Below are 144,179 nucleotides of genomic sequence, written 5' to 3' on the forward strand. Positions count from 1 at the left end.
CTGCCTGCAGGAATGGGGATTCGCACAGGCGGCTTCCCCCCCCCCCCCCCCCCCCCCCCCCCCCCAGCAAGGGCCGCACCGCTGAGCTCGGGTTTGGCTTAGAAGGGGCCTCCCCGGGGTTCTTAGGAGGGGCATTTTGCTTCTTTCCCGGCGTGAGCGGCGAGGAAAACGTGAGCCCTTTGAGGGGCGAGGGAATGGAATGGGGCGAAGGGGGAGCCCGCGTTCTAAGTAAGACTCGCTCCTTCCTCGGGAGCCCCCCTTAAAGAAGAGGGGTGTTAGGATGAGATGGGTGTCCAAGCGATGTGAAAAGGGGGAACGTGGCCCTTTGAAACTTAGAATTTAGACAGATGCTCTGGGCGTAGGTTTAGGAAAAGGGCAGAAATAGAACTCGGTGTCTTTTAGGAATTCCAGAGAGGAAGAAGTGGAATGGTCCGTGCTCCCTAAATTCCACATGTGTCCTTCACACCTTCGTCCTGTCTGGTGAACGGTGGCGCGAGAGGTTGGGGCTCAGAGACACAGAGCAAATGTTCTGATTCTGCTGTAAATGAGTGAGGAACGTGTATGGGCTGACACGTAACATTTCTTGACTTTTTTTTGTGTGTGTGTGTTTGCTAATGAAATGAGCAGAATGGTGTATTATGAAGAGAAAGTAATTTGTATTCTTCTTAGAAGGAGCGGCACACCACACGTTCAGTGTCTGAAAGGTACTGGCATAGTTATTGACGCAGCCAAGACCTAGCCTTTCCTGTTTCGGCATCCTTCGCTCTAATGCTTTGCCCAAGAAGAGTGTTGCTACCTTCTTTCCTAGTTAGTGATCCACAGAGAACTTTAAAGTCTGTTTGGTACCCCAGGCACCGGATGCTGGTGTGTTTTGGGTTCTATCTATCACCTCTATCTACATCTACATCTACATGTATAGATTTCTAATTGATTTCAGAGAGGAAGGGGGGAGGGAGAGAGAGAGAAGAGGGAGAGAGGGAGACGGGAGGGAGAGAGAGAGAAAGAAACATCAGTGATGAGGGAGAATAATTGAATAATTGATCGGCTGCCTCCTTCACTGCCCTCTACTGGGGATTGAGCCCACAACCCGGGCATGTGTCCAGATCGGAATCCAACCTCGACTTCCTGGTTCATAGGTTGCCGCTCAACCCCTGAGCCGCACCAGGGGGCTGTTTTGGGCTTTTTATAGGTGTGCTGACAAACTGTGATAGATGTGTAGGCCTGGCGCTGTTATGTGGTATCTCACAGGTGAAACAGCCAGCTGAGCAGTTGTGCAGTGCAGCCTACAGTCGGGTACAACTTGCTGTAAAGAAGTTAACAGGCCTAATCCGACAACGCTTTTGAGAAGGATCGCATGTTTACTGGAGTGTAAGAAATGAACCTAACGGATTCCTAGAGCCTGTGGTTAGGGCGGTACAGTTCTACTTGAGAGGGGTCCGTGCTCAGTGGCAACAGTGAGTTAACTGATTGCAGTTATGTGCTGTAGCACATAAATTGAGCATGAATTCAGACTTACGTGATTTGAGGCACTTGTCAAAATCAGGGGAACCTCCTGTTCTCTGGCATGGCCTGTTTTTTTGTATCTTTTGTAATCAATGAGGTGCAAATTTTAGGCCATGAATACATTGTTGCCATGAAGGTTTTTTTTTCTTTTTCTCCTATATTATCTACTTAAAATGATACTTAACACCTGGATAGTATCCATACTCGTTTTAGGTCTTTGATTGTAAGACTTTTTATTCTAGTGTCATTGCAACTCTGGATACCCTCTTCTTTTTTAAAAAAAAATATATTTTTATTGACTTCAGAGAGGAAAGGAGAGGGAGAGAGTGATATGCTGAGAGGGAATCCTTGATTGGCTGCCTCCTACACGCCTCCTACTGGGAATAGAGATGGCAACCTGTGGATACCCTCTTCTTTTCTCCTTTTTTAGGTGTATGTGTGCTACGGGGTGGGGATGGAGAGAAAGGATTTTGCCCCAACTATCTTGGAAGGGCTGTAGAGAGATGTTGACAATGCTGACTCCTTTAGTTCTTAAATAAGTTGTGTTGAGATCTAAACAGCATTTTATTTGAGGCTGGTTCAATGAGCAGGTTCTGTTCTACAGTAGCAGCATTAAACCTTAAGTAAGCTAATTTTTGACCAAATACTCTTACAAGAACTTTGTAAGCATTGAGTGCTCCATTTGTTGCAAAATATGAAACATGTCCTTTTCCCAGAGAATGATGCCCACAGATCTTGGTATCATTTGTTTAATGTTTACAGTTGTCAATTTCTTCTTTTTGTTGAGAGAGAAAAACAGTTACTTGTTTGGTTAACCAAAAGGGAAATTTAGGCCTATAAAAGGCAAATGAATCAGTGGCCTTCTAGAAAAGCTTGTTGCTAGATATTTTAAAACTGGAAATGTGTCCAAATGCACAGTGGTTAGATATTGTTGTTCTAGGGCAGATTCCTTTAGCACAATAGCCTTTCAAATATTTAAAGCTGAACCGTTTGCCGAGTATTATGTGCGGGACCCAGTTTCAAAATGGGATTGCTCTGGCTGGAGAGGGCCACCAGCTGCTCCACCTGTCTACAGAACACATGAAGGTGAATCCCTGCCCCCTTCCCTCACTAGCGGGAATATCAGTGTTTTTCCCTTGAGGTACATCCTCCTCATTTCCCTCTGGGGGCTCTTTCAATATTTTGATGCCAGACAAAAACTTTTGTTGCCCTTAGCATTTTATTTGCAAATGTGTGAAATTGCTATAAAAGCTTCTAAACATTACACTCAATTTCTATGTTGGTCTCATTTTTGTAGACCAGTAATAGATAGTTTGTATGCTGACACACGCTCTAGAGCAGTGGTTCCCAACCCTTTTTTGGCTATGTCCCACCTAAGCATCTCTAAAATCCTGATGCTCCCCCTGTGACATATAATTCCTATAATTCAAAAAGCAAACTCCTGTTCACATGGAGGAAGCCTAAAGGGCCATTAACTTGGTCTAAACAAGCTTCTAAAGAACATGGCATCCATGAAAGAAAAAAAAAAAGAATGAAAGGACAGTTGAAGTACTGAGGAAGAAATCACTAAGAAATTATTTTAAAAAAACACACAAAGTGATATGAAAAAAATAGCAAATAAAGTTTCAGAACATATAATAGAGAACTGAAATGCATAAATATGTCACAATATATATTTATGTACTGTATATGAGGCCCTTAGGATCATAAGATGTGAAAAATTCACTGTTAATAACTCATTCAAATTGCCCCCGTGTGGGGCATGTGCCCCATGTTGGGAACCACTGCTCTAGGGCATTGGCTTTGCCCTGCAAGAGGTCCCTTTCATTGTTGTTATCCTTGACCACATCTGAAGTTGGCTGTGGAGATTATGAGCTCTTCCCAGGCCTGAGCAGTTTTTTCAGCTTACCGCCTGACCCCACAAAGGTGGGGACTAAAGGATTATTTTAAGGTTTGAATCGTTAGTCTCTTGGATGGTGGTTCTTCTTTGAGTACTTGTCTTCTAATATCTCATTAGGCACAACCAACAGCAACTCTCACACAGTTCTCATCTTCTAGTCTTCTAGCCTCTTCTCTTAGGGTATAAATACGTCCATTAGCCCCCTAGATACATGCTCATAAATTCATTAGGTATGTGCCACTTGTAAATTATTGTGGTGACAGTTTCATCAAATGTTTTGTTACTCCTTAATGTGGATCATTTGCTGAGCTCCTGTCTCTGATAAGTTTCCTTGGGGGGGCGGGGGGGGGTAAAAAAAAGCTTCCTTGTTGCTTGATCCCTGATCCAGTATTTTGGAGTTCTTGTTAAGGCAGCATCTCACTCCTAGTTTGTATATCAATGAAGATAAATTAGATTGTTCTGCAATAATAAGTCCTAAAATCTCAGTGGCTTAAGACAAGGTTTATTTCTTCCTATGTCACATGCTCATTAGATATCAGTTGTGGGTTCTCTTTGTTGTGTTCATTCTGAGACTGATGCTGATGACAGCCACCACTTGAGCATTTTTAGTGACTGTGACAAAAAAAATAAATAAATAAAGCCTGGTATATTGCACACTAGCTGTCAAAACTATTGCCTGAAAGGAACATACCACGTTTGCTCACATTTTATTGGCCAGAATAAGTCACATGGTGATCTCAAACTTTGCTAGAGGTGGGAAGTACAGGAAGGTAATCAGTGTAATCCTACATTATACCTGCCAGGAAAACTGGAACTGATACCCCATGCTAATGAGCTACCTCAACAAATTGATGAGGTCACATTTCTCTCAAGGTAGTAGTACTCATTCATCACTTTGTTCTGATTTTTTAGTTTTTGAAGCATTAAAGTACTGTTTTCTATTCCATTTTCTAATAACTGGAGGAAAAGTCACCAAGTACCTTCTGTATCTTTGTTTTTACTCTATTCTCACTGGGTGTTCTCTTTCCCCACCACTTACCACCCACACTTACCTTCTCTTTAGTTTAAATATCTTTTTATGAGGAGTTCATGTCTCTGGACAAAGGCATTTTATTCTTGTGCAATGAACACTCTTCTGTGGCCCCACGCGGTAGATTGGGTTAATATGAATAGAAGCTAAAGTGAAAAGACGCACTGTTTAAAGAAGGTTCTGTCCTAGCCGGTTTGGCTCAATGGATAGTGCATAGGCCTGCACGGACTGAAGGGTCCCGGGTTCAATTCTGGCCAAGGGCACATGCCTGGGTTGTGGGCTCAATCCCCAGTAGGGGGCGTGCAGGAGGCAGCTGATCAATGATTCTCTCTCATCATTGATGTTTCTCTCTCTCTCTCCCATCCTCTCTATAAAAATAAATCAATAAAAAATATTTTTAAAAAATCCCTTTGGTGTCTTTCTCCCTCCAATGTCTTATTCCTTAAAGGCAATTACTTTCAACTTGTTTTGGGCATTGATATTCCTGCTTCTAATAAAGTTGGCTTTTGGTCTTGTGAAAGATTAGTATTTGACTCTTTTATCCCTTTTCTCACCCTGTCTGCATGAAGCCTTACTTTCTATCTCCCATCTTCTCAACTGTGGTTGCCATAGATTTAGCTATATTATTATTCAGTATTTATTTTATTATGACCATGTAAACTCTATTTCAAGTTGACCTGTGCAGCAGTCTCTGCTTTAAGTAATTCCTTAAATAATCAACTTATCAAAGATGGGATAAACTGCAAGGATACCTATGAGTTCTTATCTCTAAGAATATGTAAGAATAATCAGCAACATCACTAATTGTCCAAATTCACAGTACTTTGACATATGTAATCTCATTTGTCCAATGATAGATGTGGGAGAGTATTCAAGTCTTGAATGTGCAGTTAGAACTTTTGGTGCTACAAAATACATTCTAGGGCAGTGATGGCGAACCTATGACACGCGTGTCAGCACTGACACGTGTAGCCATTTCTGATGACACGCGGCCGCTGAGGCAGCCGCATGCCGAGGATGAAACATTTGCGAAATAATGTTTTTTCCTCAAAGTGACACACTACCCGAGTTATGCTCAGTTTTTTGGCGAAGTTTGACACACCAAGCTCAAAAGGTTGCCCATCACTGTTCTAGGGGAAAAGAATCTTAATGTTAACCCTAATGTCCAATTTAGTGTTAAAATAATTGAATTGTAACCACAAAGACAGGAAAAATGATATTTTATACTGACTCTTTCAATTGTGCTTTCATTTAAATATTTTACCTTTACTTAGGTTGGAGTTATTTCATGAGTATATAATTATTCCCTTAGTCTTAGGATGCATGTATTTTCCCCACCTCCAGAATATAAAGAAAATCTTGGATGACCTATTTTAAACCATTCCCATTAATATAAAGTCACTTTAAAATATGCTGCCTTAAAATGGCTGTAATGTAGAATCAATTTTAATGTCAAGGATACCCCTTAATTAGATCATTAAAATTACTTTTTTTTAGATACTGCTCACAGTCCTCACTCCTCATTCTACTTGAGTTTTGAACTCTTGGCTCATTATTAAAAATTGATGGCAAATTCATTCACTGTTTGATATAAATTAGCTCTAATGAAAAGAATATTAGAAAGTAATCATGAGTAATTAGCTCCTTCTTTAGATATACCTACTTCTCAGGGAGAAGTATTATATGCTTATTGATAATATTGAAAGACCAGAGTAAATATTCAATTTAGTGTAATTTTTTCCTAAATTTTTCATTCTTTTATAATTTTATTTACGGAAAAATTCTACCCCTATCCTGATGGGCAATTTTTGCTTTTTCTCCGTGTGTCCTGTTTTAAGATAGTGATCTTTTGTTTGAAAAAAAAAAAATTAAAGCAAAATTCTCACCTATTCTTGTGGGTATATGTTTACCTTCTAGAAGTATATTTTTATATTATGCAAATTTTCCTATCTTCTTTAAACATAGATAATATAGATTATCAATGGAAGAGCTTCCTGAAAGAAGATATTGTTTAAGAGAAATGTGAAAGTAGCAAAACAGAAGAGAATTGAAAGCTGATACAGAGGACAGCGTGGAAGTAAGTACAGCATGAAACAAGATGAGAGGAGGATATCTAGAACAAATCTGAGTTCAGAAAAGAGAAGTGATTTGAAAAGATATTTGAATTTCTAAGCTGTATAAATAAGTCAAAGTCTTGAGCATTAAAAATGTGTATTAAGAAGGACTGTTAAGTAGTTTAATAGCTAGGGGGTTTAAAGTAAAAAGAATGTAAACATAGTAGACATATATTTTGATATCTCACTCGAATGTTAGTGGTATTAAATAGCTGTTGTGTGTGTTAATTGCAAATCCACTCTCGGTAGGGAAGGATAAAATGCCCAATTTAAAAATTAATTGGATGTTAGAGAATAAATTTTAGAACCCTTAAAAATGACAATTAGCTTCACATACTCGAGTAACTATCCATTAAACTTAAGATACTTAGTATATTACATTTTCTTGATATCTTTTGCAAGTATCAAAAATCAATAGCATTATCAAATCAGTGTCATTATATATCATCTCAGATATTTTCTAGAAAGGAGTAATAAAATATCAAATATATATAAATAATGTCTCATATTATTTTATTATTTTTTTTGCAGATTTTACTTCATTTATTTAACAAATTAATTCAGCAAAACTTTGTTGAACACCTACTCTTATCAGTTATTGTCTGAGGCAACAGAGCACAGCAGTGAACAAAGCAGACAGAATCTCCTGCTTATATATAACTACAGCTGATGATGTCTTTTAGTTTCAATGGATTTAGAGTTGGCATCTCTTTTGTCATGATGTGCATTGTTTATAAGTCAGCAGTCAACTCTCTACCAGAACTGAGTCCTCAGAAATATTTTAGTACCTTGCAAGCAGGAAAAGCCTCCTTAGCTTATTTTTGTCAAGCTGGTAAGTATTTTTTATATCCTGACTTTTGTGACCTTTCTATTGCTATTTAATCAGTATGCTCAGTGGGACCTTATTGTTAGACTTTGCTTTTAAGAATTTATCTTTCTTAAGGGGTAAATTATTAAACATTCATAAAACATTTCTTATTTTAGATTCTCCAAGTACCTCTGTATTTCTTGAAGAACTGAATAAGGCTGTTAAACCTCTCCAGGACTATGGAATCTCAGTTGCAAAGGTAGAAGGATATTTATGTTGATAAATTATTAGTGACAAACATTTTACATCTAAATGACTATCTAAAAATGCTTATGTTGCTTTCTGCCTTTTTTTCATAAGAATAAACAGAAGCACAGAAGTTCCAGATTATTGTATAAATTCATAAATATAGAGAAAAAAAGCTGTTTGAAACTCTTTAGCATGGCATTTAATTTAATTTTGTAAACTATTCTATTGGGACTGTCAGTTTTTCAGTCCTATAGTTAGACTTTTGTTTGCCTGACAAATATATCACAATTCAATAATTTATTAAATTTCTGTTAGCACAAATGGAGGTATTGTAAGTGGTAGGAAGGGCACTAGGTGTTAGACCTGTGGGGTCAGACTGCACCTGGGTTCAGCAACCTCAGAACTTGAGTTTTTGTTTTTGTTTTTTTTTAATAGATATATTTTTGTTGATTTCAGAGAGGAAGGGAGAGGGAGAGAGAGACAGAAACATCAATGATAAGAGAGAATCATTGATTGGCTGCCTCCTGCACGCCCCCTACTGGGGATGGTGCCTGCAACCCTGCATGTGCCCTTGATTGGAATTAAACCCTGGATCCATCAGCTCCCAGGCCAATGCTCTATCCACTGAGCCAAACCAGCTAGGGCTCAGTACTTGAGTTTTGGCAAGGAAAGAATTCAGAGCCAAGACTCAGACTATAAGAGAACATCTATAATAATAAAAGGGTAATATGCTAATTAGACAGGATGTCTTCCAGACGTCATTCCGGACGTCCTTCCTGACAAAGCTGGGGCCGGAGGGAAGCCAGCCCGGGTCCCAGGTGCCTGTGGGTGGCCCAGGGAAAGCCAGCCCAGGTGCCAGGTACCAGAAGGAAGCCAGTGACAGCAGCGGGGGGAAGGAAGGCCTACTCTTGCATGAATTTTCATGCATCAGGCCTCTAGTTTATTTATAAAATCACAGAGGAAGAAGTAATTTGTAGAAGAAATGGACTTAAGAAACAAGTTAGAGGTAAAGGAAGGGCCCTTGGAGCGTGGGAGTGAGGAAGGTAAAGGTAATACGCCTGGTGGGGAGGAAAGAGAGAAGGGAAAGGCAGGCCGGTGTTCCTGGAGGGAGAGCACACTGGGTCCTCAGTCCTAAGGGTTTTAAGGGTGTAGATTTTTAGGGGAGGTCCCAGGGGAAGATTTTAATAGAATATTCAGCAGGTGTCCAGGTATGTCATTTCAGGTCTAGGTCTCCACTGATGGATCGGTCGATTGGTCAGCACCAGAGCAGGAGGTGATTATCTAATGCAGCTGGTCCTGAGTTCAGCCATAGTGTTGCTTATCTAGTTTTTCTGCTTTTCTGGGCCTGGAGCTGAAATACAACTGAGGCCTAAATGTTATCTCTAGGGAGGAAAGGTCAGCAGTTCTAAACCGAATGACCAGTGATATGCTAGGGGAGGAAAGGCCACTTTGGGCGCAAGGTCCCACCCTACGGTTGTCCTTTGCTAGGCACCTAGGACTTTCTGCACTAGTGACCTTTTGTACCTGGCCCATTGTCCTTACTCTGCTCATATCTGTCTAACTGCCGACCACAGAGGTACCAAAGTTGAGGTACCTGAAGTATTTTATCTTTTCTGTTTTAAGTTTTTATAATTACCTATGTTGCAGTTTCATGTATACTTAGGGAAGTTAAAACAACCTAACTTGAAATTATATATTTAATTTTTTTCTCAAAAAAAATTTCAAACTTTCCTTGGAATATTATGGAAAATTTCCACAAGCATCATGGATTAGATAGTACATAAGCCTTTCATTTAGTTTAAGCTTAGAATTTGTACCTCAGAAAACTGGATGAGAAGTAACCCAGTGATTATTACATTCTTTCAGATTAGTGCCTACCTGACTTCCTCTTGTCGACGTAAGAAATGTCCAAACCTGTAGAGAACTGTTATGAGTTTATTTGAGCCAAACTGATGACATGCCCTGGGGAGCAAGATTTCAAAATCTCTGGCCCTAGCCAGTTTTGCTCAGTGGATAGAGCATCGATCAGCCTGCAGACTGAAGGGACCCAGGTTCAATTCTGGTCAAGGGCATGTACGTGGGTTGCAGGCTTCTCCCTGGTCTGGGCCCTGGTCAGGGTACGTGCAGGAGGCAACCAGTCAATATGTTTCTCTCACATTGATGTTTCTCTCTGTCTTTCCCTCTCTTCCACTCTCTAAAAATCAATGGAAAATACCCTTGGGTGAGGATTTAAAAAAAAAAAAATATATATATATATGTATATATATATTGGTTTCAGAGAGGAAGGGAGAGGGAGAAAGAGAGATAGAAACATCAATGATGAGAGAGAATCATTGATTGGCTGCCTCCTGCACACCTCCCACTGGGGATCGAGCCCGCAACCTGGACATGTGCCCTTGACCAGAATTGAACCTGGGACCCTTCAGTCGGCAGGCTGATGCTCTATCCACTGAGCAAAACTGGCTAGGGTAAAAAGAAAAAAAAAGATTTCAAAAGCTCTGGAGAATAAGTTTCTTTTATGCATTTGAAATTAAGGAGGGAATTGAAGGATGATTACATGGAGGTAGGAGAAAGTAAGGTTGGGATTGGATTACAGGATAGTTAATATTATGTGCTTTCAACACTTTAAAAGGAGGGTCTAAAAAGGTGGTGATATTAACACAAAGCTGTGCTAACCTTGATGCACAGAAATAAGGACAGAGCTTGCTTAAGGCAAAGATCAACCTTTTACTAAAGTTATATGCCTGGGGTGTGACTACCCATCATGACCTCCCCAGTTAGGAATTTATGTTCAGTTCACCTCGTGAGGTTACTTTCCATAGAATTCCTTTTTCTTCTATACTGTGTACATTTATTCTTATTAGTTCATTAGCCTTTCTCCTCCAAGAGATGGCTATTGTCCCTCTTGGTCTCCGCAGCTAGTTCCCAGGGCAAAAAGGTTAACTAAACTTGGCTATTAAAGAGATATTGTTCCCTATAGCCATAGAACACTTTTGACACCAAATGTGTATGTTTCCACACCAACAATCTGACATTAACTGCCTAGAGTTAGCACAGACCCTCGGGTTAAAGGTTCAGTCTTATAAGACCACCTGTCACTTCAGATGCCAATCATAAGTAGTGTGTCTCCAGGTTACCTACAACTTCTGTAGGACTTGGCTGCAAATTGGGTGTTCTCACCATCCCCTCCTGAGATTGGATAATTTGCTATAATGGCTCACAGAACTCAGGGAAACACTTTACTTGCTATTGCCGGTCTATTATAAAGGCTATCTCAGTATCAGCCAAGTGGAAGAGATGCATAGGGCAAGGACGGAAGTCTTGAGCACAGGAGTTTCAGTCCTAGTGTAGTTTGGGGTGTGTCATTCTCCTTGGCCTTGGATGGTGTTCTCCAATCACCAACCTGGAAGCTCTCTACATCCTGCTCCCTAGGGTTTTATGGAGGTCTCATGATGTAGGCATGGCAGAGTAAATCATTGGCCATTGGTGATTGACAATCTCCTGCATGGAGGATGGGAGGTGGGGCTGAAAGTTCCAACCCTCTTTTTTAAAGAAAATTAAATTTATTGGCGTGACATAGGTTAATAGAATTATATAGGTTTCAAGTGTGCATTTCTATGTTACTGATAGAGCTAAACTAGATTGATTCCATGAAGCCCTTTCTGTTACTTTTATAATGTTTCTTTACCCGCCATTCTACAACTCTTCCTGCTGCCCTTCCCTGTAAACCGCGAGAATGTAACAGTTGTATAAACCTGCCAATAGGAATGTAGAGAAGTGGACTCAGTCCAAATTAGGCAAACTGCACAGTGCCCCTGTGTAACCAGACCCCTGACCCTGCCCCCTGACCAATCAACGGGGCCACGAACGTTCCCCCCCCCCGCCCACTGCTTTGGACCCCCTATAAAGTCTTTATTCTCTCAAAGCTCTCTCTCTCCCCCGCCGCAGCAGCGGTGATTGTTGGAGACGGGAGCTCGTGCTAGCACGAATAAAAGTTCTCTTGCTTTTGCTTCGGGCTCGGCTCCTTCCTGGTAGGTTTTTGGGGATCCTGAACACTGGGCATAACATTACATGATCTGTATCTTGCATTACCCAAAGTCAAATAATCTTCCATTACCATATATTTGGCCCTCTGGTATCCACTACAGCCAAGCATGTTAAACTCGCGGCCGGAAGGCCGAATGCCTCTGTTAACCACATTGAAGTTCCAACCCTCTTAATGATGCCTCTGTCTTTGTGGCAACCAGTCCCTGTCCTGAAGTTACCCAGGGGTCCCCAGCCACCAGTTACCTCATTAGCTTAAAAAAGACACTCCATGGGATTTTAGAAGCTCTTACATCAGGAACTGGAGTTAAAGACCAAATATTATAACAAAAATGCTCCCAGCATGCCTATCACTCAAGAATTACAAGGGTTTTAGGAATTTTGTGTTAGGAACCAGGGGCAGAAACCAAATATATATATGTGTTATGTCATGGCTGTATACCTTAAAAAATATTCATTTCTTTTTGTATAGGGGTCTCAGCTAATGAACAGCTGATTACACTCTGGAATGATAATGGCACTCATCTCGGAGGAGCTATGAATAACATTTTAAACTGAAATTTAAAAATGAAATAATAGGCTAAGTATGACACTCAAAAAGGGTAATCATGCTGTTTATCTAGTAACTAGTAACTGTATGTCTGGTACCTGGAGTGGAATATTGAGGTTCATGCCCAGTGGTACCTTTATATGAACTAACATAATTTAAACTCAATTTTATAGTTGATGTCATCAAGCTACATGGAAGGGATACTGTAGTGAATAGGAGAGACCTATATTGAGCATCTGGCTCAGTCCCTGCACATAAGATGTACTCAGTAAATGTTTATGAAATTAAAATTAGCTCACTATATTTGGTCTATTGGATAAAAAGATGATTAAGACCCAGTCTATTTCTTTGGATACTTTATTCTAAATAGGGAGGATAAAACACATTCTCAAATCATTTTAATAAATAGCAGAACCCAATTATAATAAGAGAGATACAAATAATATGCCATAGTTGTTAAAAGGAAAGAGAGCTCATATCTGATTGTTGAAATGGAAGGTCATGTATGGCGTTGGGAAAGACTTCACAAAAAGTAGCATCTTGAGATTGTCTTCAAAAGTTAAGATTTCAGGAGGCAGAGGTAGATGAAGGAAACACTAATATCAATGGATTAAATGTTCCAATTAAGACCAAAATTATCAAGCTGGGTATAATAACCAAACCCAACTGATGCTATTTAGAAATGCATCTTAAAATAAAGGCTTCAGCCAAAACCGGTTTGGCTCAGTGGATAGAGTGTCGGCCTGTGGACTCAAGGGTCCCAGGTTCGATTCCGGTCAGGGGCATGTACCTTGGTTGCGGGCACATCCCCGGTGGGGAGTGTGCAAGAGGCAGCTGATCAATGTTTCTAACTCTCTATCCCTCTCTCTTCCTCTCTGTAAAAAATCAATAAAATATATTTAAAAAAATAAATAAATAAAGGCTTCAGAAATCTTCAAAGTAAATGAAGGAAAAAGATATATCGTGAAATGATAACCTAAAGAAAGCTGGTATGGCTATGTTACCATATCAATGTAGATTTAAAAACAGAAAACCTTTGAGTTATCCTTGACTTGTAGTTCCATTATAACCATCAATAAGTCCTTTAGTTTCTGCTATCAAAACTCTCCAAATCTGACTACTTCCTGTGCCTTCACTTTTATTCCTTCCTTGTCCAAAGCATCATCAGACTCATCTGGGAACCATAATAGCTTTCTAACAATTGGTCTTTCTCTTTTCACTTTTGTCTCACTCAACTCTTCACATGTAAGTGAAATGTGTCAGATTATCTTGCTCCCCTCCGAGAAAGGCTTCCCATTACAGTTATGATAAAACCTGTGGACACTCGCTTCCTGTCTTACCTGATTTTCTGTTCCCCCACCTTGTTCAGTTTGTTCCTGACACCTACTGGTCATCTTTCTGTCACTTGAACCTGTCACATGTGTTATTTCCACAAGGCCTTTGTAATTCCCACTCTGCTTAGAACTCATGTCTTCCACATATTTATATATTTGTATGTTTCATTCCATTGCTTCGGTTCTTTGTGCAGATGTCACCACCTCAGAGAAGCCTTCCTTGATTCCTAAAATGTCCTGGCACACACTTAATTTTTTTTTTTATAGCACTTAACATTACATGTTACTTAATTTTTAAAAATTGTCTGTCTCTACTTTTAGAATGTAAGTTCTAAAGATAAAGTTTTTTATTTGGAACTTAACTACCCCCAGTGACTAGAACAGTGACTGACATATGGTAGGTGTTCAAATATCTGTTGAATGGATGAATGGACAAATCTATTGTCATAATGCCAACCATCCCTATGCTCTGACTTTTAAGCATTCTTTTAAAATTATTTACACTAAAATTTACTCTTTTTTGTCTATGGCTATAATATGGCTTTTAATTCTGATTTTCTATCCCTGATATCTTTTCTGAGTATCAGTTCTCCTTTGGTAACATTTAAAAAGCAACAACACAAATGTAGCTTCCCTAATTGTTATTCTGATTCCTCAAACTCTCTTAAAATTAAATTGAACACCACCCACAAACAAAAACTCATCTTAAGAAAAATCCCCCAAATTAACAAAATCCAAAGCAAAGTCACTATTCCTTTAGAATTAGTCTTGGTAAGTTGTGTTGTTGGGTACCTCTTTGACCCATCTAGTAACCTTTTCTATTTCCTTCCTTCCCCAGCTCTAGCTCATGCTGCTTATCCATGCTCAGTTTTCTCCCTAGTTTTACTTAATATATTTGTGAAAATCTCTTGAATCTTTTCTGTTTTACTTCAGGGCCCTGTCATCCTTGACCTATACTGATGTGATTCTTTTAACCTACCTCCTTATCTCTGTGCTCTGATGCCTTTCATTTTATCTTCATGTTGCTGCCAGGATTGTCCTTGTATTTTTCATATCGAGTCCTGATGGTAAGCTATCAAGGGCTGTTGTGGCTGCTCAGGCATCATCAGGGATTTAGGTTCATTCATTCATTCTTTTTAAAAAAATATATATTTTATTGATTTTTTACAGAGAGGAAGGGAGAGGGATAGAGAGTTAGAAACATCAATGAGAGAGAAACATCCATCAGCTGCCTCCTGCACACTCCCTATTGGGTATGTGCCCGCAACCAAGGTACATGCCCTTGACCGGAATCGAACCTGGGACCCTTGAGTCCACAGGCTGACACTCTATCCACTGAGCCAAACCGGTTAGGGCGGTTCATTCTTTCTGATGCACCATCTTTAGCAAGGGGTTCTTCTCTAAAGATGCCTCATGGTCCGTGATTACTACTGGTGTTCTAGCTATCTTTCGGTGTTTTGTCAGGAAGAAGTGGGAAGAGCAAGAATATCAGTAAATCCTCTTTTCAGAGCCTTCTAAGAATCCCAACCCAGTGACTTCTCCTAACACTGTTTAGCCATCCTTCGCTGTTGGGCATCTGGAAGAGACTTTTATGAGGGATTTGCTTTTAGTGAAGTTCCTTTAGTAAAACCAAAAGGGAGGATGGATTTGGGGTAAGAAACCACCTGTATCTGCTATCCCTGTGTGCTGGCTGCTGAGATGCTTCCATGGACTCAATTTACCACTCACTGCTGTGCTTCCTGGCTTTCCCGCGGGACTTTTGTTCTGCTTTATTGTTTCCTTCCTTTTCTGCCTGGTTACCTTCTGATTGCTCCTCAAGATTGAATTAAATGTAAACTCTTAGGTATATTTAAATATAACTCTTAGGTGTAGAAACAGTTCCTTTTTCTGAGTTACCTCAAGCACTTGAATACGTGAGCAATTATGGGATACAAATCAGAAAGAAAAGTAAAATAAAGTAAAAATGTGGAGACAAACGGTAATGTTTCATTTTCTTGTTTCCCTAAGCAAGAAACTTTTACCTTTTGATACACTCTAAACTTTAAATGTTATCTTTTAAAGGTTAATTGTGTCAAGGAAGAAACATCAAGATACTGTGGAAAAGAAAAGGATTTGCTAAAAGTATATTTATTCAGGTAAACTATTATTTTGAGTGCAATGGACAAATATAAAACTATACTTTTAGAATATTCAAATACATAAAATATCACTAACCCAGAATAAAGTTGTATGCCATGGGCTGGGGAGGGGGGTGTCATATGAAGCTTAGCAAAAAAGTCCAGGTAATAGATTTGTTACCTGCTTCCTTATCTATAAAATGAGAATATCTTACAGGTTTTTTTTTTTTTTTTTTTTTAAATATTGCATGAGGATCTTATGTAAACTCCTATTACAAATGCCTGGCATGTAAGCACTTAGAAAATTTAGTGTTTCACCCTGGCCGGAGTGGCTCGGTTGTTTGGGCATTTTCCTGTGCACCAAGAGGTGGCCACTTTGATTCTGGTCAGGGCACATGCCTGGGTTGGGGGCTCCATCCCCAGTAGGGTGTGTGTAAGAGGCAGCCAACCTGTTTCTCTCCTCCCTTCCTCCTTCTCTCTAAAATAAATAAAAACATTAAAAAAAGAAAATTTAGGGTTTTAAAAAGATAGTTCAGGCCATATTCTGGTGTGAAATAAACGTACATACTTTATTTTCGAGGGATCTGCCAATGTCCAGAGTACAGAATCCTCTGCACATGGCTCTTGCTAAACTGCGGTTTCTCAGAACTCTGTCCTCAAACCCTTGGGATTTGGCCTGGGAAATGGGGAGAGAATCTGTCTCCTCAAGAGCCCACTGCTGAGGACACTTCTTTCTCCTACTTGCCTCCTTCCCAGCCCAATTTGGGGTATCTGTGTATACGTGACAGGGAGGTTGGTAGGAAGCCCTGTTTGGACTCATGTTTATTCCCCAGTCTTTTTGCTAAACCCAGGGCCTATGCTTTTCAAAGTTGACATAGTTATTAGTATATATTCAATAAATATTTGAGTGTATATTGTGGCTAGCACTTTGATAGGTGCATAGTAGATAAGACACACAGGCTCTAACATTAAAGAATTTATAGTCTAGTATATTAGAGAAACAAGTAAGTGGAATGCTAAGGAACTATTTCTGTAATGCTTTTTCAAACTTTTTACAGAGGCAACATATTACTAAGAGAATTCCCTACTGATACCTTGTTCGATGAGAATGCCATCATTGCTCATGTTCTCTTGTAAGTACAGGGGTTACCCATTCACTTCTTTACTTATTAGTTATCTAGTGATTTCATTTTAGATAACCATGATCCATTAAAATATTTTAGAGTATTAACATTATATTTATAGGCATCAATTTCATATAAATTGCTGGTCTATCTTCCCACATAGAGGATATCAAATTTCTTAAATGGCAAATAATACAGAAACATGTAGGTACTCTGTATAAAATAGGAGATGACACAACACAACTACATGGGTTGTACTATTGTTTTTGATTCTACCTGCGGGGTGAGGATTTTACCAGGTAAGAAGCTCATGTTTGCTATTCTCAGTAGTATTTTTAAAGTGTCTAGCATCCTTCCCACCCAGCCCGATTTTTTTTTCTGGAGTCTGTAGTTCTGTGCCTGCTTAGTAAATGCAGAAAGAGTTCAAATAATCGCAGCCCATACCTGAATGTTTGTTGAAAGAGAGAGAGAGAGAGAGAGAGAGAGAGAGAGAGAGAGAGAGAGAGAGAGAGAATTTAAGTTAACTTCGCTGGCATGGAGTCTTTAGGCCTGAGATTCAGACCTACCTATTTTACCTCTGAATGAAGTCTGATATTCTCTTTGATGACAAAGCTAGAAACTATGACTTGTTAAGGACATGAGTTTACATAAACATTCCCAATTTAACCTTGTTGTAGGCCTGTCACCAACTAAGATCTTTGCTGACATTGGCTATCTTTGTCTTCCACTTGGTTCCCCTCTTGTCTGACTGGATTCCCAGAAAAATTGGGTGAAAGTTAAATTACAGGAAACTTAAAACATATAGGTGAAAAGTCGTGTTTATCACTTTGCAAATGGATACTTTTCAATGTTCCAATACTCATAATATATTATTGAAAGGTCTTTAGAAAGGATCCTAACAACCAACAATCCTGAGGCCTCTAGGCTAAGAAGCCAATTATAAGGAATGAAAGATGGCCTTTTGAAGAAGGAATTCCAAATAGCTGGTGGACTGCCTTCGAAGGGGATAGAGAAGGGGTGTCCTGAGTGGGGAGGGCCATTAAAAGCTTAGCAAAATGGCCAAGTAATAGATGTGATATTTGTAATACAATGGATTCCTGATGACTGTCTTTGATCCAGAAATGAGGTTGAAGAAACAAAGAAGATTCTTTGAGGGATGGGGGAAGGGCAGATAATATTGTCTTTGGTAAGTTTGACAGCAAATCCTGGAGCTGCAGGTGCACCTTGGACAGCCTGATAACAAGGAGATTTTGACAACAATTGGGCCTTAGATGTGGAGTGGCTGTCAGTGCTGGGGACCCTGCTCTCTGAACTGGCTAGCCTGTGGAGCTTATGTCATGCAATCCTTCTGTGGGGGTGTCCTCTTCCTTGTGCTGTGCTAATGCTGATGTGTAGAACACTAATTCCTCAAAGATTATTCTCCATGCTTCTCCCCTGTGCCAAATACCTGTTAGACACTGGGGATTCAAAACAGAAGAGGGTGCGGCTTTTGTTCTCTAGGAGTTTAGCATTTTGTTGTAGAGAGATACATAAACAAAATATCATGTGGTACATGAAATAGAAGTATGTATGCATAGGGGCTTACGGACCCACAGCGTAGGGAATAGTTTTGTCTAGAATGAGGATAGATATTTACTAAGAAGCCTCCCTGAAGGAAGTGGCACTGGGGATGAGTCTAAAAGCATAAGGAGTTTGCTTGGTGAAGAAACGGAAGGTGGGAGAATAGTGGGAACTGTGTGAGCAAAGGCATGGAGGTAAGAATAGTTTGGAAAGCGTAGGTTTTACTGGAGTATCAAATGGGAAGCAGCAGATGAGGGCAGAGAAGTAGGCCCGGCGTGAGATGAAGGGATTTTTGTTTACCATGTGAAGAAGTTTAGGCTTCTGGAAGGCCACTGAAGGGTGAGGAGTCCAGCTCCACCTCAAAATCCTTGTGTCATCTTTCAGACCCAACCATAGGCAATTACAAGACTTTGCCTGGCAGGCCTCATAGGGGGAAGGTGCCTCGTCCACACCAGACTTGGTGCACAGCCAGTGCATTGCAGTTTTCTAGAGAAAATTGAGGTCAGGGACTCAGGCCCCTCCTCCCTCCCAGTCAGTCCCTTAGGCCAAACATGCTCTTGTGTACACCTACATTTCTAGCCCAGTTGTCTCCATTCCAGGCTTCATTATCAGGAACCTTAACTGAGGCACCTCCCAGGTACTTACGGTAAGAGCCTCTTAGGTCTGCTTTGACTCAGTCCCTTCCCACTCCTTGCCCTTCCCTCTTTCCTTCACCCCAGCCCACCATTCCATAAAGAGGCAGGAGCCTTCTGTTTGGTGTTCCTTGGAATGTGATGATAGCTTGCATCTGAGCTGTGAGCACCTGCCCCTCACTTGGGGCTGTTCCATGGCGGGGAAGGGAATGAAGCATTCTGGAGCTGGTGCCTCTCTCTGCCTCTTGCTCGCACTGTCGCAGTAAGTGAATAAACGCTGGATTGTTACTTTTAGCTTGGCTTGCTGTCCTAATTGAGCAACACTTGATTGTTCAACAGAGGGCTGCAGGAAGGCAGGTGATGTGATTAAATTAGTACCGGAGTGCTCTTTCTAGTGAATGTGACAGCTTCGTGGGGGTCCAAGGACACGGAGAAACCTTTGTGTGGCCTTTGTACAATCTAGGGAGGTGGAGTAGAGAGAGCAAAGAGGAGATTTTATTTTTAATGCTTAGGAGGTGAAGTTAACGGGACTTGGTGATAGTTAATTTGGTAATAATCAGCAAAACTACAAACTTTAGTCCCTGATCTCTTTTTTTCCACCTCACTCTACTGTAAATCTAATGTGACCACCATCTGAGTAGGCAGGAAGAGCAAATTTTCAGAAGATAATCTAATTTAACAAGGCAAATGCCCATCATAACTGAGTCTCAAGTATATAGCTGTAGAAACTTGAGTCCCTGGGAAGTACAGTCCTAAGTGTTGTTAACATATAGGTCATCCAGGGTTCTAGGACAACACCAACACTTAGGAGAAGAGGAAACTTAAGGTGGAGGTGGGATAAATATCAAGTAGAATTCCAAAGAGGCAATAGCCTCACTTTTATATTTTTTAGAACACTTGTATATGAACTGAAAGCTTACATTTAGAATATATTGCTTTACTTGCCTTGCCATTTAAATTTGTTCTTTATGTAGAATGCTTTGATTGAGACCAGTGATCCACAATTATACTTGAAATTTGCTTCTTTGTCAACTGGAAAGATCAAGGTTTAAGATAATTTCTTATTCTCAGAATATGCAAAAAATGCAATTGGAGAAAAATTAAGTTAGTAAACTCTGATAACAGAAAAATAAGTATAAACTTAAGGTAATTTTTACGGAATTATATATATTTTGGATCATTATGGGCAATTTTTTTATAGGTTATTTAAAATATTCCTAAAATATCATTGATTAAAATGTACTGACTAACTGGTCTATTAAAATTTTCTCACATTGATTTTTCAGAATACAGTAAGTGAATAAATCAAGTGTTTAGAGTATAGCATAGTACCATGTATGTAAGAAAGGGGTAAGTCCAACACTCTGAAGGGTCTCAGATGTTACCCAACCTGCAGAGATACTTGCAGAAACACCAGGTCTCTGAATCAGAAATCAGACTACACAGCCAGTGGCCAGGGTTACATGGTATACTAGATCCCCATTTCCAGTTCTACACAGAGCAAAAAGGGTGAGAGCCATATGCTTACACCTGTGCTTATAGTGAACTTGGGAGAAAAAGAACTCAGAACTTATGAATCGGCCGGAGCTGGCACATTTACTCTGGGGAGATAGACTATCTTTTTCTCTGGGATGTAATCAAATTCCATGGTGAGGCAGCAGAGGAAGGTCTGAACCCTTAAATATTATAGGCCTATGTCTCCAGGGAAGATAGAAAGGTTTTATTACACTTTGAATGACTCCAGAGAAAAAGAGACAAATAACTTTATTTATTTATTTACTTATTTTTGTTAGCTTTAAAAATTTTTTTTTGTCTTTATTGTTGAAAGTATTACAGATGTCCCCTTTTTCCCTCCCATTGACCCTTTCCACGCCACTCTCGCCCGCCCTCTCCACAGGCCTTCTATTGTCTGTGTCCTTGGATTATGCATATATGGATATAAATTCTTTGGTTAATCTCTCTTGTGCCCTTCCTTCTGAGTTTCGTCAGTCTGTTGCATGCTTCCATGCCTCTGGATCTATTTTGTTTGTCAGTTTATTTTGTTCATTAGATTCCACATATAAGTGAGATCATGTGATACTTTTATAATGTGAAAAGGAGTCATTGTCCATCTTTGTGAGATACCAGTTTTCATGTTCAGGAGGTTTAGATTGTATGGGAACACAGAAATCTAGGGAAGATTGTCTTCCAATAGAGAACACTGAGAAATCCAGGGAAGATTGTCTTCAGAGTTTTATAAGAAACATGATATTGATTTATAGGAATGGAATGGGGAAGTTGGGATGGGGGAAGGAGTTGTAGGTAGATTCTTAACTCATCAGCTTTTTAAAATAAATATTTTAAAATTGATTTTTAGAAAGAGAGGAAGGGAGAGAGAGAGAAACAGGGATGTGAGAGTAAAACATTGATTGACTTCCTCCTGCACGCTTCCCACTGGGGATTGAACCCACAACCTGAGCATGACCTTTTGGTACACAGGACAATGCCCAACCAACTGAGCCACACTGACCAGGGCTTAACTTATTAGCTTTTTTGGTATCTTTTGTGGTTTGAATTATATAAAGGTGTTACCAATTTGCAAAATAAATGGAACGTAAATTACAAAAATAAGAATTTGAATTTATAGTTTAAAAATTCTTAGCTCTGTTTTTTAAAATTTGCATAGTCAAAACTGGTGGAATTGAGTGGTTTGATAATTATGTGAGGAAAATTTTACTTACAGCTTAGATGAATTAAGAAGGTAATATTTAGAAAAAGAAATTTAAAGTAGTGAGTAATCTTTATTTGTTGAATACCATATGTCCAACCAGTCTGAGGCAAGTCAGAGGTATACGAGATTAAGTCACTATAATCTCAAATGTGGATTGGAAGCTTGTATGATACATGAAGTCAGGATTTACTGAGGATTTGAGGCACCTCATCCTTTATCTTCCTTCATGTGATCTGAGTACTTTACCTCTTCTGATTTGTAGTTTTCCTCATTTCTGAATGTTATAATTGCAGTCTATGTGATTATTGTGAAGATCAAATAAGGTGATGCATGTGAAAATACATTGTGGATTTTAGCCAGTGCTCTACAAATGTTAGTTGCTTTTTTCTGTATAAATGCAGAGTCTCATTTTCAATAATAATAAAAAAAAGGGCAACCCAAATTCAGATATCCACCTATGGTTCTGGTCACATACAGTGCTGGTTCCTGTCACACACAGTGCTGTCAGAAGTGAGCTCATGGGAGCTCATGCTGTGATAGTTGCTGGTGATAGTTGCCATGAGGCAGCAGTTGCAAAGAAAGGCCATTCTTCTAGTCATTGTTGACTCCTGAAAAGCATCCCTTGATACAAAAAGGAAAGATTATCTAGTACTGTAAGAAACAATGAAACCTCATTAACTCTTCATTAAGATGTGGTACTCGATATTCTTTGAACAATATTTTTTTTCAGAAAATGGAAGGTTTATTTCCCTTTAAATTAACATACTACTCATAATAATATGAACTTCAAATATTATAGGAGTTATTTTCAACTATCATATTTCTACTAATATTTTATTCTTTAACACATTACTGCCGAGTCTGGGTATTGTGTCTAAAGGTTACTGTACAACCTCTGGGGAAAGCTATTCTTAGAATTGTCTTCTTCTAACTCCTGAACTGTGCTCATACTGGTCCTTTAATAGTTTTTGTGCTATTGTTCATTACTTTATCTGTATCAGGCTTTTTCCTACACAGTATTGTCAGGTGGGTTCCTGTTTGATAGTGAGATACTTTTTACTGGGAAATTGTAATAAAAAATCATTTGTCTTGGATTTAAATTCCTCACAGCTCTATGTTAACTGGTAGTAATGGTTATATCTCCAAATTGTGCCCTTTTTTATAGATTCCTTCTACCAGTGCATAGCACCATGAATGACATACGTTAGATGCTCAAAAAATACTAGATTGGTTGGTAATGCATGATTTTGGAAGCTTCACTTTCCTATTGTTAGAAATGGTAGGAGCAGAGCCCTGGCTGGTGTGGCTCAGTTCATTCCCAGTCAGGGCACAGGCCCAAGTTGCAGGGTCAATCCCTAGAAGGGCGCAAGTAGAAGGTAGCTCATTGATGTTTCTCTCTCCCTTTTCCTTTTTCTCTAAAATCAGTAAAAGACATATTAAAAAAAAAAAAAAGAAAGAAATGGGAGGAGTGGAAATCTTCTTGTGTTATAAGCCCATAAGATTGCTTATAAGGAGTAGGAGAATATCTATAATAATAAAAGCGTAATATGCTAATTAGACCGAATGTCCTTCCAGATGACCTTCCAGACGAAGCTGGGACTGTGAGGGAAGCCCTGGTCCCGGGTGCCAGAGGGAAGCCGGTGCCGGCAGCCAGGGGAAGGAAGGCCTACTCTTGTGCGAATTTCGTGCATCAGGCCTTTAGTACAGTATAATATATGACAAAAAGACAAAGACTAGTGTTTGTGGAGTTTGTTATTACTTGTACTCTTTTAAAAAAAATATATTTTATTGATTTTTTACAGAGAGGAAGGGAAAGGGATAGAGAGCCAGAAACATATCGATGAGAGAGAAACATCGATCAGCTGCCTCCTGCATACTCCCTACAGGGTATGTGCCTGCAGCCAAGGTACATGCCCTTGACCGGAATTGAACCTGGGACCCTTGAGTCCACAGGCTGACGCTCCATCCACTGAGCCAAACCGGTTAGGGCATGTACTCTTAATTCATATTGCAGAGGTGACTCCTACCTGTTTGTTTTTTCAACTGTATTAATTTAGAAAATGCTTAATAAAATACTTTGGGATATTTTATTTTATACATGGATCTGGCCAGTTACAATATAGTTAATTTAGATAAAAGTAATTTGTTTCTCTCTCTCTGTGACTCCCCATCTCCTCCCTCCGCCCAACCCCCAGAGATTTTGCTAGGGCAAATAGAAAGGAACATTTCCTTTTTATTGGTTTCTTTTTTTAAGAATTTGAATAATGATAGAAATATAATATGAAAAAATTTTTTATTCTGTAAAAAGGCTGAGCAACCTGATACTCTGAAAGCAGGGACAGGTAGACTTTTTATTTCCTTTTTTTTTTTTTTCCTGACACACACTCAATTCTTATGCATCTAATGGTTGTGATAGGAGAGTCTCAGGAAAAGCATGCCAAGGAACAAGAAGGCCTTTCTGGGGCAGGAAGAGCTCCCAGGTCAAAGCAGCCCCAGGCTGTTTTACTGAGTCATTAGAGCAAGAAAATCCCAAGACGGGCTTTTCCTTTAACCCTGTGTTAGTTCTCCTCTTTGCAACTGGAATGAAGGAGCACAGGCTTGTGGAATGGGTCCTAGAGTTCCCTAGGTGTGCCCATGTTCTGGAAGTTAATATTAAAAAATAAAGTTAGGAAGCCATTGGGGAAAATCATAGAGATCATTAGATTATGAGTACCATTAGTTTTGGTTTTCATTACCTCATAGATAATGACCACTTAATGAGCTTTTGGACATGAGGCAAGGTGACCTCTCTAAGTCCCATGGCCTTATCTATAGAATGGAATTAATGATAGTACTGATCTCAGATGACTGCCATGAAAATGAAACAAAACACAGTGCATTGCTGAGTGCTCTTAGTGATAAACCCCAGAATCTAGGTCTGACTGGCTTAAGCAGAAAAGGATTTGGAGCGGATATAAGAAATCTCTGACTCGCTCGGAGAGCTGGAGACCTGGACTCAGTTTATACGGCTCTGAATTAAAGTCATGATCATGACCGGGAACTAGTGTGGAGGGGACTGTGGCATTACTGCTGAGTGTTCGGGGGCTGCCATCCGCACTGCTCTCACTGCTGCTTTGAAGCTGACCGTTGCACTCCTGCTCCTTCAAATACTTATGCAGTGTCCTGATTCTTTATATCACTAGCTCCTCCAAAATGTCAGGCAAGTGATTATGGGTCATGTAGCTATGCCCTGCAGTAGGGAACTTGGGAAAGAAGTTTACCGTAATACCATCATGGACCTTCGGTTTTCGAACTAATTCGTTCTGAAAGGCTGTTTAAGAAGCGATTTGTTCTAAAACGGAATCATTTTTCCCCATTAGAAATAATGTAAATTGAATTAATATGTTCCAGACCTCCAAAAGCTTCTCTATTTTAACATTTTTATATATGGTACATGTCTAATGTACTGTTTAATCTAGAAATAAACACTTCTTAAATTTATGGAACCACACCCTACTTTCCTTAAACTGAAGAATTTTTCCTATATAATAGCCTTGCAGATACTATCACTGATTAACTGCTTTTCTTTTATCCAATCCACAACAGTTTTTCTACCTGTTCATTTGCCAGTGATTGTTGTTTTTCGAGCACTTTCACATCCTTAGCAACATTAGCACTCTTAATGGCCTCTATATGTTTTTAAGTTGTGCTAATCCTTGATTTCTGCCAGCAGCAAAAGCATTATCTCCTTTGTTTATTACCTGAGAGATGATTTTTGTCACGCTGAGATATCAACATAAAAGGGTTGTCAGATTGAAAACTGAAGTTTTGCTTGATAATCCAGGTATTTTTCCTGCGAACAACTTGGTTGAGAACCAAATTGTTTGAGATTGGAGACATTCGAGAAATGAGGTTTGACTGTATTAGCCTTTGTGAGGGGGCTCAGCCCTTCTGTGAGGAGGCCTGTGTTCACCATGAAGACTTAGAAAGCTGGGAATTCTCAAGGTAAAAGACAGGAGTTCAGAGCTAGGGAGTCCCAAAACTGATTAACTACCACTACTTATAAAATGCTTAGTACTATTCCTGACATGTGGCAGTGCCACCCCAAATGCTGGCTTTTATTATTATTATTTTTTAAAATATATATTTTATTGATTTTTTACAGAGAGGAAGTGAGAGGGACAGAGAGTTAGAAACATCGATGAGAGAGAAACATCGATCAGCTGCCTCCTGCACACTCCCCACTGGGAATGTGCCCGCAACCAAGGTACATGCCCTTGACTGGAATCGAACCTGGGACCCTTGAATCCGCAGGCCGATGCTCTATCCACTGAGCCAAACCGGTCAGGGCCAAATGCTGGCTTTTAATAATTTATATTTGTCAGTCCTTATTTGAGAAAAAGATTAGGATCTGATTTTCGAAGCACCTAGATTACAGCTGCTAGAGCAATAGAGGTTAAAGGGAGAATATAAATTTTAAGGCTATAATTTACACAGAAATCCTATTACGTTTACTAGATGGCACCTCTAGTTGGTTGGAAGTAACTCAAGAGGAATCCTGGACTTGTTAGCCAAAATGTAAAAGCCACTAATAGCCCAGATTGCCACTAACACTCCATTGCCATTCATTAATTGCCTCTCTTTCCACGTGGTTTTCCATTTACACGAGTGGTCAGTAAAAAAGGAGTTTAAAAGTGATGGCTTTATTGACAAAAGGCCCGGATTCGAGTCTCAGCTCTACCAGTGACCAGCAGTATGATCTGGAGCAGATCATTTAATCCCTCAGACTGTTACTGGTATGTGTTGAAAAAGAATATTTCAAGAATATTGTTGAAGATTTAAATGAAAAGATGTGCAGATATCTAGCACATAGTGAGACTGTTCTGTAAATATTTCTTTAAAAAACAACAACAGCCCTGGAAACTGCAGAATATCAAGTTTTATGTTTCTTTTAAAAAGTTAAAGAAATCTGTAATAAAAAGTCAATATTTAAGCCAGAGTAATTTAGGGCAGTGGTTTCAGGGTGTCCTTGAAATCATAATACTTTTATAATAATACTAAGACATTATTATTTTTTTTAATTTTAAAAAAATAAATCTTTATTGTTCAGATTATTACAATTGTTCCTCTTTCCCTCCCCCCCATAGCCTGCATAATTTCTGTTGAGAAATCAGCTGATACTCATATGGGTGCTCCCTTGTAGGTAACTAACTGTTTTTCTCTTGCTGCTTTTAATATTCTCTCTTTGTCTTTTGCTCTTGGCATTTTAATTATGATGTGTCTTGGTGTGGTCCTCTTTGGATTCCTTTTGTTTGGGGTTCTGTGCGCTTCCTGGATTTGTAAGTCTATTTCTTTCACCAGGTGGGGGAAGTTTTCTGTCATTATTTCTTCAAATAGGTTTTCAGTATCTTGCTCTCTCTCTTCTTCTGGCACCCCCATAATTCGGATGTTGGTACGCTTGAGGTTGTCCCAGAGGCTCCTTACACTGTCTTCATATTTTTGGGTTCTTTTTTCTTTTTTCTTTTCCGGTTGGGTGTTTTTTGCTTCTTTGTATTTCAAATCTTAACTTGATTCTTGCAATCCTCTAGTCCAGTGGTTGGCAAACTGCAGCTTGCGAGCCACATGTGGCTCGCGAGCCATGGTTTGCCGCTCTGTTGACTAATGAGTTTGCTGACCACTGCTCTAGTCTGCTGTTGGATCTCTGTATATTATTTTTTATTTCAGTCAGTGTATGCTTAATTTCTAGTTGGTCCTTTTTCATATCCGCAAGGGTCTCACTAAATTTATTGGCCTTTTCTAGAAAATTCTTGAAAAACCTTATAACCGTGGTTTTGAACTCTATATCCAGTCGTTAGCTTTCCTCCATTTCTTTCATTTGTGACCTGTTTCTTGTCTCCACATTTTGGCTGCTTCCCTGTGTTGATAGAGTGGCTTTGTGTGCTAGGTGTCCTATAGGGCCCAGTGGCTCAGCCTCCCCAGTTACCTGAGGTGGACACGCTTGGTGCACCCCTTTGTGGGCTGTGTGCACAGTCTTGTTGTAGTTAAGCCTAGATTGTTGTTGGTATCACTGGGAGGAATTGACCTCCAGGCCAATTGGCTGTGAGGATCAGCTGTGTCTGCACTGAGAGAACTTCTGTGCTGGAGACACCCTTATGAGGCAAGACTTGCTTCAGTGGGGCTTTGGTGCTCACTGAGTCTGCCCCCTAGTGTGTCCCTTATGGATCTGAGGAGTTGTAATCTGGATGGTCCCACTCTGACCCCTGGGTACATTGGCTCTTGGATCTCCAAGGAGGTGCTAATTTAGCCTCTGCCTGAGGCCACCCAGCAGGATCTATGGAGAGATCTGCAGATTCCTCTTCTTTGTTTGGGTTTTGAAGGTGCCCAGATGAGGCCCAGCTGTGAAGCAATGCAAGCTGCTGCAGGGCCTTGGGCCTTCTTTTGGATGTTTTGGGTCTCACTGACTCAGCTGCAGTTTGTTAGGTAAGTTTAGAATTCAAAAACCTCTGCGCTCAGCTTGGATGGGCTGGAGTCTCAGTGTGGAGCAAACAGCAATGGCTTCGTGGGGCGGGATCTGAGGGTGGAGCAAATAGCAATGGCTTCCCGTCAGCCGTGCCCTAAGAGGCCCCTGGGTCTCAGTGTCCCACGGTAATCGCTGCAAGCACCTCTGAGAGAAAGCCGCCCTCAAGTTTCGCCCGCTGCCAGACAGTCCACTTTCTCTCCATATGAGTCTGGATCCCCAGAGTCTTGCCTGGAACTGGAGTTCAGAGCAGTTGGGAGCTTTTGTCTCCCTCCCGATTAAGAAAGCCAGCCATGTCCTCAGTTGCCAGCCCTCTCCACGCGCGTGTCTCCATACCTCTGCCTTCCGCAGCTCCTCTGAGTCTCAGTGTGCTTTCCTCTTTCCTTCTAGTTGTAGAATTTCCACTCAGCCAGCCTTCCTGTGGTTCTGGATGATGTCCGTTTTGTCTTTTAGTTGTAGTTTTGAAATTGTTGTGTAAGGCAGCCAGCCGTTCAGGTGTTTACCTATGCCGCCATCTTGGTTTCTCCCTCACTAAGACATTATTTATCTGTTTTCACTTTCATTCTTTTTTAAGTGCCCTTTCCAGAGGCTATGTGATATGTTGTGTGATGTCAGAACAGATTGAATGCAGAAGCAGTTATGAGAATCCAGCTATGTTTTATTAGTTCAATATTAAGGAGATTTGCAGAAATGTAAAACAATGCCATTCTTTTCACTAATTTTTTCTTTTTGTTTTGGAAAATTGTATTATATGAACATGCTATAGTGTTTATTATTTTCAAAATAATTAACAAATATTTTTAAATCCCTGTTTCAATTTCTATTTTGGCAACTATTGGTAGATGTAACCTATATAAACAAAAGCTCTTTGAGGAGCTCAATAATTTTTTTAAAAATTGTTTAAAGTATTACATTGTGGCAGAATGCACGGGAGAACTATCAGCCAGCACTCTGAGGGAGGAAAGTTTAACCTTTATTTAGCAGATCTGCTAGTCCAGGGGAATTCCGGAACTGAACTGAACTGAAGTTCATGGGGAGGCTCTGACCTATATATCTCCTCCTGTGGCAGGCCTCTGAGGGTCCCTGCAGCTCCACCCACGTCAGCTGTGGTGGGGCTCTGGGGTTAGGCTCTGCAGCTCCGCCCAGTCTGACTAGAGTCGGGAAGTAAGATTACAGTTTTAACCAGATACTGAACTAGGTTGCAAGCCACACCCCCCGCCCCCCATTTTACTTTTCAACATATGTCTCCTTTTTCCCTGATTGACCCCCCCACCCCCGGCCACTCCCACCCCTGACGGCAAGCCCCCACCGTCCTAGTGTCTGTGTCCATTGGTTATGCTAATATGCATGCATGTATGTCCCTTGGTTGATCTCTAACTACCCCCCCCCCCCCCGCCTTCTCTCTGAGGTTGGATGGTCTGTTCAGTGCTACCTTGTCTCTGGATCTGTTTTTATTCATCAGTTTATGTTGATCATTATATCCCACATATGAGTGAGATCATGTGATATTTATCTTTCTCCAACTGGCTTATTTCGCTTAGTATAATGCTCTCCACTTTCATGCATGCAGTTGCAAATGGTAAAAGTTCCTTCTTTTTTATAGCGGCGTAGTATTCCATTGTGTAGATGTACCACTGTTTTTTAATCCACTCACCTGCTGATGGGCACTTAAGCTGTTTCCAAATCTTAGCTATTGTAAATTGTGCTGCTATCAACATAGAGGTACATATATTCTTTTTGATGGGTGTTTCTGGTTTCTTGGGATATATTCCTAGAAGTGGGATTACTGGGTCAAATGGGAGTTCCATTTTTAACTTTTTGAGGAAACGAGGAGCTCAGTAATTTTTAAGTTTCATAATTTTTAAGATATCTTGAGGTCAAAGTGTTTAACAACTGTAGTATTAGCAGAAAGTGCCATGTTTTCCATAAGAGGAAAATCATGCTTGACTAATTTGTTGGAGATCATTGAGTAAATCTTTGTATATTTAAGTATGTGGACTTGAAACAACTTTTAAAAACCCTTAAAGTTTGCCGAACACACACACACACACACACACACACACACACACACACACACACAGAGAGAGAGAAGAGAGAGAGAGAGAGAGAGAGAGAGAGAGAGAGAGAGAGGAAATGAAATGAATTGTTAGAGAATTTATATGGAAGTAGAAAATAAAGATTTTTTTGGATGACTAAATATGATCAATTAGTCTGATTTACACATTGAAGAGATGATTTGGAAGAATTATGGTCAAGTGGAAAGATCACTGAATTAGGAGTGAGATCTGTTTTGTGTGCTGTTTCTGGCTCCTTGATTCAATAAAGGTTTTTGAGTAAGTAAGCTTTTCAGTGTTTTGAATTTTCATTTCTTCAAATGAAGAATTGGAATAAATAAATTCTACCCTACTTTTTCTTTTACTCATTCAACAAGTATTTATTAATTACTTATGGTGTACTAGGCTCTATTCTAGTTATTATGGAAATAGTGATAAAATATGCAATGCCCCTGCCTCATGAAGCTAACAGTTTAATGAGACAGGAAGGGGTAAACAAGTAAATAAATATATAAATACTAGAGGCCTGGTAATGAAATTCGTGTACGGGTACGGTCCCTAAGCCTGGCCAGTGATCAGGGCCTTTGGGGCCTTCCTTCCCCCGGCTGCTGGCCGGAGCCTTCCTTCGTTCTGCGCCACCCCCTGGTGGTCAGTGCATGTCATAGGGAGTGGTAGAACTACAGATTGGTTGAACTCCCGAGGGGACAATTTGCATATTAGACTTTTATTATATAGGATTTATAAATTGTGATAAGTGCTAGGAATAGTGTGAAATGAAAGAGGAAAATGCTACAGACCTACTTACATAGGACTAACGGGGAAGGCTTCTCAAAGACCAGATGTATGAGAAGGAGCAGAAGAAATAGCTTTTAGCCGAGAGAATTGTGTGTGCAAAGACCCTGAGGTGTGCCTAAAGTGTGATCGACATGAGAAATGCTAGGACAAAATGAGGTTGGAGAAGTCGACAAGGTCTTGGTCATGCAGGGCCTTATAGGCCATGGAAAGAAGCTTGCATTTTAGATGTGGTAAGGGTTCTAATGTATTCAACTGAGAGAACTAACCATAAGGGATTATTTGGCCAGACTAGCATGTTAGTGAATACAGCTTAAATTCATTGAGGTGGTTATAATGGTAAATGAGCACCATTTCTCACAACTATCCTTGGTCAGTGTTCTCAGGGACAGATGAATGATTTAGGGAGTGATTTTGTAAAATCCTTGGGTTCTTGCTAAATTTTTAATTATGTTTATTAATTTACTCAACAAATAAAGTATGAAATAACTACGTTCATACTAGATTTTCCTATTAATTACATCTCTTTATTTTAGTGCACTTCTTTTTAACGAAGTAAAATATATTACTACCCTGGAAGACCTTCAGAATATAGAAAATGCTCTGAAAGGAAAAGCAAACATTGCATTTTCATATGTAAGAGCCATTGGAACACCAGGTATTTATTAACTTTTACTTTAATCTTTGCTGTGCATCTGTATTTGTGTGAGTATATTGAAGAACTTAAAACAGAGTATTTTGACCACAATCTTAATATTTTAAAATAAATTTAAAGCATCTTTATTCTTATGTTTTCAGTTTTGAATTGGGCAGCATAGTATAGTGGTTGAATAAGAACTCTGGAGGCAGACTGCCTAGGTTAGACCCCCTGCTCCATCAATTACTTATAGTATGACCTTGGTCAATTTACTTAACCTGTTTTCTAATTGATAAGATGGTGAAAAAATTTGTGCTTACCTTTTAGTATTATTGTGAGGACCAAATAAGTTTGAATAATTAAAATAGTTTCTGGCATGTAATAGGTGTTCTGTGTTAGCTATTACCATTTTTATTTCCTTATAATCCTCATGGTACCTGGTATAGTAGTTTATAGTATTCAGTAAATGTTGACTGTCTTTCTTTTTAAATGTTTTGGTATTTGCTGTTTATGATATACTAGAGGCCCTGTGCACAGATTTGTGCACATTGAAGGAAATTAATTAGAAGGTGACTGGTGGGGTGGGACTGGGTGAGATGGGCCAGACACGCCCTGGAGCTCGATCCCTCCCTGGCCGGCTGCACCTGGGGCGGCACTGGGGCTCAAAGGGCATCTGCCAAGTGAGCGGGGTTCCTCTGGCAAGTGGGGTCCCTCGGCCTAGCCTGTGGGGGATCAGGCTGAAACCGGCAGTCTGACATCCCCCAAGGGATCCCAGAGTGCGAGAGGGCACTCTGCAAAGTTGCTGTTGCTCCTCAGCTCCTGCATTGAGTGTCTGCCCCCTGGTGGTCAGTGTGTGTCATACCTCCCGGCCAGTCAGTCAGCCGGTTGGCCAGTTGCTTAGCCTTTTAAAAATATAGATTTTTCTTGGTTTTTCAAAGATCTAACTTTGACAATCAAGTTGTAAGTACAGAATAGGCAGAATATTTGATTTAACCTGGATTGTGTTTTAGCCAGATGGGCAGGGGAGTGATTATAAAGACTGACAATGGAATTGAAGCAGGGTTATAAGGCAAGAGAGGACCTGAGGAGGGTGGGGGGTGGCTGACAGTGAAAAGTGGTAAGATTGTAGGTCCTGGAGGGTTAGAGTTATGTGCTAGACTCAGTGACCTTGTCAGACGGAGGTATGGGGGTGGGAGGTAAGTGGAGGGAGGATGATAGACATTGAGATTATGGAGGAATTTGCAGTAATTGCTAATTAAAGCCCTGCAGTGGGACCAGAACAGTGGGTGGTTAAGGTAGGGTTGAAGAAAGATCATTGGAGTCTTTGGAGAAGGCCAAGGATTTTGAATGGATCATCTAGGGCAGTGGTCAGCAAACTCATTAGTCAACAGAGCCAAATATCAACAGTACAATGATTGAAATTTCTTTTGAGAGCCAAATTTTTAAACTTAAACTTCTTCTAATGCCACTCCTTCAAAATAGACTCGCCCAGGCTGTGGTATTTTGTGAAAGAGCCACACTCAAGGGGCCAAAGAGCTGCATGTGGCTCGCGAGCTGCAGTTTGAAAAAGTATAAGTTTAAAAAATTTGGCTCTCAAAAGAAATTTCAATCGTTGTACTGTTGATATTTGGCTCTGTTGACTAATGAGTTTGCCGACCACTGATCTAGGGGGATAATAAAATCACAAAGGATTATGACAGGAGTAGTATTGGAGAAAATGACAGTGTGATGAGAGAGAGTGACACTGGCTGGGGTGGTACTAGTATATGACACTAACAAGACAGAGTGGTGAGTGGAATAATCTGATGAGATGCAAAATAAGTGGTAGAAAGTTAGGTGGTGGAGGGGAAGGTAACTGTCTGGAAATGACAGTGAGGAGAAAAGAAAAAATAAAATATGAAAAGAAGGAAATCTTCAAAGAAGCAGTTTAGGAAAATTTCCCAGAACTGAAAGATTCAGGCTTTCAAATAGAAAGAGCCCATTAAGTCCCAGCATAGTGGATGAATGTAGACCCACACCAAAGCATCTCATCTTAAAATTTCAGAATATTGGGAAAAAAATTATTCTCATATTTTCTGGAAAGAAAAAAGAAGTTTGCAGTGAAAGGGTCAAGAATCAGAATGGCATTGGACTTCTCAATTGTAGCCCTGTAAAATGAAGAAAATGGAGCAATGCTTTCAGAATTCTCAGAAGTAACTTGAACTTTGAATTTTATTAGCAGACAACTGTAGTTATGAAAGTAGAATAAAGACACTTTCAGAAATGCAAGCTCGCAAAAAATATGTATTCCATACTTTCACTCATGAGATGTGCTAGAGAATGGGAGCAAGGGAGCAAATCGGTCAAGAAGATATGGGTAACAGGCCAATTGACCTCATACAAGAGCGAGAATAAGAGATCTCCAGGATGATGATGAAGTGAGTTCTCAGGAGGAAATTTGTGCAGCAGGTCAAGTAGCAACAGTCCATATTGGACATTTCTGCAGAAAAGTCTCCAAGAAGAGGGAATAGTTAGTATACCTAATATATTTGAAGTATTAGAGGGTTAGACAATTATGCAAAAGTTTAGGAATAAATTAGTAAGAAATATATACAAAAATAGAAAAAGAATGGTATAACTATAGTGAAAAAAAGTTGTTTAAAAAAGGGAAAGTGCTAATTTTGTGCTGTATGGCTCATTTGTAAATAATTACTGACTCATAATGTAAATATGGACTATGGATTTAATAAAAATTATAACTATATTGGGAAAATTGAGGGGATAGAAATGTGTACATTTGTGGAGTGGGGTTTTGGAGAAGCAAGCTAATTTATCATCTTCCACAGTGGGAAGTTAGTAGATAATACAAACACAAAAAATTAGGAAATAAGAGTATAAGGATGTAATTTAGAGACTTGGTGGTAAATACCCAAAGAAACAGTGAAAGAGTTGAAACTAGTTGTCCCTTGGAAAGAAATTGGAAATGCGGTGGAAGGTAAACTTTTTTTCTTAATGTTTAGAATGATTTATCTCTTTAAACTATATTTAAGAACAAGTTTTATTAAAGAAAACTAAACAAGAAACAACAAACGGATATACATATCTATAATAATACAAGCATAATATGCTAATTAGACCAGGCAGCCGAATGACCTTCCGGACAAAGCCGGAGCTGCAATGGCCGAGACAGCCACTGCGGCTGTGAGGGCTAAGCCCCTTGCATGAATTTTGTGCATCAGGCCTCTAGTATAACATATAAAAGTTGTATGGTGGATTCATATTCTCTTCCCGGCTGCTAGGAAGAAGCTATCACAGATTTTTCATATGTTATATTCTCAAGTATAACTCATTTTATACTCCTCCTTAATTCTTCTCTTACTTTGAATGGAATGACTTTTCATAACTTCTTTAACCACTTGCATTTTCCCAACTGAAATCCCTACAAAGAATTTTTCTTTTTTTTAAAAAATATATTTTATTGATTTTTTACAGAGAGGAAGGGAGAGAGATAGAGAGCTAGAAACATCGATGAGAGAGAAACATCGACCGGCTGCCTCCTGCACACCCCCTACCGGGGATGTGCCCGCAACCAAGGTACATGCCCTTGACCGGAATCGAACCTGGGACCTTCCAGTCTGAAGGCCGACGCTCTATCCACTGAGCCAAACCGGTTTCGGCAAAGGATTTTTCTTTAAATATAATAGAGCACAAAAGGGTGTAGGGCAGTCTAAAGAATAGAAGTTTATGTAGAGACACACAAATTAACTCTTCCTCTCTCTTATCTCTTCTTCAGAGCACAGGGCAGTCATGGAAGCTGCTTTTGTGTATGGGAACACATACCAGTTTGTCTTAACTACAGAAATCGCCCTTTTGGAAAGTATTGGGTATGTATGAGAGGAGTATGTCAACAATTTTAAGTTTACTTACTTCACATTAGTTATTTATCATTCCTGTATGCTCTCACAGCGTGTACTTGTCTAAGAGGAATTGTAAGCAGATGTGAATATATAAATTAAACCTGAAGTCTCCTTCATTACAATCATTTGCTGTATTACCGTCTGAATTAATTTAAATATGCAGAAGTGATGTTAGACTAAGGTGAATGAAAACAATATGGTTAAGCTACAAGATGTGATCCTATGAGTGACCAAGTATATTGTAGGAATAGATATCCCACAGTGATGAGATAGGTGATAACAGCTTTCATAATTAAGCTCCAGAAATTATTTCTGAGAGTTCTGTAAGTTACTTTGTCATAACTTTTTTGAATGGATTGTTTTAAATTTTTTATTTATTTTTTTTTTATTTTTTGGTCTACTTCCTAGCATACAATTTTAGGTAGAGGCCTTCTTTTGACTGTTGTCTGGGCAAATGTAGGGTTACATTTTTCTTTAGTATTTAGGGACTCAAGGAATAACCAGTGCATTTTAAAGACTTTAAATTTGGCTTTAAAATGCTCTTCAGGAAAATTAAACCAAAGCAAGGCCAAATGGTGACTGTGTGACCTTTTTATACCATGCAAGTTTTTGACTCCTTTTGCTGACCTTTCAAAAAATAGTGATTATTTGATAATAATCACACAAAATTAATTAAATTCCATTTTACAACTCCGTAAATTTAGAGGTTAGTGCATAGGAAACTGATAAAGTTAAATGATTTGGGGCAAGGGGAATGGGTTGGCAGAAAATAAAGTTTCTACAAAGTGGAAGTTATATTTTTTGTGCTTTTTTGTTGTTGTTGTTAATCCTTGCCTGAGGACATTCTTTCTATTGCTTTTTCAGAGAAAGAGTGGAAGGGAGGGAGGGGAGAGAGAGAGAGAGACAGAGAGAAATGTGGATATGAGAGAGACACATTGACTGGTTGCCTCCCACCAGGGCTGGGGATGGAAGCTGCAATCCAGGTACGTGCTCTTGACCGGGAATGGAACCCGTGACCCTTCAGTGCTTGGGCCAGCGCTCTAACCATTGAGCCACCGACCAGGACAGAAGTTACATTTTTATTGCTCTGTATGGCAGTCAGCATTCCTTTTTTTAAGTCTCTTCTTAAGCATTCTGCTGGTTCCCTCATTAATGAGTTAAATAAAACTTTGATGCATGTTTACTGTTTGTATAAGAATTAAGGTTTTTAACAATTTGAGAGTTATACTGACAGTACCATAAAGCTTTATTGTAAGTAGTCACTGAATCTCAAGAAACAATAGCCGTTGTTTAGCCAGCTACTTTGCTACTCCCAACGGCCAATTTCCCATCCTGGACTAGGGGAAGTCTTGTTATTCTCCACCCCATGGTGATGCTATGGTAGCACCATGGTTTCTCTTAGGGTTAGTTGTTTGTACTTTCTCTTGTGTTATCAGCTTGTTTTCTAGATAATGAATAATTGCATGTAATGGTGACACACATAAAACACAAAGGGTGGTTATTTACTGAGAGTCTATAGATAGGTCCTATCGTTCACTTTACAAATCCTGTTCAGCAAGATTGACTACATATATTTTTTATTCTGACCTATGACTAAACACAGTAATGTTCTGGAAGGGTATTTGCTCTTCTCCGCTTTTAAAATGGGAATTAAAAAATGTACAGCTATTCTCTTTTTTTGTATATGTTGTATTGGAGACGTTTGAATTCTCGTTTGTTCATGGATGACAAGATGGTGAGGACTTATACCTGAACCTGCTATGATAGGGAAGGACTGTGGATAGAATATAGTGGTTCTGTGACACCACTTCTGGGTGAAGTAGTTGGCTGTAACTTTGAATTGTCTCCTAATGGGGGGGAGGTGAATGCCTTTTCTTCTTTCATGTGTTTATTCTTTCATTTAAAAAATATGTATTGAATACCTTCTGTGCGTTAGGCATTATTCCAGTTGCTGAGGCTATCACAGTGGATAAGAGTACTATTTTAATTGTTATATAATGTTGGATGTTAGTATGCTTGAAATTAAGTGTTGGTTAATAAGAGTGTACATTGACAGGTGTTAAAAGTGGTAGCATGCCATAGCGACACTAGTACTTTCTGCTACCTTCCTATATTCCCTTCTTAGAGAATCTGTGTATAGGCCAAGAAGGGTGTTACCCTCACCCCATACATATCCCATTCAATTAAATCAGAGGCAGCTACCTGACCTAGGGCCAACCAATTTATTCGTTTACCTGAGCAAATGCCATCCCCTCTCCCAGGAACTTAGAATTGTTTTACTAAATATATCTCCTTTAGTGTAAGCCTCTCATGAATTTGAATTATCTTAATCATCTTAGTCTTTTGTATTTTAGCATAGGGCCCGATATACAGTAGGTATTAAGTAAATCTTAGATCTTTTTTTAAAATCATTGAATCTATTAGAGATGCTTTAAAATTGAAATCAGTGAACCTTGGAACTCAGTTTAAGCATGTAGCAAGAAATAAAACAACATTTTAAAAATTAAAAAATTTGCAATATTTTCCAAACTCTACTAATGCCATATGAAGACTTTTAAAAATGCTATTTTAATTTTGGCAAATCTTACTTTCCCACTATAAGTTTATCTTTGAATTCTCATATTGAAGGGAATGCCAAAACTCAAATTATAAGCCATATTTGCTGAGTTTTATAATATTTCAGATACAACCTTACAAACTCCCACAAAGTGTCATATGGTTTCTATCTTAAGGCATGTGTTGGCTGAAGTTTATTCAAAACAGATTTGGGTTTAAATTAAACCTAGAAAATTTGTGTTTGAAAGCTTTATTTAAGATATCTCTAGAAAGGAAACTCTATTTGAAGATAATCTTATTGTCCTCAAGGTGACAGCCTTTTATTTAAAAAAAAATATTATGTCAACCTACCTATAACCCAATTTAGAAACTACCATGAAAGAATTCATGAAAATAATAGCTTACACAACTCATGTGGTTTGTTAAAAATATTACAGTTAATTTTCTTTAATATTCTGTATCTTTAGCTTGGGTCCATTTTATTTTAATGTTATACTCTTTTAGGCTTTTACTAAAACATTCATTCAAAAGCATAAGACTTAAAGAGATGTGTTATGTCTTTCTGGATGGTAGAAGGATCACACATCAAACTTCAAGTGAGTCTGTCCCTGATTTTTAATTTACAGAATGGAGGATATAAAATATGCACATCTCTACTTTTTTCATTGTAAAGAAGTCTTGGACTTGACCCAACAATGTAGAAGAACACTAATGGGACAGCCATTGACTACAGTTGACATTTATCGATTTATTAAGTCAATGGAAGCACCTCTGCTGGTATGTGTCTTATTTTAATGTATTGGATAATTCATATGTTAAATTTATTGCTTTGATTCACAGATATGCATTTTACTTAGATGAGCTATATATTTTCCTTGAACATATATGTCTTGAATGTAGGGGAATTTAGGAATATATCCTTATTAAAGGTAGAAGAGATGATACATTGTTCATAAAATGAATATTTCATGCCTTGAAGTGTTGTATTGAAACCCAAATAGAGCCTTGTGTAATGGAATTATTCTATGGTAGTTATAATGCACTGTGACCATGCTGAGATCACAAAGACCACATCATGGTCAAGAAAAGATCTCTTGTGAATAATTTGATCACTATTTTAAAAGTTGATAAATATTGGCAATATAGCATTTCTAGTGTTTCTCTTTTCTTAGTATAAGCCTGGAAGAATTTTATGGAAACTCAGTAGGTGTTGGTGATCAGCAGACTTTTCTCTGAAAGTTCAAAGGGTTGTCCTGAGCACGTGTAAAACCTTCAGTAGGCCTTTTCACTGTCCTTTTTATATAAAAACTAGAGGCTCAGTGCACGAATTTGTGCACAGGGTGGGGGTCTGGCCGGCTTGGCCCCAATCAGGGTGGATCGGGGCCGGGCCTGTCAGGTGGAGGAGACGGCTGGGGGGAGGGTCCGAGGGCAATTGGCCAGCGGGCCATGCCCTGGATTGGGGTAGGGGGACTGATTGTGGGCAGGGCCGGCCGGGGGGAGGGGCTGTGGGTGGTGGGCTGGCCAGCCCCACCCCTGAATGGGGTGGAGGGTGGCCAATCCGGGGTCAGCAGCCTGGGGGAGGGGCCATGGGTGGTTGGCTGGCTGGCCCTGCCCTTGATCAAAGTGGGGGGGGGCAATCGGGGGCAGAGCTGAGTGGGGGGAGGGACCACAGTCCATTCGGGGTGGTGGGGCCGGCGGGGGGTAGTGGCCACAGGCAGTTGGCTGGCTGGCCCTGCTCCTGATTGGGGTTGGGGGGGCCGACCTGGGGTGGGGCCGGCCGGAGGGAGGGGCCGTGGGGGGTGTTGGCCGGCCACCCCACCCTCAATCAGGGTGGGAGAGGCTGATCAGGGGCGGGGCTGGCTGGGGGGAAGGGCCGAGGGAGGTTGGCCAGCTGGCCCCACCCCACGATCAGGCTGGTTTGCTGGCCGCAGTGGGCGTCATAGCGATCAGTCGTTCGGTCATTCCAGCGTTATGGTTGCTGGCTTTTTATATGTATAGATGGTGCAGGTGTATTACAAATAATTCAAACAGTGCAGCAAAGTGTAAAGAAAAAAAATTTTAAAGCTGCCTATTCCAATCATTCAGAAATAAGCTGTTAGGTAACCATCATAACAGTCATAAAGACATTCACAAATAGAGGGATGAATGGATTAATGGAAATATAATATTGCCTATGGTACTTTTTAGTAAGAAAAATAAACTGGTATAAAACGAGGGATTATGGAACTTTAAAAAATATATGTTTTTAGTGATTTTAAGAGAGAGAGAAAGAGGGAGGGAGAGAGAGAAACATCTGTTGGCTGCCTCTTGCATGCCCTTTACTGGTGATTGAGCTCACAATCCCAGCATGTGCCCTGACCAGAATTGAAATGCAACCTTTCAGTACATGGGTTGATGATCAACTGAGCTACTGGCCAGGGCAGGATTATGGAACTTTTGATAAACCATTTCTTCATCATTAGAGGGCTCTTAGGAAATATTGTCCTAAGTGTTGAAAATGATTATAAAAAACATTAGGAGATTAAATCATTTTTTAAAAAAACGATGTTTTCATTTAAGATAGTATTGATTCACCCCTTGCTGTGAAAGATAAGAAAATTAATTTCAGACATTTATTTCCATCCCAGCTCCCCTTACCCTGCTGATTATTGTTAGTTTTGTGTTATTTTTACATTATTAAGATTTATAGTATTTATGTTGTTCTGTAACCATAGTTCACACTTTTTAAAAAGCCTTGCTTCTGCATTTAAATAGATTCAGAGCTCACCAGTCCCAGTTTTACTGGCCTCATCGCTGAGTTCTTTGAGTCAATTTTGTTTAGTTTGATTTTGGCTTCAAACACTGTTTTTTAAAAAGCAGTACATAAGTCTTTCCTTTCTCTTCATACAGAGGAGGAGCATTTATCTTATTTCCATGGGGAGAATACTCTCTGAATTGGTTTTGATCTCCCATTTCAGCATAGAGCCCCAAAAGGAAGATATCAGTTCACTGTACAGTTCTTCACTATTTCTCTCCAGACTCATTTCTTTTGCTTTCAATATTGAGATATTATTAAGAATTCTCAGGATTTTGTCTACATAGCAGTACTGTTTTTGCCATTGGGGGCAGGATTAGGACTCATCCCAAGCTTTACTAAAAATGTATTTCTTCTTTGGCTACAGCATTCTGACTTGAAGTTGTGCCCTTTTTCTAAAATTTCTGCTCATGAATTTTCTCTTGCTGTTATAAAAACATTTTTTTTTAAGATAGGTAATGAGAAGGGAGATTTTCAGATCTTATTTTTTTTTTTTTTTTTTTATTTATTTATTTTTTTTTAAATTTCTTTATTGATTAAGGTGTCACATATTTGTCCTCATCCCCCCATTCCCATCCCACCCCTCTCCCCACGCATGCCCCAATCCCCTGTTGACCTTAACCGTTGGATAGGCTTATATGCATGCATACAGGTCCTTTGGTTGAACTCTCCCCCTCCCCCCCACCCTCCCCCTACCCTCCCCTATCCTCCCTCTGAGGCCCGATAGTCCGATCGATGCCTCCTTGCTTCTGGTTCTGTTCTTGTGCCTCAGTCTATGTTGTTCATCATTTCCCCTAGATGAGCGAGATCATATGTCACTAGATATATACTAATAAGAACTGAATGTGAGACGAGCAATAATAGTTATGCTGACAGGCAAATGAATCAATCTGTAGCGAGCTTCCCCCTGGACCAACAGTTCTTTTGAGACCCAATTTCAATGTCCAGTAGTTCCTTATGTGTACATGTCAGCACTGACCCCTCAGCTCTGGATGGTGGACAAATGGTGGTAATGGAGGTCCGACTCCCTCTGGTTTGGTCTCGGCCGAACCCAGGGGCACGGCGTCACCCAGACTAAGGGGCACGTGGCCTCACCCCTACCCAAGGGGCGCGTGGTCTCACCCGGGCCTGGGACCCAGCCTCACCCGGATGGATCCAGGGGCGCACGGCCTCACCCGGACCCAGGATCTGGCTTCACCCGTACCCAGGGACGCTTGGCCTCTCCCAGACCCAGGGGCACGTGGCCTCACCCGGGCCTAGGTGCACGAGGCCTCATCCGGATCCAGGGACACATGGTCGCACCCGGACCCAGGGACGCTTGGCCTCTCCCAGACCCAGGGCCACTTGGGCTCACCCGGGCCTAGGTGCACGCGGCCTCATCCGGATCCAGGGACACATGGTCGCACCCGGACCCAGGGATGCTTGGCCTCTCCCAGACCCAGGGCCACTTGGGCTCACCCGGGCCTAGGTGCACGAGGCCTCATCCGGATCCAGGGACACATGGTCGCACCCGGACCCAGGGACGCTTGGCCTCTCCCAGACCCAGGGCCACTTGGGCTCACCCGGGCCTAGGTGCACGCGGCCTCACCCGGATCCAGGGACACATGGTCTCACCCGGACCCAGGGATGCTTGGCCTCTCCCAGACCCAGGGCCACTTGGGCTCACCCGGGCCTAGGTGCACGAGGCCTCACCCGGATCCAGGGACACATGGTCTCACCCGGACCCAGGGACGCTTGGCCTCTCCCAGACCCAGGGCCACTTGGGCTCACCCGGGCCTAGGTGCACGAGGCCTCACCCGGATCCAGGGACACATGGTCTCACCCGGATCCAGGAACGCTTGGCCTCTCCCAGACCCAGGGCCACTTGGGCTCACCCGGGCCTAGGTGCACGAGGCCTCACCCGGATCCAGGGACACACGGTCTCACCCGGACCCAGGGACGCCTGGCCTCCCCCAGACCCAGGGGCACGCGGCCCCACCCGGGCCTAGGTGCACGAGGCCCCACCCGGATCCAGGGACACATGGTCTCACCCTGACCTAGGGGTGCGTGGCCTCTCTCAGACCCAGGGGCACGTGGCCTCACCTGGACCTAGGTGCACGAAGCCACCCGGACCCAGGGGCGCGTTACCTCTCTCAGACCCCTGGTCGCGTGGTCTCACCCGGATCCAGGGGCTCACGGCCTCACCCGTACTCGGGACCCAGCCTTACCCGGATCCAGGGGCCCACGGCCTCACCCGGACCCAGGGTTCAGATTCGCCCGGACCCAGAGGCACATGGCCTCACCCGAACCCGGAATCCAGCTTCACCTGGACCCAGGGGCGCGTGGCCTCACCCAAACCCAGGGGCGTGAGGCCTTACCTCGACCCAGAGGCGTGTGACCACATCTGAGCCCAGAGGCTCGCAGGCTCGCCTGGACTCGGGTCTCAGCGGGGTTTCGTCTTCTTGATCCCAATTCCTGTTGGTCAATTCCCTCTCAGCAATTCCTTCGGTCATTTTCTCAGAGCTCCAGGGCGGCTGCCGCAGAACTCGTTGGGCGGCGGGCTCGGCAAGGCTCCGGTGTGCCCGGTGCCCGGCGGTGGGCTGGTCCGGTGTCGCTGCGTCGGCCCTTGGGTCTGCAACGGTGGCCAGTCGCTGAGCGTGCGCACCTGGCCACTTCGGGGCATTGAGATTCTTGAAGGACTCGGAGGTCAGCAAGCACGGAGTCTCCCACCCCATGTCTCCCAGGGGCTCGTCTGTCCGTGCTCGGCAGCGAGTGGAGCCGTCCCCTCAGCCGGAGACCGCCGGGGGAACTGTGCCGAGCACGTTCCTGGCCACCATTGTGTCGCCTGAGCCATAGTTCTTAAAGTGTGGACTTTGGGTCACCGGCCTCAGCATCATCCTGCGTACCCCTCTCTTTTATTCTAGTTGTAGAGCATCTGCTCTGCCATCCCCCCGGTCTTTCTGGCTGGTGTTTGCTCTGCTCTCCCGTCGTAGTCTCAATATTGTTGTGGTAGGCAACGATCAGGCTGCCGCCCTATGTCTCCATCTTGGTCCTCCTTTGTACAGTTAAGTCTTGAATGTTGTTGGTGTCACTGGGAGGAATTGTCCTCCAGGCCAATTGGCCGTGAGGACCCTCTTTGTCCATATAGGAAGAGTTGCTGTGCAGGAGACATGTTTGTGGGCCGGGTCTTGATGCAGCAATGCCTTGGCGCTCACTGAGTCTGCCTCTAGAATGCCTCCCTTATGCAAGTGATTGAAATCTGGTGTCATCTCCCACCAACCACTAGATGCCCTCGTTTCTGGGTCTCCAATGCAGTGTGGGTCAGCCACTACCTGAGGCACTCAGCAGGAAAAAGCTTCTGCTCAGCTTGGCTGGGGCGGAGCTACAGGGTGGAGCCTACAACCTTGGCTTCCTGTCAGCCCCGCCCTATGAGGCTCCTGTGTCTGTGTCCCTCTGTATTCCTTGCAAACACCTCTGAGAGAAATGCGCCCTGGAGTTTCGCCCACTGCCAAACAGTCCAGTCCCTCCCCTAATGAATCTGGACTCCCAGATTCTCGCCTGGAACTGGGTTTCAGTGCAGTTGGAACTGGGTCTCAGCGCAGTCTGGCGTCCCTGTCTCCTTCCCAGCAGGGCCACCCAGTGGCGCAGGCAAAAGTCCGTCCTCTGCGCACCTTCCAGTGCGCGCGTCTGGAGCCGCCGCTTCTCTGTGCCTCCGCCACCACAGCCCAAATTCATTCCCCCAGCGTGCGCCTTGCTTCCCAGGGTTTCGCCCGGAACTGGGGTTCAGTGCAGTCGGAACTGGGGTTCAGCACGGTCCTGAGCTTATGTCTCCTTCCCGCTAGGGCAGTTCAGTGGCGCAGGCAACAGTCCGTCCTTTGCGCCCCTTCCCGTGCGCGCCTCTGGAGCTCTGCCTTCCCCCGCTCCTCTGTGCCTGCGCCCCACAGCCCAGATTCATTCCCCCAGCCTGCGCCTGGCTTCCCAGGGTTTCGCCCGGAACTGGCGCTCAGTGCAGTCGGAGCCGGGGCTTAGCGCACTCCGGAGCCTTTATCTCCTTCCTGCCAGTGAACGCAGGCCAGGCCGTCAGCCGCCCCTTCCTCTCCGGCTCCATCCTCCCCGCAGGCGCGCGTGCTCGTGTCTCCGCCAGTTTCTCCATACCTCAGGCTTTTACGGCTCCCCCGATTGTCCCCGTGGCCTTCTCCTTCCCCCCAGCTGTGGGCATTTCAGTCCGCCAGCTCTCCTGTGGTTCTGGACGATGTCCGTTCTGACCTCTAGTTGTGCCTTTGAAATTGTTGTGCCCGGCTGCAGGTTAGGTGTTTCACCTATGCCGCCATCTTGGTTTCTCTCTGAGATTTTCAGATCTTATTTCACTTTGTTATACTTACCAGGAATTATGTAATCGTAGTTTTGAAATCAGTGCCTGGTTGGAGAGCCAAGCCGAGAATCTAAACCCTAAACCATGGTGTCAGCCTAGAAAGGCTGGGCAATCCAAGAAGCACAGGATGGTGGACTCAGGGTTACTCAAGATCCCCAGAAAGGGATCTTCCGCCTGAAGACAGAGTCTGGTGCTAGCATTCCAGGAACTGAGAGTGGGAAGGGGGCTGGGTAGCCTCTCAGTATTTGCTTACTTAATTCCCCTGCTTTTGGCATGCTGTTCACACACTCTGCTGTTCCTAATCCCCTGTCCCCTCCCCCCATTTCTCCTGGTTTGAGGGACAGTTTCCTCTGCTCATGGAGTTGGGGAGGGGAATCTAACTGCTTCTCCAAAGTTTTTACCTATTCCTCCCTTTAAAAGATCCTTCCTGCCATCCCTCTTCCATTATTTCTTTCCCAGCTTCAGCGATACCAGGCACTGACAGTTCCTGAGCCATTGTAGGATTTATTCTGCAGTTAAAATGGAATTGTTTCTTAGCTTTCTTTCCTTCACGGCTTAGAGTTTTGTTTTGTAGAGTCAGTGATTCTGTGCTCCAGCATCCAAAATTTTGCTGACTTTTCTCTTTTCATTTCTTCACGTATGTATGTTTTTCTCTTCTAAAAAATCCTACTGCTGTAGTTTTCCTGGGATTTCTGGAGGGAGTGAAATTAGCTGTGTGTATTCAAGCTGCTGTGGTAACTCAGATGTTCCTCATTGTTTTGTAGTGTGTTATTACATGTGAAATTCTTATATGAAAAAATGTATTCCTTAGTTATCTCTTCTATTTTATTTGAAATATCTACCTTTATCAGTACCACACTGTTTTTTTTTCTTTATACTATGCTTATTCCTTATGGGTTGTAATTTTATGTTTAACCTCATAAAATTTTGTTAGTTTTATAATGCTTAAACCAAATAGGTACATTGGAAGCATTAAACTTAGAAATTATGAGACCATTTCTGATAACATTAGATTTATTTCACAGACTTGTTCTTTTACTTGTGACTTTATTAATAAGAATCAGCAGGGTTTAAATCCAAATGTTGGAACATTATTATCACATTTTGTTCTTTTTTTTAAATGAAGACTGAAGTTGCTGAAGATCCTCAGCAAGTTTCAACTGTTCATCTCCAACTAGGATTACCTCTGGTGTTTATTGTTAGTCAACAAGCTACATATGAAGCTGATAGAAGAACTGCAGAATGGATTGCTTGGCGTCTTCTGGGAAAAGCAGGAGTTCTGCTCTTGTTAAGGTATCTTAAATGTGCCATATTCACTGTGTTTAATAAAACACTAACATTTTTCTCATATTTAAATGTGGTAATCTGTTCACTTGTAAGTAAACTCAAATCTATACTAGATTCTAATATTGTTAGAACAAGTTGCTGAGCTGAAGTCTAAAATTATTAGCATGGTTAAAATTTAGACATTAAAATTTGTCTAAGTGAAGATATAAAGATAGAGCTCAGAAAATTTGGTTTGTGTTTATATATGAAATTTCTGAGTCACGAAATTGTCATCTTTTTTCATAAATTTCTTTTTAGTATGAGAACTTACAGTTCTATTTTAGATTGACATCCTGGATGACTGTTATCCTTCAGATTAGCAACATAAAACATTTATTTCCATTTTGAAAAAGGGACTCTTTGGAAGTGGACATTCCTCAGCAAGCTAATGTGGTCTTCAAAAGAGAAGAGGTTAGTCATTTTGTGGATTGGTCTACAATGTCTGCTTGTTTAAAGAAACATATGTTTATTATAGAAAAATTCTGTAAATTGCCACTATTCAAACATACTTGCTATTATATTTTGGTCTGTTTTTCCATTTGTTAGTTTGTCTTTTTCCCCATATTCATATACAGTCAAACCTCATTTCTTGAACATCTCCCATCTCGAACAGTTGGTTCTCGACCAAGTTGTTCACAGAAAAAATGCCTCAGTTGTCGAACCAAACTTTTCGGTTTTTGAATTGATAACCCTTTCAAGCTGATACCTTATGATGACAAAAAGCATCTCCCAGGCGACACATGAAAGAGAGAATGCTTTTGTTGCTGGTAAAGTCCACCTTAGCATAGTTTTAAAACATAAAGAGGCCATCAAGAGTGCTAATGTTGCTAAGGATGTGAAGGAAACGATGATCACAGGCAACTGAAGAAGTAGAAAAACTATTGTTGATTAGGATAAATGAAAGCAGGTAGCTAGTGATGGCATTTCAGGGGCAATGATATGTGAAGAGCAAAGATGCTGCATGCTGCCCTGAAGGACACCCCTGTGAGGAATGCTGCAAGTGATTAGTTTAAGGCTAGTAGGGGGTGGTTCGATAAATTAAGAAAAGAAGTGTTTATTTATCTAGTAAACAGTACATTAGACATGTACTGTATATAAGAAAGGTTAAAACAGGGTCACATTTGGGGGTCTAGAATGGATTAATTCAGTTTACTTTATTTCTAATGGAAAAAATGATTTGGTTTTGGAACAAATCACTTCTTGAATAGACTTTGGAATGAATTAAGTTTGAGAACCAAGGTTCCACTGTGTCTATATATTTTTAAAAGAAAATTAGGATCATGCTATGTATCTTACCTTTCACTTAAAATGATATTTAATTACTTATTATTGTGCTGTGATGCCTGCCTTTGTATACTGTTTTGAATATCACTGTTTCTTTTGGCTAAATTTTTGGAAGTGAAATGTGTCAAAGGAAATGGGAATTTTTAAGGCTTTTAAAATACATTGCTCCCCAGCCCTGGTTGGGTCAAGCGCAGGAGACAACCGATCCATATGTCTCTCACATTTATGTTTCTCTCTCTCTCCCTCCCTCCCTCCCTTCCTTCCTCTCTTTCTCCTTCCCTCCCTCTCCCTTTTTTCCCCTGCTTCTAAAAATCAATGGAAAAAATATCCTTGGGTGAGGATTTTTTAACAACAAAATAATCATCAAACCATACACTTACAATTTGTGTTCTTTTCTCTGTGAATGTTATACCTCAGTAAAAAAGTTTACCACGTCTGGCTGGCATGGATCAGTGGTTAAATGTTGACCTATGGACCAGGAGGTCATGGTTTGATTCCCTGTCAGGGCACATGCTTGGGTTGTGGGCTAGATCCCCAGTGTGGAGTGTGTAGGAGGCAGCCGATCAGTGATTCTCTCTCATCATTGATGTTTCTTTCTCTCCCTCTCCCTTTCTCTCTGAAATAAATAAAAAATATATTTAAAAAAGTTTACCACAACAATTTCTATGTATATTTGGAATAAATTCAGTTTGATTTTATTGATTTTTTTTATTCCTATTCCTTTTAGCTCCATTATGTTTCTGCAGAAGTAAAAAATTTCTTGCTTTGAATATAGTATTGAAAAGATGAAGATATGTGATATCAAAGAATAGACACACTTAAAGTTTTTTCTTTAGCTTTATTCTACTGTACAGTTAGGGATAGTTTACTAAAGTAATTTAATTGCTGTTGGCCATTAGCAAAGAAATTTTAATGGCCTAATGTCACCTGGAATAGAATTTGTCATTCTTAAAATACCTGGGAGCAGATAGCATTTTTTATGTTTATAGCTAAATAGGCAATTAATACTCTTTAGTGGGATTATATTGATTGGCTCTTTTTGCAATAAAATTGTATATATTTATTTCCATTTTATATTTAGGTAGGATTTACTGTTACATGTAAAATGTTTCAGATTTCAGTATAATGTAATTGTAAAAAAAAGCAAGCGAGACTTCCTTTTTAAATTTTATTTAACACAGTTACATTCAATATTATTTTATATTAGTTTCAGGTATTTAGCATAGGGGTTAGACAGTCATTTACAAAGTGTTCCCCATATTTCAAGTACAGACCTGGCACTGTACATAGTTATTACAATATTATTGACTATATTGTCTATGCTATACTTTACAGCCCTATGACTATTTTGTAACTGCCAATTTATAGTTCTTAATCCCTTCACCTTTTTCACTTAGTTCTCCCCTCTCCCACCCTATCCACAAGCAAGACTTCCAGTTCTTTTTTGCCATCTGTTTCCGTAGTGCACACTATCTTTTTATATAAAGTATGCTTGGATACTTTTCAGAGTGACTGTGGAGTTAATTTCCTCTTTTGGTTTTATTGAATTTAAAATTGAAGTTCAAAGGTTTAACTTCATTGTAGTGTTAACAAGTATAATATTTTTATATTAAAATGCTTTATTATATTTTAGTTATGTTTCTTACAATTATTTGTAGGGAATGCCAGTGGAATTTTTGGTGTTACATGATGTTGATTTAGTAATATCCTATGTAGAAAATAACACATACATTGAGGAAACACGAGAAGATGAAGCCGATGACATGGAAGGTCCAGATATGGGTAATATGTTTTGTGATGCTCACCTCACCCATTCCTGCCCAGCATCCATTACATCAGGAAAGTTCAATGAATTAACTTTCTCATAGAATGTATTCACATTCAAGACTAGGAAGAAACCTGAAGAAATTTATTTTGAGTCAGTTTATCAAATTGCTAGGTGAAAAGATATAAGGATACCTTAGTCTGTTTAGTGTGATAACTTTCATTGTTAGGCTTCTAGCTTCCCACATCTGTACCTTTATCTTCCACATCAGTTCTTTCAACCCTTCTGGCCTACTCCATGTTTAAAAACGACTCCGGAGCCACACATGGCATTTTATTTTTATTATTCCTATTAGGGAGTGAAATTCTAACAAACATTATATTTATAGTTGTAAATAAATCTGATTGTTAACAATGTAGGGAGTAAATTTCAATAGCATTTTAATACTTTTATTTAACATGTTATTTCTGTTTTTTATTGCTCTTATTGCTTACATTTTTGAATTATTCTATAGTTTTTAAGGCTACTCCCCTTCATATTCTTTACTTTGATTGTTATTCTCTGAGTTAGCTGATGTCACCTTCATTTTGTGGGTGAAGAATGTTTGTTTTAGCAGAGTTAAATGATCTGTCCAAAGTCACATAAATGACATGTGGTGGAACCTGGATTAGAATAATCATTCTGACTTGAAATCTTATTTATGAGCATTATCATTCCTTTTTTCATGGCATCAATCCTGTTCTGTAATTGCTCATTTAATTTCTCTCTTCTCCACTAGTCTATACTATCTGTAAGGCAGGGGTTATGTCTTGTTCTTTCTTGTATCCCATTTAGTAAATACTTGAATGTTTTATATAGTACTATTATTATGAACCCCAGGAAGGAGATAATTTGTATATTTTTTCATGAGATCCATCATTATTATGTTCAAAGTTTATATTATAAATTTAATAAGGACTCTGAGCTTTAACTGTTACCAGTAACCAGTTTCTCAGTTTGAGCTATGTTCTAGTTGTTTTCTAGAACATAGAGGTTAGAATTGCTTGTGGTTGAAGCCAGAGTTCTCCTCCATAGCATCATCATTCCATTGATAGACCTGTGTTCTGGTCTCTTGCTCCCTGCTGTTTTCCTATCATGATTCATATATTTTAGTCTTCAGAGTCAGGAAAATTGCACAATGTCAGTTTAATAAGATTTCTTTCCTCGGTAGGAGTCGCTGTTTTAAGATTTCCATGTTTTCACATCCCCTATTGCTTCCTGACTCTCTGCCCTTTATTGCCTTCTGTGTTGCTTTCTCTTTCTACAACTCTACCTGCCTTCTTTCCCTTGCCTAGTTCTCGTATTTTTTTCATAGCTCTGCCTTTTGTTTTTTGTTTTGTTGTGATTTTTGTTTTGTTTTGTTTTAACTCCCTATGTTTGTAATGCATACTGGCTCATAATATTGTGTGATATCACACCCATATAAATAATTTCCCCATCTTGTTTTATTCCCATTTATATAGGAATGATAGATGAGGGTTAGGAAAGAGTTTGTTACCATGTAGAAAAATGCCCTTCAGAGGAAATGGGCACAGGATGAATCAGAATAAAATGGATTGAGTTCTATAAAAGGACAATATGGAAAAAAATAATTAAACTTGTATGACTTAAACGAGTATATGTATTATGGATAGGTGAAAGGTATAGCTGAGGAGTGAGGAAATTTACAAGCGAGGGTAGCTTATTAAGAGAGAGAGACCAGAAAAGAGGGAAAGGAGGTCTTGGAACAATATAGAGAAGAAAGGATGGATTAGGAAATAAGAAAGGAATGGCAGGAAAATGAAAAACATTATATACAGGGTGAGACAAAAGTAGGTTTACAGTTGTGAGTACATGAAACAGTTTGTTCTTGTATTACTTGTTAATTATTATATTATTTTCCATACACACAACTATAAACCTACTTTTGTTCCACCCTGTAAGAAATAAGAGAATAGCTTTTTATCAATTTGAGGGCATACGTTTTTAATGTCATAGAATGTGGTATCTATAAGTACCTTAACCCATGGATACAGACAATAGTATAGTGAAGGCCTGAGGGCCGGTGTGGGTATGGGATTGGGGGGGTCAATGGGGAACAAAATGGGGACATCTACACTAAAGATTTTTAAAAAGTACCTTAAAGTTAATGTAGTGCAATGCTTATGTTTCACAGATTTGAACACTGAGGCCCAGAGAGTTATGAATTGGCTAGCATGATGCAATTGAAAATTGCTGAGATGTACTGAAATTTAGATCTAATATTTTATTGTATAGTATTAGAAGTTATATGGAAAATAATACTTTAGTTCTCCAACTATATTTGCCGGAAGCCAATTCCAGCATGTCATAATTACAAGAGTTTCATCAAAAGGTTGATGAAACTTGGGGGCTCAACAAGGGCTGAGTCACATATGCAATCACCTGTTGGAATGGCTGAAAGGCACTTCCCCCAAACCTGAATAGGGTGATTGTTTGCTGCCAGACAGCTCAGGGCATCTCAATCTACATGTTATTGCCTCCTGTTGGCCAAACACCTGAACAGCTGTAGGCTATTCCCCAATCTGACAATGCTTCTGTACCCTACTCTTTGAAGTGTATTATCTCCACCTTGCCTCAGGACAAATTGTGTTAATTAAAAGCAAGGGTCCTGAGACAAGGAGAAACTTTAGCTCCTTTAGCTGAAGCTCCTCTGACCCCCAGTGCCTTTCAAAATTATCTTTCATCTCTGGACTCTTATTTAATCTACGCACAGCCTTTCTTCAGATTGCTGAAGCCTTTGTAATGCTGGAACAAGAACCCCAACCTATATTGTCTTCCTCACTTTCTCCCTTTCTTTTACTGTGTTATTACAGAGAATTATGAACTTACAAAGTAGACAGGATAATAAAACAAATCTCCTGGTATCCATTATCTGGCCCTATCCAACTACCATCAACCCATGGCTATCCTGTTCTAACCACTACCACCCCTTATTTTGTAGCAAACACCAAATATATAATTTCATTCATTAATATTTCCCTGTGTATTTCAGAGATATAAGGATTTCTCTTTTAAAATTACCATAATTGTTGCTATTACTACATCTAAAACCCAGTAATCTTAATACCATCAGCTATGTAGTCAGTGTTTGCACTTGTAATTGTCATGCTCTATTCAGCTAGTGTCAACTCTTCTAGGAAGCTTTAATGTCTCTCTAATCAAGTTAGATGCCTCTTCAGTGTTACCATACAATTTATACAAACTCCTACAGAATATTTACGGATTTAAAATGTGTTTTTTACCACTTACATGGATGGATGGATGGGCAGTTGGTTGGTCAGCCAGTCTATTTAAATTAATGATAGGTTTTTACATATTCAGAATCCACCATAACTTGATGCATTTAGAATAAAAGCCAAACTTTTTGGCTCATATGATCTCTTATGATCCAGCGATTACCAGCCTAGAGTTTTCTCATACCATTTATTCCTCCAACTCATCTTGTTTTAATCAGTTTTGCCTTCCTTATGCATCTAGTATATACTAAGCTCTTTTATATTTCCGAGCCTTTGCATATGCTTATATTATTCTTTTTGCTTCATTCTTTTTTTGATTCTCTACCTGGAAGACTTTGGATCTCCAAATCTAACTCTCCCAGCTCTCTTACACTGTATCCTTTTCCTTTTTAATCTGATCACAGTTTATAATGATGTATTTATTCAGTGATCAGGTTATCGTCTGACTTTTTTGTAGAAAGGTTCTTTATGTGGTCAGGGAAAATATCTGTTTTTGTCTACTACTTTATTACAAATAAAATATAATATTCATATTATTTCCAGACAAAGTTTAAATAAGTGCTTCTGGAGTTGACTAGAACATCACAGTTTCTGAGTCAGGAAGCACCTCAGAGTTATTTAGGGTAGGAAGCCAGACAACTAGAAAGTTTTCTAAACAACATGCATTTTTAACTAATAAGATAGTGCAAATTCAAAAGTTTTATAGAGTGCCAAATTTTCATATGCTCACCTGGGAAAAGAGTTTAACTATTTTTAATTACACTTTTATATACACATTACATTCTTCTCCAATGTTTTAGGAATGCAAGATGATGAAGTGGCAGAAAGTGTTTACAGAGACAGGAAGAGACAGCTGCCCTTGGAACTCACGGTAGAACTAACAGGAGAGACATTTAATGCGACAGTAACGGCTTCAGACAGCATAGTGCTTTTCTATGCTGGTTGTGAGTATGAATCTTTAGAGGAGGCTATATTACATATTAGGACATTAAAATAAGCAGGTTTTATTTTTGCATTCTGCATATTGCACAGTGTAAGAAGACAGCTTTTTTATGTCCCAAGTAAGCTGCACATAATGAGACATTTACTTTTAGCTGATTCTGGGATTGTAAAACTGATTGTATATATCTGACTTAAAATTGAAGGTTAATGATTAAACTAGATGTTCAGCTTGTTAATTTAGAAATATTGTGATTCAAGCTAAGGCTTTTGATATGTTAACAGTTCTTACAGATTTATAGGAACTATATTGCTTTTATCTTTGAATAATAGCCGTTCAACTATATTCCCTCCAGTATGAACGCGGAAAATTAGTTGTATTTGGAATATTCTTAAATGTTTGGAACAATATTGAGTTTGTATACTTATTAAGAAATAACAATTTTGGGAAACCCCATAAATCTCTTGGTTTATTATGTATAAGTATGAATGCTTTGGAGATATGCATGTTGTAATATCTGTTGAATTTCTTATTTTTATGTAGGGCAAGCAGTATCCATGGCATTTTTGCACTCCTATGTCAATTTGGCAGTTAAATTGAAAGGTATTGTGCTGTGGCATGCATGGTTATTTTCCTGATTCTGAGCTGTTGCTATTTGTAAAACTATGTTATGCTAAAGATGAAGAAAACTGCATAAAATTTCAAGTTATTAATGTTTTTGTTTCCAAGATTAAGTTAATTAATCATGAGCTTCAGAAATGCTTCTAAAAGCATTCATTTTGATTGTCTTCATGGAACTGTCCTTAATTGATTACTTGTGGCCACATAGTTAATCTATAACCTTTTTGGCTGAATTCAGTCATTCAGCAGGCATTTATTGAGTGCCTACTCTGTTCCAGTTACTATTAAATACTATTAAATGAATACTAAATACTATTAAATAAACATTTCACAGATAAGACCCAGTCTTATAGTCTAATCAAAGAGCCAGGCTCTTTTTATTTCAGGTATCCTATGAAACTTGATCCAGTGGCAGGAAAATAAGAATCCAAGGAATGGACTGTAACTCAAAATGCCTATGCCACGATCCTGTTAGAGAGGAAGAGAGGGAGGGAGGGAGAGAGGGGAGGAGGGAGGGAGGGAGGGAGGGAGGGAGGGAGGGAGGGAGAGAGAGAGGGGGGATTAGGATAATGTTTTGTTATCATTTGAATAAGTTAGAATGTATCATGCTTCCTATCTATAATATGACTTTCTCCTACTGTTTTTCTTGTAAATAGAAGCTATTTTAGTTGAATAAGTTTATTCTTGACTACTATAGGAATGTACCCACCAATGTACCCACCATTTAGTTTTGGGGAAAACTAGTTTACATGCTATTTCATTATTTAGTAAGTTCCTATGGGCAAGTAGTGAGCCTTTTACTGAGCTCACTGTACTTATCGTATTACCTTACATTGCAGAATATCTGGGTGTGTTTTTTTTAAATCCTCACCTGAAGACATCTTTTTATTGGTTTTAGAGAGAGAGGAAGCCGGGGAGTGTGGGGGGGGGGGGGGTGGTGGTGGAGAGAGAGAGAGACATCAATGTGAGAGAAACATTGATTGGTTGCCTCCTATATGTGCCTTGACCCGGATCAAACCTGCAACCTAGATATGTGCCCTGACTGGGAATCGAACCCACAGCCTTATTGTGTACACTATGATGCTCCAACCAATTGAGCCACCTGGGGCCAGAATATCTGGTTTTAGTAATTGTTGAATAACTGATTAACCTAATATAGTGGAGTTTCATGAATTTTGTTTTATTTAGTGAAAAGTGTGTACAACTTATTTATATAGTGGGGACTTTGTGAACTCAAGAAATTGATTCCAGAAAGTCAGCTCTAAATAGAGCATGTTCTGTAGTAATAAAAACATCAGAGATTTTCAAAAACTTTTCTGAACCATTTCTTTATCATTCATTTCCCAACCACAGTTGATTCTACTTTTGATTATTTCATTACCCAAGTGAAGAGGTGATTAAGTCTTTAGTTACTTTGTGTTTTTGTTGTTGTTGTTGTTTTTAAATATATTTTATTGATTTTTTACAGAGAGGAAGGGAGAGGGATAGAGAGCTAGAAACATCGATGAGAGAGAAACATCGACCAGCTGCCTCCAGCACACCCCCTCCCGGGGATGTGCCTGCAACCAATGTGCATGCCCTTGACCGGAATCAAACCTGGAACCTTTCAGTCTGCAGACCGACGCTCTATCCACTGAGCCAAACTGGTTTCGGCAGTCTTTAGTTACTTTGATTACTGATCTTTTAAATAAAGCAAATCCTCTTATTCTCTTTCAGGTTATCCTTTGTAGTTGCATTCTGTGGGCAGATTTTAAGTTTCCTTTTTTTTAGGTACTTTAGCCTTATTGGGAATTTATTAGAAGAAAGGAAAAGGAGGGTAGTGAAATATAAACCATAATAAAATAGCAATTGAATAATGGAATTATCTCCCCAGCCCATTTGACTAGTTAACAAATGAACTTGGAAAGATTCCCTTACTTTCTTCTCTGTTCATGACTAAATAAAGAGACTACCTGACCCCTCAATGCAAGGACACTGAGTTGTATGTGATTGTAGAATAAAAACGCAGATTACCAGCCCAGGACTTGATTACCTTTTACATTTAGTTCGTTCTTAACAATTCTTTTAGTAATTAGATATCAGATAAATGGACTTTTGGGGGCTTAATGTAGAAATGCATTAGTATAGGTAAATATAGTGTTTTGCATCTATGTTGAAGCCTCAACTATAACTTTTTTTTTCAGGTTTCTTATTTTTATTTTTTTAAAATCTTTATTGTTCAGATTATTATTAATTGTTCCTCTTATTTCCCCCCATATCTCCCCTCCACCAGGTTCCTACCCCACCTTCTGCCCTTACCTCCCTCCCACTGTCCTCATCCATAGGTGTACGATTTTTGTCCAGTTTCTTCCCGCACCCCCCACTCCCCTTTTCCACAGAGAATTGTTAGTCCACTCCCTTTCTATGCCCCTGATTCTATTATATTCCCAGTTAATACTATTCATCAGATTTTTTATTCCCTTGGTTTTTAGATTTACTTGTTGATAGATACATATTTGTTGTTCATAATGTTTATCTTTATCTTTTTCTTCTTCTTCCTCTTCTTAAAGAATACCTTTCAGCATTTCATATAATTCTGGTTTGGTGGTGATGAACTCCTTTAGCTTTTTCTTATCTGTGAAGCTCTTTATCTGACCTTCAGTTCTGAATGATAGCTTTGCTGGGTAGAGTAATCGTGGTTGTAGTTTCTTGCTATTCATCACTTTGAATATTTCTTTGCAGAAATGTAAAACAATGCCATTCTTTTCACTAATTTTTTCTTTTTGTTTTGGAAAATTGTATTATATGAACATGCTATAGTGTTTATTATTTTCAAAATAATTAACAAATATTTTTAAATCCCTGTTTCAATTTCTATTTTGGCAACTATTGGTAGATGTAACCTATATAAACAAAAGCTCTTTGAGGAGCTCAATAATTTTTTTAAAAATTGTTTAAAGTATTACATTGTGGCAGAATGCACGGGAGAACTATCAGCCAGCACTCTGAGGGAGGAAAGTTTAACCTTTATTTAGCAGATCTGCTAGTCCAGGGGAATTCCGGAACTGAACTGAACTGAACTCATGGGGAGGCTCTGACCTATATATCTCCTCCTGTGGCAGGCCTCTGAGGGTCCCTGCAGCTCCACCCACGTCAGCTGTGGTGGGGCTCTGGGGTTAGGCTCTGCAGCTCCGCCCAGTCTGACTAGAGTGGGGAAGTAAGATTACAGTTTTAACCAGTCCACTTTCTCTCCATATGAGTCTGGATCTTCAGAGTCTTGCCTGGAACTGGAGTTCAGAGCAGTTGGGAGCTTTTGTCTCCCTCCCGATTAAGAAAGCCAGCCATGTCCTCAGTTGCCAGCCCTCTCATTTTCTTCATTTGTGACCTGCCTCTTTGTCTCCGCATTTTAGCTGCTTCCCTGAGTTGATGGAGTGGCTTTGTGTGATAGGTGTCCTAGCAGGGCCCAGTGGCTCAGCTTCCCCAGTTACCTGAGGTGGACACTCTTGGTGCACCCCTTTGTGGGCTGTGTGTGCAGTCTTGTTGTAGTTAAGCCTAGATTGTTGTTAGTATCACTGGGGGGAGTTGACCTCCCAGGCCAATTGGCTGTGAGGATCAGCTGTGTCTCCACTGGGAGAACTTCTGTGCTCAGCTTGGATGGGGTGGAGTCTCAGGGTGGAGCAGACAGCCTTGGTTTCCCATCAGCCCTGCCCTAAGAGGCCCCTGTGTCTCAGTGTCCCGCGGCAATGGCTGCACGCATCTCTGAGAGAAGGCCGCTGCCAGATAGTCCAGTTTCTCCCCGAATGAGTCTGGGTATCCAAAGTCTCACCCGGAACTGGATTTCAGTGCAGTCTGGAGGTTTTGTTTTTCTCCCGAACGAGAAAGCTAGCTGCACGCTTGCTGCCCACCCTCTCCGCGCACCGCGAGTAAGCCAGCCGCGTATTCAGCTGCCCGCCCTTTCCGCACACGGGTCTCCGCACCTCTGTCCTCCACAGCTCCTCTGAGTCTCAGTGCCCTTTTCTCTTTCCTTCTAGTTGTAGAGTTTCCACTCAGCCAGCTTTCCGGTGGTTCTGGACGATGTCCACTCTGTCTTCCAGTTGCAGTTTTGAAATTGTTGTGCAAGGCAGCAGTATAGGTGTTTACCTGTGCCGCCATCTTGGTTTCTCTCTCTCAACTATAACTTTTTAAACTAGGAAAATATTATAATACTTTGGGCATTTAGTTCTGCAAACTTTCACATTAACTACTTGGGGAAAAGTCACTTTTCATCTCTTAATCCAAGACAATGAAGATTATTTTATACTCAGTCACAAGGTGGCAGCAAGTGTCAGGTGTTTATACTTACATAGCATCTGTAGCTAAGAGAATCTGTTTTTTCCCTTCCTTTAAATAAAGAACTCTATTTGAAATTACTGCATTGATAAAGTATATGGGATATAATACTGCAGGCATCTTAGAATATTAGATTATTCCAGTTGAAACATGATTAAATATTGAAACCATTTTATAAGAAGGAAAATTTTAAATTGGCAACTTTAACATAGGTAGCCTTACAGTGTTTAATGATATGCACCAATATCCTTTTTTCAATGTCAAAGATAACATCAAAATTTTCAACTTGGACTGCAGGGTCAATAACATTCATAGTGGTGGTAGATTTGTTGAGGATGTATATTGAAGGGAAAGAACTGCATTTGTAACAGCACTATATCCCATACTTGGGTGCTAATGTATAATACTAGAGGCCCGGTGCATGAGATTCATGCATGGGTAGGGTCCCTAGGTCTGGCCGGCTATCAGGGTCGATCAGGGCCTTCCTTCATTCCATGCCGCCCCCTCGTGGTCAGCACACGTCATAGCGAGCGATAGAACTCCCAGTCTCCCGGTTGAACTCCTGTGGGGACACTTTGCATATTAGCCTTTTATATCTAAGATGGTACTCTATATTAACAATCATCACTAGATATTTATTGACTAAATAATTATAATAAAGGATAAGAAAACTTTGTGGAGAAGTCACTTAGTAGATCTGATATTAGAAGGAATAGGATTTATCTTTGTTTATATGGTCATATAGTATTCAGGTATTAATATATTTTAGTGTAAAATTTAAAATTTGTTCATAAAGAAATATAAGGTACATTCCATAAATTTTTATAAGGTACATACTATATAACCAACATTGTACTAGATAGAGGAATATAGTGTTGAATAAGATAGATTACATCCTGCCTGTATTGTCAAACAAATTGCTAACATTAAATCTAGTGATAAATTATCACATCTATGTTGTATAACCTAGAATCATTTAAAATATAAGAGTGAATTTTCAGTATTAAAAACTTTTGGTGATAAAATACTAAAGTATTATATTCACAGTTTTAATTGTTATACCAAGAGTCCTTTAATCTAATATATTAAAGTTTCCTTTTGTTAGAATTTACTCATTCCTTTCACAGCTGAATTGTGTGGTGCCTGTTTTATTTGTTTTATCTCTTTCTACCTAGCGATTTACATATTTTGAAGAACTTTACATATATTATTATAGAACAAGTGGGAATTTCTCTTTGGGATTCCATTAGGTGTTTTCTTAGGCTAAAAAGAAATTATAACATTTAGACAGGATGGGTACCTGAAGCCTTGGATGAGTTTCTTGTGTGTCATTTATACCCATATTTAAGGTGTTTCATGCACAAGGACTGTTCTAGATACTGGAAAATCAATAATGAGTAAAATAGACACAGTCCCTTTTCTCAGGGAGCTCTCTTGGTAGAAACAGACATTCATCAAGTAACCACACAAATGAGAATGTAATTACATCTATATAATAAAAGCATAAGCAACCGTTCACTATGATGCGCACTGACCACCAGGGGGCAGACACTCAATGCAGGAGCTACCCCCTTGTAGTCAATGCGCTCTCACAGGGGGAGCGCCGCTCAGCCAGAAGCTGGGCTCATGGCTGGCGAGCGCAGCGGTGGTGGCGGGAGCCTCTCCTGCCTTCGTGGCAGCGCTAAGGAGCAGCGAGCTGAGCTGTAAGGAGTGAGGGGTCCTGGACTGCGAGAAGGTGCAGGCCGGGCTGAGAGGCCCCACTGCCCCCCAATGCATGAATTTTGTGCACCGTGCTTCTAGTAATAAGATAAAGGAGCATGGTTCTATCAGCACATAGGAGCCTGATGTAGATCAGAGTGTCCAGGCATTCTTGAAGTAGTCATACATTCAGAAATATGAAGGGGTGAGAAAGACTAAACTCGTAAAAGTTGGTGGGGGTGGGCTATTAGCAAAAAAGATTCGAGTTTTGAAAAGACTCTTCTAGTTTCAGTATAAAGATATACCGAATTCAGGGATATGAATTAGAAGTGTACTGAAGCTATCCAAGGAGAAATAATGATTGGAGTACTGGTAGTAAAGAGAAATGGATAGAAGAGATATGTAAGTGGTAAAATTGAAAGGCTATGCTGATTGATTTGATTAGCCATGGCGGAATTAGGAATGGTCAGGCGAGAAAAATGTTACTTTGTTTTTTGAGTTGTACAAGAATGACAGTGTTCACCATTGTAAACAGGAAGGAAACCGTGTTTGGTTTTAGTCATAGGTACTGAGTTTGGGGATGTTTTCACTCAAGCAGAAATATGTAAGTCAGTAAGGATAATATGGGTCTGAAACTTTCAGAAGGAGCCTGGGCCAAAGATATAAATTTAAGGTTCATTAGATTGGCAGTGGTTTTTGAGATTGTCTAGAATGAGAGTGTAGAGCAAATAGAGAAGGCAGTATAAATTGAGCCTTGAGGAACGCCCATCTTACTGGCAAAGAACCTGCCGAAAGAACAAAAAGGAACAGCAAGAGAGGTGGCAAAAAAGCCAATAGGGGAAGGTGCTGCAAAAAATCAAGGGGAGAGAGTGTTCTACAGCAGTGTTTGATACTGCTGAGAGCTTAAAATAAGAATGGTATGTGAAAATATTGACAATTTTTAACAACTGAGTTTTCTACATTAATATTTATAAAACATTCATTTTCCTTCTACTTAGGCACACCTGCTATGCTGCTTACTAGAATAAACTGTGCAGATTGGCCTGATGTATGTACTAAGCAAAATGTTACTGAATATCCTGTTGTAAAGATGTACAAGGAAGGCGAGAACCCAGTAACTTATAGTGGTATGTTAGGAACTGAAGATCTCCTAAAATTTATCCAGCTGTAAGTATGCAGCTTCACCCTAAGATTTGTAAACGTTTAGGTCTATAAAACTTCTAATTACACATGTTGACATACTCTGAATGGTTTAAGATGGATACTAGAATGGAAATCTCAGGCTGAGCATTGATGAGTAGGGCTCATGCACATATCATCACTTTTGGGGAGATATAAATTTTGTTTAATGAGAGTGATTTTTGTTTAGAATAATATTTGTCTTTATTTAGTTGGATGTTTATCCTGCGGCATGTAGTCTTTTCTAAGTTCAGTATTTTTATTTTTTTACAAGCTGAAAAGTATTTTTTAAAAATTTCATTTATTAAATTGATTGGGGTAACATTGGTCAACATGAATATAGAGGTTTCATAGGTGGGTTTCTATGTTACAAGATCTGAATATTGCACTGTATGCCCACCACTCAAAGTCAGAGCTTCTCCTGTCACTTTATATTAGGACCCCCTTCTCCCCCACCCCCTTCCCTCTGGCAACCACCACACTGCTGTTTGTGTTCATGAATTTCAGTTTTATACCTCACATATGAGTGAAATCATATGTTCTTAGCTTTTTCTGACTTATTTCACTTAGCATAATGTTCTCAAGGTCCATCCACGTTGTTGCAAATGGCACTATTTCATCCTTGCTTATGGTTGAGTAGTATTCCATTGTGTATATGTACCACATCTTCTTTATCCAGTCCTCTATCGCAGAACACTTTGGTTGTTTCCATGTCTTGGCCACCATGAATAATGCTGCAGTGAACATAGGGGTGCATATATCTTTGCAAATACATGATTTCAAGTTTTTCAGGTACATACCCAGGAGAGGGATTGCTGGGTTGTATGGTAGCTCTATTCTTAATTTTTTGAGGAATCACCTGACTACTTTCCATAGCTGGTGAAAAGTATTTTTAAAAATTAATTTTGTATATATATCTATATTCATCTAGCAACAGGATTTCATGTCCAGTGAACATAACATCTATCCAAGAAGCAGAAGAATATTTAAGTGGGGAATTATATAAAGACCTAATCTCCTATTCTGGTGTGTCAGTACTGGGATTATTTAGTCCAACCATGACAACAGGTAAGTAGAATTGAATTTTAAATTATACAATACTTAGTTAAGTACTCATTTACTAGTGTTTTTTTTTTTTTTAAAGAATTACTATCTTTTTAAATTACAGAGAACTCAAATTATAGAGGATTTTGAAATACAGAGAAATTTGAAGAAAAATTAAAATCTATAATTATTTGGAGCTGCTAAATTTTAATGTACTTTCTTCTCCCTCTTTTTCTGTGTACCTCTTTATTGAATATTTCTATATGTCTTAATGTAATTGAGCTAATACTGTGTGTCCAATTTTTTTTTTTATTTAATGAATCTTTATTGTTCAGATTACAATTGTTTCTCCTTTTTCCCCACATATCTCCCCACCACCCAGTTCCTCCCCCCCCCTTCCCTTACCTCCCCCCCCCCCGCTGTCCTTATCCATAGGTGTATGATTTTTGTCCAGTCTCTTCCCATACTCCCCACACAGACACCCCTTTCCCCCTGAGAATTATCAATCCACTCCCATTCTATGCCTCTGATTCTATTAAGTTCACCAGTTTATTCTGTTCCTCAGATTTTTAATTCACTTGACTTTTAGATTCACTTGTTGATATATATGTAATTGTTGTTCATAATTTTTATCTTTCTTCTTCTTTTTCCTCTTTTTAAAGAATACCTTTCAGCATTTCATATAATGCTGGTTTGGTGGTGATGAACTCCTTTAGCTTTTTCTTATCTGTGAAGCTCTTTATCTGCCCTTCAATTCTGAATGACAGCTTTGCTGGGTAGAGTAGTCTTGGTTGTAGGTTCCTGCTATTCATCACTTTGAATATTTCTTGCCACTCCCGTCTGGCCTGCATGGTTTCTGTTGAGAAATTAGCTGATAATCGTATGGGAGCTCCCTTTGTAGGTAACTAACTGTTTTTCTCTTGCTGCTTGTAAGATTCTCTCTTTGTCTTTTGCTCTTGGCATTTTAATTATGATGTGTCTTGGTGTGGTCCTCTTTGGATCCCTTTTGTTTGGGGTTCTGTGTGCTTCCTGGACTCGTAAGTCTATTTCTTTCATCAGGTGGGGGAAGTTTTCGTTCATTATTTCTTCAAATAGGTTTTCAGCATCTTGCTCTCTCTCTTCTTCTGGTACCCCCATAATTCTGATGTTGGTTCGCTTGAAGTTGTCCCAGAGGCTTCTTACACTATCTTCAACTTTCTGAATTCTCTTCACTTCATGCTTCTCTGGAGGAGTGTCCTTGGCCTCTTTGTATTCCAAATCTTTGAGTTGATTCTTGCAATCCTCTAGTCTGCTTTTGGGTCTCTGTATAATATTTTTTATCTCAGTCAGTGTATGTTTAATTTCTAGTTGGTCCTTTTTCATATCCTCAAGGGTCTCATTGAATTTATCGGCCTTTTCCATGAAATTCTTGAAAAACCTTATAACCGTGGTTTTGAACTCTATGTCCAGTCGCTTATTCTCCTCCATTTCTTTGGTTTGTGATCTGTTTCCTTGCCTTCTCATATTCTCTGCTTCCCTGAGTTGGTAGGGTAGTTTTGTCTACTAGGTGTCCTATTGGTTCAACGGGTCAGCCTCCCAGTTACTTGAGGTGGACACTCTTGGTGTACCCTTGTGTACTGTGTGTTCCCCAGCAGGAGCTACAGCAAGGGCTAGTTTTCTCCTCCTTTGCTTGGGCGGTTTTGGAGCAGTCTGGAGCTGTAGTTGGTTAAGCTGCCACAGAACAGGCCATTTATATGCAAAAGCCGCTGTGTGGAGCCTGGGCGGGTTTGTAGAATGTGCGGGGCGGGGCCTCAGGGCGGGGCCTCAGGGCGGGGCGGGGTCTCAGGGCGTCACTAGGCTGGGGCGTGGCCAACGGCGATGGCTGCCGTCAGCTGTCTCTGCCTTTCCACTTTTCCAAGTCCCTGCGCCCCTGCGCTCCAGCGCAGTAAACAATGATTGCTGGGCGCACCACTGCAAAAAAGTCACTCTCACTTTCCGACCCGATGGCCGAGAGTCCAGCTTCTCCCCGTAGGCGTCTGGGTCCCCCGAGTGTCCCCAGAAACTGGATTTCAGAGTGATCGGGAGCTTGTCTCCCTGCGGGTTGAAGAAAAGCCGCGCACCCAGCCGCCCGCCGGCCCGATTCGCGTGCCTCCGTACCTCAGCTTTTCAGCGATTGTGCTCCTTTCTCTTCGCAGCTGTAAATCTTCCACTCAGCCAGCTTTCCCGTGGTTCTGGGTGGTAGACGTTTTTGTCTTTTAGTTGTGTTTTTGAAATTGTTGTGTGAGGCAGCAGATTAGTTGTTTAACTATGCCGCCATCTTGGTTCCCTCTCTCTGTGTGTCCAATTTGATTCTTACTGTTTTTGTTTAATATTACTTGGGTGAATTTTTCCAGGTGAGTAATATTCTTCAGAAACATCATGGCTGTATAATATTTGAACTGTCTAGCAATAATATTTGTTGTTTCCTTTTTTATTTTTGCTGTATATAAAGGATATTTTCTTTCTGAGTTTTTGTGTGGATTTTAGACTGTTTAGTGGGTATAGATCCCCAGTATGGGAATAACTTTGTCTTCTGTAAAATGTATATGCTACTTATTTTTAAAAATGGGGTTTTATTGCTTCTCTAATGAATTACTGGGAGATTTTTATATAGTAAGGGTATTAATCTTTGTCATTTTGTTCCAGTTATTTTCCTCAGTTTATTGTTTGCTTTTTAGCTTTGCTTAATAATAATTTTATATGTAGCAATATAAAATTGTTTTTAGGTTTATCGATTTTGAGATTTCTTCCATTTCTTTTAGCTACTGAAATCCCCTATTATCATTATCAGTTAATATTCACCTGTATTTTCTTCTGGCTTTATTTATATTTTCCTACTTTGATTTATATTATCTTTATGCTTTGAATATTTTTCTTATTAAAAAATTGTGATGAAATACACATCTTAACCATTTTTAAGTGTGTAGATAGCTAGTGTTAATTATATTTACATTGTTTTGCAACTAATCTCCAGAACTTTTTCATCTTGCAAAACTGAAACTATACCTGCTAAACAACTCTGCATTTTCCCTAGCCCCTGGCAACTAACTACCATTTTACTTTATATCTCTATGAATTTGACTGTTCTAGCTACCTCATATACATGGAATCATATACTATTTATTTTTTTTCTGACTAGCGTAATTCACTTAGTATGATGTCCTCAAAGTTTATCTGTTGTAACATGTATCAGCCTTTCCTTTCTTTTATTATATATCCTATATAATAAAAGGGTAATAGGCATATTGACCCTAACTGCAGAAAGACTGGGAATAACTGGTCGCTATGATGCGCACTGACCACCAGGGGGCACACGCTCAACACAGGAGCTGCCCCCTGGTGGTCAGTGCACTCCCACAGGGGAGCTCCACTCAGCCACAAGCCCACCTGACCGCTGCAAGTGCAGTGGCAGTGGCGGGAGCCTCTCCTGCCTCCTCAGCAGTGCTAAGGATGTCCAACTACCGCGAGCGGGCCTAAGCCGTTAGTTGGACATCCCCCAAGGGGTCCCGGACTGCAAGAGGGCGCAGGCCAGGCTGAGAAACTCCCCGCCTTCCCCCCCCCCCCCCCCCAGTGCATGAATTTTCGTGCACCAGGCTTCTAGTCCTATATAATAAAGAGCTAATACTGCTAATTAGACCAAACAGCAGAACGACTACCCGGATGAAGCCAGGGCTGAGGGCTGGCCAAGGCAGCTAGGGCTGTGAAGGTCAGCTGAGGCTGCAAGGGGCTTGCGAGGGCCAAGCCCCTTGCATGAATTTCGTGTATCAGGCCTCTAGTATGTATATAAAACATTTTATTTATCCATTTATCTATCAGTAGACACTTGGTTGTTTCCACCTTTTGACCATTATCGATAATGCTGCTCTAAACATAGGTGCACAAATATCTCTTCCTGCTTTCGATTCTTTTGGATATATACTATAAGTGAAATTTCTGGGTCATAATGTAATACGATTTTTAATTTTTTGAAGAGCTATCATACTGTTTTCCATAGCGACTGCACTATTTTACATTCCTACCAATAGTATTAAAGGATTCTAATTTCTCCACATGCTCACCAACACTTGTTATTTTCTGTGGGTTTTTTAATGTTTGTAATACGTTTATTATAAAATAAAAAAATATAAAAATGTAAGAAAAATACTTTTTAGAGATAATATTTTTTCTTTGTTAATATCACTTTTTTTCTTTTTTGGGGGGTTTATTTTTATTATTTTTTATTTTTTTAATTTCTTTATTGATTAAGGTGTCACATATTTGTCCTCATCCCCCCATTCCCATCCCACACCCCTCCCCACGGATGCCCCAACCCCCTGTTGAACTTAACCATTGGTTAGGCTCATATGCATGCACACAAGTCCTTTGGTTGATCTCTCCCCCCTCCCCCCACCCTCCCCTATCCTCCCTCTGAGGCCCGATAGTCCGATCGATGCCTCCTATTTTTATTTTTTATTGATTAAGGTATTACATGTGTACATATCTTCCCATTCCCGCCCCCCCCCCCCACTCCCATTCATGCCCTCACCCCCCAGTGTCTTGCGTCCATTGGTTATGCTTATATGCATGCATACAAGTCCTTCGGTTGATCTCTTATCTCCCCCACCCCTCCACAACCTTCCTGCTGTAATTTGACAGTCTGTTTGATGCTTTACTGCCTCTGTATCTATCTTTTTTTCATCAGTTTATAATGTTCTTTATTATCCATAAATGAATGAGATCGTGTGGTATTTTTCTTTCATTGACTGGCTTATTTCACTTAGCATAATGCTCTCCATTTCCATAAAGGCTGCTGCAAATGGTAAGAATTCCTTTTTTGTAGCAGCATAGTATTCCATTGTGTAGATGTACCATAGTTTTCTGATCCAGTCATCTGCTGATGGGCACCTAGGCTCTTTCCAGATCTTATTGTAAATTGTGCTGCTATGAACATAGGGGTGCGTATATCCTTTCTGATTGGTGTTTCTAGTTTCTTAGGATATATTCCTAGAAGTGGGATTACTGGGTCAAATGGGAGTTCCATTTTTAGTTTTTTGAGGAAACTCCATACTGATGGGTGTGAGGTGATGACTCATTGTGGTTTTGCTATGTATTTCCCTAGTTGCGTGGTGATTAGTGATGTTAAGCATCTTTTCACGTGCATGTTGGTTGTTTGTACTTCTTCTTTGGAAAAATGTCATTCAAGTACTATGCCCAGTTTTTAATTGGTTAGTGATTGTCGAGTTGCAGGAGTTCTTTATATATTCTGTTTATTAACCCCTTACCATATACATGATTTACAAATATTTTTCTCTCATCCATGAGTTGCCTTTTCACTCTGGATTGTGTCCTTTGATTTTTTTCTTTTAAAAATGTTTTCAACTGTTTAGATGAGGTTAGAGGCCAACTATTTGTTTAAGTAGTTAACATGTTTTCCTATTTTTTGATTCTACCATTCCTTTTTATGATTCCACCATTAACATATTAAATTCACATCTATATGTGTGTATATATGTCTGTTTAAATGTTTTTTATTTTGTTCACTTTACCTATTGATACTTAATCTATTAGTTTTTAATATATATTGGGTTAGTTTTAAAATACATGATTGGGTCAAGTCTCTTATTTGTCTTTTTTATATATATTTTTGCCTATTTACTCTTTCAGGTGAACATTGGCCATTTACACATATTGTCTATACTTATTTGAATGTCTGTTGCTTGTTTTATGCTTCATTGGTATTTCTTTTTTGTTGTTTTGTTGTTGTTAACCCGAGGATATTTTTTCCATTGATTTTTAAAGAGTGGAAGGGAGGGATGAGGGAGAGGGAGAGAGGAAGAAAGAGAGAGAGAGAGAGAGAGAGAGAGAGAGAGAGAGAGAGAGAGGAGAAGAGAGAGGGAGAGAGAGGGAGAGAAAGAAAAAGAGAAACATTGATATGAGAGAGACACATAGATTAGTTGCCTCCTGCAAATGTCACCCTTCACCCCTCCTCATCACTCCCGCCAAGGGCTGGGAACAAACCTGCAATCCCAGGTGGTACATGCCCTTGACCTGACCAGGAATCCAACCCATGACCCTTTGACCCTTCGGTGCAGAGACTGATGCTCTACCACTGAGCCACACAGGCCAGGATTTTGGTATTTTGTTATTTTTTCTTTATTATTTTTCTTTATGATGTATACTACTTTTGGTTTTATTTTCCCCAAGGGTAAAGAAGATATTTAAAACAAAAACAACTGATATTGGAATCTATAAAATTAACGACCATTTCATTGATTTTGGGAATATTCTTCTTGTGGCAGTTGAGGATGCTTTTAATTTCTTCTATGGTCCTTTTCTCTATATGAGCCTCTATGGTCTCATATTATAGACTCATTTTATCATTATTGGTGAGCTTTTTCCCCTTGATATATTTCTCTTTCAGAAATCTTTTCCATCCTAACATATCATTATGAATATTTTCAAACATATAGCAAAGTTGAAAGAATTCTACAGTGAACAATGATATACCTGGCCATCTAGATTCTACCATTAGCATTTAACTACACTTGCTTTAACATATACTTGTATATCTATCCATCCCTCCATCCTTCAATTAATTGATCTTATTTTTCATGCATTTCAAATTAATGTTTTTGCATTCAGCTTTGACACAGTGCTTATATAAATCAATTTTACTTATATAGGTGTACAGAGCGTCAGATTATAGAGTTCTTTTAATATCAAAATTTCTCTATTCTTAAACTCCTACTCTTTATTTCTTGCTCCATAGAAATGTGTCTTTCAGTAACTTTTAAAGGAAGGGTACATATTGGGAATTTTTTCTGACCAATGGTATTGCTTAGAATATTTTTCTCTGCCTTTGCATATGGATAGCCACTTGACTGTGTAATAAAATCTTAGCTTTAGTGTTTTCATCACATACTCTTACCATTTATCTAGAGAACCTCCCCCCTTCTTAGTTAAGATCTATTTCAAATTCTGAATGAAATCTTTTAAGGATATTTGTATGGGAAAAAGATTCCTATGTTTAGCATTGTATTTGTATATAATAGATATTAATTACTTATAAAATTTTTATTTCTAAACATTTCTTTTTTAAAATTTAAATATATTTTTTATTTTACTTTTTCCATCACCATTTATTCCCCATAATCTCCTCTACTTCCCCCGACACCCATCCCCCCTGCAATCACTTCACTGTTGTCAATGTCCATGAGTCCTTTTTCTTTTTTTGTTGTTGTTGTTAATGTCCATGAGTTCTTTTTTTCTTTTTTGCTCAATCCTTCCATGCCTGACTCCTCCCCCTAGCTGTCAGCCTGCTCTCTTATGTGTGAGTTTGTCACTATTTTGCTTGTTAGTTCAGTTTCTTATTCCCCTCCAGTTTGTCTTCAAATTCTTTTATTTTTTAAATGTTTTTATTGATTTTTTAGAGAGAGAGAGAAAGGGAGAGCAAGAGAAGATAGAAACATCAATGATGAGAGAGAAAAATTGATAGACTGCCTCTTGCATACCCCTTACTAGGATTGAGCCACAAACTGGGCATGTGCCCTGGCAGGGAATTGAACCAGCAAACTCTTAGTGTATGGGATGGTGCTCAATCCACTGAGCCATGCAGACTGGACTGTCTTCAAATTCTTTTAAATTAAAAGCTGAAGAACTTACTACAAAGAAATAATAAGAATGTTAATGTGTGCTCTGGGCCTAACATCTTAGAAGCAAAATGCTAGAGGGCATAGCTTTTTTTAAAATATGTTTTTATTTCAGAAAGGAAGGGAGAGGAAGAGAGAGAGAGAAACATCAATTATGAGAGAGAATCATTCATCGTTGCCTCCTGCACACCCCCTACTGGGGGTTGGGCCCGCAACCCAGGCATGTGCCCTTGACCAGAATCGAACCTGGGACCCTTCAGCCTGCAGGCTGACACTCCATCCAGTGAGCCAGATCAGCTAGGGTGAGGGCATAGCTTTTTAATTTGTTTTTTCTTTATGAAAAATTGTGATGTGAATGAGTCTGTGTTTTACTCCTTTGTCTTTCTCTTTCTAATGTTTTTGCTCCCACTATTGACTTTGTCTTTTATCTACCTCAGGTGTTTTCATTTATTACTCACACTGGACCTCCTTCCAAAAAAGGAGTAAGTCTTCAGATAATAAAAAGCACAAATACAATAAAATCATTAAAACAAGGATAAGAGTTAAGCAATAAAACAGTAGGGATAATTGTGTAGACCATTTAGAAAACACTGCAGCTAATCATAAAACTTAACCCTCAACAATCTGGTAGCAACCAGAAACAGAAAGGTGACATTTTGCCATCTTATCCAGTTGGGATGTTGACTCACCCATAGAGAAAACTTTTTCTTGATTGTCAATGCTGAGATCAGTATAAGGAACAATGTACTTGATTGTATTTCTGTACAAATGATAATATAATTTACATGTAATTATATCTCAAAAAAAGTCAAAAGTGTAATGCTAAATTATATACAGGTAGTTCTGGTGTGCCAGAATGATGTAATCTGGATATGATGCTTTTTAAAATTTATTATTTCACTGGCTTGATTATTCCCAGCCTTTTCAGTCAGGTATTAGTTCCACTTCTTTATTTGTTTTTGTTTGTCTGTTTATATTTTGCAGACATTCCCATGGTAGTTGCTAGACTTTCAACATCTGTGGAATGAGAAAATGTATAACAATAAAAGGCTATTGTGTGCATTTTATGTACATTTGTATTTTATTCAGAAAAGCTAACTACTGGCATTTATTGAGCACTAATTTTGTATCAGATATTAATTTGTTGTTTATATAGATTCTGATCATTTGAACACTAAAATGTGAATTCCATGAGGGCTAAAATTTCTCTTTTGTCCACAGGTGTATATGCCAGGTCCCTTTCCTGGAAAGTTACTATTTTTAACTTTGTAGGAAATAATATCTGATGGGGGATAGAATTAAAAACTTTGTAAATGGCCCGTTTCTCATAATTTTACACTTCAGTTTTAGAATTGAAAGAGTTATTACTATGATGGTTGCCAAGTGGAAAAGTTCTAACTCCATTATTCTTTTTACATTTATTAGCTGTAAGAGCTTTCCTTTCTCATTTGTCTGTTTATCAGTGTGGACACCTGAGTTCTTATTTTATTCAATGGCTTATGATCAGTTACTATCATTAGTTTGCTCAAGTTTGGTCAGTGGGAACCCCTTCAATCTGACTCCTGTGTCTTTTGTGACAGGTCCATTATTCTTTGAATATGTCCTTTTGGCACAAGATGTTCCCAGCCCCACTCCAGGAATTAGTCATTTCTCCAAGGAGTCCAGGTTCCTTTTAGAGGGACATTGGATTTAGAAACTAAGATCTAGGACAGGCGTCCTCAAACTACGGCCCGCGGGCCACATGCGGGTGTTTTTGCTGTTTGTTTTTTTACTTCAAAATAAGATATGTGCAGTGTGCATAGGAATTTGTTCATAGTTTTTTTTAAACTATAGTCCGGCCCTCCAATGGTCAGTTTAAACAGTGAACTGGCCCTTGTTTAAAAAGTTTGAGGACCCCTGATCTAGGGATTAGGAGTGCTTTTAGTTAATGGAGTGTTTTTGTTTCTCAACTCTTGCTAACAGGGTTATATATGCATATTTATATATGTGTATATTTGTGTGTGTAAATAAAACTTCAGTAAAATGTAATAGTGGAAAAAAGTGGTATTACTAAATTAATGTATCTATTTTATGCAATTAAAATATGTTTATAGTTAACACCTAAATATTATAGGTCACCATAATATTACATCTCTAATATATTAATAATGGTTAAAACTTTTTATTTAGTTAGCTGATTATTTCCTTATATTTGGGGTTGCCATATATCTGACATATGTGCAGTTTTCACCAATGCGGGGACAATGCTAGTTACTAGTTTAGTTTTCTTATAATCTTTTCTACTTTGGTGTAGCACAGGCTAAAAAAATATATTTTCATGGATTACTAGTTTCTTATTAGAATCATGATTATAAATGAGCTCTCAATGCTGCCCATTGATTGACTGGGCCATTCTAGTAAGTTTGCTTTCCTACAGACAATCTTGTGGAAAATATGTATCCTTTTTTAAAGAAAATGATCTTATGGTTACCCAGTGTTAACAGTGTTGATGCTCGCACCCTGAACATAGTGCTGCATGCTAAGGTACAGATCTTTTGGGTTCAGCATACCTAGACAGCTAGGTGCTTTATGACTCAAATCTTCCATCGTTGTTTTTGTGTTTGAACTATGATCCTTTCATGCAGCAAGCTGGGCTATCATTTAGCCTCCATGTGGCAAGAATATGTCATTTATATAAGTTCACCTCTGCTCTATTCTCATTAGTCTATAAATATTAATTCAGACTTGCTTTTTTATTTGATTATTAGCACAATCCAGAACATGCTTATTATTCATGCACATGCATTCAGAAATCTATAGACATAATTTTAATTTTGAATATCTATTCTAACAAATGAGAAAAAAACTGTTACACAAGTTAATCAAAGTTCAAAAGTAACAAAAACAGATTATAGAAAATAAATCTCTCCTAATTGCAGAACCCTAACACAGACATTCTAGAGAACTAGAATTTCCAGTCTTCTGTTCTTGCCTATGCATATTGCTTCTTTTAGATTTTGTGATTATAATGTGTATATCATTTCACATACCAGTTTCTCTTTCCAAGCTCCATATAAGAAAGTTGTCTCCATTTATCTTGCCTTAGAAGTAAATTTTAAAAAGCAACAAATATTTATTCAGTAAATGTGTATGATTAAAGTGCTGTAAATCTTACAAATTTAGAGTACATTTGTTTAGGGAACCATATTGTATTACATCAATTTACATTTCTGTCATAATCAAATATCAAAAGATACAGATTTATTTTAAAACTACCATGTTATATAAGATCTACACTTAAATATTTATTATAATTAATTAATAACAAAGTACTCTCTATAAATCTCTTCACCAGTTGAGTAGCACACATAATTTTAAAGATTTCTTTTTTCGGTCTTGTCTGTGTATTTTTAGCACAAGAAGATTTCACCGAAGCAGGAAAGTACCTAAAAGGATGTGTTATCACTGGAATTTATTCTGAAGAAGATGTTTTGATACTGTAAGTTTATTAGTCTTCTAATTTTAGGAAGGAAGAAGTTTGCAAAATAATATATTGCTTGTCTTTACATAGTTGAGAAAAAAGATAGGGAAGACACATTACAAGTTTTAATTTTCTTCTAGGAAGATCTGGGAAGTACCATGTTGCTATTTAGAATTTTTAGATATTCTTTTACATAGCACCCCCAGAGGAGCAACCTTGGATTCATATGACTTCATCTTCCTATACAAATTGTTCTCTTTGGGTTCTGTAGTTTTTAAAAATATATATATTAATTTATTTTTTTAAATGCATACATTTAAAATATATATATTTTTATTGAGTTCAGAGAGGAAGGGAGAAGGAGAGTGAAATAGAAACATCAATGATGTAAGAGAATCATTGATTGGCTGCCTCCTGCACACCCCCTATTGGGGATCGAGCGCACAATCGGGGCATGTGCCCTGACCAGTGACTTGGTTCACGGGCCGATGCTCAACAACTGAACCACACCAGCTGGGCTATTACCTGCAATTTTGATTTTTGGAATTGTTGTATTTTGTGGGAAAGGGGCGGTGGGGGGAGGGGGAGATTTTACTTCTTGAGTGTTTGGGTTTTGATTTGCCACATATATATAAAAATCTAAGTTTTTCCAGATTTCTCCCAGAGTTTTAATTGAGTTATACCTGGTATTTTGTTCTAGCAGGAGTTTTTTACATGATATAAATGTGACTATATCACTGGTAATTTCACACACAGCATTTTTTCCTGTTTAATTTAGTGATTTACTTAGCAAAAGTAGTGGCAGGAGGGAGCAGATTTGGGCTCTGTTACAGTGGAGAAAGCACAGACTGCGTCTGGAGAACCTCAGTTTGAATTCTCTCTCTGCTATTTATCACGCTCGAGTACTGGTTTCCTCTACTGGAAGCTGGGGCTAACAGTGGCTGTTTTATAGGGCTGTTCTGAGGGTTAAATGAAAACTTAACTAAAAGCACCTGGTGTAGTGCCTGCAAAGAGTAGATTTCTAATAAATGCCCACCTCCTTGCTCAGCAGTATGGTGAGCAGTCCAGAAAGTTTGAGAGCTATTCAATGTGTTCCTAATCCTGTTTAGACATTTTCTTGATGGATAAGTTCTCTAGGAAAAAAAATCTGGGTAGATTATTATCTGTTGCTTTCTTTCAATCTTGGTCGTCAAGGCTACCGAAGATAAATGTGTCTGTAAATTGAGTTATTATTTCCTTGGTAGTAGGGCTTCCCATCTGCTGCCTTCCACTGTGACTCCTTGGCCTCATTGTTTATGTTTTTGATGACTTGCTATTATTTAGTTGAAAATTTTAAATATATATTTCTCCGCAGGTCAAATAAATATACTGCAACTCTTCCAGCCCTGCTGCTTGCCAGACACAAAGAAAGCCAAGTAGAGAGCATTCCATTAGCCAACACCCATGCTCAAGATATAGTTCAAATAATAACAAATGCATTACTGGAAACATTTGTGAGTATATTTTATTATAAGGATGTTATTTGAAATAGGGATATCTAGATGAGTTAAAGGTAGTTTATTTTAATATGTGATTTTCCAGCTTTTATTGGCATATGGCATGATGTTTGTGACAGAGGATTCATTGGGTTGCTGTTTTTATTGTTCACTCATTATGCACGAAGCTTCTCTAGTCCACTGCCAAAAGTTCCCATGTCTTTGGATTATTTTTATTTCTGAGGCCAGTGTGGCTGATGGCCAGTTGAAGTACTTAATCTAGGCTGAAACTTGGTATAAAGCACATGGGTTCTGGAGAATCAGATTGCTCAGCTTCACATCCTTGGCTTGATTACTTACTGGCAGTGTGTTAACTTCTCAGTGTCCCAGTGTAAAATGTAGGTGACAGCAGCAACTGCCGAGCATTCCTGTAAAGACTAAATGAGATTATTTGTGTTCAGTGTCTGGCCCCTGGTAAACATTCAACAAATGTTAGCTGATTTTTTTTTATTTATTCCAGAGAGGGAGGAAGGGGAAGAGAGAGAGAGAGAGAGACAGAGACAGATGATGATGTGAGAAACATTGATTGGCTGCCTCCCATATGCACCCGATTGAGGATTGAACCTATAACCTGGGTTTGAGCTCTGACCAGGAATTGAACCCACCACCTTTTGGTGTACAGGACAATGCCCCAACCAACTGAGCCACACCGGCCAGCACTAGCTGGTATTTTTATTCTTTATACAGTTAGAACAAAATATTGACTTATGAAAGGCCTTTTTCAATGCTTTGTATAATAGTGGATTCAGGGGCACAAAATATGTAATACACATTTCTTGATTTCAGTTGTTTTTCTTTTATATTAAACATAGCTAGACTATTATAAGTGTATGCTTTTCTATAATTATAAAGTGACATAAGGAGCACTTTTATCAGCTATAAATACTGAACATATATCTTGTTTTTATGTTGTGATAATCTGAATGACTACTACATTTTAGGTTCAAATAAATGACCATAGTTTTAATAATTAAATCTTTTTGTCACATTGGTTCTGTTCCCTCACCACTCTCCCCAAATTAAACTTACAGGTTATAATTAATCAAATTATTATATTTTCAGGATGTGGTTTTCTAAATTATTTACTCAAGTAATAATTTTGTCTTTAATAACATGTTGCACTCATCTTGCACATTTTCTACCAGAGATATGGAATTACCTATTTCTTTTTTTCCAAAATATGTTCTGATTGATTTCAGAGAGAGGAAGGGAGAGGGAGAGAGAAATAGAAACATTAATTATGAGAGAGAATCATTGATCTGCTGCCTCCTGCAAGCCCCCTACTTTGGATCGAGCCTGCAACCCAGGCATGTGCCCCAACCGAGAATCAAACTGTGACTTTCTGGTTCATGGGTCTATGCTCAACCACTGAGCCACACCAGCCGGGCTATATATTTCTTTAGCAAATACATAGTGTAAATGGTTGGAATTATTACAAGCCTTTAACTTTTTTCCAGATAATACAGAAAACTATAATGAAGAAATTTAGAATCAACCTCTAACCAAGTTTAAATTTGGGAATGTATTATCCAAAGTTTAAAAACTTTCCATGTGTATGTATGTGTTTCATCAAGAAATAAAGATAGGCATATTGTTTTTTAATATCTGCATAATATTCTGTTGTACTAGAACACAATTTATTTAATTAGTTTTCTATAGATGAATATTTAAGTTGTCTTTAGTTTGTTTTACTCAGGGACCATCTTTGTAGGTAATCTTTCTGTGTTTCCATGATATATTCTTATGGTAAATTCATAGAGTTTTAGTTGCTGTTCCAACGGGTAGACACATTTTTAAGGTTTCTGATACTCCTGTTTTGCCCAACAGGAGATTTATATCTTTTTACTCTTTTTTGCCTGATAGGTAAAAATTAGTATCAATTTTATTCATTAAGATTATAATCTTTAAGGCTGAGAAACTTAGGGCAAACTTAACTATTAAAATCTGTTTCTAGTTTACGCAAACATGGTAAGCACTGTGTCATTGTTCAAGTTTGCAATGTTTTGGTTTGCGGTGTTCTACTCAATACTGAACGGCTGCAATAAAAATTATTTTGCTTTTAGTTTGTGGCATTTCCGTAAATGAAAAAACTCTCAAGTGGTTATTAAATTTCCTAAAGTTGCTCCGCGTTGGAGGTTTAAGTCTAGAGCATGTAGTGATTGCAGTAGTCAGCTAGCAGCAAGCTCCTCTCCTGGTCTGCCCTTAAGTACTAGACAGACTTTGGTTCCTTCACCTGGGTAGGAAGAGGAGAGGATGACCAGATGGTAGATATTTTTTAAAACGGCATCTAATTTTTATTTTAGTGAACCTGATGACAAAGTAGCCTAGGTAAATAATGCCCCCAAATGAAATACACGATAACTATATAAGCAATGATATATCCCACGCTTTCACACTTAGATACCTTAAGTTCTTTTTATGCTTTTACTATGAATAAGAATACCAGAACCCACACAATTCTAGCCTCTTACATACTCAGATAGGTAAAGGTCACCTTCCAACGACCACATTTGATGACTTTTTCTGTTTCTCCTTAGCTTCTCAGTAGCAATCAAAACTTTGTATAAGAGAGAGAGGGGAGGAAGGGTAGAGAGGGGTGGGGAAAAACATAAAACTGTTAACTATGCCATTCCTTTTAAAAATTTATTCTTTTCCTTTGACTTTTACAATTCAATTCTCTCCAGATACTCCTTCAACCCTCTGGCCACTCTAGAATTACATCCTCAATGCTTTTTTCTTCTTTTGTTATGTTCTTATTTGGGAAATTTTATTCATGACCATAAATTTTTTCCCCCTCAATCCTTCTCCCACCCTGAGCTGTCTGCCTGCTCTCTATCTATGAGTCTGTTTCTATTTTGTTTGTTAGTTCAGTTTGTTTATTAGATTCCATGTATGAGTGAAATCATATGGTACTTACCTTTCTGATGGGCTTATTTCACTTAAAATAATGGTCTCCAGGTCCATCCATGCTGTTGCAGGGATAAGATTTTCTTCTTTTTTTACAGCAGAGTAGTATTCCATTGTGTAAATGTACAGCTTTTTCATTATTTTAATTATGCTAAAAATCCATAATATTGAAACACAGTAAGATTTTTATTTTAAGTAATCATAAATGTCAAAAGATTACACTGAGTGGCCAGATTATTAGGACCACCTGACGTTTGTAGGCAAATTAGCCGTACACTGCATCGTATGGGATATGGAAGCCGAAGGCCTGTTCGAACACCTTTGCTGTCTGCAGTTACCAAAATAAAACGTCTCCAATTCGCACAGGAACACAAGGATTGGACAGTTGAGCATTGGAAAAAAGTCGTGTGGTCCGATGAATCACATTTCCAGTTGCATCATGCAGATGGCAGAGTGAGAATTTCGCGGAAACAGCATGAAAGCCTGCACCCCACATGCATGAGTACAACCCTTCAAGCTGGTGGGGGCAGTGTTATGATTTGGGGCATGTTTTCCTGGCATGATTTGGGCCCTTTAATTCATGTGGAACAACGTCTGAATAGCACAGCATACCTAAGTATCATTGCTGATCAAATTCATCCTATCATGTTGATGGCGTATCCCAATGGAGATGGCTTCTTCCAACAAGACAATGGACCATGCCATGGTGCTCGTATTGTGCAGGAGTGGTTTCAAGAACATGAGGGAGGCCAAAACCGGTTTGGATCAGTGGATAGAGCGTCGGCCTGCGGACTGGAAGGTCCCAGGTTCGATTCCGGTCAAGGGCATGTACCTTGGTTGTGGGCACATCCCCGGTAGGGGATGTGCATGAGGCAGCTGATCGATGTTTCTCTCTCATCGACGTTTCTAGCTCTCTATCCCTCTCACTTCCTCTCTGTAAAAAATCAATAAAAATATTTTTAAAAAAAGAACATGAGGGAGACTTTACCTTGTGTAGGTGGCCCCCACAATTACCAGATCTCAATCCAATTGAGCATTTGTGGAACGAAGTTAAAAGAGCCATCAGGCAGCTGGTTCCACAACCATCAAATCTCATAGAACTGGACAGTGCTATTCATCAGGCATGCTGTCAGATTCCTCGCATCACCTTTCAACATCTCATGGAGTCAATGCCAAGAAGAATCGCCGCAGTATTGAAGGCAAAAGGTGGCCCAACGAAGTACTGATGGGGTGGTCATAATAACCTGGCCACTCTGTGTATTTCTTTAAAACTCAGCTTATGTTTTTTTCAAAAATTTTGTGTTTGATAAAAATATAATACAAGTTTTGTTTGTCATGAGTACATTGTCTACTCTGGTCTAGATCTTAGCATAAGAAATAATTTGATGTGTAAAACAGGATGCTCCTTTAAGTTAATTTATTTTCAAATTCTGTTAGCTTTATTTTAAAAATAACTTTATTAAGATAAAATTGGCTTAAAAAAACATTCCTGAGATTTCTAGTTATTAGTCAGTATAGCAAGTCACATAAATGGTAATATACTTGAATTACATTTTATGAACTAAAACTGCAGGAACAATTTGAACAGTATTTTTTATTTTATGCATCATCATTCCCCTTGTTGTTTTAATAGCCGGAAATCACTGTGGAAAACCTTCCCACCTATATAAGGCTTCAGAAACCATTACTTATTTTATTCAGTGATGGCATAATAAACCCTGAGTATCAAAAGGCAATATTGACACTGGTGAAAGAGAAACACCTGGATTCAGTTATCCCTTGCTGGTTAAATCTGTAAGTATATTTTTAACTTTTATTATGTAAAAGGTAAAGAAATATAATTATTATATTTTCATTAGGAAATGAAACTCTCTAAACTACCTTTGGAGTTAATATTTTGGGACCAATGTACATGTCATCATGATATTTTAATAAATAAACTCTCTCAGATGATCTAAAATGACCTTCTTTCATATCAAATTCTGTTCTACAATAATTTTTTTATTTGTGGTTTTTTTCAGCCTTATTGAGGTATAACAGACAAATAAATTGTAAGATACTTAAAGTTACATTGTGATATACTAGAGGCCTGGTGCACTTTGTGCATGGGGGAGGGGGGTGTCCCTCAGCCCAGCCTGCACCCTCTCCAATCTGGCACTCCTCGAGGGATATCCGATTGCCCGTTTAGGCCCGATCCTACCGGGATCAGGCTTAAATGGGCTGTTGGACATCCCTCTCACAATCCCTCTCACAATAGCAAATTTCAATTATACAATATAGTTGGGGACTGCTGGCTCCCAACTGCTCACCTGCCTGCCTTCCTGATTGCCCCTACCCGCTTCTGCCTGCCAGCCTGATCACCCCCTAAACACTCCCCTGCCAGCATGATTGATGCCTAACTGCTCCCCTGCCAGCCTGATTGCCTCTAACTGCCCTCCCCTGCAGGGTTGGTCACCCCTAACTGCCCTCCCCTGCAGGCCTGGTCCCTCCAACTGTCCTCCCTTGCAGGCCTGGCCCCTCCCAACTGCCCTCCCCTGTTGGCCATCTTGTGGCGCCCATCTTGTGTCCACCTGGGGGCAGGATCTTTGACCACATGGGGGCAGCCATCTTGTGTGTTGGAGTGATGATTAATTTGCATATTACTCTTTTATTAGATAGGATAGAGGCCTGGTGCACAGGTGGGGGCCAGCTGGTTTGCCCTGAAGGGTGTTCCGGATCAGGGTGGGGGTTCCCTTGGGGTGTGGGGTGGCCTGGGTGAGGAGCCTGTGATGGTTTGTAGGCTGGCCACACCCCCTGGCAACCCAAGCGGAGGCCCTGGTATCTGGGATTTATTTATCTTTTATAATTGAAACTTTGTAGCCTTGAGCGGAGGCCAGGACAGGCCAGGGCGGGCAGAAAGCTTGGCTTCCTCCATCGCTGGGGAAACCCAAGCCTCCTGCTCTCTCCAGCTTCGTGGCTGCCACCATTTTTGTTGGGATTTATTTATCTTCTATAATTGAAACTTTGTAGCCTTGAGTGGAAGCCAGGGTGGGTGGAAAGCTTGGCTTCCTCCATCGCCGGGGAAACCCAAGCCTCCTGCTTGTTCTGGGGCTGCAGCCATTTTTGTTGGGATATATTTATCTTTTATAATTGAAACTTTGTAGCCTTGAGTGGAGTCCAGGGCCGGCCAGGGTGTGAGGGAAGCTTGGCTTCCTCCATTGCTGGGGAAACCCAAGCCTCCTGCTCGCTCCATGGCAGCAGCCATCTTGGTTGGGTTAATTTGCATACTCGCTCCTGATTGGCTGGTGGGCGTGGCTTGTGGGTGTAGCAGAGGTATGGTCATTTTGCATATCACTCTTTTATTAGATAGGATATGCATTGTGAAAAGTTTCTTCCATCTAGTTAATTCTCACATCCATCACCTCACCTATTTACACACACACACACACACACACACACACACACACACATTGGGGAAGGGGTAAGAACAAATTTAAGTTCTAATCTCCTAGCAAATTTCAATTATACAATATAGTGTTATCAGTTATAGTCCCCATGTTATACATTAGAGCTTCAGACCATATTACAGCTGAATGTTTGTACCCTTTTACCAACCTCTCCCTATTTTCCTCAACTCTCTGTCCCTGGCAATCACTTTTCTTCTATTTCTAGGGGTTTGACTTTTTTTTTAGATTTCTCATGTAAGTGATACTGTGCAGTATTTGTCTTTGCCTGAATTATTTCACTTGGCATAATGCCCTCAAGCTCCACCCATGTTGTTGCAAATGGAAGGATTTCCTTCTTTCCCATGGCTGAATAATATTCTCTGTGTGTATACATATACATATATGTGTGTGTGTGGGGGGCGGGGGGGCCCAGTGCACGAATTCATGCACCTTGAAAGGAACCGTGCGCCGTGAGGCTGCAGTGGGCACGGGTGGGTCTCGGCCCATCCTCTGCGCCCCTGACCCTTCCATCTTGCTGCGGTCCATGGTCCCCTGTCTGCCGGCAGGCCCGCTCCTGCCGCTGCTGCTCCCACGTGCTGATGGCACCAGCCCTGCTCACACCTGCTGACAGCACAGAGTGATTGGGGCCGGTGCCAGCAGCGGGTGCAAGCAGGGTGTGAGCGGGACCAACTGCGGGTGTGAGCAGGGTGAGTGCAAGCAGGGCTGGTGCTGGCAGTGGGGGCAAGAGGCAGCTGCTGGCCCCGATTGCTCCTCAGGAGCAGGGGAGGTGGAGAAGCCCTTAGGGGCAATCGGGGCTGGCAGCTGTCGCGGCTTGCACCTGCTGATGGCGCCGAGCAATTGGGGCCAGTGCCAGCAGCAGGTGCGAGCACCAGGCAGGACCACGGCACATGGGAACAAAGAATTTTCAGTAACTACCAGAGACTCGTCCCAATTACAGTGACTGGCGCCCCGCCTTGGTCTGGCGCCTCCACTCACCTGCTCCACCATGCTGCCGCGGCCGATGCCTGCCATGTTCCGTGCGTGCCCCCTGGTGGTCAGCGCACGTCATAGCAACCAGTTCAGTTGTCCCACCATTCAGTCTATTTGCGTATTAGGGTTTTATATATCCTATCTAATAAAAGAGTAATATGCAAATTGACCATCATTCCAATACACAAGATGGCTGCCCCCATGTGGTCAAAGATGGCTGCCCCCATGTGGACACAAGATGGCCGCCACAAGATGGCCAGAGGGGATGGCAGTTGGGAGGGACCAGGCCAGCAGGGGAGGGCAGTTAGGGCTGACCAGGTGGGCAGAGGAGGGAAGTTGGGGGCGACCAGGCCTGCAGGGAAGCGCAGTTGGGGGGGACCCAGGCCTGCAGTGGAGAGCAGTTGGGGGGGACCAGGCCTGCAGGGGACGGCAGTTGGGGGGACCAGGCCTGCACGGGAGGGCAGTTAAGGGTGACCAGGCCTGCAGGGGAGGGCAGTTAGGGATAAACAGGCTGGCAGGGGAGCAATTAGGCATCAATCAGGCTGTCAGGGTAGTGGTTAGGGGGTGATCAGGCTGGCAGGCAGAAGCAGGTTAGGGGCAATCAGGAAGGCAGGCAGGCAAGCATTTGGAGGCCAGCAGTCCTGGATTGTGAGAGGGATGTCCGAATGCCCATTTAGGCCCGATGGGGCCTAAATGGGCATTCGGACATCCCTCGAGGCGTCCCAGATTGGAGAGGGTGCAGGCTGGGCTTAGGGACACCCCCCTATGCACGAATTTCGTGCACCCGGCCTCTAGTATAGATATATGTGTCTGTCTATCTATCTATCTATCTATCTATCTATCTATCTATCTATCTATCTATGTGTGTATCTATCTATGTGTGTATCTATCTATCTATCCATCCATGCATCCATACACACACACACACACACACACACACACACATACATACATATATACAGTCACATACCATATTTTGTTCATAATGCTGCAATGAATATGAGAATGCAGATATCTCTTTGACATCCTGTTTTTATTTTTTTTGGATACATACCCAGAACTGGGATTGCTGAATCATATGCTAGTTCTGTTTTTAATTATTTGAGGAACCATCATATTGTTTGCTATTGCACCAGTTTACTTTCCTACCAACAGTGCACAGGGCTCCCTTTTCTCTGTGTCCTCTTGTAATCTCTTGTCTTACCTAATAATAGACAAACATGTAAATTGACCGTACCTGTGCTAGGCCCACAGCGATCAGAGAGAGTATGCAAATTAGAAGTCCAAAGATGGCAGCCGCCCAGCTGCTCTAGGCGCGGAGTGGCCAGGCGGGGCAGAATGTCTGCTATGAGAGGGAGGGCTGGGGGGTGAAGGGATCTATAGGAGCAGAGTGCCACAGTGAAGACAAGACTGCAGACTTTGGAGTCTGCAGCGAAGATGAAGATGGCAGACTCCGGCCGGAGTTTGCAGCAGAGACGAAGACAGCAGTCTGCAGCAAAGACGGAGACGGCAGACTCTGGCCGGAGTGAAGGCCTGGGTCCCAGGTGTCAGAGGAAAACTGGTGCTGGAAGCCAAGGGAAGGAAGGCCTATTGCACGAACCTCTTCGTGCAACGGGCCTCTAGTCTTTTCTATAATAGCCTGTGGCAGGTGATAAATAGCTCATGGTTTTGATTTGCATTTCTCTGGTGATTTGTGATGCTGAGCATCTTTTCATGTACCTTTTGGCCTTTGTATGTCTTCTTTGCAAAAATGTTTAATCAATTCTTCTGCCCATTTTAAAATCGGATTTTTTTGTTGTTGTTGAGTTTTATGAGTTCTTCAATTATTTCAGATCCTTTATCAGATGTGATTTGCCAGTATTTTCTCCTATTCTGAAAGTTGCCATTTAATTTTGTTAGTTTACTTTGCTGTGCAGAAGCTTTGTAGTCCCACTTGTTTATTTTTGCTTTTGTCATACAAGAAATTTTTAAAAGTAGTAATTTTTCTGATTTTAAAAGTAATCTCCCTTGAAAAAATTTTGGCAAATACAGAAAAATAAACTGATATTTTGGCATTTTCCTTCAGTTTCTGTTTTTGTACTTCTTTATTTTTGAAATGTAGCCTAAATGTTACAGAAATTTTTCAGTGTATTCACAAGCAGTATTTTCTGGCATGTGTTCTAGATGTATGGGCTGTGTTACATTAAGTATATATATTTCACATATATACACACTGTTCTTCAAATTCATCAGATGAAAGACATATTATTTTTGACTCATTTGAAAATTACAAGAATGGGGCAGTATACCTTTTTTTTTTGCTGTTGAAGAGTTCTCAAACAGTACAACCTACTGCATAAGACAGAATTTTTCAGGTACTTAACTTGTAAAACTGTATTTCCCATAATGTGGAATGTGCTGTATAAAGAAAACTAGGTATCTTAAACTTATGGTTTCCTTCTGTGAACATAATTTAAAAAATAATTTTAGTTTGAAATTAATCTTTTCTCCTTGTACCCCAAGAAGATAATTTTATTTGGAAAAAGAAGTATGTATTATAAGTATCTTGTTATTTTGTAGTTTGTAATCATTTAATTTTTGAACTGTTATGTAATCAGATACTTGGCTAAACTTGGAAGGAACCTATTGATGATAAGCCGGAATTGTTAAGCCTTTGGACTGTGCCTGTTTTTCATTAAAGCTCTCATGGGTTGCCTTTTTCCCTCCTAAGAGAAACACAGTGTCCCATGTTAAAAGAGACTTTTTCAGACTCTGATTACTAATAACATGCTTAAAGACCTCATAGTTGTTAGGACATCTTTTCATAAAATAAACTTACTGGCTTGAAACTATATTTAAAGGTTAATGTTCTACCAACTATTATTTTCATTATTTTGTTATAGAGAGAAATATTAATTAACACGTTCAATTGCTATCTTTTGTAGAAAGAACACGCCTGTGGGGAGAGGAATCTTGCAGGCGTATTTTGAAGTTCTGCCTCCCCTTCCTGTTCTTGTTGTGGTGAATCTGCATTCAGGTGGCCAAGTATTTGCATTTCCTTCAGACCAGGCTATAACTGAGCAAAACCTTTTGTTGTGGCTTAAGAAATTAGAAGCCGGCCTAGAAAGTCATATCAGTAAGTATTCTCTTGTTTAATACACACCATTATGTATTTTGTTTCATAGATTTTTAAACTTGAACGATAGTTAAGGAATACTAGAATTAGTTGAATTGTAAATGTTTATAAGTATCGTAAATATTAATTTGCTGATAGCATGGGACAATCTCCTATGTGATAGGTATTATTACTCACGGAAAATAAGTACCGTTGTATTAAATTTAATAATAATAGCTAACATTTATGGAATGCTTACTAGGTGTCTAGCACAATGCTGAGTTATTCACATGCATTATCTCATTTAATTCTCACAAGAGTCATATAAAGTAGTAGTGCCTATAGAAAAGTTAAGTATCTAGTTAAAAGTCATATAATTAACTAGTAAATGAGGAAGCTTGGATTCCAACCTGGAGCTTTTTTATTCCAGAGCCAGAATTTTGAACCATAAGAAAATAGTTCTTGGCTTATGATTTATGATACTGGATTTATGATATGTTATAGTTTCTACTTTTCTAAAACATGTGAATTTATACTTGTGGTATAGGTCAGTGGTCGGCAAACTCATTAGTCAACAGAGCCAAATATCAACAGTATAACGATTGAAATTTCTTTTGAGAGCCAAATTGTTTAAACTTAAACTTCTTCTAATGCCACTTCTTCAAAATAGACTCGCCCAGGCCGTGGTATTTTGTGGAACAGCCACACTCCAGGGGCCAAAGAGCCGCATGTGGCTCGCGAGCCGCAGTTTGCCGACCACGGGTATAGGTGCATATGTTAATTTACATACAATTATGGCAACAATAGGTCTGTCGCTATAATTTAAGTAATTTAATATGTAATAACCTAGATTCTTAGGATATTGAAGAAATAGTGTGAAATTTGATAAGTCTCCTGAGGTGCTATTCCAGTATTTTGTTACTGGATACCAGATAAACTATATTATAATAATATTTTGACACTGTTCGATGATAGAATTCTGAAGTAAGGGGTGTGTCTGTGTAGGTGAATATATGTATATATACACACAAAGTTCTGGTGTACAAACTCCATTTAGTGTGATATTGTCTCTTAACTAGCATGCATGGTGTGAGTATACCATTATGCATATTTGTGTATATTTAATTAGGTACTTGAATTTATTTTAAGCATTAGTCATTGTAGCACACCTGTTCTTCCCAGGTGGTCTGCTTCATTTCTGTTGAATTAGGCAGTTATGTTTATGTAGCCTATAGGTGGTATTTTTTAATTGAAACTAGAGGCCTGATGCACGAAATTGGTGTAAGAGGCTCGGCCCTCGCAGTCCCGGCTGCCTCGCGGCCCCGCCCACTGGTCTTTTTGGAAGGTTGTTCCAGAAGGTCGTTCCACCGTCTAGTCTAATTAGCTTAGCTCTCTATTATATAGGATATAATTCACATACCATAAAATTCCCCCTTTAAAAACCTACAGTTCAGTGGTATTTAGTATATTCACAAGGCTATACAACTATTACTACTGTTGAATTCTATATTGTTGTCATCGCCCTAAAAAAATCCTATACCCATTAGCAATCACTCCCCATTCTTCCCTCCTCCCACCCCCTGACAACCACTAATTTGTCTTTATAGATTTTCCTATTCTGGAAGTTTCATACAAATGGAATAACTTAACATAAAATTTTAAGGATCATTCATGTTATGGCATGAATCAATAGTTAATTTCTTTTTATGGATGAGTAATATTCCATTGTCCTGACTGGGAATCGAACCAGCAACCTTTTGGTGCACAGGACAATGCTCAACCAACTGAGCCACTCCAGCCGGGCATTCCATTGCAGTTTGGATGAATGCCCTTGCCAACTCACTCTTTGAGGGGTTTCCATGATTTCTTTCTATCACTGTTCCTATTCTTGAGTTATTCCTGCAGCCTCTGCAGCAGGAAAGAAGTACTTGTCTGTATTGGGTCCTGTCTTCTGTGCTGGCAGGGCCTGCTCTCCACTCTGTGGGAGAGGGATCTGAGATGGGGGTCTTGCCTGACTCTGTTGTAAAGGTGCCACAGGTGTCTGCCTCACCTTAATTTCTGTGAAATTTTAGTTGGGATTTACACTTAACTTTGGTCCAGTTCTCTGACCTTTTTAGGCCTAGGCTTTCTCCTCTATAAAACTGGAATGATAATTATACTTACCTCATGGGGTTGTAAGGTTAAAATGGATAATGCCTGGTATATAGTAAAGGCTCAATAGATGCTAGCTATTATTATCACTACTAGTTTGATAATGTATCTATTACCCATACATAATGAGAGTACAGTTTTATTTGCAGTTGAACACATTAAGACCTTTGTAGTATTCCCTCAGCAAATAACTAGCAGAATTGTGATGCCTGGTTTTAGGTATTTTGTCTTCATCTCAGACCACTCGACTGCAGTGTTTACTTTTTAAAATACTGCTAAATATGTGCTATGCTTTAAGTTGAACTTTTCTTAAAGACACTTTAATGTCTTTAGTAAAGATACTTTATTTGCATCTGGCAAACTACTAATAGTTATCCTTATCTCCTATTCATTACATTCAAGAAAATATTATATCCGTTTGTCACTTTTGTATCTGCTAACCTGGCAACAATAATTTGAAATTACCGGGATAGCTTACATTTAATATCCTGCTGATGTTCCAGGTACTAGGATTTTATGTAATTAAGTCCTGTTGAACAAATTATATACCAGTGAGTATAGATATACTTCATATGTGCAGATTTTTGTTTGAACTGTAGTCCACTCTAGGAAATTAGAATTTAAATGAATTTCCTAAGTTTTTAAATATATTTATTTGATTTATGAGAGATGCTTAAGTTTGTATTTTATGGACATTTATTACTTTTTCACATTGCTAATTTTTTAATTCTTTCACTGAAATTTATTTTTAAAATGTTTACTTGGCATATTTCCTTATATAGTTTATTTCTCAAAATAGTATTTTAAATGGACCACTAAATTCTAAAATTATTTTGTAGGATCTGTGTACTAAATGGAGAAAAGTTAGCTAATTTATCTCATATATATCTTATCATATATATTATCATGATATCAAGCTCAAATCAGTTTTCCTATTCTAATGACCAATGTTTTAAAAGAAAGGATATTTGACTTGGGGTGGTAAATACACAATACAGTATACATGTGATGTATTATAGAATTGTATACCTGAAATTTATATAATTTTATTAACCAATATCACCCCAGTAAATTCAATTTAAAAAATGATGCTTAAGATTCACTATGAGAAACCCATCTAAGAATTATTCAATCCATCTGTCTATAGTACAGTTGATTCCATAACAACTTTTAATTATCACTGTCTATAATTATTTTTATAAAATGAAGTATGTACAAAGGATGTTAAAAGCTTCAAAAGAGGAAAATGCTTTAAAATGTTAGGAAATCCTTGTCTAGATAAGAAGTAAATATGCATGTGCCAAAAATTTATTTTTGAATCATTCATAAGAAACAGTTTCAGTTCTTTGGATAAAGACAGCGGTGGGCAGGGAAGCAGAAAACCTTTTCATTTTAACTTGTACCTATTGATGTGATAATCTCATAAACATATTACTGTTTTCTAAAACTTCAACAGGATTAACTGGCAGGGAGATTATGGATCTTTTGTTTTCTTCCTACCTTTATTTACAACATAATAGTGTACAAATATAAACAATAAAAATGGCTAGTAATGAGGAATGCATCAAGTTTCTTAAACAATGTAGTAAAATAAATAGTTTTGCTTAGGTAAGTAAAAGTGATAAAGTTTTCACTTCTACAAATATATTTAAAAAAATAAAACATTTTCTTGCCCTAGCTGGTTTGGCTCAGTGGATAGAGCGTCAGCCTGCAGTCTGAAAAGTCCTAGGTTTGATTCTGGTCAAGGGCACATGCCTGGGGTTGTAGGCTCAATCCCCAGTAGGGGGCGTGCAAGAGGCAGCCAATTAATGATTCTCTCTCATCATTGATGTTTCTATCTCTCCCTGTCCCTTCCTCTCTGAAATCAATAAAAATATATTTTAAAAAACACCCACCATTTTTTAGTATATTTATGTGATGATTTTTTTGATCTGTTCATCGTTAACCCTTGATTGTATCTTTTTTCTAGCAATTTTATCTGCTCAGGAATGGAAACCTCCTCTTCCTGCTTATGATTTTCTACGTATGATGGATGCTGCAGCATCTCAACATCCCACTAGGAAAGGTTCTGAGTGTATGAAAGAAACTGACATTCAGGAGAATGATAAACAACCTGAAGATAAATCAGCAGTAAGGAAAGAACGGATTGAATTATAGAGAATAAAGCACTGGAATAGAAGTAATGTTTAAAGCAGAAAAATCAGTTAGGCATGATAAGAGTTATGATGTTCAAAAATGAGCTGATTCAATAGGGCTGTGGAAAGCTTTCCAAGATCTATTTGGCTTATTTAATAGACTTAAGAATTTATTTCATTAAAAAATAATACTAAATTATTTCAAATTTCTATAATATGAGCCATATATGTAATTTAGAATTTTCTAGTAGCCACATTAAAGAAAGTAAAAGCAAGCAGGTGAAATTATTTTTAATAATATATTTCACAAGAAAGTATACCCAAAATAGTTCATTTAACATAAAAATGAGATATTTTACATTCTTTTTTTTCATATCAAGTGCATATTGTATACTTAATGCACTGCTCACTTTAGAGTAGCCACATTTCAAGTGCTCAGTAGCAACATGTGGCTGGTAACTACTGTATCAGACAGCTCTGCTCTAGACAAGAACTGGTATAATTAATTTAACTTATTTCTAGCCTAATGTATTTTGAACTAACATATAAATGTAACTCTAGTGTAATCACAGTTGACTCCACAGTGGGATCATACAGCTGGCAGTTGTATCTGTTTTGTTGTCATGATGTTGAAACTATAGTATTTCTTAACCAGGGAGCAGTTTTGCCCCCAGGGGACTTTTGGCAGTGTCAGGAGTCATTTTTGATTAGGGGTGTTACTGGCATCTAGTGGGCAGAGGCCAGGGATGCTGCTAAACACCCTATAATGCATTGGGCAGCCTCCCACAACAAAGAATTATCCTACACAAATGTCAATAGTGCCAAGATTAAGTAACCCTGTGTTAAACTAACCATAGCAGAGTGGGCTCCCTGAATTTTTTGGTTCTACTCAGTTACTGTGTTTGAAAAAATCTTGAATATTAGCTGGTCTTATCCTGATAATTATCTGGACACAACCTTATCTTATAAATTCTGTTTATAATATTTTAGAAAAGTAATAACATAACTCTAAAAAGGACTCAGAGTGAGATATATTATATGTCAGAATATAATATATATTGTGTTAGGTTTATTATATATTCTATATATAGAGAGGCATATTATATAATAGAATATATGACAATTCTTATATAATAATATAATTCTCATATATATAAAACATCTGTAAAAGAGAATCTTTTGTTTTTTTACTTTTTAAAAATAAACTTTATTATTGATAGTATTACAGATGTCTCCCCTTTTCCTCCCCTCTACCCCCATTCTCCCAGCCCCTGCCCCCCCACATGTCTTCACTACCCTATTGCCCATGTACATGGGCTATGCCTATCTACCTAATAAAAGAGTAATATGCTAATTTACCATACCTTTGCGACACCCACCAGCCAATCAGGAGTGAGTATGCAAATTAACCCAACAAAGATGGCGGGTTAATTTGCATATGCAGGCGCTGAGCAGCCCGCACCACCCCAGCTGCTCTGGGCCTCTGGGCAGCATGGGAAGGTGGAAAGGCGGCTCCGGCCAGAGCAAAGGTGGTGCCAACAGCCAGGGGAAGGAAGGCCCATTCTTGCACAAATCTTCATGCATCGGGCCTCTAGTAAGTATATAAGTTCTTTGGTTTATCTCTTCTTGTCCCCCCAGCCCCACATCAAGGTATGTCAGTCTGCTCCATGCCTCCATGCTTCGGGTCTTATTTTGTTGGTCAATTCATTCTGCTTATTAGATTCCACAAATAAGTGAGATTGTGTTATATTTGTCTTTCTCAGATTGGCTTATTCACTTATCATAATATTTTCCAGGTCCATCCATGCTGTTCCAAAGGGTAAGAGATCCCTCTTTTTACAGTGCATAGTATTCCGTTGTGTAAATGTCCCACAGTTTTTTTAATCCATTTATCTTCTGATGGACACTTGGGCTGTTTCCAAATCTTAGCTATTGTAAATAATGCTGCTATGAACATAGGGGTGCATATATTCTTTCTGATTGGAGTTTTGGGGTTTTTAAGATATAGTCCCAGAAGTGGAATTGCTGGGTTGATCTGTCTTAACCTTCTTTTATTTCTACAAGTTATAAATGCTAAATTTCAGATTAAATAGGAATTAACATTCTGTCATTCTCCTCAAAAGAAAAAAAAAAGAGGCTTCCTCCTCTGAAACCTGGGTGAAATCTATCCTTGTAAGCTCTGGACAAATCAAGTGGTCTCTCTAGGCCATTGGACCTATTTTATATAACGAGAGGGAGAGATTAACCAAAAAAATAGTTTTTCATTCCGACAGCACTTGTTGGGCTTATCTGTTTGTAGCAGTAGTTCACCTCATTTTTGCTCTGTGCATTTTTTGAGACATTTTTTGAGGCCATCCTATTTGGTGCTCCACTTTATTTCTCACTGTACTACCTACTTGGTATATCTTGTGCTTGAAATTTTCTCCACATATGGTTTACCTAGTACAAATGACTTTCATAACTGGAATTTTAAAAAAATCACAAACAGTTCAATTTTAATAAATGTATAAATCTCATTGTAATAGGTCATTTGCTACTCTCAGTACCTCCTCCTCAATTTTTCTCCTGTAGCATGTAATATGTATTATTTCAGTTAATTCTCTCTCTCTCTTCACCTGAGGTTATTTTCCCCATTGATTTTTAGAGAAAATAGAAGGGAGGGGGAGAGACAGAGAGAGAGAAACATCAATGTGAGAGAGACATGTCTATTGGTTGCCTCCCGCATGCACCCTGACTGGGACCAAGGATTGAGCCTGCAACCAAGGTATGTGCCCTTGACTGGAATCAAACCCTTGACTCTTCACTCCACGGGCCGATGCTCTAACCACTGAACAAACTGGCTAGGACTTGTTTTTATTTCTAATATGGGAGATATGAGATGAACTCTAAATATAGGTTGTAATAATAAAATATTATCAGCCTAACCATTAGAAAAAGCTAGTTAATTACAAGCACAAAGAAATAGGAAATCGATTAGTCATTGTATTAAAGCCATCATTTTTGACAGTTATTAGTACATGGTTTTTTAATAATTTTTTAAAAAGTAAATGATTTCAGGTTACTTTCATGTTCTCTATATATACCCTGTATCTGTTGGTTTCCTTTGGTTGCAAGCAACACAGATTCAATCCTGGTTAATTTAAGCAAAATGGCAATACAGTCATCTCTTGGTATCTGAAAGGCATTGGTTTTAGGACCCCTCCCTTCGAATACTAAAATCTGAGGATACTCAGGTCCCATATGTAAAATGGCATAGCATTTGCATATAACTTATATTTGCATGTGACTTATATTTGCATATAGGCTGCAGCACGGTGTACCTACACATCACTTCACATCATCATGTGGATTCAGTGTAGTGCTTAGTGTGTAGCAATTGCAAGTTTTGTTTTTAAAAAGATAATTTTGATCCATGGTTGGTTGACTACATGGATGCAATATCCATGGATATGGAGGGCCGCCTGTATTGGGTAATTAACGGAATTAGAAGAAAATTTAAGCAAAGATAGGAACCAAGGATCTATGTAGCAGGAACTAACAGCTCAGTGTTGAATTAGTTCCAAATATTTTTCTAATCCTCTCTGATTCGGGGAGTCCTGCAAAAGTTGGATAGGGGAAAAGTAAGCAGACTTCCACAATGTAGAAGAGGTAAATTTCACAAAAGAAATCTAGATTCTGTTTACCAGAAAAAGTGAGAATGAATGTGAAGGGCAGGAAAAGGTGTGACTGTGGAGATTGTCCTTACAACACCACTTGCTGTTCTTCCATCTGTCCTTCGTATCCTTTCAGGACTTCTGTCACATCCTCCTGCCCATTTTTGAGAGCTTCAAGAGCCCTGTCTCTTCCCCCAAGTGCTTGTAGTTTTCCTGTATGTTCCCCAATCCGCTATAAGACTTGTTGGCCAGTGCATATGTGCATTCTGCATAATATCTCATCACTCAGGAGTCAGATTCTTTCAGTCTCTCCTGCCACACCTGCTGGAAGGTAGACATCCTTGGGCCATTGCTTCCAGCTCTTCTGTTGAAATTTTCCTTGAGCTGTTTTTCCAAAATTCCTGGAGTTCATCCCTCAAGCTATGCTTCTTTTAAAAGCTAATTAAACATGTTTATATGCTGAACAGTAAGAGTTTACAGATCAGGAAGTGCCTGTCTTTGGTAATAGAAAGTAATCAAATAGTAGGTATACCTTGGGAGCTGTGCTTCCACTTAAGATGTAGAAAGCTGCAAGAGAATGTTACTCCCATCCTAACAACAAGAAAAAAATAGTAACTTTTCTTATACCCATCAGAGAAGGCAACCAAAGGAACTGAAGCCCGAGTGACAAGCCCTTTCAAGGAAAGACAGGAGCTATGAACCATCCCACCTTTTGGCAGAGTATCGGAGGCTGCCAGTAAAGCAAGTAAGAAAAAATTATTAGTAGTTTAAGCTTTTACCCTACCTGCCAGTTTTGTTAGCTTCCAGTTTCCTGAATCAGAGACAGAGGACTTAATTACTCACTGTAATAGCATATCCCAGAGTGTCACTATTTGTATTGGTTCCCTGACTGCAGCCCACACTGCGTTGCGTTATAGGGAAGGAACCCTGAGAGCTCAGGGAACCTAAATATTTGATAATGGATATTAACACATGCGTGCTCTTTGTTCTGGAGGGAGACCTATTTATTATAGTGGGGAGTAATCAAACCTGTCTCTCTTCTAGAGAGAGATGGCATTTTCCTAGGCTGAAAAGATAGTCCAGAACAAAGGCAGTCTGTCAGGGCCTCTATTCACAGATCATGGCAGGAACACGAGAGACCCAGGAAGAGCTGTCTCCCAACAGAAATCAGCTAAAATGTTAAATAATTCTTTAAAGGCCATGTGTGGACTAAAAAGATACTAGCTTAAAATAAATGGGAGTCCTGACATGACAGTAGTTCACGTTCACTCAGGAGTTCCTTTCCACCAGCATCTGCAGCGTGTGAATGCGAATGACTGGGGCAGGAGCCTGGCAGGAAGAGGTTCCTCAGTGACACAGACATGCAGGTAGTGGTTGATACGATGATACTGGGTGGCAGATGTGAAACACTGTCTACTTCCTCAGATGTTTCCTCTTGTGTGAGTAAAAGCGTTAGCCTCTATAGAAGAGAGTGCAACCTTCCTGCCTCCAGGGTCCACTGCCTGTGGTGGAGGAATAAATGTAAAAACCTTTTGCCCCTGGGGAGAGACAGAAAACCTTGGGCCCAGGATTCTGTACCAATACCAAACAGAGCTCTGTAATTACTGAGAGAAGTGCAAGAACATTTTCTCCCGTTCTAACCTATGAGAAGTGGCCATGTTTCACTGCCATGGGGGAGGAGGTAGAAATTCTGAGGCCTCACCCTATCCCCAGGTATACAGCCCTACCTAAGCCTGAGAATGCACAAGGAAAACCAAGAATTTCTGCCTCCATCCATCTCGTCAGCTCAGTATCAGATAACAAACAAGAGCAGTTTACCGCTTTGGGAAGGCACAAAATTGTAAATGACACAGGTAAGCAGGACTTGTTAAAAGCTGAGGGAGGAGCAGGAAAACAAACCCTCTGGCACTCAGGTCCTAGCCTAAGTACAGGGTAATAGCAGCCAATTCCTGGAGGAACATGCAGACTGATGCACCAAAGGTAAAAATAACAACAAAATCTAAGCCTGTTTTTCTAGATTTACTCAGTCCTCCACATGGCCAGGGGTAAATATTATTTATCTGTCTCTACTGTTCTCCATAAACTGTGCGGCATTCAATCTAAAACCTTGACTTTAAAAAAAAAGTAACAGAAAGCAGTCCATTGCCAAGAGATGAAACAAATGATAGAATAAAACTCAGAAATGACCCAGATATTGAACTGTGGGACAGAAACTTTAAAATAACTATGATTAAAGTATTAAAGGAATTAGTGGAAAAGGTGGGCAACCTACATAAACAGTTGGACAACTTCAGCTGTAATGGAAATGCTAGAATTAAAAATAACATGATGCCAACAGCAATGAAGAATACCTTTTTGTGGACTCATTAATAGACTTGGCACAGCTGAGAAAAGAATCTGCACTTGAAGATAAGTCAATGAAAAGTATCCAAAGTGAAATACAAAGAGAAAAAAATGAATAAATACAATAGGACAGATGATTCAAAGCTGTGGGGTAAAATCAAACTGTCATACATGTAATTGGAATTTCAGGAGAAGAGCAAGAAAACAAAGTAGAAGTACTTGGAGAATAAAGGCTAACAAATTTAAAAAATGAATTAAAAATAAATCACAGTTCTAAGAAGATCAGAGAAGCCTAAGTAGGGTAATTTAAAAATAAAGATACCTAGACACATCATAGTCAAATTACTAAAAACCACAGATTAAGAGACTTTTGTGAAGATAACCAAAGAAACAGCTTCTCATTCTCTTCTCTTGATTCCTCACTCTCCATTTTTAAACCCTTTAGAAAATAAGTAAGCAATTCTTAGCTCAGGGGTCACACAAAAAGGTCATTGGCTGATTTTGGCTTGCTGGACATAATGTTTCAACCCCTCATCTAAAGCAAAAACTGGACTAACATATTATGAGATTCATTCAAATTTAAAGGTAAAAAGCTATGGCAATCTACACTAATAAAAGAGTAACATGCTAATTGACCGTACTTTCGTGACGCCCACCAGCCAATCAGGAGTGAGTATGCAAATTAATCCAACAAAGATGGGTTAATTTGCATACACAGGCCCTGAGCTGCCGGGGACAGGGCAGGACGCTTGCGTCATGCCATGGTGACTATGCAGGCGTTCTGCATTCCTCAGCCGCTCCGGGCCTCTGGGCAGCGTGGGAAGGCAGAAAGGCAGCTCTGGGCCAGAGTGGAAAGGCGGCTGTGGCCTGAGTGAAGGCGGTGCCGGCAGCCAGGGCAAGGAAGGCCCATTCTTGCACGAATCTTCATGCATTGGGCTTCTAGTAACAAACAATAAGGAAGGAAATGGAAGTGTACTGTAGTAAGGATCTCAATTTACATGAAGTGGTATAACACTATTTAGAAATAGGTAAATTGTGATAAATTAAAAATGTATGTAAGCCCTTAGTCATCACTAAAAATAGAGATATGGCTAATAGTGGGATAAAATGGAATCTTAAAAAAATACCCAATACAAAAGAAGGCAAGACCATGACAAAAAAAAAAAAAATGGCACAAATAGAAAACACCTAACAAAATAGTAGATTTAAATCCACCCATAGGACTACATATATTAATGTAAATGATCTGCACACCCCAATTAAAAGGCAGAGATTGTAGATTAGATGTTAAAAGTAAGGATTATATACTTTAAAAATAAACACACATCCCAAAACTTTAAAAGGATGAGGAGATAGATAACTTGCAAATACTAATTAAAAGATAGCTGGAGTGGTAGTTTATTAACATCAGACAAAATAGTCTGCAGAACAAGGACTATTAGCAGATATAAAGAGGGATATTACACAATGATAAAGAGGTCAATTCACCTCTTTTAAAAGGAGATCTTTAAAAGCTGATCTGCAAGGAGAATTAGATAAATCTATTAAGTAGCTGGATATATCAGCACTCTTAGTAATTGATATAACAAGTAAACAAAATCTATAACAATATAAAAGACCTGAACAATGTTGAACTTTACCTTGTTGACATTTGTAGAACATTCCACTCAACCACAGAAGAATATACTTTTTTTTTTCGAGTATGCATAGATGATTCACCAAGGTAGATTGTATTCTGGACCATAAATCTAAACTAATTGAAGAGATTGAAATCATACATTTGCTCTCTGACCGCAATTGAAATAAAATAGAAGTCACTAATAGAAAGATACCTGGAAATGTTCTAAATTTTTGGAAATTAATCAACACACTTCTAAATAACCTTGGGTTAAAGAAAAAGTCTTAAGAGAATCAGACAAATTTTGAAATTAAGTGAAAATAAACACCCAACATAACAAGATGAGTGACACAGCTAAAACAGAGCTTAGATGGAAATTAAAAGGACAATAAGGTAATATGGACAACTTAATGTAATAAATTTGGTAAATTAGAGGGGCCATTGCCTGTTTTGTAAATAAAGATTTTTGGAACAAAGTCTCACCCATTTGTTTACATATTGTATATGACTAAGTAGTTGCAGCAGAGACCATATAGCCCACAAGCATAAATGTTTACTATCTAGCAATTTAAGAAAAAGTTTGCCAACCCTGATTTAGGTGAGTTAATCAAATTCCTTAAGAGAGCTAAATACCAGATCTCACGAACAAATAGATAACATTAATTGCTGTATATTTATTGAAGAACTTGAATTTGTAGTTAAAAACTTCTTCGGAAAGAAAGCTCCAGGCTTGGATGGTTTTACTGATAAATTCTACCAAGTGTTTAAGGAAAAATAATATGAATTCTATACAAGGTCTTCAAAAACAATAGAAGAGGAAGATGTACTTGCCTGTATTACCCTGAGACCAAATCCAGACAAAGTTGCTACGAAAGAAAAAACAACCAGTATCTACCATTCACTACAGCATGGATGGACATGGAGAGCATTATGCTAAGCGAAATAAGCCAGTTAGAAAAAGATAAATATCATATGATCTCACTCATTTGTGGAATATAATGAAAAACATAAACTGATAACCAAAAATAGATCCAGAGACAAGAAAAGCATCTAACAGGCTGTCAAACTTCAGAGGGAAGGCAGGGGAGGGTGGAGGAGGGTCAGAGATCAACCAAAGGACTTGTATGCATGCATATAAGCATAACCAATGGACACAGACAGTAGCGGGGTGAGGGCATGTGCAGGGGGTTGGGGGTGGCCGGGGAAAGGTCAATGGGGCGGAAAGGAGACATGTAATACTATAAGTAATACTTTAAACAATAAAGAATTAAAAAAAAGGAAATTTGGATACAGGCATGCACAAACAGAGGAAAGACCATGTGAAGACTAAGGGAGAGAAGACAGCCATCTATGGATAAGGAGAGAGGCTTCAGAATGCTGTCAGCCCTGTCAACACCTTGATATCAGACTTACAGTCCCCAGAACTATGAAACAATAAAGTTCTGTTGTTTAAAAAAACAACACAGTATTCTTCATAGACATGCACACAAAATCTTCAACAAAAATTACCAAATATAATCCAATAATAGATGGAAAAGAGTACATCATAGCTAAGTGGAGTTGATATCAAGGATGCAAGGTTAGCTCTAACTGGTTTGGCTCAGTAGATAGAGTGTCGGCCTATCCCAGGTTTGATTCCAGTCAAGGGCGTGTACCTTGGTTGCAGGCACATACCCAGTAGGGAGTGTGCAGGAGGCAGCTGATCAATGTTTCTCTCTCATTGATGTTTCTAACTCGCTATCCCTCTCCCTATAAAAAAAATCAATAAAATATATTTTAAATTTAAAAAAGGATGCAAGGTTGGCTCAATACTATCAGGCTTCTTTAATATTTTAGAAAATATTCAAGTACTTCAATATTTTGGAAAATGTCTGCTAAATACTCAAGTCTAAATAACCATCTTTCCAGTAAAATGGTGTTCTATGAAAAACAAACAAAAACTTGGCTAGTTTAGCTCTCAATGCAATCACACAATTGCTTTTTCTCAAGATAAACATCATACTTTGGGATGTTGCATTGGTTCTTTGTGTACACTTTCCATTTCATCACTTAACATTAAAAAGACATAATAATTTTACTGCTTCATCGAAGATATTCTCAACTGACACTGAATCCCCCCACCCCACCCCCCATCCCCGCCAACACTGGAAGTGTCATAATGACTACTAAACCTGCTGAATTAGGGGAAAGAAAAAAGTCTGATGAAATAAAAATCACAAGACAGCCGAAACCGGTTTGGCTCAGTGGATAGAGTGTCGGCCTGCGGACTCAAGGGTCCCAGGTTCGATTCCGGTCAAGGGCATGTACCTTGGTTGCGGGCACATCCCCAGTAGGGGGTGTGCAAGAGGCAGCTGATCGATGTTTCTCTCTCATCGATGTTTCTAACTCTCTATCCCTCTCTCTTCCTCTCTGTAAAAAATCAATAAAATATATTTTAAAAAAAAAATCACAAGACAGAGAAATGCCCTTTTTCTACAGCCAAATCTATTAAGTCAGCAAAAATACATCACTGCCATTTTAGAAATATGGGAAAGTCATTTATCCTGGCAATTGTGGCTTTACAAACACAGACAAGTTATTTGAGTTTTCCCAAAACATAACTTCATACCCTATATAATACCCTCTCCTCAAGTAGGTGGGACCTGTGACTTGCTTTCAACCAATAGAATATGGCAAAGGCAATGAGTGTCACTCTCACAACTACATTAAAATAGGTGTATATAATATATAGCCATCTTGCTAGCATGCACTAGAGATTCTCTCCACTTCTTGAGTAAGTAGGATTCCTCTAAGCACTGCAGGTAAACTCTGGTTGGCAGCCTGCAAAAGTCCTGGAAGCCCAAGGAAATAAATTCTGACAACAATCTGAATGAGTTTGTAAGTGGATTCTTCCTTACTAAGCCTCCAAATGAGAACGCAGCTTGTGAAACTCTGAGCAGAGGACACCATCAATTCATGCCTGGACTCCTGACTCATAGAAATTATGAGATAAAAAAATATGTAGCTGGGTCCGGTTTGGCTCAGTGGATAGAGCGTCGGCCTGCGGACTGAAGGGTCCCAGGTTTGATTCCGGTCAAGGGCATGTACCTTGGTTGCGGACACATCTCCAGTAGGGGGTGTGCAAGAGGCAGCTGATCGATATTTCTCTCTCATCGGTGTTTCTAACTCTCTATCCCTCTCTCTTCCTCTCTGTAAAAAATCAATAAAATATATTTTAAAAAAAATGTAGTCCAGCTGGTGTGACTCAGTTGTTGAGTGTCGACCTATGAACCAGGAGGTCACAGTTCGATTCCCGGTGGGAACTCATGCCAAGGTTGTGGGCTTGATCCCCAGTGTGGGGCATGCAGGAGGCAGCTGATCAATGATTCTCATTATTGATGTTTCTATCTCTCTCCCCCTCTCCCTTTCTCTCTGAAATCAATAATAAAAATATATTTTAAAAAATCCAGAACTATTGTTGGCAGTGTGAATAAAACAGCCCCTTTTTTCATGGCACTTACATTCTAGTGCATGTGAGATAGAAAATAAACAAGTAATACAAGGATGGGTGATGACCACTATGAAGAAAAATATGTCAAAGGCAAATGGGGAGTAGTATGGGAGACATTTTAAAAAATAGAAAATAGGTAAGGAAGGCACACTGGTAAGATACTTGAGCAAACACACACACACACACACACACACACACACACACACACACGAAAAAAAAACCAGCAAGGAAGCAAGCCTTACAGTTCTTTGTGAGGAAAAAAATGTTCTAGACAAAGGGAATAGCAAATGCAAAGGTGCTGGGGTGGGAAAAACCCTGACGTGTTTAAGGAACACTGAGGAACTCATTGGCTGGAATGTGAGGAAAGAATAGAAAATGAGGTTGGAGATGTAGCCCAAGGTCTTTTCGCTCAAGGCTTGATTAGCCATGGCAAGGACCTCACATTCTAAGTGTGATTGGAAACCATTAGATTGTTTTAAGTGTCCAGGAGAGTGATCCCTTTATTGCTGAGCAGGGAATAGGCTGAGGTGAATAAGGACAGAAGGAGGAGAATAATTAAAAGGCTATTGCAATAATTCAGATGAGAGCTGACAGTATGGCTTGGTCTTGGATGATGAAGGTAGGAGAATTCTGGATATATTTGGAAAGTATAGCGGACAGATTTGCTGATGGATTAAATTCGAGGTGTGAGAGGAAGCAACCAGTTCAGGGTGACACCCAAGAATTTGGGACTGAGCAACTGGAAAGATGGAATTACCATCAATTGAGATATGATATTCCAGGCTGGGAGGTGGGATAGGGAATCAGGAATTTAATTTTTATCAGTTAGGTTTAAGATGCCTGTTAGACATTCAGGTGGCAATGTCAAGTAGTCCAAAGGATATACAAATCAAGAGTTGAGAGGAGAGGTTTGATCTGGAGATGTAACTCAGGAGTTGCCAGGGAATAGGTAGTATTTAAAGCCACAAGACTGAGTGAGAACACAAAAGTGAACATAGTAGAAGAGAAAAGCATTTCAATTACTGAACCTAGGAGATGCCAACATATAGGGGTCAGAGAGATGAGGTACACTGGGAGCCTGGTTTGAATTAGAGAAAGCAATTTGGATGTGGATGGTGTTTAAATCCATGGTATTGGATGAGATCACCTAGAGAAGGAATGGAGGATGAAAAGAGATGGAATCCTGGGGAACCCAAGGATTTTAAGCAGCTGCCAGAGGTGGAGGAAAACCAAGAGAATATGCTATCACTTTAGTGCCTTTAAGGCCAGAGATGGGAGTGTTTCTCCAAGAGTGGATATTTACTTGTATCAGATAAGGTAGAGAGAGCAAGATATCAAGAAAGGTGACTTGGCAGCAAGGGTCATTGGTGTCCTCAAAACAAATTTCGGTGTAGAGGTTGTGGAGAGAAGCCAGATTGGAGAGGGTTGCTGTATGAATTGGAAAGAGTGGAAGAAGAGCTACTGAGACATTTGCTACAAAAGTAAGTAGAGAAATGGGGCAGTGGCAAAAGGGGCATGTGAAGCCAGGGTAATTTTTTTAGGATAGGAGTTACTTCAACATAGAATGAGGGGATGATGGAAAAAGGGAAGTTCTTCATAAGGGGGTTCTGGCTGGGATCCATCATTTAGGGATTGCTCTTCCATAGGAGAGAGCCACGTTCTTAGTAGTAAACAGGGAAGAAGGAGAAGGTATAGACACAGGTAGACTGGCATAGTTAGTGATAGGAAAATAGAATTTATGCCCAATTTATTGTGTTGTCAGAGGAGTATACAAGATTATAAGCTAAAATTGAGACAGGGCAATGAAGGAGGAAGTTTGAGGAGAAAAGAGAAAGTGGAGTCAGTTTTGAGTGTAGGAAACTAGATAAAATTGGTTTGGTGGGCATTTGAGGTGGAATCATGAACTTAGCATGAATTTACTTTGCTGTGGATGTGATTTTTCTCTAGCTGTGTTCCGCTATTGGGATTCTTATTGGCAGAGAGGAGGCAGATATTTGACTCTACCATCTTTGCCAAGCAAGCATGATAGGGTAAGAGTGGGAGAATAGGAGTCAAGGATGGCAGAAAAAGAGTAACTTAGAGCTTATGTTAGTGAGTGACTAAATGATGGGCCATGGAATAGAAGCCAGACAAATTCTAAATGATACAGGAAGGGTCTAAACAGAGAGAGAGAGAGAGAGAGAGAGAGAGAGAGAGAGAGAGAGAGAGAGAGAGAGAGAGAGAGAGAGGCAACATCAATGGATTGAAGACCATAATATGGTTGATGAACTGGTGTTCTTTCTATGAGTTGTGCATGGGATCTTCAGCTGTAAAATGTTAACGTTTCCAAAGACTTGATTCAATTCTTCTGTAATTGGTAGAGTTCCCTTGAAGGAGGCCTATAGGAAAGAACTGCTTTTGCCAGAATTTTATTGTCCATGGAGTGTTTGATGTTTTTGGCTTTGAGGCCAAATCAGTCTTGAAGGTTTCAACCAAGATTGGTTAGAACATAGTAATAGCATTTTCTGAGTCAGAATTCCAGTTCTCTGCACATTCTTACCTTTCTCTGCCCTCGTCCTGCAGTGGCAAATTCTAAAGCACCCGAACACCTTTCCGTTCTCCCATTACCAGAGTTTATCTCAAATATTAGAATGTTGTCTCTCATGTCATTTCCTCTTTTGTGGTTGTATCTGCTCATCTGATCTAATCACTGTTCGGAAATAAAGGTGAGAGCAAGAAGAGGTCTTCTCATTTGTGTTAAAAATATGTTCATTAAACTTGCACATGATGTCTTCTGACTCTGTCTTACTATATCATTTCTTTTTTGCAAATCTTTTATTAAACGTGTCCTTTCAGAATAACTCAGCTTTTTCTCCCCCAGAACTATCCCCCCCATTCCTTGGTGTATAAACGGTAGGCAGCCAGGTTGAAGGCAATACAATTAATTGATACCACATTGAGTTCTGCTCAAAATCATTCCTTCCCCCCACATTCAGGAATTGCTACATGAGGAGTTAATTACTGAAAATTTTCTGGGATTATGAAATTCAGGAAGTTTATAAATTCTTAAGCAGATTAAATAAAAAGAAATCCATACTAGACACACAGTGAAACAACACAACATCAAAGACAATCTTAAAAGATGCAGGAGAAAAAGATGACCAAATACAACAATAATATGTAAGTAGGGGAAGAAGTTAATAGAGTTTGTATAAGTTTAGGATCCCTGGGAAAAATAAAGTTATTGATTAATTTTAGGTTATAAAAGACAATAAGTAAGCACTTTTGTAATTTTGAGGGTATCTACTAAAAGAATTGAAAACTTTGACACTATGAGTGGGGGGAAAATTGTAGCTATAAAAAATAACCAAAAGAAGGCAAGAAAGGAAAATAAAGGAGACATAAAATAGGTGGGATAAATAAGATAAGTGCAAATGGACCAAATGTTCAAATTAAACGATTGCCAGGCAGGATTAAAAAAAAAAAAAGCCAATCATATACACTTTACAAGAGATACATGTTAAACTTAAATATACAGAAAGGTTAAAGTAAAAGGATAAAAAAGGTTATTCAATTTCTAAGTGAGAGAAAACTGGTCAGATAAGATAGACATTAAGGCAAAAAGCATAATTAAAGATCACTTCGTAATGACAAATGTTTAATTCACCAGTAATTTATAACAATTGTATAATCACCTAATAACAGTTTCAAATTATATGTAGCATAAAGTAATAGAAGTTCATAAATTTTCCATCATATTCGATTTTTAAGTACCTAAGTAATAGAGCCAAGTAGAAAAAAAAATAAGGGAAGTTAATTGAAGATTTAAACAATGTCATTTGTAAATGACTAACTTCCTTCACCAAACTGCAAAACACACATTCTTTTCCAGCACACATAGGACATTTATAAGAAGTGACATATGCTGAGCCATAAAGGAGGTCTCAATAATTTAACGACTAAAGCCATACAGTACATGTTCTCTGACCACAGTGCAATTAATCTAGAAATCAACAAAATGATAACTAGACATGTAGCATTAAGGAGCTGGTATACAAGCCTGTGTTTGAGATAAAAATTCACGAGCCATCCAGCTCACTAGTGGCAAAACTTGAAATTAAACCTGAGTCACCTTCACATCCACTTAGAGGGATGATACCAAAGAAAGTATTTTCTGTGCATAACATTTCATTTTGCATATGTAAAAATAATACTAAAATGACCTATTACTGGATTTTTCAGTAAGCAGAGAATTCAAACATCTTTCCCACTTAGAGCTGGTTCATATTCTAACACTTTATGGTTTGCAGGTTGTAATTTCATAGTCTCTTAAAATCATCCTTATTTTTTTCTATTAATAATATATATTAATGGAAGCTTATCCAAGATTCCGTTTGGATAACCCAGAGTCCGTCCTTATATAGACCTCAAGAGCTATTAAAAAACAGATGCAGAATCTGGAGTCTTGTGAAATAGTCCAGATGGCCCTCCTGACAGAGTAGGCAAGATTTCACGTCACCCGCTTAATCAAATAAAACACTCACTTCCTCCGACATCAGATGCAGCCTGGAGTTTCTGTTTCTCATGGGGATATTTTATACAGTTAAGAAGCCTATTTTTTAAGAATTAATTTTCCTCACATTTAAACCTATTTCCTTGTTTGAGATACAACATAACCAGATACCCAGTCCTTTGTGCCATGAATGTCCTGAAAGTCTGGTTTATTGTAAGTAGAGTGACTAATGCATTTAAATCTCTTCCCAGAGTTACTGGGACTGGACTGTGAGGATACACCAGCCAGCTCTAAATGGTCTTGACCAATGTGAACAGTAAGTAAATCCCAAATGAGACAGTAGGTAGGATTATTCTTATTTCTAAAGATACACTTGGGGAGGGGAGGAAGCTATTGGAAGATAGTTTTCCTAAAAATAGTCTAATGAAAGTGTCAAACTCTCACATTTGGTAAAGGGAATTAAAAATAGTTATATATCCAGAAACATCCAGGAGAGGCAGTATGTACAGTGATTAGAGAATGGGCTTTGGATTTGGACTGGTGAATCTTTGAGTCCTTATTCTTCCAATTATTAGCTGTGTGATATTGTAAAGTTACTTAATACTCTTTATGTCTTAGTTTCTTCTTTGGTGAAAATACTGCTCACCACACAGTGTTGAATATTAAATGGGAGAATTTATAGTAAGCCTTTGATAAAAGTCATCTTAGAGGTGTGTTCATTTATTAGAAATTTTTTCCTATTAGCACAGTAATACTTTCTTATAATAAGAATTCAGAGAATACAGAAATCTACAAAGAATGCAATAGCTGCCTCTCTTCCCTCCAGCTCTAATTCTACAGTCACATGGTAACCACTATTAACAATTGTTTGCATTTGATCTTGTAAATATTTCACTTATTATTATTAGGGTTTGAAATGCCCATGATGCCGAAACCGGTTTGGCTCAATGGATAGAGCGTCGGCCTGCGGACTGAAAGGTCCCAGGTTCAATTCTGGTCAAGGGCATGTACATTGGCTGCGGGCACATCCCTGGTAGGGGGTGTGCAGGAGGCAGCTGGTCGATGATTCTCTCTCATCGATGTTTCTAGCTCTCTATCCCTCTCCCTTCCTCTCTGTAAAAACTCAATAAAATATATTAAAAAAAAAATGGAGGTATGTCAGGGAAAAAGCATCAAAGCATGGAATAATCTGAGTATTAAAATAAAAGATATTAACCCTTTAAAAAAATGCCCATGACAATAGATTTTTTTTTATTTAATTTACTTTTTCTTGCCATATATAACATTAAAAATTTCCCCCTTCACTTTCTGGTGTTAAATCAATATTTAGTATTTACACTGAGATACGGAAGGAGAATTTTTTAGTCCTCACCTGAGGACATGTTCTTTGATTTTTAGAGAAAGAGAGAGAGAAAGACAGGTGAAAGAGAACATCAACTGGCTGCCTTCCATATGTGTCCCCGCCGGGGATCAAACCCGCAACCTGGGTATGTGCTCTAAATAGGAATTTAACCCACCTTTCGGTATACAGGATGTGGCTCCAACCAACTGGGCCACACTGACCAGGGCCGTAGTTGCTTTTTTATACTCAGGCTTGCTCCTCAAACCTGAAAATTGAAAATTAACATACACCTACAGTGTTGTTTGTTTGGCTGAACAGAACACCCGCCCTGATGTCCCAGAGGTCAGTGCTTCAGAGCACCATTCACTACTGAGTAGCCCTCCCCGAGATGTCCTGCTGAGGGAGGCCTCCCCCTCATGTCTGAACATAATAAATTAGAAAATATGCAGTAATTACAATACTTGCAAATGGCATAATTGATTCTCTGAGGTTTCATGAAACATATCTTTAGATCACATCATTCAGTCATTTACATTCATTCCTTCAACAAACATACATCTGGCATCTGCTAAGTGCCAGACCCTGAGCTTAGTGTTATGGATACAAAGTCAAATCAGGTACGATCCATTACCTGAAGGCCCTAAGATGCTAGGAAATCCCAGATGAGGAGCAGCTAAATCTCGCTGAGGATCAGCTTTCTAGGGAGAGGATGCTTGAGCTGAATTTTGAACTATGAGTAGAAGTTGCTAAAGGAATTTCCAGGGGAAAAAAGAGCATGGGTGAGGACAGGGTACTCATGGCATTGTTTCTGCATGTACCAGATCGAGAGCAAGAGTTACATATGGAATGAAGGGTATTTGGAGAAATGAAGTCTAGGGGGCCACAGAGGAACAGGAACCAGATACTGCAAAGTTTTAATCAAACTAATGAGCTTGAATTGTGAATCATAGGTTATGAATTTAGGTTATAAGCTTATTAGGTGATTACCCCCTGCCAGGAGTGAAAAAAAAAGGAAACTTCAAATATTTCTATTTTGATGAAAGAGAAAAATTAAACATCTATGATGGATTGAGGGTAAAGCCTATGAACTTCCTTCCCAACATGATAATTACAATCATTTTAGAATAATAGTTCCTTTCTACCAGCCTCTCTATTTGTGTTAGCGTAAGTAGATTAAACCCTCTGGGGACCTCAAAGTTGTAGGTGAACATTTTATCCTGGAAATTATAACAAATGAGAAACTGTATGGGGCTAAGTCATTTCCTGCAGTATTTTTCCAGGCTATTAGAGTACCATTTATTCCCATGCAATGTAAAACACTCAAAATGGGGCCTGAGTTAGTAAACTTCCCTTAGCATTTCATTTATTATAGCTCCAGGAAACAACTTGGGTATAGGAAAAACAGAGACCAATATCTGCACATCAATTTTCTTTCTTTGGTTTGACTTCAGAGAGCTCCAGTGTCTCTCTATTTTTCTAGAAGACTGGGTCTTTGAGAAACAGATTCCCACAATGAAATCTTAATGTAATTCAAGAAGTCAGAAAGGGTGAAATTTATTTTTAGATGTTTTCTTATTTTAAAATGCAGGAAAAACATTTTGTCTGTTGGTTTTAATACCCCTTTATGTGTTTTTAAAGTTGTGTTGTGGTTTACCTTGAGGTTTTAGACTGCTAACGTTTCAGAAGATCATCAGTATTGATATGCTTGTTTCTAGTTCTCTGTGTGTGGTGGTTGCTGCAGAAGTGGTCGACAATGAAGTGATTCTGTTCTAAACCCCACAAAAATATTGCTTCATAATACCTAGTATTGTATTTGATTTCTCCATTGATAATGCCCTTTCCCATGCATTGCCTTTATTTAACCTTTACAAGCTAAAAAAGTAATTCAGAGATTCCAATGAGTAGATCCCAAACTTAATTCATCCTTCTCTCTCATTGCCTGGGAGAGCTTTTCATAAAATAGATTCACGAGCTTCACTCCCCTACTCAACCACCAAGACACTGCTTTAAAAGTTTACAAAAGCTGCCCAGATGACACTGATAGAATGAACACCATTGGAAACTCCTGTTTAAGGGGATTTTTCTAGAACTCTTAAGGAACAGAGCTAGAACTCAAACCAAAGATGCTGACTGCAAGTCATAGGTGTTTCCCATAGATCACAAGACAGGGCCTGGGAGGGTGGATGTAAATGGATGTGGGTTGATGATAAAAAGGTAAGCCTTAGAGCAATTTTCCTTCAAAAAAGAGCTTTTAAAAGTGAAGATGATTGTTCTTTTCTAAGATTCTAGAAATCATCTCAAATGCAATTATTATACACATATAAGATGTCATGTCTAACATTGAGAGCATAAAATTTTAAAAATGAAACTCACCAAAAAAAACCCCAATACCTACCAGACAGTAATGTCTTTGTTTTCCTTTTCCTTCTCATAATTATTGACAGACATGCATTATAAAAAGAATTTAAGTATTGGTGGGAAAGAATTTGAGAGTTATTTCTAGTAATTCCCTTGTTCCCTTAATGGTCTGGTATCAGATTTTTTAAAAATGTGTATCTGACTTTATTTTGTTAACACTTGTTCTAATCTTAACTTCATAAATTGGAGGCTTTCCATCCCCACTAATATAAGGGGAAATCTGGGGGTTGGGCCTGCCCATTGCTATTGGCCCTCTGAGAAAGGTCTTTAGCTTTTCATCTACTAGAGAAAATAATGATTTGTATAGCTCTCAAGTGTCTTTTTATTATTATCTCTTAAATCATATGTATTTTTGCTGAAAATATTACATATGACCTTTTTACCCCCATTGACCCATTTTAGCCCACCCCTGGCCCCCTAACCCAGACCTTCATCACCCTACTGTCTGTATCCATGGGTTATGCACATATGCATACAAGTTCTTTGGTTGATCACTTTCAAGTGTCTTGTAAAATAGGGATTTATTTTTCTTTGATGATATATTTCAACTCACATTTTATATTTTCTGAATGAGTAATCCTGGGGTAAATGCCCTTTATAGGTACGGATGACAGGCAGTTGAATAGACGAAACTTCTAAAGAAACCATTTTGTACCTTTAAAAAAAATTAGAAACTTATTTCTAAATGAAAACTCACCCACACATTCTTATTTTATGTTTTTGGATTTTCAGACCTTGTTATCTTTTAAAGAAAAGCATAGTCTTAAACAACAGTCAAAATATATATTAACAGAAGTTCAGTGTATGTTCATGTAATTTTAGAACTTGGCTATGATGTGCATGTGTATGTATATGTGTATCTATGTCTAAGTATGTGTGTTTTGGGTACCAACATATTTAAGAAACTCTTTTAAGAGAAAAATATACCCTTAACTAGCTTGCTTATATTTTACTTTTATTGTATGAAATTTAGCATAATGCGTAGTTTATGCTGTTTCTCTGTTTTAACTTGTTTTGCTTGTCATTACTGCTCTCTCATGGTTACCAAAAGGAATATTTGTAAATATTTGTAACATCAGGAATCTTGTTTCATCTTTGGTTTAACAGTCTAAAATTCTTTAGAATACAAAGAAAAATCCCAGAACACTTAAGAGTGTTTAAGGAATGGTAATTAAAATAGTAATTTGAACCCAGGACCTTGTACATCGTAGGCTACAGATTGAATGCTGTACTGCTAATGGTCGGGGTAGTGGTGGACCTCCATTCCATAAATATTGTATATTCACCGGGGGCTTCTTGTTGGCAAAATGGAGTGTATATGTACATGTATGCATTTTTCTGGGGGTCAGACTCTTCGTGTTCTTTAAATTGTCTAAGGATTTCATAACCCCAAAAGACAGAAAACTACTAGAGTAAAAAGTTACATGATAAATGTGTCCATTGCATTCTCTAATTTAGACTTTCCAAACATCCCTTATGTATCAGTCGGGTTTCTCCAGAGAAACAGAAACAATAGGATATTATAACATGTGGAGATGTATATGTATATAGGAGGAGATTTATTATCGACTCACGTGGTTACGGAGGCTGAGAAATCCCTTGATCTGGAGTCTACAGGCTGGAGAACCAGGACCGAGGGTGACATGATTCAGTCTGAGCTTAAAGGTCTGAGAATGGGGGACTGATGGTCTAAGTCCCAATCTGAGTCTGAAAGCCCAAGAACCAGGAGCACCTATGTCTGAGGGCAAGTGAAGACAGATGTCTCAACTCAAGCAGAGAGAACACCCTTCCTCTGCCTTCTTGTTCCATTCAGACCCTCAATGGATGGCACGGTGCCCTCCAAGTCAAATGCTACTCTCTTCCCTCACAGACAATCTCAGAAATAATGGTTTACCAGCTCTCTGGGCATCCTTTAGGCCAGTCAAGTTGACACATAAAATCAAATACCACCACTTAATTGCCTGAAACATAAATTTATCTAACTTTCTCTTCTGCCTCTTAAGACCTCGGTGCCAGTCAATAAATGAAAGAAACTTTATTGACATGGTACAGGCATATGACTAAAACAGAGAAAGTACAATTCAGTGTCATTTTATGAGAGTGATGTGTTCCTAAAGACTTGGCAAAACTCAAAACTTGCATATTTCATGTCTAAATGCTCCCTTAGGACTGATAAAAATGTTTACTAGCAAGAGTGGCTAAGACATGTGCGAATAGCATAAACACAGTTGAAAATTCATTCACCTCTCCTCCAGCTTAAAATTATAACTCTTCAATATTAATAAAAATTCTAAATTTGTGCTGAAAATGAAACTTACTTATTTTTTCAAATTATAAGAGAAAGTTTACTTAGAAAGTCACAGGGGTAGTAAAAGTGAGCTATAGAAGAAATGGACTAAGGAAACACATTACAGAGGCAGAAGGGCCCTTGGAGTTTAGGAGAGGGAAAGGCAAAGGTATGTGTCTTGGGAGAAAGAGAGGGGGAAGGGAAAGGCACAAGCGTACTCTGGAGAGGGAGAAGCACTGAAAGTGAAACTTCATTGATATTTCAAAGTCAGCCTTTTCAAGTTAATACAATTCTAATGTGCATATTTTCGCATTAGGTATGTTACACTGTGTATAATAAATTGAAAATCCATCTTTTCTAATTATTAGGATGCTCAACATTTTAACTCAGTTTTACCTCTTGTAAGATATCATTCATAAATAATTTTGCAAAATTGATAGTGCTACTAGCAGCACTATTGATACAATTACTGTAATTAATGACTCAGCCAGTCTATAAGGGGAAATACATTTCTTTTGTTGTATTGCTTTTACATTTTTTAGCAGTCTGACAACTGAGGAAACCAAACAGGAAGGCTAGAACCCAATAAAATACTAGTTCAGAACAGGTTTGAAAATATTCAGTTTCAATTATGGTTTTCATACAGTGCGGGTATGTGTATATGTATGTGTTTAATTTTCATTTTGATTCAGTCATCTATGGAAAATTTTATTTATTTTTATTTTTTTATTTTCTTATTTTTTTGTTTTGTTTGTTTTTTTAAAAATCTTTATTGTTCAGATTATTACAATTGTTTCTCCTTTTTCCCCCCACATATCTCCCCTCCACCCGGTTCCCAACCCTCCTGCTCTTACCTTACCGCCCCCCCCCCCCCCCCCCCCGGGCTGTCCTCATCCATGGGTGTATGATTTTTGTCCAGTCTCTTCCCGTACCCCCCACACAGACACCCCTTTCCCTCTGAGAATTATCAATCCACTCCCATTCTATGCTCCTGATTCTATTATGTTCATCAGTTTATTCTGTTCCTCAGATTTTTAATTCACTTGACTTTTAGATTCACTTGTTGATAGATATGTATTTGTTGTTCATAATTTTTATCTTTACTTTTTTCTTCTTTTTCCTCTTTTTAAAGAATACCTTTCAGCATTTCATATAATACTGGTTTGGTGTTGATGAACTCCTTTAGCTTTTTCTTATCTGTGAAGCTCTTTATCTGACCTTCAATTCTGAATGATAACTTTGCTGGGTAGAGTAATCTTGGTTGTAGGTTCTTGCTATTCATCACTTTGAAAATTTCTTGCCACTCCTGTCTGGCCTGCATAGTTTCTGTTGAGAAATCAGCTGATAATCGTATGGGTTCTCCCTTGTAGGTAACTAACTGTTTTTCCCTTGCTGCTTATAAGATTCTCTCTTTGTCTTTTGCTCTTGGCATTTTAATTATGATGTGTCTTGGTGTGGTCCTCTTTGGATTCCTTTTGTTTGGGGTTCTGTGTGCTTCCTGGACTTGTAAGTCTATTTCTTTCACCAGGTGGGGGAAGTTTTCGGTCATTATTTCTTCAAATAGGTTTTCAGTGTCTTGCTCTCTCTCTTCTTCTGGTACCCCCATAATTCTGATGTTGGTACGCTTGAAGTTGTCCCAGAGGCTTCTTACACTATCTTCAACTTTCTGAATTCTCTTCTCTTCTTGCTTTTCTGGAGGAGTGTCCTTTGCCTCTTTGTATTCCAAATCTTTGACTTGATTCTTGCGTTCCTCTAGTCTGCTGTTGGGTCTCTGTATAATATTTTTTATTTCAGTCAGTATATGTTTAATTTCTAGTTGGTCCTTTTTCATATCCTTGAGGGTCTCATTAAATTTATCGGCCTTTTCCATGAAATTCTTGAAAAACCTTGTAACCGTGGTTTTGAACTCTATGTCCATTCATTTGTTCTCCTCCATTTCTTTCGTTTGTGATCTGTTTCCTTGTCTCCTCATTTTCGCTGCTTCCCTGAGTTGGTAGGGTAGCTTTGTGTACTAGGTGTCCTATTGGTTCAATGGGTCAGCCTCCCCAGTTACCTGAGGTGGACACTCTTGGTGCACCCCTTTGTGGACTGTGTGTACAGCCTTGTTGTAGTTAAGTCTTGATTGTTGTTGGTGTCACTGGGAGGAATTGACCTCCAGGCCAATTGGCTGTGAGGACCCGCTGTGTCTATAATGGAAGAATTGCTGTGCTGGAAACATGTTTATGGGGCAGGACTTGTTCCAATAGGGCTTTGGTGCTCACTGAGTCTGCCTCTTGAATGTGTCCCTTATGCGAGTGGTTGAAATCTGGTGTCGTCTCACACCGACCACTAGATACACTAGTGTCTGGATCTCCAATGGGGTGCACGTCAGTTACTGTCTGAGGCCACCCAGCAGGAGCTACCACAAGAACTACAGTTTTCTCCTCTTTGCTTGGGCTTTGGCAGTTTTGGAGCAGTCTGACTGGAGCTGCAGTTTATTTGGTTAAGCTTCCACAGAACAGGCCATTTATATGCAAAAGCCACTGTGTGGAGCCTGGGCGGGTTTGTAGAATGTGCGGGGCAGGGTCTCAGGGCAGGGCGGGGTCTCAAGGCATCACTAGGCTAGGGCGTGGCAAATGGCGATGGCTGCCGTCAGCCTTCTCTGCCTTTCCGCGTTTCCAAGTCCCTGCGTCCCGCGCTCCAGCACAGTAAACACTGATTGCTGGGCGCACCTCTGCAAAAAAGTCACTCTCACTTTCCAACCTGATGACCAAGAGTCCAGCTTCTCCCCTTAGGCGACTGGGTTCCCTGCGTGTCCCCAGAAACTGGATTTCAGAGTGATCCGGAGCTTGTCTCCCTGCGGGTTGAAAAAAAGCCTTGTGCCCAGTCACCTGCCCACCAGCCTGATTCGCGTGCCTCCGTACTTCAGCTTTTCAGCGTTTGTGCTCCCTTCTATTTCCTTCTTAGTTGTAAAACTTCCATTCATCCAGCTTTCCCATGGTTCTGGGTGGTAGGTGTTTTGTCTTTTAGTTGTAGTTTTGAAATTGTTGTGCGAGGCGGCAGTTTAGTTGTTTACCTTTGCCGCTATCTTTGTTTGTTTTCTGGAAAACTTTAATTAACATTTGAAGATGGTTTGAGGTACAGCACTTCGGGCTATTCATTTTGATTCTTGACTCATGGTTTCCCGCCTCTACCTGACAGAGAGGAGAGTATAAATTCTCCTTGGTTTGTCTATTACATATCAGTCACAATATGTGTAAGTAAAATCTTCCAGGGGGTGTAATAAAAATTAGGTGGAATAAGTCTTTCCTTGCACTTGAGCAATTTGAATTTTAAGGATACTATGATGTATCCTGAGCCAATATTTTGGCTTTTGGGCTGTTTTGGCCTTAACGTTTGAAGCTTTTTTAAATAACAGGTAGTTAACCAAAAGTGGCATGTTTGGTTTTCAGATAACAAATAACATTGATTGTCTTAAGTAATGGGGTCTTTCTGTAAATACACACAAAAAAGAAATAAAGAAAAGAGGTGTCTAGGGCCTTGTGGGAACCATGTAACAAGAACAGAACTGGAAGTCATGTAAAAACAGCCACAGAGACACATATCTGGACTACATGGCAATCAGAATGTAATTTGAGAACTAGGAGGTTTATATTCCCCAAGATCCAATTCTAGCCTTATGGAGCCATCATGTTGTCCCTCAGTAGCAGAGGTTCACGCAGCCCTACTGCAGTGCTCTGCTGTTATTGCTCCTCAGCTACGGGTATGGCCTCTAGAAAGCCACCCTTAGGTAGCTCTTTGTGTTCCCATGGTGTTTCCTGGGTCTTGCTATTGTGATATTTAACACATTTTGTTTTAATCCTCGTTTTCTAGTCAGACCACTCTATGAAATTGTGAAGTCATGTCTGCTTTGGTCATCTCTGTATTCCTAGCTGCTGGCTTGTCTCTGTTGTTTTTTAGTCTTCACTTCCCTTATCAGCTGCTTTTTTAAAAATACATTTTTTTATTGATTTCAGAGAGGAAGGGAGAGGAAGAGAGAGATAGAAACATCAATGATGAGAGAGAATCATTAATTGGCAGCCTCCTGCACGCCCCCTACTGGAGATCAAGCCCGGAAACCCAGGCATGTGCCCTTGACCAGAATCAAACCCGGGACCCTTCAGTCTGCAAGCTGACACTCTGTCCACTGAGGTATACCAGCTAGGGCCATCGGCTGCTTTTAATTGACTTTCTTTTTAGGATTCAAAACGTTCTCAAAGGGAGAATTAAATTTGTTCCTGTGGTCCCCATCTCCTCTGTGAGGTAGAGCTTTTGTGCCAGGTTACTTGACAGGCTGTTGGTGTACACAGTGGCTGTCCTGATCCAACAGCTGAGGCCAAGTCGATGAGCGTGGTATCAGCATAGCAATTGATGTAGTCAAGTTTGTCAGGGGCCCACTCTGAGACACGGGCTGTCCAGTACAAGAGATCACAGCTCACACTACAAAACTTGTTGAGAGATTAAATGCATATACAACCTAAATCAGTTATCATTCAGCCACTTCTTTATGAACTACTTTCTTTTAGACTAAAGAGCTAATATATCTTTTGGGAAGAAGTATGAACTCAGCTTTCAATGGGGCAAATATTTCATTTCCTTTATTAACATTCTTGGTAACAAGAACCAGTTGCTGAGAAATAGGGCACAGTTATGCACGAAACTCCCAATCTGAGTCCCAATCTAAGTCTGAAAGTATCAACTGATGTATCAACTTCAAAAGAATACATTTTGAAGAAATTTTTTTTTTTAGTTTTTGGCACTTTTGGTGACTAATTTACACTGTATAATTTGTTTTTGAGATGACCCAAATTCACCAAAATTAGGCCTGTTTGACCCTACCTTTTCTCATATGGTCCTTGCTAGACCTCTAGTTACAGTCATTCCAAAGAAGCATCTTCTGACCACATTGGCACTTCAAGATGGTTGTTTATTTTTTGTCTCTGATCACCTAGCTCTTTAGAACCTTTCTTATTACCCGAGGAGCTAGGAAACAGCACAAGGTATTTTAGCTACGTTGATGTTTAACTTATTTGTCAGATTGGCTAGCCTCTGGTGCCCAGCTGTTTGGTCAAACACCAGTCTCAATATTACTGTGAAGGTATTTTGTAGATGTGATTAACATTTAAACCAGTAGACATTTCCGAAAGCAGATTATCCTCCATAGTGTGAGTGGGTCTCAGGCAGTCATTTGAAGGCTTTCGCAGAAAAGACGGAGGTCCCTGGAGGAGGAGGAAGTTCTGCTTCCAGGCTGCCTTTGGACTCAGGACTGCAGCATCAACTCCTGCTGGGATTTCCAGCCTGCTGCCTGCCCTGCAAATTTCAGACTTGCCAGCCCCCCACGATCACATGGGCCCAATTCCTTAAAAGAAATCTCTCCCTCTATGTACCAGTATGTGTACATATTACACACACACACACACACACACACACACACACACACACACACACACTCACACTGCATTGATTCTATTTCTCTGAAGAATTCTGCCCAATATATCTACTATCAGCCTTATTAGTGAAGTGGAATTATTCACCCTAGTGGGAATAAATTAGATCAATTACTCTAAAACAATGGGCCAACTAAAGTATTGAGAGGGGTCTATTCTCCCCTTCCCTAGTCTCAACCAGAGAGACTTGACTTTTAACTATTTTATAAATTAGAAGATGATGTCAATGGTGCTTAAAAAATTCCACTGCTAAAAATAAAGCTTGGGGGAAAAAAATAAAGCTTGGAAATTAGAGGGTTATGTTAGGATGGACCAATTTCTCAAAGTGTGGCATCTTCAGGACATCTTATATAATAAGAGAGGAATATGCTAATTATCTGCTATGCCATGAGGCCTAACGAACGACCGTGTAACAACCGGATCACGGATCTGCAGGAGGATGAGGCAGCGAGCTACAGGAGGGGGCAGACAGCAAGCTATGAGGGAGGTCCGGGGGAAGCTACGGGAGGGCGGGGCAGCAGGCAGAGAGCTACAGGAGGGCGGCAGCCACCTACTGGCACACGGATTTGTACGCAGGGCTACTAGTCATAAAAATAAAAGGCCAAGAGGCATCATGACCAAAACAACCAAATGACCGGTCGCAATGAGGTGGCATTGACCACCTCAGCCCGGGTCTGGTGGGTAGTGGCGGCGGCGGCAGCTGGAGTGAAGCAGCCCAGGCAGCTGAAGTGGGTGCCTGGCAGCAGCAGGAACAAAGCAGCCTGGGTCCTGGGTGCTGGAGGGAAGCTGGTGCCAGCAGCTGGGGGAAGGTATGCCTATTCTTGCACGAATCTTTGTGCATCAGGCCTCTAGTTTTAAATAAACATTTTAGTGTAATTTTTGACGAAGAGGTAATATCCCAAAATGTATCCAATATATTTTTTGTAGCCTATAAAGATATTTTCTCTCTGATAAGGATTTGTAAGGACATATCTCTTTCCAGTAGCTTGATTCTATCCAGCTCTGTAAGTTCTATAAATAGGTAAGAAAATATAATGGACTTTGCTTCCTAGATGAAAGTCCATCTTCTTGAGTGGCCTTTCGCTAATGCGGCAATCTAAAATCACGAAAGGCAGGGAAATGTGTATTTGTATCATACTCCCAACTTGTTTTTACAGGATTGGTGAAAATACTAAACCAAGATGTGGACACAGGATCAGGGGCTGGGTGGATTCTCCTTGGTGGTTGGGAAGGAACTTTAGAAGGAAGGAGAAACTGGACTGATGCTCATGAGGTTCTACAGCATTGGCAGCAGGTGTGAGGGGAAGTAAAACCTGTGCTGTTGTGGGTTGAAGTTTCGATAACATTGTGGTAGCAGAACACAGTGATGGGCTTAAAAGAATTCTATTTTTTAGCCGGAATTTTCAGCAGATATGTCAAAATTCTCTTCATCATTTAGTCGCTCTGTTTGTTTGGGATTAATATAAGATACACCTTATCATGGAAATGGCCTTCCGGAAATAGCTGATAAGCTGGGCCCTTACTATCCAATATTACCATGAGGTTTTAAAGTGTCTCTGAGCTAGAAGGCCATCATGTTGGCTTTTCCGTAGATGGGACAGGGGATTTGGTGGGCAAGTAGGATCCTGAACAGAGATAAATTGGGAGGAGAGAGTGAGAGGGGGCGGGAGAGCAGGGGGAGGAGATTGAACCTTTGCCCTTAATTCACAGAGAGTGTGTGACTCTGGCTTAAAGTAAAAAGCTTCAGGTGGTCATCTGGCGGTAAAAGGTTTCTTTTAATTCCATCTGTTCTTGATCCTGCAAACAATCACAGAATTCCAGTGCAAATCAAAGGAACAACACACCAGTGTTATATAGCAGGCCACCTTCTATTCCAGCTGTAACCACTTTCCACAGTGTGCAGGCCTACACTAAGCGACTATATGAGTTGGCAGATGTCACCTTTAACGTCACCTCAGTGGAACGAGGTACACCTTTATTAAAAATTTAGGGGACTTTTAGTAATCTACAGTTGGAAGAAATGGTTAGTTTTGCCTTGTTTGACACAGCGCACAAGGACCATTAACTGCACGGTGAAGCTTATAAAGGAGGTACTTTGATTCGTAGACTGCTTTAAGTAGTCAGTGTTCAGGCCTTTTGGTTTTCCTGTTTCTTCTGTCTAGCCTCCTGATTTATTATTCTTTTCCACCCATGGCCCCATTTAGGACAAAACATTTTAGCCAGGAAAGAACAGAAAGACCATTCGGTCTAACGCTCTCATTTTCCTGATGCCAGGCATGAATGATCGTCCAGTCCCAGAGCGAGTCTGACGGAGCTCTGGAACCAGACTCCTGCTCTCACCCCTGAGCCGTCCTGTCCTTTTATCATCTGTCTAAGAAGCCTCATTTCACATTTTCCAATTCTATTGTCCTTGAAGCAAACCAAAGTCAGTCACTCAGACCCTGAAGTAGGATAAAGCCAATGTGAAGGTGAAAATCTAGGAGCTCCATTGCAAAGGAGGGTATGGCTTATTACTACCAGCAATATGACCACAGGTAACAGTCACCGAGGGCTTGCTGTGTTGCAGGCAACACACCAAGTGCTTTACGTGCGCTGTCTCATTTGATCCTCACAACCAACCAATGAGCAGGTCTGCTGTTACTCGTCACTTGCAGTTTGGAAACCGAGGCTTGAAGGATAAGTAACGTGTCCCAAACCTACACGGGTAGAACCAAAGAAGTTAAGCACAGGCCCTGTGACTCCAGAGCTCATGTGCTTCCCTGCGACACGGATTGAGTAAAAGCAGACAGACATTCCAGTTCGGTTGCAGTAGTGACGGAAGCAAAACAATTGCTACGAAAGGTAAATATTGAGACAACAAGACACCCATGGGCACCTGCTCCTGCCTTACCTCGTGTTTGTGAAAATCTGTACATTGTAAGGGGCTGGTGTCTCCATGACTTAACTTCTTATCTTACTTTGTAAGTAACTTACATAAACGTAGGATTGGAAGGAGCCTCAGAGTTGACCTTTCCAGCTTTAGCAGACAAAGCCTCCCTCCTTCAGGATCCCTGCGGACAAGCCTGTAGTCTTTGTTGAAGGCTAGTCTGTGAGAGAGGGCTTGCCTTTGAGAGTCTGCTGTGGTTGCTTTTTCTCATCCTGAGCCAGACGGAGCCCACGGCACCTGTCCCCTTGCCCGCAGCCCTGGCCTGAGGTGTGAAGTAGAGGGGACCGGCCTGCAGCTTCTGCTCTCCGAGGCCCTGGAAGGACTGCCTCTTGTCTCTCCCCAGCCTTTGTCCTCATCAAGTTACAAATCCCCAGAACTCCTTAGACCTCTGTGTTTTCCAGGTCCCCCACCATTTATTTGGTCTCTTCTTCCAGGACAGAGTCTAGCTTTCCCCCTACATCTCTCTCTGGACTATAACAAGATATACTAGTAGTCTCATTGGTGCTGAATGGTGTGAGATATATTACTTCCTGAGTTCTCGGGATTATACCCCTTAATACCTAGAGCTAAGTTAGCCAAAAAGCAACCACACTTTTCCCCCAACTAATTTTGTACTTGTAATTAACTATATATTCAGATCTATTGATTTGAAGCCTAGAATTCCCTCTCCTGAGGCTAAATTTAGAACTTAATAGTTAATATTTATTTAAAGTGAAAATTTTTAATCCTCACTAGAGGATATATATTTTTTCCATTGTTTTTCAGCGCGAGTGGAAGGGAGGGAGGGTTGGGGAGACAGGGTTGTGGGGGGAAAGAGACAGAGGGAGAGAAACAGAGAAACTTTGATATGAGAGACACATTGACTGGTTGCCTCCTGTAAGTGCCCCAACTAGTGTGGGGAGGAACCCTGCAACCCAGGTATGTGTCCTTGACTGGGAATCGAACCCATGATCCTTTGGTGCATGGGGCAATGCTTTAACCAGTGAGCAACACCAGCCAGGGCTAAAATGAATTTTATTTTAATCATTTTGAATCTCTGGTTTTTATGTGTTAATCAATTATATGTAATTTTCTTTCATATTATGTATGGAAAATGTTGCCCCTGACAGGGCCAAGGACAAGAACTGGGTAGGTGGTATGACATTAAGTAAACTTTTTTTCAGAACCAGTAATCAATATTCTTTCAATGTATTGTTCAGTTGGTTGTGCCTCTACCTAAGCAGTATGATAATGTTAGCTTTCATCATTCTGTCCATAAAAACACCATCAAAAATTTTGTCAAGTGTTTTGCAAAAATTAAGACATGGTATAATTAAGGTAGTCCATTAATTTCCAAATTATTTTAAAATATGATTACAGATGACTATTTTAAAAAACGAATCAAGCTTCCACTGTTGAGAACTATAATGAGTTCTTAATCCATGCTGACTCCCAGAGACCATTGATTTTTAAATCCCCTCAAGAAAAATGGGCAGCCCTAGCTGGTTTGGCTCAGTGCATAGAGCATCAGCCTATGGACTGAAGGGTCCTAGGTTCGATTCCAGTCAAGGGCACATACCCGGGTTGTGGGCTTGATCCCCAGTAGGGGGCATGCAGGAGGCAGCCAATCAATGATTCTCTCTCATCATTGATGTTTCTATCTCTCCCTCTCCCTTCCTCTCTGAAATCAATTAAAAATATATATATATATTTTAAAATAAATAAGAATGAGCAATATCTAACCACCAGGGTGGTCCTTGCAAGAGCCAGGTGAAGCAGGGAGGGTTTGGAAAGGTTGGAAATGAAACCTGAACCATACATGCAGGCCTGAAGTGGAAACTGAAACTTACTTAACGTCACCTGCCCACCCCACATATACACATATATACATATAGGCACATATATGTGCCTTTTTAAAGGGTGGTGACTATATGTGATAGTTTGTGTCCTTTAATGTAAGTTTTTGTTGAATAGTTACATTTTTATATCAGGCCATGTGATCATAAGTAAGATCCCTCTACCTCTTGATATCTCATACTCTAGCCAGTTTGTTCAGTGGTTAGAGCATTGGCCCATGGACTGAAAGGATGAGGGTTCAATTCCAGTCAAGGGCATGTACTTGGTTGCAGGCTCGATCCCCAGCCCTGGTCAGGGTGCATGTGGGAGGCAACCAATAGATGTGTCTCTCTCAACGATGTTTCTATCTGTCTCTTCCCCTCCCTTCCACTCTCTCTAAAAATCAATGGGAAAAATATCCTCGGGTGAGGATCAACAACAACAACAAAAAGAAAGGTATCTCAAGAAGAAAAGAGTGTTCTAAGTCCAAAAAGTTCCACCTCAAAGTCATAAACTTCTGGCACAAATTACAGTGGGATTTGTCCCAATGATGTTAAGTTTATGATAAATTCCTTACAACACATACCAGTTTGTTAATACTATTTCCCAACAATGGCTTTTCTCCATGTCCACTCATTTAACTTAGCAATATCTAGTGTTACTGTGCATGCTCAATGCAAAGCACTCTATTTATATTATCTCATTTAATCTCCTCATGACCCCATGAGGCATAGGCATGCTTCTATCCTCCTCTTCTGACAGAGGAGGGACTGAGGCTCTGTGGTTGTGTAGCTTGACAGAAGCTGTCCAGCCAGTGCAGGGTCAGAGCCAGAACGTGGCACCATGCTGCTTCCTGAGTGCACATGTGGTCAGTTACTTTGCCCTTCCTTGTAGAATCTTTGGTCCTGATGTGTTGCTGGACTGTTCACACATTTGCCTTGTTTTCCAACTGGATTGTAACCTATCTAAAATCAGATATTATGATTCGTTCATCTTGCTGTTTTCAAAAATACCTAGCATGCCATAGCCTCATAATAAAAGTGTACTGATTGACTTGAACATTATCCCTCAAACTTACAGATCTCACATCTTCATTTCTCCCTTTTGGGGGACGTGATGGATGTTGCATGAATGAAGCATGAAGAACCAATGGTATTTTTTATTCTACAGGTATTTCTCAAAGGAGTAGGCTCCTTTCTGATTATAATAATTCAAACATTGTCTTATTTAAGGTAAAATACATCGACATTATTATTTCATTTGCTTCCTACTGTATTTTATCACTTGTTCCTCATCTCCAGATACCTAGTTGAGAAGCATTAGCCTTTTGCTATGCATAGTTTGAGTTATTTATGTCCTATTTTTATTTCTCTTTGGGGATTTCCTATAAACCACATCTAGCCCTCCAACTTTGGGGGGAGGGGGAAAAAGATGTGTGCTGGTCTGGTCTATTGCTAAATATGTATTTCCTTTCTTTGAATCTGTACTGTGTGGTTTTACCACAAGTGTAAAGTAAAGGTTAAAAGAGGCTAATTGGTACAAAAGGTCCTTAGGTTAAAAAAAAAAATCAAATTTGTCATAACATGAAATTTTACTTTGAGTGTCCAGTTAGTTTAATGTATAAATAATTACAACCAACAGAATAACAGAATATTATAAAATGTAAATTCAACCGGCTATTGATCATTTATTGACTTAAATTCAAATACATTATTCAAGTAGTTATAGCATTCTTAGATAATGATATAGTGTATTAGTATCATTTTAAACATTCTTAACTTTTTACATATAACATTTATTCAATAGTTAACAGATATTTATTGAGCACCTACTATGTGTCAGGCTTAGTGCTCTAGAGCAGTGGTCGGCAAACTCATTAGTCAACAGAGCCAAATATCAACAGGACAACGATTGAAATTTCTTTTGAGAGCCAAAAACCGACTTCTGCGCACGGGCCACGAAGTTTCTTTTCTTTTTCTTTTTATTGGCTTCTCATCTTTTATTTTTTTATTATTATTTTTAATTTCTTTATTGATTAAGGTATCACATATTTGTCCTCATCCCCCACAATCGCACTGTACGTGCGCGCCCACACGCGGTATTTTGTGGAAGAGTCATACTCAAGGGGCCAAAGAGCCGCATGTAGCTCCAGAGCTGGTTTGCTTACCACTGCTCTAGAGTTACACTGGTAACCAAGACAGACACAGACCCTGCCCTTATGGAACATTCTAGAAAGACGAATTAAAAAAAAAACAAAAAACAGTAAAGTAACCAAAATGACAAAGAACTGCAAGTTGTAGTAAGTGCTAAAAAACACCACCACCGCTCTGCCTTAGGGCTCCGCTGTCTCCCTCCACACGCACCGGTGCCCCGCCTGCCACGGCCTCGGGCTCCGGGCCCTCAGCCCTTCAGCCGGTGGCTTCGCCTGCTGCCCAGAGCCAGGGGTGTGCGTGACAGCTGTGTGCGGTGTGAAGGGTGTGCCTCCCGCGGTGCGTGTGTGACTGCTGTGTGCGGTGCGAAGGGTGTGCCTCCCGCAGCCTCGGGGGCCACTGCTCGCGTTTCTCTTCGTGGTGGTGAACGCCGTCTGCCCGCTCGGGAGGCGCCCGCGCCCCGCGCCCCGCGCGATGAGGGCCAACGAGGACCGGGAGATGGGACTGGGAGCATTATGTTCTATATATGAAGGAGATGAAAGTTTCCGGGAATTAAGTCCAGTTTCATGCCAACATAGGATCGGTGAAAATGGTGATCCCAGCGCCTTCCTCATGGAGGTTTCCGGGACAGGAACATACCCCAGCCCCCTCCAGTGATACCCAGGATCGCTTTCTGCAACACCAGATCCCCAGCCAGGAAGGAGCGCACATGCGCCGAGTTAGGAAGCGGGGAAGCCAACCTCGGCGCCGCCAGGCCAAGAGCAGTTCGTGGAGAATCACCACCCCGTGAACTCCGACATCCATAAGAATATCCTCAGTTGGAACTCCTAATGTAGCCCCATGCAGTAAGAGAGAAAAGAAGGAACAGCTTACAAAAGCCCAGAAGCGTAAGCCGGCAGATAGAACAGATCACAAAGGAGAGCTTCCTGAGGCTGGAACTGGGTGGAGGTGAAGCACGCATTTACAGCTACAATGAGGTGTGACTGTTGATGTCAGCACACCGGAGAATGGGCATGCTTAACGGTGACTCTCAATTAGTGATGATATGGAAACGCAGGAAAACAAGTCACGGGAAGAAATGCTTTGATTTCTTAGGAGGAATGAAGCATTTTATTTAGGTCAGACCCTAGTTGTAGTTTCCCATCGTTATCAAGAAAGAGTTCCTGGTTTTGTTGTTTTAAAGGGTTTACTCCCATTCTGAATTTTTCTGCCAACTATTCTCAGTATTTTTCTTGCACGAATTGTAGCTTCAAATGTATTAAACTGATACCGAACACAGGAAGTTCATTCTCGTTGTAGAACTTCATGAAATGAGTTTTGCATGCTGCTTAAGTGCCAGTCCTGTCAGAAGTAACTAATATGATCCAAGGAGAGTTAAAGACTAGCATTTTAGTGAGGACCTAATGGGTATATTCTTACAGTTCATTTTAAAGTCAGTTGTTTGGGCCATGGGGTGCCCGTTCCATAAAAACTGTGTAAAACAATCTTTGTGCTTCTAGTATGTAGTACAAAAATAGGGGGTGGAGGCTGGAGGTGGTTTAAGTTCCCAAACCAGTAGCTGTAAATGTTTACCTTTGATATGAAGCGGAAATAACTCAATATGGTAGCTTAAACTTGTTGAATATTTCTTTTATCTTTTTTCATAGTTAAGCAAAAGTGGCACTAAAGATGATGAATAGCACTTGGAATTGGAAACAAGGGAAGAGCATCCTTAAAAAGCAAACTGGGTTCAAACTCTTTTGTCACTCTTTTCTGGCATTGAGGTGGCTTGTTATAAAAGCATTTTTTTGTATGTTTCTTACATAAAAATGTTTTAAGCTGAAAGTTCAGGAAGAGATTTGGTTGTATTAAATTATTTTCACAAACTTGCCTTAATAAAAGGTGAAATGTTAAAAAAACACACACACACACACACACACACACACAAACACACACCAAAAACAAACAAAACAAACAAAAAAAACACACACCAAAAACAAACCAAACAAAAAAAACAAACACACAACACCATCAACATATCCCAGAACAAATAGGGGCTGGGATAAAGAATCAAGTTGGGGTAGGGTTGGGTGGCAGGGTAAAAATGCTTTAGATTGCATGGTTTGGTTTTGGCCTTTCTAAGGAGGAAATATTTAACCTGAAAATTGAAGAGTTAGTAGCAGATAGGTGAAAGGTGTGTGTGTATACACATCTCACAAAAAGGAAGCTGTAGATATAAAGTCATTGAGGCAGGAAAGAATTTTGGGGGTTGAGGCACTGAGAGAAGCCTGGTATGGTTCTAAAAAGGAGAAAGTCATTGAAAGGTGTTAAGCAGGTATGTGACAAGATCTGATCTACTGGCTCAGAGGACACTCTCCATGGGTGAGGAAAATAGATCCAAAGAGGAACAAGGAAGAACAAGAGAGACGTTTGGAAGCCACTGTGGTTTTTGAGGTGGGAAATGGTGGTGACTTGGACAAGAATGGTAGTAGTGAAGGTAGACAAAAATGGATGGATTGGTGGTGGGATGAACATGGAGGATGTGGAAGAGAGGAGTGAAGCCTGATTCATCTTTTTGACTTGAGACAAATGTAATAGAATGTGGGAATGGGGAAGCGATTTTGTAGGAATTGGGTCTGTCTTGAACGTGTTAGGTTTGAAATGTTTATAAGCTATCCAAACTAAGAAGTCAAGTTGGCAGGTGACAAGCTTACTAGTGTGAACTCAGAGGAGGGGTCCCTATTAGAACTATTACTTGGGGAATAATCAGCTTATAAACAGCATTTGAAAGTCTGGGAATGGGTAAGATCAGCTAGGAAAAAGAATTCAAAGAGAAAGAGTATTTAGGATAAATTCCCAATTTATACATTGGATAGGAGTAAAGGAACTTGCAAGGAGCCCAAGGAAAAAAGTGGAGAGACAGGTAGGAGAGAAACCAGGGAGCCCCCAAGAAAGAACAATGTTAAGTAATCAAGATTTGGACAAACAACTTAATCTTTCTGTGCCTCTGTCTCCTCCTCTCTAAAATAAAAATTTATAAAACATGTAGAGTTTTTATTAAATAAATTAGAATAGTGTAATAGTTTTCTATTGTTTTTGGAACAAAGTACCATATGCTTAGTGTCTTCAAGCAACAAAAATGTATCATCTTCCATATCTGGGGGTCAGAAGTCCAAAGTAGATCTTTTTCACCAGGCTGATATCAATGTGTCGGCAGGCCTGTGTTCCTTCTGGGGAGACTGTTTCTTTGCCTTTCTAGCTTCTAAGGACTGCCTGTTTTCCTCTACTCATAGCCTCCTTGTTACCCTAAAGCTGGCAATGGGGGGTTGAGATGGGACATCACTCCAACCTCCCTTCCATGATCACATCTCCTTCTGACTCTGCTTCCCTCACCCCCTTCCACTGTTTACACTTGTTTCCTCTATCTAGACCAGTGGTTCTCAACCTTCCTAATGCCGCGACCCTTTAATACAGTTCCTCATGTTGTGGTGACCCCCAACCATAAAATTATTTTCGTTGCTACTTCATAACTGTAATTTTGCTACTGTTATGAATCGTAATGTAAATATCTGATATGCAGGATGTCTTAGGCGACCCCTGTGAAAGGGTCGTTCGACCCCCAAAGGGGTCGCGACCCACAGGTTGAGAACCGCTGATCTAGACCATCTTTACTCTCCATCAGGTCGAGTCCTGTGCACTCACTTTGTCAGCCCCATTCCAACACCACCGTTCGCAGAAGCCTGTTCAACCCTGGCAACAATGTCTTCTCCCTCCCTCAACGTTAGTGCCCTGTTGATGTCCTGCAGATGCACCTGTGTTGTAAGCATGTCTGCATGAACTCTACTTCTCCCCACCAGGCTCTCAGCTTGTTCAGGCAGTGACTGCATTTTATTGCACCCGCACAGACTCTCGATGCTGTGTGGGAATCCTGGCTCTGCCACTTGCTAGCTTGTGGCTTTGAGCAAGTTTCTTAACCTCTCTGTGCTTCAGTATCCTTATCTGCTAAGTGGGGTTAATGGTATTACCTACTCAATAGGGTGATGGCGAGGGTTTACAGAATAAAACACAGGGGCTAGCACTTTCAGCACTAGTTAGCGTTTGTTGAACATTTGCACATCTGGGTGCTTGGGAATTTGTTACCATTTATTTTGGGAGAACAGAGACTTAAGTGTCACATGACTCTCCCCAAATCGGAGAAGAACCAGGTCTGGAACTTACATCATTTCAACTCCACTTCCCAGATACCCCCTCTCCTCAGTTGGAAGGAATATATTTATTTTATTTGAGTGTTTTGTCTTTTTCTTAAGTGAGAGCCTGGAGTCAGGCTACCTAATTTTACATGCTCTGGCTTTAACATATAGGAGATGATTTGGGCAAAAATTTCAGCCTGTAAAATTTTCACATTCTGCATCATATCTGGCCAGCCCTTAAGTCTCAGTTGTAAATTCTTCGATGCTAAACCTACAAGCTACTTGAGAGCAAGCTGCCAATTTCTCTCAATGACATGAAATTCCTATAGTATCTGGGGGGCCTCAGCTACCTCTGGCAGTGCCATGGCATTATTCCCGGTTACCTTGCTCTTTTACTTGGATTTGGACTTGCTAGGGGACTGGAATGTCGATCTCGAAAGTGCCTTCGATGATACAAATATCTGTCTTAGGTTTAAGAGAAAAATAAAATTACTCCAGCTAATAAGATTAGCTGCTGGTGGTTGTCAGAATGTACATCGGGGATTCAGTTTGGCTCAACTGTCATCCTCCTGGGGCAGAAATGGAAATCTCAGTGGTTTGAGAACCCTTCTTTGCTTCAGGAAACCACAGGTTGCAGTGCAGATCCCGTGACGGTATCGCTTGGAGAAGTAGGGCAGAGAAACTCTGGCAGCCTGAGAAGACGGGAGGTACTTGAACTCTGCACTGGTTGTACTTCACGTCATTCTCTGGCTCAAAAATCTCAAATGGCATTCTACTGCCAACAGGATGAATCTAGACTCTTTGGCCTTGCTTATAAGATCTGCTACAAACCAAGTTCACTTTTCTTTCCTGGCTTTATGACTGCCCCAGCCCTGCCAGCAGCCACACGCCTCTTGTCATCATTCTCTGAAGTACCCATAGGCTATAGTTTCATTGAGGCAATGCTAAAGTGTAATGTTAAGGAGGGAAATAGTCATATTCCACTTCTAACCTCATGGGGTAGATGATAATAATAACAATTACTATATACCAAGCATCGTACAAAAAGCACTTTACACACATTAACTCATTTTAACCTTCAAAGCCTAATCCCCATCCCGTTTTACCAATAAGGAAACTCAGGTGTTAAGGAAATGGCCCACAGTTCTGTAGCTAGAAAATGGTGCAGCCAGGATTCCAACCCCAGCCTGTCTTCTTAACCTGTTCTGGAGACACTCGTTCCTACTGACATTTGAACCTCCAGGAACTTTTACTGCCTCTGCCGACTTTGTAAGACTTTGCTGGCTGAAGCTGAGCCTTGTAAAGGAGAAAACGGACCACGTCTCCCTTAAAGCCAGTGTGCTCCCCAGAGCACAGTGTGCATTATCATTGGATAACTGTCTTTATTTTTGCTACACGGGACCAAACAAAGCTAGGGGTTTCTCTGTATCGTCTGCCTTGCTGAGAACGCTTATTGAATTACAAGTTCCTGTTTATGTGAGTTGTATAATCTAACTAAGCTTTCCACAAGAGTGCACTGAGTTAACGAATAACAGCTGTGGGTAGCATGAAAAACAACTTGGTGTTACCTGGAGTGTCATCGCCCGTGGTTCCCCACCTTGGCTGCACATTAGAGTCACAGGGGAAGCTTTTATAAAATACCAGGTGACAGGGCCCTTCCCAGACCTTGAATTGCATTTTGGCTGGTGTGAGTGGGTGGGCAGGCATTGGTGGTTTTTGAAATCATGCCAGGTGATACTAACGTGTAGCCAGGGATAGATCTCATGGGCTAGGGCAGTGGTCGGCAAACTCATTAGTCAACAGAGCCAAATATCAACAGGGCAACGATTGAAATTTCTTTTGAGAGCCAATTTTTTAAAACTTAAACTTCTTCTAACGCCACTTCTTCAAAATAGACTCACCCAGGACGTGGTATTTTGTGGAAGAGCCACACTCAAGGGGCCAAAGAGCCGCATGTGGCTCGTGAGCCACGGTTTGCCGACCACTGGGCTAGGGAAAAAGGTGTGTGTTAATTTGTTTGGAGTGATCTGTAATCCTTCATAATGATCCCATTCCCTAATTAACTTAAACCTTGAACAATATGGGTCCTTTTGAACTATCCAAAATGTATTTTTTAAAAATGTGAACAATGACAGTACTGTGGACACACACATGAGTTAATGAAACACAAAATATTTCAGATATGGGCTGTTCTTGGAACTTTGTGCATCCAGGTGAATCGAGCGTGGTTTGAGGGTGAGCATCTTCAGCCTCCCCTGGGGCTGGTTAGAATGCAGGAAGTCAGGCCACCCGCTTTGATTAGATCCCCACATCATGTGTAAGACTGTCTGTCTCAGCCCCCTCATTTTACACATGGGGGAGAGGACACAGGGTGTGAACAAGCTGCCGGACCTGACACCCAGAGCCTCGACTCCCACAGTGGGAGCCGAGAGGCCGTGTCTCCTGATTCCTGGGCTTGTGACTCTTCCACTACGTTATGCTGATATGCCATAAAAATTCCGGGCTTTCTTTCCCTGAGTGGGTCAAGATTATATTCCCTCTCTCTCAAGAATGTTCCCAGGATGTGGGACGGAAAATGTTTTTTTAAATAATTAAACTCATGTTTGGTAAAGGGGGAAAGACTCCTATGACAAAATGTAGACTTGTTCTGTCAAATCTAATTTTATTTGGCCTCAAAAAGAAAACAGGTAGGACTATTGTAAAATCTTAAAAGAAAGGAAGAAAATGCTTTAAGTATGATGCCATAAAGTGGAAGTGGGTAAAAACAAATCTTAAATAACAAAGGTTGGGTTTCACGCCAATAAAAATTTCCACTTCAGCTCTGCTTATAATGATTTGTTGGTATAAATGAGAGCAGGGGCAAAAAACTGGCAATGCATGTTTAAATCAAACAATGATCCGGCCCCAATCCTGCAGATTAAACCATATTTTAAGTCCTGTGTGCTGTCTTTCAATTTCTTAGGTTTCTATTTATGAGAGGCAGAGGATTGTGGAAACACTTTTTTTTGAGTGCTCTGTGCAAGACACTTGGTAAGGTCCTACATGATATATGTAGACGGTTATAGTCCTCAGCGACCTATTGCTAACCTTACTGCTGCGGTAACAAATGACCACAAACAGTGGCTTAGCTTATAATGTCTGCATTATCTTAACGGTTCTGGAGATCAGAAGCTCAAACCATTTCTCACGGGGCTGAAATCAAGGTGTTGGCAAGCCTGTGTTCTTTCTGGGAGCGCTCGAGGAGAACCCACTTGCTTGCCTTTTCCAGATTCTAGAGGCTGCCTGCATTCTTTGGCTCGTGGCCCCTTCCTCCACATTGAAAGCCAGCAGTGCAGCATCTCTCCTCTCTGTCCTCTGCTTCCATCCTTATGTCGAGCCTCTCTCTGACTCTGACCCTCCTGCCTCCCTCTTAATAGGACTCCTGTGATTACATTGGGCCCACCCAGCAAATCTTGGATGATCTCCCTATCTCAAGATCCTTACTTTAGTCACATCTGCAAAATCCCTTTTTGGACATAAGGTAGCATATACACAGGTTCAGGGATTAGGATGTGGATGCCTTTGGTTGGGTTGAAGGAGGTGGGGGTGGTGACTCACTGTAGGGGGGCCAAGAAGAGAGGCCAAGGATGAGATACAAATGGCTGGGGAATTTTCTGAGATACAAATATATGTGTTGCTTCCTGTATTTCATTCTTTATGCTCCCTCACTTACTAGTAAGTAGGAAGCCAGATTCTGACTTTGCCTCAGGCTGGACAGAAAGCAGAAGTTGCTGGCAAGACACTTCCCTTTCTTTGATTTTTAAAGGCCCAAGTGCATTGAGAAAGTGGTGCTGGGTGGCCTGAAAAGAGAGGCGAGGTCTTTGGGGCGGGCTGGGTGGGATTAGGAGTGTGGAAACTCTAGTTCCCTGGAAGTCACGAGACCTCACAGAAAGGATTACATGGCTCATGGTTTTGCCTGGATTCCAGTGCCCGCAGGCAAAGCGCAGAATCGGCATAGCTGATAACCAGGAGACCATGGGGTGTCCCGGTGACCGAGGTCCAGAGGAGCCTCCCTGGGGTCTGGGTCCTAGAGGAGGGCCAAGAACTAGAGATCGAAATGCACTCCAGCATGGCATGACGAGGACTTGAAATTCAAGTAAATTGACTTGAGAAAAATAAAGAAATGCAATGTTTTTTTCCCCAAGTGTCTAAACCATAAATATAAAATGAAATAAGATCAGTGAATAAAAGGCATATAAAGAAGGTGGGTAAGCTTCTCCATTCCTCACAGCTCTAAGTCTGGAGTGACCTGCAGTCAGATGATAGAGGATTATACTGCAGCGCACTACACATACTCAGGAGGGGAGTGCGGGATACAGAGGGTACCTCATTCTAACTCAGGGGTCGGGAAAGACTTTCTGAAAGAATGAGTATCTAAGCTGATTGGGAGATGATAAGTGTGTGTGTGGTTTTTTTTAATTTATTGGCGTGACATTGGTTAATAAAATTATATAGGTTTAAGTGTACAATTCTATAATACATCATCTGTATATTGTATTGTGTGTTCATCACCTACAGTCAAGTCTCCTCCCATCACCATTTATCTCCCCCTCTACCCTTTTGTACTTCCCCACCCGCTTTTCCTCTGTTAGTCACTATACTGTTGTCTATCTGTGGGTTTTTGGTTTTCTTCTTAATCCCTTCACTTTTTTCACCCAGCCCTCTAACCCGCCCCTCCTCTCTGACAGCTGTCAGTCTGTTCTCTGTACCTATGAGTCTGTTTTTATTTGGTTTGTTTGTTTATTTTGTTCATTAGATTCCACATATGAGTGAAATCATATGGTATTTGTCTTTCTCTGATTGCCTTATTTCACTTATAATACTTTCCAGGTTCATCCATGCTATTGCAAAAGGTAAAATTTCCTTCCTTTTTTTTTTTACAGCCGAGTAGTAGTCAATTGTGTAAATGTACCACAGCTTAAAAAAATTTTTTTTAATGGATTTCAGAGAGGAAGGGAGAGGGAGAGAGAGATAGAAACATCAATGATGAGAGAGAATCATTGACTGGCTGCCTCCTGCACGCCCCCTACTGGGGATTGAGCCTGCAACCCAGGCATATGCCTTGACCAGAATTGAACCCGGACCTTTCAGTGCGCAGGCCGACGCTCTATCAACTGAGCCAAACTGGCTAAGGCCATACCACAGCTTTTTTTATCCTCTCATCTACTGAGGGCACTTGGGCTGCTTCCAAATTTTGGCTATTGTAAATAGCGCTGCAATGAACATAGGGGTGTGTATAGTCTTTCTATTTGTGTTTTGGTTTTCTTCAGATATCTTCCCAGCAGGGACAAGTCTTGGTGGCTAGAGATACAAATGGCTAGATATCGCTGGGACAAGTCTTGGTGGCTAGAAAAATAATGACAGAAAAGGGGAACATGAGAGGAAGAATGCCCAGCCCAGGGGTTGAAATTCAGCCTTGTACTTCTGTAGCCAAGTTTGGTGGCCTGGCCTGGGGATCCACGGCCCTATTCCTTTAGAACAAGGGGAGGGCATTTTTCATGCATTTCCTCCCTTTCCTCACACCTTTCCGCAGCTCCAGGGAGTTCCTGTTAACATTCTTATAGATCTGTGGGAAACCTGGACAGCTCACGCTGAGGTGTGCCCCAGGCTGTGGAGTGTGTGGCTGGTGCTTAGAGAAGTGGTGCTTGAAGTCTAAGATTTGATTCATCTGTGAAGCTGTGGCAATCAATGAGGGAGAAAAGTTGACATGGAAGAGAGGAAAGTGATGAAGAGAACCATGATTTTTTGGGGAAAAACAAAACAAAAGAAACCAAACAACTTTTTTATTATTATTATTGATTTCAGAGAGGAAGGGAGAGGGAGAGAGAGATAGAAATATCAATAATGAGAGAGTCATTGATTGGCTGCCTCCTGTACACCTCACACTGGGGATCGAGCCTACCACCCCTGCATGTGCCTTTGACTGGAATTGAACCTGGGACCCTTCAGTCTGCAGGCCGACACTCTATCCACTGAGCCAAACCAGCCAGAACAGAACCAAGGTTTTGATTGTAGGTTGGTGGAGCTTAAAATGCCTCTCCCCCAATATTTTTCAAGATCAGGAGTTGGTTTGGTTTTCCAGGGAAATCGTCACATCATGATTGAATGTGACCAAACTATAATATTTACAGCAGTAGAGAAACAAATTCCTCCTTATTATGCTGTTTCTATTTGTTCTAGGTCCCAACTGGGGGTTCCAGGAACTCATTTTTCTCACAATCCCTGAAATAAAAGTGCCTCCTCCCAGCTTCTCACTCCCAGCTCCTCACACGTGCCTGGTAACAGTGGTGGAAGATGGGGCCCAGGGCCTAGGTCCTGGCATGGACTGGGCAGGAAGGAAAGGAAGCATCTGTGCGGTTGGTGGGAAGGAAGAGAGAGCAGGAGCAGTGAGGCAAAGGCCCCTGCCTGCCCGGGGCAGTGCAGGGCGGAGCTCCCAGGGCTGGCTGTGGTTCCTAGGAAGGCTATCTCCCTGGGGGAGGAAGGAGAAGGGGGTGCTGGCAGAGCACCTCTGCTTTTCCTAAGGGATTATAACCATCTATAGTATTCATGATTCTTTAAAAAATTTTTTATTATTTTTATTTTCAGAGAGGAAGGGAGAGGGAGAGACAGAAACAGCAATGATGAGAGAGAATCATTGATTGGTTGTCTCCTACATGCCCCCCACTGGGGATTGAACCCACTACCCGGGCTTGTGGCCTGACTGGGAATTGAACCGTGACCTCCTGGTTTATAGGCTGATGCTCAACCACTGAGCCACGCTGGCTGGGTTAATTCTTTCTTTACTCAATTTCATTTCTGGCTTGGTCTTCAGTCACCTGTATTGACAGATAAAAAGTATAGTCTCAGGTCCTCTGGGGTGTCTTGTCCTCTCACCTCTCCTCTTCAATCTAGTGTCTTTGGTCCTGGGTCTGAAGAAGGGCCTTGGAGGTGGGAGAAGCATGTGGGCCTGGACTCCACGGGCGCCTGTGGAGAGATGCCCACAGCTCCTTCTACTTGGTCCGTACTCAGAGCACAGACACTGTCTTGTGAGGCTGCCTCTTCTTCCTTCATCAGTTCCCACCTGCGTGGCCTGGAGGGTGGGTTTAACCCACAGGCACTGCAATGGACTGACTGTTTATGCCACCTCCCCCAGTGCATATGTTGAAATCTTAATCCCCAAGGTGATGGTATTTGGAGGTGGGGCCTTTGGAAGGTGCTGAGGTGACAGGGCAGAGCCATCAGAAATGGGATAAGTGCCTTTATACCAGAGGCCCTCAGAGCTCCCTCACCCCTCCCACCATGTGAGGACACAAGAAGATGCTGTGAACTGGGAAGCAAGCTCTCACCAGACGCTGAATCTTCTGGCGCCTTGATCTTGGACTTCCAGCCTCCAGAACTGTAGAAATAAGTTCCTGTTGTTTACAAGTTTATGGTATTTTTGTTTTAGTATCCCCAGTGGACTAGGACAAGTACATTTAGTTTGACCTGGACATTTGAGCCAATTGAAAATTAAGAGTTTGTGGCTCAGTTGATTGGAGCGTCATCCTGTACACCAAAGGGTAGCGGGTTCGATTCCCAGTCAGGGCACCTGCAGGATCATGTTTCTCTTTTGAATCTCTCTCTCTCTCTCTCTCTCTCTCTCTCTCTCTCTCTCTCTCTCTCTCTCTCTCCTCCCTCTTCCTCTCTCTCTCAAATCAATAAAAATGTAAAATGATAATAATAATAAATAAAATAAAAATTAAGAGTTTGTAACAAACTTCAGATTTGAAAAAGGCAGCAGTCCTGTTACCCTGCAACCCCTCGAGGTGGGCCATTTCCCTCCTCACAGTCTTCTACAACCATCTATGCTTCCTCATTTAGGCCACCTATCTAGACCCTGTAGGTGTCTGAGTTGTAACTCCTGGCCTAGATACATTTATTTTCTGGAATCTCAAGTATTCCCACCCCTGTCTGTTGCCCCACCCGCCAGCTACTGAGAATGGTGAGTGCAGGTTATTTCTGCTGTAGGAACTCAAAAAATCTCTTTCTCCCTCTGATGCCTCTCATACTCTCTCCCTCATCATCTGAGTCAGGTGCATCTTGTCCTCGTCTGAAGGAGACTCCACCTTCCTCATGCTACCCAATAAAACATTCTGTTCACGCACATAAATTCCCTTCTCCAAGGGATTATGCTTTTGGAACACAAAAGCCAAAAAGGCTGGGAAGGCTATTTTTATTTTCAGTTGCATTCCTTGAGGAAAGGAAAGACAGAACCTGCTCCAATAAAGGCAGGGAATGGGGGGTGGGGGAGGGGGAGGCGGGCAACTCCACTCTAAGTTAATATATAAAAATATACAGCCATGATTACTTGTTGAACAAAATAATATATGCTCACCATCAAAGTTCACACATTACAGAGGATGCATCAGAAAATGTTCCCAGAAACGACTACTATTCACATATTCTATCAGAATTGTTGTTATGATTTTTTTACAATGATATTGTTCTATACTGTGATTTTTTTTCTACTTAACAAGATATTGTGAACACCTTTTCATGTCAGTCCAGACTGATTTATCTCATTGTTTTTATTGACAACAAGTGTCCCTGTATATGATTGAACCATTGTTTACTTCTCCAATCCCCTAGTGATGGACCATTTGGTTGTTTTAAATCTCTACTACAACAGAAGCAATGAACATTTCTCTACATATGTCTTTGTACAACTTGTACAAGTATGTCCCAAAGAGGATCTGCTGGGTCAAGGAGCATGTGCATTTAAAATTTGGGCGGATGCTGCCAATAAATCCCCTAAATTTGACAGTGTCCGTTATATTGCATTATAATGTTTATTTTTTTCCATGTCCTTGCCAACATTAAGCTTTATCAAGTAAAACTGATTTGAATAATCTCTTGCTATTAAAATATGAATAAAATATACTTTTCTGCCTTAGAAAAGATATACTAAGCATGTTGGCAACAATGAAAACTTTCTTTAGTAAGATTTTTTATGTGTTTCACTGTTCAGATGTTTGGTGAAATATTAGCAGGAGGAAGAAACAGGGTGGGGAAGCCTGCAGAGGTCAAGTCCAGCCTGGGGTGTTGCAGATGAGGCCAGCCCCAAAACATGTGATGGGGATGAAGGGGTGTGTGAGAGAACCAGAGAAGAAAGAGGGGCAGGGGAGAATATATGTCATCGAGGACACCAATCTATGGGGGAGGTCAATTTTATACAGATATCACCTTTACCGTTGTTAAATATCAAATCCATGTCTCAACCCTAGTTTCAGGATGTATTTATTGATTATTAGGCAAATTCTAGCATAGCAAGAGAGAAGTTATGAAGACATTACATTGGGCCCTAGGTGTCAGCAGCTGGCAGATGGGAGCTTTCTCTCAGAAATAATACAGAAAAGACAAAAGGGGAATAAGTTAGTAAATTCAATCTATATCCCAGATCTAAGTTTAAAACTAGGTGAATTCTCAATATTCCAGATCTGGAACCTGCTGTCATATCTCTCTGTCCTTTACCTTCATAGAACTCATCACAATTAGTGATCATTTTATTAATCTTCACCTCTCCTTTCAACCATAAACTCTAACATAGTGTCCTTAAAGCCTCACAGAGGGCTCTCTCCCATAGTATTATTAAATAGTTGATGAATGAAATAAAGAAGGAAGAGGAAGAGAAGGGGATTAGGAAGGGAACGAAAGGGGAGGGGAGAGGAGGAGAGAGAAGAAGAGAGGAGAGACGACACAAGAAGAGAAAGAAAGATCAAAAGAAAAGATAGGTGGGGAGTAGGAGCAAGCCAACTGGCTGGTGTACACTATCTGGAATGGAATTCCACTGGTTATTAGTACCCTAGGGCAATGGAGGAACCTGGGGTACATTAGTGATCTGGGCAGTAGGGTTCAGTAGGTTCCTAGCTTTTTTTTTCTTTTAAAAATATATTTTATTCATTTTTTATAGAGAGGAAGGGAGAGGGATAGAGAAGTTAGAAACATCGATGAGAGAGAAACATCAATCAGCTGCCTCCTGCACACCCCCTACTGGGGTTGTGCCTGCAACCAAGGTACATGCCCTTGACCGGAATCGAACCTGGGACCCTTCAGTCCACAGGCCCATGTTCTATCCACAGAGCCAGACTGGCTAAGGCAGTTCCTAGCTTTTTGATGTGAGTAGTCTTTGAGATCATTGTGTGTGTTGCTAAGCATTAGGGAGTTAGCTGTCAGACATGAGGTAAACCTGCACGTTATCAGTGAGGATGCTGTTTATAAAATGTCCAGCTGGCCTTGCATTGGTTTAATGAGAAAAACTGAGATGGGACTAGATTTGGGACAAAAGTTAAAGAGTTCAATAGTGTAAATAATGTATTTGAAAAATCAGATATATAAAAGTACCTTCTAGCTCTCTATTAACTAACTAGAGGCCTGATGTACAAAGATTTGTGCAAGAATATGCCTTCCTTCCCCTGGCTGCCAGCACCCATGACCTGGGCCTTAGCTCCGGCCCGGAGCCGCCTTCCATCTTCAATCCAGCCCTGAGCTGCCTTCCTCATTCGTGCGCTGCCCAGAGGCGCGGAGCAGCCAGGGTGGGCGGAACGCCATCTTTGTCGTGTCAATTTGCATATTCCCTCCTTATTGGCTGTGGGCACTGCCATCTTTGTCGTGGAGTGATGGTCAATTTGCATATTCTGTCTTTATTAGATAGGATTTTTTTTTTTATTCTAGGTGACCCTCTGACTGGATATAGGATAAATATTTATAAGTAAAATTTGTAAACAACTATGACATTCTTCTGAATACCAAATACCAAAACAACAACAAAATACACCCCCCCCCCAAAAAAAAAAAAAAAAAACACACACACATACACACCTGCAGTATCTGATGGAAAATGCTACTCAAGCTTTTGTTGACTTGCTCATGAGTCAATTAAATTTATTGAGTTACTGGTTTTAAAACATTGAAATTAGGTATTGTAGGAGCTCCAAGGAATATAAAAATTGTTTTATTTACTCATGGTTTGAAATCTAATTGGAAGACAGAATTCAAAAACAATAAAGTTGAATAACTTAACAAGGTTAGAGTATTATCATTAAGAAAAAAACCTCTATCATGGTGTTTCAAAGACATTGGGAAATTGGGGCAATTATTGGCATGTGCAGAATTCTGAGTACTGTGTACTGTGAATTCTGGAATGACCCTGGCCTGAGATATGAGAAATGATATTGTCTGCTACTTACTACTCATATTGCAAGTCCAAATAGTAAGACAGCAGAAGGTAGCCCATATTATTATCTAATTACAGTAGAAACTTGTTTGATTTGCCTGGGCTTACACATATGGTGACCATTTGGAAATTTTAGACTCACTGCTTGTAGAACATTTTAAGTAAAAGCAATAAAATGAACAGACTTTGGATTTTTAGCTAGATCATTTTTCTGCATAGATGGCCATTTCTGTTTCATACTGAGAGATTTAACTGGCAATCTTAGGAAGTTTGCATGAGAGTAAAGTTGACTCCAAAAGAAACTTGAGAATGTGAATCTGTGTTCAAAGTTCAGCCAAAATGAAGTAGCTCCATGTCAGTATGAGTTGCCAATAATAATGTTATAAAAAATGTTTTCCGGAAGCCAAACAGTCTTTTTTTTTTTTTTTCTTTCTGTATGAAGTAACTCAAACCATACTTAGTAAACAGAAGTTCTGGATGTAATTTAAAACAATGAATCACTATATCGTGCCACATATGAATAGAAAGTTAAAAATTGAGAACTTACTCAAACAAAGGTCACTGAGAAGGTTTTCCACAATAATAGTACTTGAGTAAACAAGTCTTCATTGAATGCCTTTTATGTGGTCAGCTTTAGTAGGGGATGGTGGAGGATGGGAAGGGGGACTAAAGAAGGATTGTACCTAAGACATGGTCCCTCTCTGATTTGAAGGAATAAGCAGGACGCACATGAATCTGCTAAGGAACAATATAAAGCAGTGTGCAATTATGTATCCAAACGATAAGTGAAATATATGCAAGTGTGATGGATGGTCACGGAAAGTGAATGTAGTGAAGCTTGGAGGGGGTTTTCCTGGGCTAGAAAGGCTGTGGAGAGGGAAATTGCACAGAGGGACATTCTAGAAGGGGACAGCAGAAAGCAAGAAGGATGGCATGTAAAGGAGGGAGGAGGACACTAGTCTGGCAGGATGATGGGATCAGAGTGATCAGGGCACTTACTAGCAGATGGAAGTCTTTGCTTCTGTGCCCATATCTGCTTTATTGTACCCATCACTTTTGCTTTATACCCAACTCCATCGCTTAGTGCTGCCTGGACCATTTGCTTACTCTGAATACTGTGTTCCTTCTCTCTGCCAGCTGTTTTTATACCATCCCAGAAGTTTGATTACTTGGATTGAATCCTGGCTCCTCCACTTACCAGGGGGCAAATTATTTAACTTTTTTGTGCCTTAGTTCCTCCATCTTTAAAGAGGAGATAACAATGGGTTAAGCCAATTTATGAATATAAATTTTTTACAACAGTGATTAACACATAGTAAGCAATAAATGAATGTTAGCTATAATGTCAATTATTCCTTGACTAGAGGCCCGGTGCATGAAAATTCATGCACTGGAGGGTGGGGGGGGGGGTCCCTCACCCTATCCTGCCCCCTCTCACAGTTCAGGAGCCCTCAGGGGCAGGAGGCGAACCAGCAATCAGGAGAAGGTGACGTCCCCATCACACCTCTGCTGCTGCCACTGCTGACAGCGCAAGCCTTGGCTGGCCCTGCTTGCCTGAGCCTTAGTCAGTGGGGGGTGCAGGAGGACCCAAGGCCCCCAGCGGGGATGAGAGGACTCCGGCAGCAGGCGCACGGAGCAGCCGGCCCTGTCCCCCGCTATGGATGCCACCATCTTGTGATGGTGTGATGGTCAATTTGCATATGACCTCTTTATTATATAGGATTAGTGTTGAGGACATTTCAAAAACTAAGCCAGTGACATATTAGATAATCTTTGGAGGCACTAATAATAATCTAGGATGTGAGGAAGAGAGTTTGAGACCTTGGAATGGTGGCTTAGCTGAGGTGTATCCCCCATAGCCTCTGCCAGTACCAGTGTCATCCCTAGACAATGACCCTGTCTGACTCCCACACCCTCAGGACATATTTCCAGAGATGTTGATAGTTGGGAGAAGAGGACTGAGAAGGTTAGTTTTAATTATGGGCAAAAAAGGAATACCGAAGAGAGACAAGATAAGATGAAAACATCTTCTGAAAATAATTTAAGCAATTGATTCTATAGATAGAAGAGGTGATACTTGGACTTAGGCAACCAGTTGTATGGAAATGGAATTTAACCCTTTGCACTCGCTTGCTTTTTTCTCGATTCCTTTATTCTAATGCTAACGGTGTCGAGTCACACTCGACATCCGAGTGCAAAATTAAGGAATGGGAAGAGAAGAAGAGAAGATAAAGAACAAGCAACCAAAGAGAAAGGAAATGAACCAGAGAAGATGCCCTTATGGAAGCCATGAGAACAGTTTCAAGCAGAAGGATATTTTATATGTGACCCAACTGAATATTCAATTCCCACCTCAGAATCAGTGACTCCTCTGCCTATGGTTTACAAGACATTTCTCACAAATCCTAATATTCTGTGACTGGCAACTCTTTAAGGAGGTTCTTGTGGTTTTACTCATTATTGGCAAATTCTCCTGCCCAATCGCCACCTTCAACACTGGAGTTAACCTCTAACCTCAGATCATCCCGGTTCATGGAGCACCCACCACCCACTCTTTCTGCCACTAATCTGTTTACTTCTCCTTTCCCAGAGCAGAAGGGCCAATTTCATTTATAGTCATGATGATTATTTTAAATTATTTGCATTTTTAAATGATGTCGTTCTTGCATATAATTTGTAGAATTTTGATTTCCTTTCTCAGCTTCTGCATTTCCAGTTGCATTTCATGTGTGCTGGACTGCTGTGTAGCTGCTGATTCGTCAGGGTCCCCTGAGCAAGTCACTTGACCCTCTGTTTCAAGCTTCTCATCCAGGAAATTATCAATTGATTTTTAATAAAAGATATCAGAATGATTTTAAATTTATTCAAGTCTCTTCTTTCTTCCTCTCTGATGCTGTCATATTTTCCCTTCCCCTAGCTCTTCTTGCTGCTCCCTGAAGGTAGTCATACCCCAGGGCTCACTTTGTGGCTCTCCGCTCTTCTCTCTCATAGCATTAATCTACTCTAAGAGCTTTATATATCTTCTCTGTGCTGATGTCTTCCAATCTGTACCTCTGTCCTTCTCACCTAAACTCTAGTTCTGCACCTTTCATTGCCCCCTGTCGGGTATGTCACTGTCAGTCCAAGCTGAGCACGTCCAGACCCAACATGGCACCATCTGCCAGTCACTGGGACTCTTGTCTGAACTTTCCCTTTCCCCCATCCTTCTACACATTCAGTTGATGAGCCCTAAAGATTATGTCTACTTCTCACGTATTTAATGATAAGAATTATATCTTGCTCACCTATAAATTTCTTTAATTCTATATGTTTAAAAATACCAGGCATTCAATAGATATACGTTTGAATTTAGTAGTTGAGTTGCAAAGAAAGTGTGCCATGCTCAAATACATTTATACAGCCCCAAGTTGAAACTAATCAGGATTCCTTAGTAGATTGATAATGGTTATTATTAATTCCTAAAAGAGGCATTATAGAATGGGAGTCAGTCCAAATTTAACTGATTTTAGGATGAATATTTTTACCCATTTGTGTCTTCCTGAACAAAGGTCCTCAGAACAAAATGTATTATATGTTGTGTTAATCCTAGCTGTTTTACTGTTCACCTGTAAAGATACAAAAAAATAAAATCCACATGGATCAAAGTGTTTATATAAAACACACACTTACATATATACATACATATATAACAACTAAAAAACTATAAGAAAATATAAGTGAATATTTCTCAACCTTGTGGTAGGGAAGACTTTTGTAAGTATAACATGCATAGCAGAAACCATAGCTATTGACATATTTAACTATATACATTTAAATTTGTAAAATGTTTCTATACATTAAAAAAAACCTAAAATTAACTTAGACACCAAAGATAAAAGATTATGAATAAAAATTTGCAATGTAGTGACACATTAAAAAAATGAATATCTTTACCATATAATAACCTTTAAAAAATAAGAAAAAGATGAATATCCCCAAAAGAAAAATGGGCAGAAGACATACATTAACCATTCCTAATTCTTCACAAAAGAAGAATTAGGAATGGTTAATAATATTTGGAAAAAACTCAACTCAGCTGTGAATTAAATGAAATACAAATTAATATGAAAGATTTTATGAGAATGTGGGGGATAAGAGACACTGTGTTACAATCCTGGCAGAGGATCGGATTTGTAGAATTTTTGGAAGAGTAATCTGGCAGTATTTATCAAAAGCTTTAAAAAGTGGGCTTCTCCTCTTGCCCAACAAATCTACTTAAAGGGATTGATGGTAAGTATTAAAAATTATGTATGACAATATTTATCATAATATCTCTCTATATAAAAACCTAAGCGACCCTTACAACTGAACGACCAGAATGACTGGAACGACCAGTCGACCAGTCACTATGATGAGCACTGACCATCAGGGAGTAGACGCTCAACTCAAGAGTGGCCCCCTGGTGGTCAGTGTGCTCCCACAGCCAACCTCCCGCTGCCCCAATTGTCACCGGCCAGGCCTAGCTCACCCATGCACGAATTCATGCACTGGGCCTCTGGTTGTTTATAAGAGTAAAAGATAAAAAATAGCCTAATTGTCCAATTACAGGTGGAATTTTATACACCATCAATTAACAGGAGGTTCCCTGGATTAGGGGTTAGAGGTAACTGATTTTTTTTCTTTGTACCTTTTCTGTTTCTAGGTTCAGCATGCATTATTTTCTTAGACATAAGTGACTATCAGTTAT

The 144,179-nt window shown here is 40.0% G+C and overlaps 1 protein-coding gene and 1 pseudogene across 1 annotated transcript; both read left to right on the forward strand.

Moving 5' to 3' along the window:
* The first annotated feature begins 6,415 nt into the window (after positions 1 to 6,415).
* TXNDC16 (thioredoxin domain containing 16) lies at positions 6,416 to 91,271 on the forward strand. Its single transcript, XM_054716067.1, has 20 exons — positions 6,416 to 6,510; positions 7,079 to 7,379; positions 7,532 to 7,614; positions 15,594 to 15,667; positions 16,708 to 16,782; positions 31,554 to 31,675; positions 35,427 to 35,517; positions 38,733 to 38,883; positions 46,378 to 46,544; positions 46,931 to 46,988; positions 49,520 to 49,643; positions 53,723 to 53,866; positions 54,406 to 54,465; positions 61,488 to 61,656; positions 62,600 to 62,736; positions 73,752 to 73,836; positions 75,173 to 75,311; positions 79,894 to 80,054; positions 85,600 to 85,790; positions 89,890 to 91,271. The coding sequence occupies exons 2-20, from the start codon at positions 7,217 to 7,219 to the stop codon at positions 90,075 to 90,077; spliced, it is 2,382 nt and encodes a 793-aa protein (XP_054572042.1). The 5' UTR covers positions 6,416 to 6,510; positions 7,079 to 7,216; the 3' UTR covers positions 90,078 to 91,271.
* Positions 91,272 to 124,528: 33,257 nt separating this feature from the next.
* On the forward strand, positions 124,529 to 125,767 carry LOC103283742 (RWD domain-containing protein 4-like; annotated as a pseudogene).
* The last annotated feature ends 18,412 nt before the right edge of the window (positions 125,768 to 144,179 follow it).

Source organism: Eptesicus fuscus, chromosome 5, assembly GCF_027574615.1.
Source record: "Eptesicus fuscus isolate TK198812 chromosome 5, DD_ASM_mEF_20220401, whole genome shotgun sequence".
Taxonomy (NCBI): domain Eukaryota; kingdom Metazoa; phylum Chordata; class Mammalia; order Chiroptera; family Vespertilionidae; genus Eptesicus; species Eptesicus fuscus.

Excerpts from the sequence above, each read along its gene's own strand:
- TXNDC16 (XM_054716067.1), top strand. The coding sequence starts at position 7,217 with ATGATGTCTTTTAGTTTCAATGGATTTAGAGTTGGCATCTCTTTTGTC. Across the intron at positions 46,545-46,930 it reads GGAGTTCTGCTCTTGTTAAG|GGACTCTTTGGAAGTGGACA; the intron begins GTATCTTAAATG and ends ATTTTGAAAAAG. Across the intron at positions 75,312-79,893 it reads ATGCATTACTGGAAACATTT|CCGGAAATCACTGTGGAAAA; the intron begins GTGAGTATATTT and ends TTGTTTTAATAG.